Below are 144,179 nucleotides of genomic sequence, written 5' to 3' on the forward strand. Positions count from 1 at the left end.
AGGGAACTCTCATACACTGCTGGTGGGAGTGCAACTGGTGCAGCCACTATGGAAAACAGTATGGAGATTCCTCAAAAAATCAAGGATAGAACTACCATATGATCCAGCTATTCCACTGTTGGGTATTTATTCAAAGAACTTGAAAACACCAATGCATAAAGATACATGCACCCCTGTGTTCATTGCAGCGTTATTCACAATAGCCAAGACTTGGAAGCAACCTAAGTGCCCATCAAGGGACGAATGGATAAAGAAGATGTGGTATATATACACAATGGAATACTACTCAGCCATAAGAAACGATGAAATCCAGGCATTTGTGACAACATGGATGGACATTGAGGGTATTATGCAAAGTGAAATAAGTCAGAGGGAGAAGGTCAAATACCGTATGATTTCCTTCATTAAGTAGTAGATAATAACAACAATAAATAAACACATAGAGACAGAGATTGGATTGGTGGTTACCAGAGGGGAAGGGGGGAGGGAGGAGGGTGAAAGGGATAATTCGGCATATGTGCGTGCTGATGGGTTGTAATTAGTATTTGGGTGGTGAACATGATGTAATCTATGCAGAAATAGAAGTATAATGATGTACACCTGAAATTTATACAATGTTATAAACCAATGTTACTGCAATAAACAAAAAATTTAAAAAAAAAGAGACAACAGGAAAACAGATGGTAGTCTTGCTTTCTGGATGTCTAATATACATCATTTACGTGATAATTTTATTATTTCCTGAAATTCAGTTAAAAAGAATATCAGGTATTATTTATTTATTTGTTTTTTGTGAGGGAGATCAGCCCTGAGCTATCATCCGTGCTAATCCTCCTCTTTTTGCTGAGGAAGACCGGCTCTGAGCTAACATCTATTGCCAATCCTCCTTTTTTTTTCCCCCAAAGCCACAGTAGATAGTTGTATGTCATAGTTGCACATCCTTCTAGTTGCTGTATGTGGGACGTGGCCTCAGCTTGGCCAGAGAAGCAGTGCGTCCAGTGTGCACCCGGGATCCGAACCCAGGCTGCCAGTAGCGGAGCGCGTGCACTTAACCGCTAAGCCAGGGGGCCGGCCCTCAGGTATTATTTAAAATGAAATACCATATAATAATTACAATTATGTCCGTGGAGAAATGTAGGATACTAAATATATTTAATATTATATTGGTTATATTTTTGAATGCACAGAAAATAATCTGGAAGGATATGCCAAATTTTAACAATGGTTATATTTAGGTATTTGGATTTTGTTTTTGTTTTGTTTTTTTATTCTGTTTTTACTTTGTCTCTTTATACATTCCTGGACGCTCCAAATCATCTATAAAGCATATACATTACATTTTTAATCAGAAAAATAACAACGAATGCTTAGTTTAGGGTATCAAAGTCACAATTACCTGAGTGCAATGTAAAATAAATGATAATTTATTAATATCTTGAATATGTGTTATCCCCAGAAACTTATTTTCTAAATAATAATTTTTTTTGATTAATCATTTGGGAAGCTGAACTTTCTAAACTGGACTACTTCCTTATTGAAAATGAAATAGCAAGAATAACAAGTAAGCACTAGTTAACTTGCTCTCAAGTTAACATCGTGGACATCCACTATCACTAAGAAGGGGCCCATCATTGTTTACTGCAACACTTAATGTCTCTAGACTGCTCTATTTCTGAGCTCTTTATCTACATATTGTCCGCTGGTCTGCATTTCTGTAAGGCTGTGTGGCTGCGGTCAGTGCTCCCCAACACCAGCATTGCTTTCTCTTGCCCTCACTCTCTCCTCAGCAGTAGAAGAGTGAGTGGAAAGAGCATGCATTTTGGCATCATGAAGCCTGCATTTGACTTCAGATTCAAGCATTTACTAGTGTTCATGATCTAACCATTTACTATATCAGAACCTCGGTTTCCTCATCTGTAAAGTGGGCACAGGGATAATAATAGTACCCAACCACCCAAATAGTATCCAGTAGTATCCAGCAATCATAGTACCCAATGAGCATTTAATTTGTTGGAAAATTAAATTAGTTGGGACATGTGAAAGCAATTTTCAAATTATAAAGCAACATGCAAATAATTTTAGTCTTTTCAATTCTAAAGTTGTTCCTTTTAATAAACTATGGCTTTAAAAACCAGATAAACATGTTAAGCACAATTAAGGGTAAAAATAAAATCTAGTAAATGGACATTAAGTGTTGCCAGGGGTCTGAATTGAAATAGATATAAAGTTTCTTCTATTCAAAGACACGCATATTTTTCCACAGTTTCAACGTTTCTAAAATTGGGATGTCTTAAACAGATGGTGTCTTATAACTGCTGCGGCTAGGTGGCAGTGGTGATGTGGTTATTGCCTGCCCAAGTGCAATCATCACACGCACTTGCAAAGGGTGTGTCTGCAGCTTGACAGAAAGTCCCAGAGCAAAGGGTGAAGCACTCTGAAGACATGCAGCAAAATTAATTCTTCTAATGGTACTGAGGATGATATTGCAAGAAATGACATGGATGTGGATGGCTGTGAGTCAAACATGATCCAGAAGAGTCAGACTCTGAACGTGTGGGAACTTCAGGAAAATTTAACAAATTTTATTTGTGTTTCCATTTTTTTTTTTTATTGTGGTTGGAGGTGTTTTTTTTTTTTTGTACTTGAAATTAATTTTATTGATGTTTTAATAGTTTTTAACATTGTGAAATTTTGTGTTGTACATTTTTGTTTGTCCATCACCATATATATGTCTCCCTTCACCCCTTGTGCTCACCCCTACCCCCATTGCCCCTGGTAACCACAATACAGTTTTCTCTGTTCGTGTGTTGGTTTATATTTCACATATGAGTGAGATCATACAGTGTTTGTCTTTCTCCTTCTGGCTTACTTCACTTAACATAATACCCTCCAGGCCCATCCATGTTGTTGCAAATGGGACGATTTTGTCTTTTTTTATGGCTAAGTAGTATTCCATTGTATATATATACCACATCAGTCGAGGGACACTTAGGTTGCTTCCACTTCTTGGCTATGGTGAATAATGCTGCAATGAACATAGGGGTGCATAAGCCTCTTTGGATTGTTGATTTCAGGTTCGCTGGATAGATTCCCAGTAGTGGGATGGCTGGATCATAGGGCATCTCTATTTTTAATTCTTTGAGGAATCTCCGTACCGTTTTCCATAGAGGCTGCACCAGTTTGCATTCTCACCAGCTGTGTATGAGGGTTCCTGTTTCTCCACATTCTCTCCAACATTTGTTGTTTTTGTGTTGGTGATTATAGCCATTCTAACGGTGTGAGGTGATATCTTAGTGTTGTTTTGATTTGCATTTCCCTGATGATTAATGATGTTGAACATCTTTTCATGTGCCTATTGGCCATCTGTATATCTTCTTTGGAGAAGTGTCTGTTCATTTCCTCTGCCCATTTTTTGATCGGGTTGTTTGTTTTTTTGTTGTTCAGTTGTGTGAGTTCTTTATATATTATGAGGATCAATCCCTTGTCAGATGTATGTTTTGCAAATATTCTCTCCCAGCTGGTGGGTTGTCTGTTCATCTTGGTTCTGGTTTCGTTTGTCTTGTAGAAGCTCTTTAATCTGATAAAGTCCCACTTGTTTATTTTTTCTTTAGTTTCCCTAGTCTGGGTAGGCATGGCATCTGAAAAGATTCCTTTATGACCAATGTCAAATAGTGTATGCCCTATATTTTCTTCTATGAGTTTTATAGTTTCAGGTCTCACCTTCAGGTCTTTGATCCATTTTGAGTTAATTTTTGTGAATGGCGATAGCAAATGGTCCACTTTCATTCTTTTGCATGTGGCTGTCCAGTGTGTTTCCATTTTTTAGGTATGTACAAAGGGATATATAATTTTACCAACAAACAACTTAAAAAGGTGTGTCACTAAATATAAAATAAAATGCACAGTGGTATAAAAGCATGTATTATTTTTATTGGCAGCATTTTTCTCTCTTAGTTATTAAACAATAATGGTGCATCTTACAATCAATGGTGTCTCGGATACAATGAGATAGAGTAAATGTCCAGTTGCTCAGTTTTGTTTATTCTCCTGTTACCCCGAGTACTTCCACATGCTCTCTTAGGAATAAGGACATTCTCCTAGAAAATTGTTGTTCTATTATTACATCTCAGAAAATGAACAATACTTCCATAATTCCATCTAAAATCCAGTCCATATTCAAACTTCTATAATTCTCCAAAACTCTTTTATAGTTTGTTTTAAACCAGCATCCAATCAAGTTTCATGCATTGTAATTGACTAAAATTATTATTATTATTAGCACTGTGTACCAACTACTGAGTAGGAACAAGTCTATTTTGTTTTGATCCTCTCCCCATCTTTTAAGGCATTGGTGTTCATTTTGTTTCATCCTGTTTTTATCTTATGGAACTCTTTTAAGATATGAAATATTTAGCAGGCTTATCAAAAAACTTGCCCACCCGGAATCTATAGTATTTCCTCCTGCTGAGTTTCTTAATCTTTCAAAGGTAAAAATAAATAGAAGGTCATCTCTGAAGTTAACTTTTGAATTACAGCAGGACTAGGTTGCTCTTAATGAACAAACTCAATTGCTCTCTGGAGCAATACACATGTACCAGTGGTCCCAGATATCTGGAGAAGCATTGCCTTTTCAAAGTTCAGTGTAATGTTCCCTGAGTGTTTTGGGGGTTAACTAATTGTGAGTAACCTCCTTAACTTAATGAAATATTTAGATCTTCCTGTTCCCACATTGAAAATAGTTCCCTTCATATTTCCTTTAGATAGGAGTTGGTGGTGCTTTGAACATGATGTTCACATCTTAGAAAGAATAGCATCTCTTAATGAATGAAAATATTCTTTTTCATCAAAGAACTTGCTGTTCCATTATTGTATAAAATGGCTTAGTGCTGGTGTGAAAAAAAAGGTATAGATTTGAGGGAAGTGTATGGACTAAAGAACAAAACAAATTGAATGTTCAAGATAGTAGGAAGTGAATATTGCATACTTCATATGATGTTTTTCATTTATGTTGAAGTCAAAAAAATGAGATTTTTGGAAAAAAAATTGGACACTAAAAGCCACATAATCTAATATGCAGTATAAAGTACAATGGAGATTATCATATTTACCATGTTATTTATTTTTGGTTGAATAGTTTTCTATCAAGTGTGCCAGAATATTTAATCAAAATTGACAACTCTAGTGCTCAAAGTGTTGTGTATTTCTAAGTTGTTCAGAGTGAAGGTTTTGTCTGCTTCTAGCTCTCAGTCAGGTTTTCCATAAGTAAGACATTTAGACAGTAGAATTCTGTATGAGTAGAGTTTTTCTGCTTATAAAAATTATCCCTCATTCAGTTGATAGTAAACAATAAGCTAACCCAGAAATGTGCAATATATAGTGATGTCTAATTGATTTAGCATAGTATCTCTATTAGATTATTATATAGATTTACTATGTTAACTAGTTTCACAATGGATTAGCCTTAATTTCCATGGAATAGGTATGTTATTAAATAAATGGACAAACTCTTTCAACAAACATTCCTTTTTATTCTGTTTCTACTATACTCCCAAAATAATACTCTTAAAAATTCAAGTATATGATCTTGGGATGAAAACTTCCTCCATTATGCTTCTAAGAGCCATCATCACTACCTAAGCACCAGGGCATCTCAGCGGGCAAGTAAAATGAAGCCCATTTCTATTTTCTGAAGTTCCCATTTGCAGAATAAAGAAATGCCAAAATATAGGTACAAGCTGATGTTATGTTAAAGGTTTACATTTAACAAATTAATTATGTTTATGATCTGAAAAATTCAATCACTATATACATGACATTTTGGAGATAACATCAAAAATATGTTTTTGAGGCCCAACGTTATGAGAGACGCTGAACTCTCCAGTCACTGTGCAACTTCCTTCTCATCAGTCCTGCCAATCACACAATCACCTCATCAAATACATAGACTTTTGATTCCCCAAGCATCTTCAACTTCTATAAACTATTTTCAACTATTTACTGTAGCTCTTTTGTCATATTTGTAGGTAATCACATGCCATGGTAAAATACCAAATATTGACATCCACAGCAATAAAAAAATAATTGAAAATTTTCTATCAGTATCTTATTCCACACAACTTTTGATAAGACAAATCATTCTATATTTTTAGTATACCATTTCAATTTCATGGAGACCATAAGAATTCATGTGAAAATAAAGTAGAGTTTGAAAACTCACAGAATTATTGACATTTTATCATTTTTTAAAAAATTCACAGAGCTTTCTCTTACTTCACAAGGTATAGTTCATCATTCAATTTTCTGCTTTGACCCCATCCCTGTCCATCTATGAATAGCTGTATCTCTGCTCACTCTTATCATCTCTCTCCAGTTTCACAAGAAAGTTTATCTTACATCAAGTCTAAACATAATCCTTCAAACTGTGCCCTAAAACATACTCTCCTTCCTTAGAAACCTCACAACTTGTTTCCTTTTTGTATCCTCAACAACTCTCTCTACTGCTTCCTTTCTCTTCATACAAAAAAAATTTAAGTATCTCTCCCGTTATTAAAAAAGAAATGCTCTCTCTAATTTTCAGGGTCTTCTAGCCAATATCTAATCTCCCTGATATCCTCTGTAACCAAGTTTATAAGTAGCCTGTATTTTCTCCTTCCCATTCTGTACTCACCCCACTGCTATATGATTTCTATCCCTGTCTCTCCAGGGAAATTTTTCTCACAAGGGTGATCGGTTACCCCATTATTCCTAATTAAAGAAACACATTTCAGCCTTGATCTTACTTTATTTCTCTGAAATATGTAGAAGTCTGAATTCTTGAAACCGTCTCCTGCAAGTCTTCCATGATACAATTCTCATCTATTTTTCTATCCATGTCTGCAGCCACTTCTCAACCTCCTGCACAGATTCAATTTCTTCCAGCTACTCCTTAAAAGATGGTGTTTCTCAGAACTTTATCTTTGTTCTTCTTTTCTTCTCACTGTATTTGATCTTCCTGGGTGGCCCCATCCACTCTTTTGATTTTAATTAACACTGTGTTGATAAAGCACAGATCTATTCTTCCAACTTAGATGTCTCCCCAAGGTACCTGGCCCATCAAATGCCCTTTGCACTTCTGTATTTGCTTATTCAAGGGCCGCCTTAGGCCCCATAGGGTCACTCAATACTTTCCATCATCTTTCTAAACCTCCTCCCTTTTTAATCAATGGAACCACCACCTTGCCTAATCCAGAACACCAGAATTATGCTCAATTCTTCCCTCTCTCCTACACTTCACATGTAATTGGTCACCAAGTCCTGTTGAGTCTACCCCTGAAAGGTCTCTCGGTTCTGTCAGATGCTATTCCTCTGCACAGCTCCTGATGTTTCCAGTGCATCCTGGAACATTTCCATTTACATTACCTGCTTAGCTCTTCTCCCTGCCCCCAGTTTATTCACCTTCAATATTTTTACCACAACATTACCAGGATGATCTTTCTAAAATGCAGAGCTGATCAAGCCATTCCTCAGTTCTTCCATTGCTTAAAATGGCTCATTGGATTCCTACAGCTTTCAAAATAAAATATCAACTCCTAAGCACGGCCCCCCACTGTCTGGCACTGCGAGTCTCTGCAGCCTCGTCTCTTACTACATTTGCCTTGCAGCCTACATTTTAGTCATACTGAAATGTATATACCAAATACTGACATTTCAATCGTATTGAAATGAATGCTCTGAATGAATCCTTGAAAGAACATGCTCTTTCAAGCATTAGTACCTCTGCACATCCTCCTCCCTTGACTCAGCTTAAGCCTCACCCAGGAACCTTTACTTGTTCTCTCCTAGGGGACTGGGGAAATTCTCCTGCTGTGTATTCTCATAGCTGATTGAGTTAATCTCAGCTACAAGACTGTCTTACTGTTTTATGCTACTCAATGTATTTACCCGTGTATTCTCCAGGCAAGTAGATTAGTGTTCCTTGAGGGAATGGATCCTATCTTCTTCTTCATTTCCCCTTTGTCTTTCTTAATGACTGGCATATATGATACACTCCATCAATGACGAATGAATGAATACAAGCACTACTTACCAATACTCCTTTGTGGTTAGTCATATGATAAAAACATACTGTCTAATTTAAACTTCCAAATGTTTTACTTTGTATAGATGTATAGGTAGATGTTTAAACCAAAAAGAAATCACGAGTTTGTAAATTGGTCTTTCCTATTGTAGACATTAACATCCCTGTTCATAATTTTACATGTGTACCCACACACAAATATCTATGCACAAAAGCTTCTCATTCTGTAGAAGTACAAATTATTGTTTTAGGGAGAATTCATTAATGAAATTATTGAAAATGTTTCTGTGAATGAGAAAGACTGTTATTGTAACTAGGCACATATAACCGGAACATGCAGATGAAAAAATCTTATGCAAGTAAAAGGTATTCCATTGACACTTTTGGAGATTATAATTCTCTTTTAAATAATATTCTTTTAAAGAGAAACATTACATATGGGTCTCTTTAAAACATTATTTTAAGTAATTGAATGCAGCTTTGAGGCTTCAAAGAATATTAAAAATAACCTTGAGACTTGGGGAAAAAATATCTTGCATAAAATCATATATTCTATAAATGGAAAAGTTATGAGATGTCGGAAATTTAAAAATTAAGTATATCTCATTCCTTTATTAGAAATGATAGGTTTAATTTAAAGTACTGTAGTCTCTAGGGTCTTTTCTTTAATTTTAAAGCCTCATTTACACTTTTAAGACAAAAATGAAGAGAGCAGTGATTCTATGTGGTACCCGCTCACAATGAGATGATTTTATGTGAGTGTAATGGGTACCATGGGGGCAGTATCCATGTCATCTGCTTCCAGCATTAAACTCCTGTCAAGCAGAATCCCAAGGAACACAATTTATGTACCATTAAACGTCAGAGTCCCTTAATAAGGGAGACACCTAAAGCTAGATAATGCCAGCCATGGCTTAACCATTCTGAGGAGAATTAAACCACCAGGTCATAAGAAACAGTACCCAGAAAAGCAAAGGCTTCCCTTTCATGTCCAACTCCACCACTACCAAGGCTTTTTACCCCCAGGAACCTGGTGACACCACAGCTGACATACAGAAGTGAAACCAAGAGACAGTAAGAGGGTGACACAGATATATCTATAGTAAGACTATTGCCACTCCCACTGCATTATAGTTCCTTTCACTGGTATCAGTTTAATGCATATCTTTCACTTTTGATTTTCTTAAAAATGAGATACTATACAATGAGCAATAAATGAGACATTTCTGATAAAGTTCCTTGACTCAGGTCACTAAGTATTCTTCTTTATTTCCCTTAAATGTTTCATATTCCAAGAGAAATTTGATGCTCATGTTTAAATATGATTTTACATTCTAAGGAATATTATTCATTCATGACAATAAAAACAACTTCTACAACTTAACTAATGCAATATGCAGTTCACAAAATGCTTTCACATATATTTCATTTGATCTCTACCGTCATATAAGTATTTTTATTTTTTACTTTACAGAGATGTTGTAGACTAAGGAATATTACATTAATTTGGAATTTCACATACATACTAACTGGTGGATCCTAAAATTGATCCCATGTCTTTGGACACCAAATCCAGTGTTCTTTCCACTACTTAATTCTGCAATATTGTTGAAGACATAATATTAGGAAGAGTGTAATGTATTTTTTCTTCAACAAAGTTATTCAGAGTAAGTGTGTATCTATTTAGGGTTTCAATTGTATTTGCATTATCAAGATATGCTTCCCTTCCAAGAAAAGAGTACTCAAACCTTTGATTCTCTAAATAAAAAGTAGAAACCACTATTAAAGCTGAAAAGATAGAAGAAAGGAAGGAAGGGAGAAAAAGGGAGGGAGGAAAAAAAAGGGATGTGAAGGGGAGATCAGGTATTTCATTTTCAAGAAAAAAATGGTGAATTAGATATTTAAAACAGTCTACCTTTGAGAATCTTTAGCTCTTCTTAGCAAACTCTATGTAAAATTCTTTGTATGTAAATATGCATAGTTTTCTGGGGAAAAGAGTGCAAGGCTTTCATCCATAGGAGTTCACTGTAGTATCATCAGAGGAGTACATCTCCTTAAATAAGGAACTATTTGTGTAGGAGACAGAAAATAATAGAGCAAAAATGTCCTAAGAGTAAAGAAGCAGCAACTGCATAAAGCAAAGGGAATCTTGGAGGGATTTATGCAACTCATGGAATTTGCACTGGGTCTTGAAACATAGGTTGAATTTCAACTGGAAGGGAAAAAAGAAAAGGGCATTTCGTGCTAAGAGAAAAAACAGAAGCAAAGACACAGAAGAAAAATGTATGTTTGGGAAAATGCAGACGCTACAACATAACTAGAACTTAGGTAGTGTTTAAGGGTTTGGGTGGGTGGAAGTGCTAAATGCAGGGACCATGATCAGAAAGCAAACCCATTTTCCTGTTGTTGTTTTTTTTTGTGAGGAAGATCAGCCCTGAGCTAACATCCATGCTAATCCTCCTCTTTTTGCTAATCCTCCAGCTCTGAGCTAACATCTTTTGCCAATCCTCCTCCTTTTTTTCCCCCAAAGCCCCAGTAGATAGTTGTATGTCATAGTTGCACATCCTTCTAGTTGCTGTATGTGGGACACGGCCTCAGCATGGCCAGAGAAGCGGTGCGTTGGTGCGCACCCGGGATCCAAACCTGGGCCGCCAGTAGCGGAGTGCGCGCACTTAAGCGCTAAGCCACGGGCCGGCCCCCTCATTTTCTTGTTTTGAAAGCAGGTTTTCTTAGCTTCATGATGAAGAGCAACACCAGAGTCTCTGAGCTATAAAGATAGTCTGTTTTCCCTTCTTTATTTTACAGAGAAGAAATTTGAGCCCTAAACCTGGTTTCAAGCTCTGCTTTCTCTGAGTTCTTCTACATAAACAGTTATACTCCATTATAGAAAGCCTCAGTAACTGCTTGTTATACTATGTATGCTTCCTGCCTCACTGTCACAAACAATTTGATAATTTCTTTCACCGAAGAAATCAAATATTTTCCCCTAATTATATAGACAGAGCATACTTTAGTGCACATTTGCCTTTTGTTTAGTGTGAATTCTAATTAAAACTCTTTTGAACAAGCTAAGTTAACATCCTAATCTAGTCCATTCTCATTTCTTTTAGTGCCTTTGACTCATTCATTCACCTGAAATATTTCCAATTTATACAATTCAAGAAAACTGAGTTAATGAAGTCACATGTGTCTAGAGTAAATTTATTTTATCTTTTTCATTAGTGTCTCAGTCCAGCACTAAAATCTTTAAGGAAAGAATTGAGTATTGTGTGGAAATAACTTTAGAAAATTAAGGTTCATTGATTAGATGAGCTCTAAACTTTTTCTTTAAAAATTCTATTTTATATTCTCAAACTCTTTTTCTTTAGAGAAAAATAATTTTTTATATATTTTGATTCTTTTTAAATTGCTCTAATATGTTTGAAATTGTATCCTAGATGACTAGATACTGTGCAGTTGCACCTTCTATAGGGATTAATTAAGTTTTAAAATCAGCACAGAAGGTGAAAGTCCCATATTCCAAATTACCCTATATGTGCGCATATGCATGTATAAATATTCATATGCAAAATATACTATGGTAATTTAAAATAGTGCCTACCAAGGATACAGACAGACAGAAACTCATGAATTACAGAGTGAAAAACATAGAGTTGAAAATTAGTAATTTAAAGCACCATTTAATAAAATTGTATTATATATTTAATTACAGGACCCTGCAGTTACGGTAGTATATTAATACGGAGAAATTACTCTCTTTGTATTAAAAAGTATTGTGATTATTCTGATTCGTTATGCATTTGCTTACACCTCCAAATTCATTTTATACTCTGAGATGCTGGGGCTCAAAACATGCAAACTCTCTTTCCCAGACTCCCAGGCCAGCTGGCTGGCTCTGAAGCTCAGCCAATAGGCAGTCCTCTTAGAGTGATACTGAGAGGCAGGAGGAAGGGAGAAAAGACTTCTTTCCTACCTAGCCTCCTCTCCCTTTAGCTGCTATAGCGATGACACTTGGACAAGGCTGCAGCTTCTTTCTGCATTCCCCAAACCAGCCATACTGTGTCCCTTGTCTTGACTGTGTCCCCTTTCTCCCAGGTTCTTCTTGTAGCTATTAGTCTAGGTGACCTATATTCCCTCTTTGTTCTTTCTGCATAATAACATCCTGAATCGAATCTATTCTATGTTAAATGACTAAATGGTTTCCATTTTCCCATCAGGATTCTGACTGATGCTATAAAGGATTTTCAATTGAACGCCAGTCTGCGTATGCTTTGCCATCTCCTACAATGACCACAGCATGGGCATGATGAGAAGATTCAAAGCAAGATAAGAAAGTTGATGACAGCATCTTGCCCTTTGGAACCAGAAAATTGTACAGACACAAACATGTGCCGAATCCAGTTAGCAAAAGATGTATTCTCTGAAGTTACCCAAGGCAAAACAAAATTCCCCACACGTCAATACCCAGAAAAGAGGAAGTATAAGGAGAGCAATTTTATAAGAGAGCTTTCAACCAGAAACTGGGCCAAAAGGGAGCAGGGAGGTTTGAGGAACAATTTTATCTTCACTTCGAGAGCTTCAACATTACTTTATGCTTTTCTGCTTCAAAAATTGCCTTGTTCATAAAAATTTTATGAGTAATTTAGGTATTTTCTGCAAAAAAAAAACACAGAATATAAAATGAGTTTCTGAGTTCAGGGGTTTTCTCCACTAGCAACCAATTTCTGATTCTTCCCAAAAAGGCACCCCAGAAATTTTGGTCTCTTTCAGCTACTCATACTCTCATTTAGTGAAGAATTAAATGAAAATTAAACATCATCATTTTAACGTACCCTTGGGGATAAAGGTAATGCTATTTTAAATGTTAAATATATTAGTTCCAGAAAACAGCATAGCCCTTAAATGTCTTTCAGAATGAAGGAAATAAATAGCACTAATAGGCCACCCATTAAGGTATACTTGAGACATAGCTTTATGGCTACACTCAAGTCTTTGATATATGAATCATAACAGAACTGCTCTAGGAATTCCAATGAGCACAGTTATATTGAAACCCCACGCAGTGTTGCCAGCAGAAATAGCATGTAACCTATTAAAAGTGACGGAGGACCTTCGAGACCTCTGAAATAGGAAGCCATGTAGCAGACAGGTGTTAAGGACAAGCTGAGCTTTCCCAGTCACCTGTGAGTGTCTGGGCAAAAGTATTAGTTCATTACACTGATGTTGCTAGAGGCAGATTATTCTTGCAAAATAGTTTTGCCCCTGCTCATCTCAGTCTTTTAAAATTCAATAATGCCATTCCCTACTTTTAGAAGAATGTACAAATCCTTTTCACATCTCTTATCTAATCTGATCCACACACAAGCATCACTCTGAAGTGACAAATGAAAAACATGAATGCTCATGGAGGTGGGGCCTTAGGCCTGATCACACAGATACTGAGCAGGGAGCCAGGACTAAGCAGTCAGAATCATCAGAAGGCTGAGCAATGTGGTCCTCGTTATTCCCAAACAGAGATGGTATACTCAGGGTTTAAATTCCATTTTTTCAAAGGAAAAAAATATATTGTTTCATTTCAGACCTGTTCCAGGGATGCCAAGAATAAATTATTTCACCCAGACCACAGCAAGCTTTTGTCCTGTAGTCACAGGGAAATACAATCAAACTCTTGAGTGACATACATTCCTTTGGAGCTAAAGTCTTTCTTTCAATTGAGAAAGTCCAAAGAATGAAAACTTCGATCTAACATGACCTAGAACTATCCTTGGATTACTCACATGTGTATAACAATATAAAAGATGTTGATGACACTCTGCAAGCTAAAAAGCAGTATAAACTTCTAACAAACATCTGTAGTAGATGAGAGTTTCCAAAACCTCAGCATAGTTTAGAGCAATGGTTCTCTATGGTCCCTAGACCAGCTGCATCAATGTCACTGGGGAATTCATTAGAAAAGAAAATTCTTGGGCCCCCTTGAATCATAAACTCTGGGGTGGCATCCAAAAATCTGCCTTTTACAAATGCCTCCAGGTAATTCTGAGGCATGCTACAGTTTCAGAATCTTTGTGCTAATGGAAGAAATAAATTGAAGGTCAAATTTGAATTTGCAAACAGATTCAACTGTCTACTGTAAAATCTAGGGTAAATGGTTTAATTTTTATAGCCTAAATTTCTTCTCCAGCAAAATGGAAATAACACCTCCTTACTGTATTATTTTAGAATTTGAATTAATCATAATGGCCAGTGCTCTCATGCTGAAAATTCAACCCAGAGATCCCCTAATAAGAGAAGAGAATCAAACAACCATTCCACAAGGAAGTTACCATTAAAATAAAATTCCATGGACGCCTGCTTCATCTTGAGCAATGCTTGGACTATAAAAGTTTAAACACCACAGAGGTTGCTGAAAGACTCCACATGGAGAAGATCATCTGTAAGAATGCTGAGCGTGGTTTATGCATGGAGGCAGAACTCAAGCCTCATCCATATTGCATTACTCCTTTGATGAGTGAATGTACAAGATTTCAGGCCATAAATAACTTACCTAAATACCCACGGATCTTCTAAGTATTAGGGCTGTCCTTTCAAATAGGCCAAAACCTGTGAAAATTTGCCAAAGAAATACAGCCATGCCCAAAAGCAAAAGCTGTGCTTAGTGAGAACCAGGGCCAGTAATGGAATGGCAGGCATTCCAGAACTAATCTCATCCCTGGAAATGGAGGTTTTCTCATTCTCTTCCCATTGAGTCTGAAGGGCCTCAGAACCTTGCCACGGGTCTTCTTTATTGCTTCCAGAAACATAACTTTCCAGAACATCATGCATGCAATTCCAACTGGTCTCCCTGATCCCACAGGGTTGAGTTTAACTATTTCTTTTTACCATAGTGGGAGAGAGGAACACAGATACTCTTCCTGGGCTGGGGACCTCCTGGCTCGGTGGCGCCTAGGAGATCCAGTGGCTGAGAGGGCGAGCTTCCTCCTCTTCTAAGGAGGTTTCAGTGGATTTCTCCATTGTAAACACTCTCCCTTCACTTGAAGCCCCCAAACCCTAAGACCATACTTCCTGGCCTTAAAAGGACATAGGGCTCCAGAATCTAACCATTGTGTCCCCAAAGTCCCCAGAATCTGGACCTCTGCTTGGAAGTCTCTCAGACCATCTCTGAAAAGCTCCAAAGTTATGGAATTCCAGATGATTTGTGAACCTTGAGGGAGCCGAACTGCTTCTGTAGCTCACAGTAGGTGTGAGAACACCAGATGATTACCCTAGACCTGCTGTGGAAGCCAGGTTAGTCATGAACTCTATTAATTCCCTTCCTGATCCCACAGTGGTATATGCTCCTCTGGAGGCAGAATCTTAGCAGCTAAACTACTTCCACGTCCAGTGAAGATGCCCAAGCTGCTCCTTGAGTGAGCTGACAGTGCACTGGTAACCCCCAGGAATCTTTTTCCTGACCCTCTCATGAGGCAAACCTCCTAGGGAGAACATGTCCATAAAGGCTACTGGGAGCAATGGAATCCAAGATAAAGACCCCAAAGACTCTCCTATATTTTCTGGAGCAAGCAGGGACTGTTACCTGGCCTCTCAGCTTACTGCAAAAGTCAGTAGTCATTAGCCAGTATGCCCATCAAGCTTCTAGATGAAGCCTGTTGAAAAGCCATCACAGCTGACTATGAAGTACTCAATGTTAGCACAAGGAGCCACAAATCAACTCTGGTGAGGTTGATGCGTCAAAAACTGGGCTTAAACCTGTGACTAGAGATCACGTTCTGGCCACATCCAGAGGACTTCAATTCTGAGACCCTTCAAAATTTATTCTAGGCTTGGACAGTTTATATTACTGGACCAGAGAAGTCTGTCAACTTTATGTGAAGAGATATAATATGACAGAATATCTATCTCAGCCTCAGGAGCCTGGTGTTAGAGCTTTCTCCTACCAAACAAACAAACAAAGAAAACACAAGCTAATCCAAGTGTTTAGGAGCCCAGCTGCTGGGGAATCCTGACAGTTACTGGAAGATCCCATTCTCCCTGCAGTGGGATACCCATAGAAGCAATAACTCTGCAAAGCACAGAAACTCCCTAATAGTACTAATGGCCTTCATTAGTAAGACCTAAATGTCCTCTAAGAATCTGGGACTCTGCTGAGCCATCCTGTAGTCAGTTTCACAGGTTATTACCCTTGAGTCAGATTTAGCATTAGCTGATACTGTTATTTCCTTAGCTAAGGCCCCTGAAACCAGCTATTTCTTTAATAAAACTCAAAAGTAACAAATGCTTGCTATAACAATTTAAATATATATATACATAATTGGAAAGAGTATGAATATATCCCAGATTGCTCCAGAGGAAAAAACTATTTTACTTTATAAACTATTGTATTTATACAATATATTGTGTATCTCACTCACACATATATATTTGACTGCTGGTTAAATTCTTCTTGTGAAACTAACAACTAGAATTATACCTAAAGCAGATCCAAGAGAAATGATAAGCAGCCTGACGATGATGTACTGGGCCAAGCACCTGCACATTATCATCAAGATGATTTTTCAAGTTACAAGTAAACGATATTGATGAGATACTACTGTACCAGACAGTGGTACAATTAGCAAGGTATTCAAAACCACGGAGAATCCAGGGCAGACGGCTTCCAAAAGCTCAGCTTTATCTTTGTGACCACACATGTCCTGAGTGTGTTGGGATTCAGGGATACTGCAAGCTGTGCTAAGAGTCAAAAGACCCCATTCTGTTGGTGTCATGCATGACAAGTGGTTGCCTTTCATTTATCCTGTCATAAAGTGCCATGAACTTGGTGCTGAGTATAGCCCACTCTTTCTTTCATGAGTTCATCACTCTAAACTTAAGGCCATGCCCTGGTCACGCAGAGTGGGCACTGCAGTCTTAATTTGAATTTCCCTATTATTAGAGTCCCCATTTGCATTTATTCTCTAAATCATTCGTTTATATTTTTAAACTTTTTCTATGGGTTGTTTGTGGTTTTCTTATTAATTTGTTGGGAGATTTTTCATATTTAGTGTAGTAACCTTTTTATCAATAAGTGTTTTACTCTTTCTCCCAGATTATTGTTGGTTTTGTGACTTTGTTTTGAGTGTCTTTGGCTGTTCAGAAGTTTTCATTTGTATACGGTTAAATTTATCCTCTTGTTGTCATTTGGGAGTTCTGGATTCCTAAGATTAATACAAAGAGTTTCCTTTATTTTCTTCTCACAGTTATATTTTTAATTTATCACATAATTTTTTTTTCATTTAGACTACAACGTACCATGGTATATTGTATATCTATCTTGATTTCTTTCAAAGGAAAGTTAGTTGTCCCATTACCATTTATGAAATGATCCATCCTTTTCCTTTTCCTCCTGAACTGAAATGCAGCGTATTCAGAGACTAAGAAAATATATACTTTTGTACTTAAGTCTGTTTCCACTCTCTATGCTGATCTACTGATATATTTATCTACTCCTGTTGTGTGTTTTTTTTTAATTATAGTAAGTTTTACTATCTGGTATGCAGGTCTTCCTCCATTATTATTAGTCAAAATCTTCAGATTCTATTGGATAGTGATATAAGTGCTTATACTGGGCTTACAAAAATATAAATTTGAGCAAGTCACTTGCCCTCTTTGGAATTCATTTAGAAAATTAAATGAGTAGTTCTCCATGTGTTCCATGGCAGTTCATGGACTTCTAGTTTTCAGTTCTTTCCTTACTTTTCCCAGAGATTTCTTACTTTGTAATCGATATCCTATTGAAAGCTGCTTTCAATAGGATATCAATTACATTTCATCCAGTATCCCTGGTAGCTGTGTGAGCGTGTGTATGTGTGTGTGTGTGTGTGTGTGTGTGTGTGTGTTGTGAGGGGAGGCTTCTGGTCATATAGTCCACCATACAGGTAGCTATAATAGAAGCCCTCACATCTCTAAGTGTCAAGTAATTTGTCTCTAAAAGAAAGGAGTTGAACCAGATTTTGCTGCTCAGTGTGATCCCTAGAGCAGCAGCAGGGGCGTCCCTTGGGAGAGTATTAAAAACGCAGAACATAGCCCCCCCCCCCCCCCAGACCTGCATCTCAACCAGACCCTCAGGTGATTTATTTGCATATTCAAGTATGAGAAGCACTGAACTAGGGGTTCTCTTCTATCCCTGCAACTCCAGCATTACAGAAGTCAGTCATTAAGTTATCACAATCCTGGTTTCCTGAGTTTTCCTACATGTCAAACTGAAGTAAACCTGGGAACACGTTCCAAGGTGTAAGACTTCTCTAAAGAGTTAGTAAGAGGGAGGAAGAAAAGCAGTAATCAAGTTTTCTTGTAATTTCCCTGGTCCATGATAAATACAGACATCGACGTCTCTGCTCACTTGCGTGATTATATGTCTCTACCAGGTCTTCCTGCCTCCAGTCGTCTGTCCCTTCCACGCAAATTTCCACTTTGCTGCTCAAAAATCTTGAGCTGACTCTGTTCTCCTGCTCTCACAGCCCTGCTTCAATCTGTACAGCTGCACTTTATCTATTTTACATTATCTATTTTATCTTAGAGTTTCCTGCTAAGACTTCATCTGAAAACTAGTTCCCTGGTTAAAAAAGAAAAAAGAGCTCATTCAATTCTGGCATTTTCATATTTTAGCATTAGTTAAAAAATGAAAGATAATTTGCATAAAAATAAATAACCTATAAGCATAAAAAAATGGTTACTCTCGTAATCTAGGAAATGTGACTTAGAACAGAGAGTATTTTTCAACTACTAAGTTGACAAGGATTAAAAATAATGTCCAGAGTTATACAGGATAAATGTGTTTCTCAAAGTGAGAGGATACAACGTTGCTTTCATCCTGAAGGAAGAAATATGCATCAAAATTCTTTAAAAAATGCATAGTAATCACATTTCCAGGAGTTTGTCCTAAGAAAATATTTAAGAATGTACACAGATTTTAGCTGCAGAGATAAGTCATCAAAATGTTGTCTCTATTAGGAGAGAGAGAAAAAAACTTGAAATGACATAAATAAATAAACATGAGCTAGTTTCAATTGCTTATGGTAAAATCATACAGTGGAACATTTACATGGAAAGATATCTACAATATATTAATTCTAAAGGATCTGTTACAAAATAATATGATCCCATTTTAGTAAAACAAATGTGTGTTTGGCTTGAGAAGAATGTAAATGAGTTGTCATCTTTTGCTCAGGAATTACAAGGCATTTTCCCCTTCTTCTGTTTTCTTTTCTGTATTTTCTAATTTATCTGCAATATTTGTGGCATTTAACTAGAAAAAAATGTATTGTTAACTTTCACAAAGTACGGAGTCTTTCTCCCAAGGCTGATGATGGAAGCGATGGAGGTAAAACGTAAGGAAAAATTCACCTTTTCAATTCTCTATTTTTGGTTGTTTTTAGATGAAAACTCCAAATTAGCAAATCGGCTTTTCACACACAATGACTGTCCTGCTGTAGCCAAACTGTTATTTGGAGATTGATTATTCATTAAATAAATAACTACTCTTGTCCCTTAAATAGAGACAGTATATAGGGCATTTGTTTCTTTAGATATTCTCTGTGCCTGACTTTTGTTCTTTTTGGCACATTTTAGCACCTTCATCAATGGATTCAAGGCAACTGCAGATACACTTATCCAAACCACTCAGTTTGTCCATTTTTAGCAGCTACAGTTAAAATTCAAGTGTTAAAGTACATGAGGTCTATTGATAAAAGTTTGAGGAAAAAAAGTGTTTTTTTTTAATTTTTTTTCCATGTCAACAACCAAGAAAAACCAAATAGAAGGGAAAACACTGAAAAGCTGATTTCAGCAAGGTTAAAACTGGCACTAAGGTTTTGTAAACTAAAATGCAAAATAAATTGGTTACTTCTAATCTTAATTTCCAAATAAGATGGAATAAAACCTAACAAAAGAATTTCCAAGTATAATTTTTATTGTTTTCTCATTTTAACAAATAATACAGTCATTTGAATAAATTAAGAAAAAATAGACAAGCAAAAGGAAAAATATATTAAAACTACCCATAATCCCACTGCTAAGGAATAACTATCCTTAACATTTATATACTTATTGTTCTGGCCTGTGTTCTGTTCTAAAATATTTCTGTACACATAGCTTATACAATTTGAATCATGGTATGCCTATTGCTTTATAAGCCCTCATTTCATTCAAAAATAAGTCATGGAGATATTTCACGGATTACTGTCTTAGAACTAACTTAAGAGTATTGCAGCAGGATGATCTACACGTCAAGCTGATCAAAATTTATTTTCTTTTTCATTTTTTATTTTGAAATTTTAGACTCACAAAATAGTTACAGTAACAGTACAAAAAAATCCTAAAATCCTTTCACCTAAATTCCCTAAATGTTAACATTTTACTTCATGTGTCTAGCTGTGTATCTGTGTGTGTGTGTGTGTGTGTATGTGTCCTGTGTGTGTGTGTGTGTGTGTGTGTTGTGTGTCACACTTTGTTTTCTGAACCATGTAAGAGTGAGCTGAAGACAGGACAATGCCCCTTTACTTATAAACATTTGCGTGCAACTTTCTAAAACAAAGGACATTATCTTACATACACACAGTACAATTATTAAAATCAAGAAGTTACCATTAGTGCGCTACTTCTTCTGATATACAGACTTTATTCAAATTTCTCCAATTGTCCCATTAATGTCCTTTATAGAATAGGAATTTTCTTTTCCTTATCCAGGATCCAATCAAGGATCCCACATTGCATTAGTGAATTAGGTAAGAGCCAAATCATAGTGGACGTTAAGATGTAGGTCAATTCAGAAAGTTTTACTGGGGCCGGCCCAGTGGCCCAGCAGTTAAGTCTGCGTGCTCCGCTGCAGTGGCCAGGGATTCGCGGGCCCGGATCCCAGGCGCGCACCAACGCACCGCTTTTTAACCCATGCTGTGGTGGCATCCCATATAAAGTAGAGGAGGACGGGCATGGATGTTAGCCTGGGGCCAATCTTCCTCAAGAAAAAAAGGGGAGGATTGGCATTAAGTGTTAGCTCAGGGCTAGTCCTCCTCACAAAAAAAAAAAATTTTTTTTACTTAATCTCATAGAAATATAAGACATTGGGGGTTTTACAGAGGAGGCAAGATTCTCAGATTTTGTTTTTATTTGTTTTGTTTTTTAAAAAGGCATTTCTGTTGGCATTACAGAAAATGGTTTTGAAGAAGAAGGCACTTGAATAAATTCCTGGAATAGTGGGAGGCGAGAGGACAAGGCAGAGACTGTATGGCTGGAGAGGAGGGGAAAATAAGAAACGGATCAAAATCCAGAGTGCAAACTTGCCACAATCAGGACAAAACACTTTAAGTTTGTGACGCCAGACCTTCTCTTACCACTGGAATGAAAATTCTCATGGAAGAAAGAGGACAAGAAATGTTCCCTGCCTTCAACTTATGTTTGCAAAGGATTTTTTAAGATTTAGTCTGTAAGGGATTGTTTATTTCTCGGTGGAAGAGGATAGTCCAGTTTCATACCTTCCCATTTCATTTCCAAGTCTTTTTAGACTTATTATACACCAAATTAAGACAGGCCTTGAATGTCAGCCCAAAAAGGCTTTACTTTATTCAATAATCACTGTCATGCTAAAGATCATTCCTAGATCTGTGCTTGATTTCAAGTAATCATCTCTTTAGTTATTGATAGTGCTAAACTTTGGTCATGCAGCAAGCTAAATTAAAGTTATGAATTGAAATGAAATGAACCTTATGAGTTGAAATAAAAACGTATGCACAGTACATTGTTTTACACACCTGTGAAGCCTAAAGAGCCTATCGTAACAAAACATACCCATCAATTAAATTTCAAAGTCTAGCCTGAGAACTTAGTGTGTCACACATTTCAATTTGCACATGAATCTTCTGGGAACTGAATTAAAATCTAGATTCTGATTCCATGGGTTTGAGGTGGGGTCTAAGACTGCATTTTCACATTCTGCCAGGGGATATCCATGGTGCTGGTTCCCAGACCACTTTTTGAATAAGAAGAATGTAGAAATCATCGATTGCTTATCACTGGATAACAGATTTTTACTTGAAAATGGAGGTGGGACAGCAGGTTAGAGGGAGCTCAAGAGTGGAGTTAGAGTAAGGAATCTCAGACCTGTCTGCCATCAACAAGCTGACATGGAGCAAATCCTGTGATCGTTTTGGGCGTCAGTTTCTACAATGTGGACATCTGCAATACAAGAGTGAATTGTTTTTCTAGGACATAAGGTATGTTTTTAAAAAAAATTGGACAAAATTCAAACCTTCAGAATAAACAAGCTATAGCTGATTTAACTGCAGTAAACATATTTATTTAAAAATGTTAAATGTTTTCCTGCTCAGAGAGCAATCCCAAATAGTTACCACGTGATTATAAAGAAAATGAAAAACTACCTCCGTGAGAAAGTGATCCTTTCTCGTTATGAAGTTGCAGGCTGAATAAAACAGAAAACAAAGAATGTAGCCAAAGAACCATGAACAGGAAATTAAAATACCCCTCCTCATGTAGAAATGGATACACTACTTTTCTGCCTCTGGTGTGGCTTTTAGCAAAATACACTCTTTTTGAATTTAGAATGAAGCAGTTTTTCATTTTATTTCAATATCTGGCAAAGAAAGACCAAGTGTCATCTCTTACTTGACGAAATGTTCAGATTAGTAGTGGCAGAGTTTCCCAAGAAATAAATGGGCCCCAATTAGAACATCCCAAATACGAAATTATAGACATTGTATAAAATAGTATTTCTTAATAATCTGCAAGTGATAAATGGATAGATTTCTGAAAAGAAGAGAGAGAAAAAGAGAGAGAGACAGACAGAGAGATCATGTAACTTGGCAGAGCCTTATCAGGAGCACATTCATTCACTTGCTCACGATCTTCAGGATCAGCTGTGTTTTTGAAGCAGCCGAGTATCCCTGGGTCACGTTTTGCCAGCTGCCTGAGTCTTGTTGCTTTTGATCACTTCCTCTGGCAGATGTGATGTGATTCTTTTTGCCAGTTCAGTCCCCCGAGTCTGCTAACTCGGTGCACACCGCTCTCATCTCACTAGCAGGGCTGCCTCTGGGTGAAAGCCCCTACTCCTGCCAGAGGCAATCTCCCCTCTGAAGGGCCGGCCCCTGTCATCTCCTGACAGTCCAGACTCCCATGGCAGATGTGGCTCTCCCTCTCGTACTGGTGTCTGGTCCAGAGGCCTGACCAGCTCCCATCAGCAGAAGCTGCCTCTTAATTAGTATAGATCAAAAAGTGCTGAACATGCCAATTAAAATAGAGTGGAAGAGGGCAGAACAAGAGAGGAAAGAGTTGGCATTTACCATGATAACCCATTTCCTACTAGGCTGGTGGCTTTCTTTATGCTTGATGGTCCTACCTGATTAATGGGCTGGTCATTTCCCACCAACACCATGAACACAACAGCCAATTTCAGTGTCTGTCTTATTTACTCGACTCTCACTGACTATTCTCCTTCCTATAATTTCTTCTCTTCTTCAGTAAAAGGGTTTGTCCCTAGAACTACCTCGTATTTCCATTACAGGAGAACCCTCAAACCACACACACACACTTCACGAGAGAAGTAGCCTCATATCTTCTCATTCACCTGTTTGTCCTTTGTTCTTTCCTATTTCATTCCAATGACATGGCTAAAAAATTATTAGAGCCGGAAGGGGGCTTCACTACATAGGATCTAACAGATGAGTAAACTGAGGCCCAGAGAGTTGAACTGACCTGTGCAGGGCTACACAGAGGCTCTACTTACTGTTGATGCACACTTCCACTTCACAGCTACGTTCCTATGCTAGCCAAACTCCCAGAACCCAACCTAAGACCCAGACAGACCCCATGTACTGGTTAAAAGCCAAGCCTGCTACACCACATTGGGCCTGCCACTTACTCGCTTCTCATCTGTCAAGGGGGAATCATAGCCGCCCCTATCTCATGGAGCTGCTGTGCGCATTGATTGTTAGTGTTGGTAAAGCTCTCTAGTCCTAACACACAGGGAGTTCTAGTTTATGAACTATTTCTTAAGTGGAAGTTCATATTCAGAGGAAGTTGATGGGTTCAGGATACACTACCCCAAAATATGGCACCTTGGCATAATGAATATCACAAGCGAAAGGAGTTTAAGAAAAAGGCAGAATTAAGAAGGTCACTCTGATCTCCCCCCTCAACCTTATTCCCTGAAACAGGTCATAAAATTTCCATGTGAAGGGTACCCTTCCTGTACCAAGAGGAAAGGAGACATTCTTATCACCAGAGATGGGAAATTTGAGGCCAAGAAATCTGCACAAACAAACCTTGTTAATCTAACCCTTATCTTCCTAGTTTCTTCTTCACCATTTACTACCCTCTCCAAACTCCTCTGTCTTGTCAATTCTTTACAAATTTATTGGTTTTTTGTCTAAAAGGTATAAAAGCTTCCTGCTCTGGTCACTTTTTCGGGTCTTCATTCTCTTGTGAAGGCTCCCATGTACATGAAAAAACGCAATAAAATTTGTATGCTTTTCTCCTGTTAAATCTGTCTTTGTCAGGTTAATTTTCAGACTCAGACAGGGGCCCTAAAAGGGTCGAGGAAAACTTCTTCCTTCCCTACAAAGTAAAACATTTATTGTCCACTCAACTTATTTTACGTATCTAAATAAGTTAGAGGCCAACGGTCTCTAAAACTTGGGAGATTTCATTTTTGTTTTCAATTTGGTAGACCAACAGATTGCCAAATTTTATTTTTCCAAGTAAGCGAATAAAAAATTCCATTTACTAGCGCATCTATCTTGTAAACTAAAGAACACTTAAACTCAAAGGAGTAGAAAGGGTATCATTTGAAAATTAAAAAGAACGCTTTTCAAAAAACGAACAATATTTTTGCTTCTGATGAGAAAAATATTGTCACAGGCCAGTGTCAGTACAAGCACTGGAGTTTGCAAGCCATTTGTCCCTAACTCCTCTTCTCTAAGGAAGAGCACGGTGCCAGAGGCTGTGTGTGGCCCTCTTCCCTCCCATCTTCCATGTGGGCCAGGGAGCGGCAAGGCTCAGAGGCTTTGACTGTGAAGACATTTTCCAGGGTTCTATATGAAGCAGCTGCCAGTCACCTGAGGCTTAGCCAGTCTTCTTCAAATCTGCACATAAATCCAGTTGGCCAGAATCAAGATCCCCAAAAAAATCATCAAAGGTAGACAATAGACAAATCTACAAAATGAAATGTAACCTGGCAAAAAGAGCAAGCCTGGCCCTTCGTTGCAAAATTCCCTTGCACTTCTAGGGGGTCCATGATAGTGGCGCAGGAGAAAACAGACAGAAAGCTTAATGCAAGATCAACGTGGGCTTTAACTGCATGAACTGTGTCCAAACTTAGGATGGCAATGGCCCTACATGAATTCAGACCATGCCTGGAGGTGAGGTGCCAACAGGGACTAAGAGAGACTAAAATAGGCAAAGAGGCGATCAAAAGTGCAAAGGCCCTGGGCTGCATCATAAAGGGACACTGACGACACAGGGATATCTAAGTTAGAGGGATGGAACATCAGAGGAGACACAGTCACTGTCTTCAAATGTCACTGTCTTCAAATGTCTGAAATGCTATCATGGAGAAGAGAAAATAGAACAGCCAGAGGGCATAAGAAGGTCAAATGATTGGAAATAAAGAAAAACAGATTTATGCTACATAAAGGAAAAACTCTTAACTCTTACAGCTGCCAAGAGAAAAGAAAAGAAAAAACATAGAGCAGATTTCGTGAGCAGTGGTGATTTCCCTACACTGGGAAATATTCAAGGGAAGCCAGGTAGAGGTTCTTTAGTATGCAATGCCCACACTAAGAAGGAGTTAGGTCAGCTAGTTCAACAAGAAGATGATACTATAGGTTCTAGTTAGGAGTTAGAGATCCTGAAAATCCTCTTCTATGATCTTGAACATCTCCTGGCTTCTTTCTCTGTTTCGCTTTGCCCAGAATGAAGGCTACTACATATAATCAACTCAAAGCATCCTTCTAGTTTGAATGTTTTCTGGCTTCTATCAATAAACATATCCAAGTTTATTTTCTCTTAGTTTTGATTATGGCAACTATCATTTAGTGAATATTTTCTATGAAAAAGGTACTGTAACATTTTGAAGTAGATTATGTTATTATTCCCATTTTATAGATACAAAAACTAAGTTTCAGAGTTGATGTGTAATTTGCCCAAGCTACACAGCTAGTAAGAGAGTCAAAAACATATTTTTAACCCAAATCTCTCTGATGCTCTTGAACCCCCCGGTGCGTGACCTGAAAACAATTCAAATTTATCCTGAAAGCATTCTCATTTTGCTCTAGCAGCCCTCATTTCATTGCCAAGTCCTATGCCTAGAAACTGACACAAATTTCTGGTTACCCAAGGTTTAACTTGGAGATCAGCATCATGGAATTGTTGTCTTTCCCAGATCGGTGTTCTTTGCTATTAACGCAAGCCTCCAAGACAATGCCTTCTTGCATGTTCAGGGACTCAACGTCTATGTAAATAACACTTCAGACAACATTTAGACACTTTCCATGTCCTTGACCCCAAACTACACGTCATCTTTCTTTGCACTCCAGGTCAATCATTTACTCCTTGGGCTTAAGTCCTCTTCCGTATATAAAATATCCTCTTCTGACCAAAACATTTCATCCTTTACACTCACTCCCTCATTTCCTGACCCCATCACTCTGATCACTGTGACCTCTTGGAGAACGTCCCCTCTTCTCCAAGAATGCTACTTCCCTGCTCCTTGGCCTCATCCCAAGATCTCACAGTGCCTCACCCCAACCTCTGTCTTGCCCTTTGACTCTGCTACACATGCCATCCAAACCCCAACAATGGATCACTTTCAACCATTCATATCTTCTGCTTCTACATATGGGTTGCTGATGCAGCTGCTGAAAACCAAGCAGCCATGAAGATTGATGTCACCATAAATGTGTAGAATCCAATCACAGCTGCTCCCTCAATCTACAATGTTCAGCGATTCCTAGCCAGTCCCCTCCATCATTTCCCTCAGCCATTTTTCCAAACTGTCACCATTCTCTACAAGCTTCTAAATCCCACTTTTCTGTTGTAGAATAGAACTTTGCTTCTTACCTCATACTACTCAAACTTCCAGCCTTACCCTTCATTCTTAGCACAGGAAATTCCCTTCTACTACACAGAAGAATAGAAAGAAAGAAATTAAAGATAGAAACTCCATTCACTTCCTACCACCAAATCTATGTCATGTGCATTCCGTTTTCTCCTGCCGTCATATTATACATAACCTATTCTATAATATGATCTATAAGGCCAATCCCTTACATATATGTCTATTGTTATACATATACAATGCATATGTCTATGTGTCTCTGGCTTCTCTCTTTATCAGGGATTTTATTCTATCAGTAGTGCAATTTCTCTCCATGTTCTTCAAACTCTTCTTTCTAGTTGATAATTCCCATCAACTTTTAAACATGCCCAAATCTCCCTGAACCCCACATTATCCTTAATATGACAATTACATGGAGTTAAATCTTATGTACAGAAAAGAGCCTGGAACAGAATGTAGTAAAAAGTATGATTGTTTTTCAGTGGGGTTATGGATGATGCATTAATTGATTTAGATTCTACTTATCACTATCCTAAAAATTTCTATAACTAACTAACAGCTAAAACTTTTATAAAGTATTGTTTTTGTAAAAGTAGGATTGTTCTCAGCTGAACCAGTGTGTTGGTTTTTATATCGAGCCAATCACGTTGGAAGAGTGCCAAGTCTGAGTACAGCAAGGTTTATGCTGTCTTGCCAGCTCTGAGTGCCCTCTACTGGACAAATGCAGGTACAACAGTCAAAGAAATGGAAGTTTACAGTTTGGTGAGAAAACACTGCTTTGTATTTGTCAATCACTTTGCAGTTTATAAAATGTTTTCGCTTCCATTATTGTATAATAGCTAGTTAACATGTTAAAATGGGACTCTCCCTGTCTCCAATTCAGCTGATGTATGTAATACGTCTGGTCTAACACAGCAGCCACTAGCCACAGGTGACTCCTGAGCACTTTAAATATACCTCGTTTGAAGTGACAGGGCCTGTAAATGTAAAATGCACACCATACTTCAAGAGTTATGGGAAAAAAGAATTTAAAATATATAATTAATAATCATTATATTGATTACTTGTTTGAAATGACAATATTTTGGAGGTACTGGGGTACATAAAATGTCTTATGAAAATTAATTTCATCTCTTCATTTTTTACCCTTTTATATATGGTTACTAGAAAATTTAAAATTATATATCTGGCCTGCATTGTATTTCTACTTTACACCATGTCATAGCTGCTAAATTCTAAAGTTGTAGTACTATGTATAAATGTCAAAATAGGTGGCTAAAAAAATGGTTAGATGACTCCTGAAATCCTCACGTACACTGAAGGCATAAAAAGACGAGGAAAGTAAAGATGAGAGGAGAATTTTCTGAATTTTTGATCAATTTTGGAGAGAGTTATTGATGTGTTAAATACCAAGAACAGCCAGCTCCCATCTCAGACGGTGCGAGGGTGGGAAGTCCCTGTGCCCCACGTCAAGCCTATTGAGGGGTGTCACTGGCACCACTGAGAGAGCTTGCCTCAAGGCTGGCCACTGGGCCTGTGAAGCAGAATGAGAGGGATGTGATTAGGGAAGTAACTGCACTTCCAGACTTTGTCAGAGTAAAGAAGGCCTCTTTCCCCAGGCTAGGTGTGGACTACATGTGTCCTAACCAGAGGGTGTGGTTGAAGAGCTTCTCTAAGAGGGCCACCTAGAGGGATAAGGGGATGATGGTAGATGGAAATTGGAGTGGACTATTGAATGCTCAGAAGTGCCAAGACTCTGGGAATTTAAGATGAGTGATCCACAGTGATGGGGGTGAAGGAACGAGAGGAGCAGACATGCCCTCCCTGTCACATGTCCCCATGTGACACTCCCTGCCCTTGTGAGTCAGCCAGTTCTCCCCCAATTGCTGCCTTAGCAAAAACTGCAAAGAAACATGAAACCTCTTTCACAAATCTTCTCTGAACCTAAGATGTGTGGCCCTCATTTGAAACGTTCATTTCTGCAAACAATATATAAACAACTGATAGGTTAAAAACACACTAGCTGCAGTGACATCAGCATCATGGCAGAGTGAGCTCCTCCCTTAGACTCTCCCCACTAAGATACAATGAAAAGGACTTTCATATACCAACAGAGGACATTCACACAACACAAAAGACGTCTAAGAGACCCACACAGCCATACTTCTGAAGGTGGAGGTGATGGACCCCTCGGAGGAAGTGGAAGGAGGTAAGGGGACCTCCTCTCCCTCCCCCAATGGCAGTGATCCAGGGTGTGGGACCATACATGGCTCTGAGAGAAGAGGAGGGTGAGGTGGCACTCTGCAGGAACACCTTTGCTCTCCAAGTTCCCTCACAGCCCATGGGAAGGCCCCACACAGGAGTGACTAAGCTATTGCAGGGGTGTCTTCATTAAGCCGGCACCCCAAGAGAGCAGATAATGAGGGAAGAGCAAGAATGCCCCTGGGATCATGCAGGTGAAAGAAAGTGGCCCTCCCCCTGGCCGGCCCTCTGGTTCAGCCAGTTGGCCAGAGTGCCCCTGCATATGAAATAAAAGCAGCAGCTGTGAGCAAGCAAGACAGAAATTGCAGGCAGGACCTGTCAGCAAATATTCTAAGGACAGGCAGATGCCAGGGATTGCCATGGGCTCAGAACACACAGCTCTTGACCCCCACCCAGTGGTGGTAGGTGGAATCTGCAACCAGATACTATCACTATGCGGAGGCACAAATCCACACAATCAAACAGCATGAAAAAATATATTAGTACTCCAGACCAGAAGGAAAATGACAAACACCCAAAAATCAATCCTCAAGGCATAGAAATTTATAACCTAAATAACAGAGAACTCAAAATAGCTATCATAAGAAAACTCAACGTGTTACAAGAAAATACAGATAGACAGTTCAATGAAATCAGGAACTTCTTCACAAAAGAGATTGAAACTCTAAAGAAAAGCCAATCAGAAATGTTGGAGATGAAAAAGACAATGGATGAGATAAAGACTTTTGCACAGATGCAAAAGTCCTCAACAAAATATTGGCATATCAAATACAGCAATACATTAAAAAGATCATACACCATCATCAAGTGGGATTTATACCAGGGATGCAGGGATAGTTCAATCTCTGCAAATCAATCAATGTGATACACCACATTGACAAAATGAAGGATAAAAACCACATGATCATCTCAATAGGTACAGAGAAAGCATTTGACAAGATCCAACATCCAATTATGATAAAAACTGAATAAAATGGGTATAGAAGGAAAGTACCTCAATATAATAAAGGCCATCTATGACAAACCCACAGCAACATCATACTCAATGAAGAAAAACTGAAAAGGAAATAGAACAAAGAATCCTAAAATTCATATGGGGCAACAAAAGACCCCAAATAGCTACAGCAATCCTGAGAAAAAAGAAAAAAGCTGGAGGCATCACAATCCCTGACTTCGAAATATACTAAAAAGCTATAGTAATCAAAACAGCATGGTACTGGTACAAAAACAGGCACGCAGATCAAAGGAACAGAATTGAAAGCCCAGAAATAAAACCACACATCTACAGACAGCTAATCTTCAACAAAGAAGCTAAGAAAATACAATGGAGAAAGGAAAGTCTCTTCAATAAATGGTGTTGGGAAAACTGGACAGCCACATGCAAAAGACTGAAAGTAGACCATTATCTTACACCATACACAAAAATTAATTCAAAATGGATCAAAGACTTGAAAGTAAAACCTGAAACTATAAAACTTCTAGAAGAAAATATAGGGAATACACTCTGACACTGGTCTTAGAAGGATCTTTTAGAATACCATTTCTACTCGGACAAGGGAAACAAAAGAAAAAATAAACAAGTGGGACTTTATTAGACTAAAGAGCTTCTGTAAGGCAAAGGAAACCAGGAACAAAACAAAAAGACAACCCAACAACCGGGAGAAAATATTTGCAAATCATATATCTGACAAGTGGTTAATCTCCAAAATATGTAAAGAACTCACACAACTCAACAACGAAAAAACAAACAACCCAATCAAAAAAATGGGCAGAGGATATGAACAGACATTTTTCCAAAGAAGATATACAGATGGCCAAACAATAGCCACATGAAAAGATGCTCAACATCACTAATCATCAGGGAAATGCAAATCAAAACTACCCTAAGATATCACCTTACACCCGTTAGAATGGCTATAATCACCAAGACAAAAAATAACAAATGCTGGAGATGATGTGGAGAAAAGGGAACCCTCCTACACTGCTGGTGCGAATGCAAACTGGTGCAGCCACTATGGAAAATAGTATGGAGATTTCTCAAAAAATAAATAGAAATACCATAATGACCCAGCTATCTCACTACTGGGTATTTATCCAAAGAACTTGAAATCAACAATTCAAAGAGACTTATGCACCCCTCTGTTCATTGCAGCATAATTCACCATAGCCAAGAAGTGGAAACAACCCAACTGCCCATCCACTGATGATTGGATAAAAAAGATGTGGTGTGTGTATATATATACACAATGCAATACCACTCAGCCATAAAAAAAGACAATATCGTCCCATTTGCAACAACATGGATGGACCTTGAGGGTATGATGTTAAGTGAAATAAGCCAGACAGAGAAAGACAAACACCGTATGATTTCACTCATATGTGGAAGATAAACTAACACACAGACAGAGAGAACAGTTTAGTGGTTACCAGAGGGGAAGGGGGTTGAGGGTGGGCACAAGGAGTGAAGGGGCGCATTTATACAGTGACTGACAAATAATAATGTACAACTGAAATTCCACAATGTTATAAACCATTATGACCACAATAAAATAAAACCACACACACACACACACACACACACACACACACTAGCTGTTTCCAGGTGGCTTTCTCTGATCCTTTTGTTAGACTCTCCCTAATATGCATTAATTCATTCATCAGATACTGGATTAAGACTCTTGTTAAAATAAATTTCTTGGCCCAAGATGGAGCTGCCCCTGCCCAAGGGTGCCATGTCAACAAACGGAAACTTATATCACTTTCATGTCCCTGTAAATGCTCCACTTGACCAGAAATGCAGTAAATCCAGTCAGCCAATCCCCAAACGGCAAGCCAACTCTGGGCTCTATACTTATTTCATTGTTTCTTCTCACCCCAAACTAGGTTGACTATTTGGCTCCAGGCAATTAGATATTTTCTATTTTTCTCTTCCATGTTCTTTATCCTATTAAAGTTCCTGCCTACTATGCCATTTTGCAGTTCTCTGAAAGGAGACTGTCTGCTTCAGGATGTGTTCAAGTTTGTTTGTATCACCTAAATTGTCTTCTTTAATCATTTTTTAACAGTCTGCATAGTAAATGGGGATCCCAAGAATGTCAAGGTTGGAGACGGCTTTCGGACTCCTCTTTTCTTTCCATCCATCAATTCACTCAACGTAGAAACTTCTACATCAAGCTCCTACCATTAGTCAGGCACTATGCTAGGCAACAAGGATAAGATGTAGCCCTAGCCAAGGTTACTTTTGGTTAGAAGTCATCGTCTCCCAGTGTAGCCCACTCCACTTTGAGACAATTCTCATATTGGAAAGATTTTGTTTCTATCTACCTATAGAATTATAAACGAGCCTCCTGCACGGTTGGAGAAAGTGAGATTCGAGTAAGAGGAGCACGGTACGGTGAGTACCGTGAGTAGCAGGTTATCTACTCTGAGGTGGCCCAACCTACACAGCTTTGACTGTTAGAAAAGTTCATTTCTCCCCTTTGTCAAAGTCATCCTGGTAAGGTGAAGTTTTCACAGTTACAAAATGTTCCTCTTTTTCTCAAGTAATATTTTTTACTAAAATTTGCCTTTTCTGATATTTATCACAGTTTTCTTTTGGTGAGTGTTTCCAAGGAACATCTTTTTTTGTCCTTTTACTTTCAATCTTTCTGTATATATATTCTAAGTATTTCTTTTATAAACAGCATATAATTGGGTTTTACCCATCTGACAATCTTGCATCTTTCAACTGGAGCATTTAGCCCAGAAACAGTTAGTATAACTACTGAAATATACAGGTTTGTTTTTATCCTCTAACTACCGGCTTTCTATTTGTTCCACCTTTTCCATGTTCCTTTCAGATCGATTATATTTTATTACTCTATTTCCCTCACTATGATCTTGGTAGTTTTATATTCTTTCACTACTCTTTTTGTTGTTATAATGAAGATTACAGCAAGCATACTTGACACTTTAAAGACCAATAAAAGCTTGTATTTTTACCTCTTCCAAGATATTGCAAGAACTTTACCTTGTTCCTCAGTGTATTCTTAGACTAGCAGCATAAAAATCACCTGGGAGCTTATTAAAAATGGAAAACCTCCAGCTCTGTCCTAGATCTTTTGATCAAAACCTATAATTCAGCAAGATGATGTATATATTAAAAGTTTGAGAAATACTTCCTTAGGGCACTTAACTCTATTTACTTAAATTTTCATAATTTATATACCATTTTGTGTATTTTTTATTTTAAACCCACAAGATATTTTATCATTGTTTTAGAGAGTCAATATTCACTTATTCCCTTATATTTACCAATAAATATATACCTTTCATTTATATTTATTCCTTTCTGTATTTCTGACCTTTCATCCAATATCATTTTCCTTTTGCCTGATACATACTTACTTTAGTGTGGCTTTCCATAGTTTCTGTTTGAAAATTTATTTCCCTGTCATTTTTAAAGCTTTCTTATGGACATTTTCAAACATACACAAGAATAGAGAGAATAGTATAATAAACTTGATTTACCCACACCCAATTATTGATATATGGCCAATCTTTTCTTTTCTATACCTCATTCACTTCCTACCCCTGATGTCATATTATTTCAGTGTATATCTCCAAAATATAGGGACTCTTTCTGTTTACAATCCAACGCCAATACCATTATTACACCTAAAAAATTAACACTAAATGGTTAATATCATCAAATGTCCATTCAGTGTTCACATTTCCCCAATCACCTTATGGATTTTGCTTTCAGTCTATCTGCAATTAGTTAAAGTATTGTTTACATCTTATACCTCTTCCTCTCTCCATTTTCCTTATATTTTATTTTGAAGAATTTTTGTTATTTGTTTTATGCGGTTTCTCATAGTTTGCATTTTGCAGATTGCAACCTTATGTTGCTGTTTAAAATGCTCTTCGATACCCTATGCTTCCTATACATTAGTAGATAAACCTAGAAACTTGGTAATTTTGTTGCTAGTAGGGTTACTTCCATTTGGAGGCATATAATTTCTAACTCTCTCTCCTTTTATGATACCATGATGTTGATGATCATTGCCTAGATCAATTCTTTGAGGGTTTCAAAATGATCATAATCTTATTCTATCATTTTTTATTTGACTACTAGTTGAAATGTTCTATAAAGGGAAATTTATCCTCCTCAATCATTCATTTATTCATCAGTAAGGTACAGATCTTATTAAAAAAAAATAGGCAGGATAAATGCTCAACTAGTCCCCTTATTCACCAGTTTTCAAAATAATGAGTTGGTCCATAGCCATCTGCCACAGGTGAGCAGTAAGGGTTATTTTAAAGGAATAAAGATCATTATAAAGACATGGATTTAAACATATTTTATGTGTTTCTACCCATTTAAGTTATGATCCTTATGGGTGCACAAATTATCCAATCTTTGGCTGACTGGGGACATTCTGACATGACCCCAGTAGTCTTTGATAGCTTCTTTTCTATGTGGTAGTAAAAGATATTCTAGGTTTATCTTGTAAATTTAAACTCATACTTAAAATTATTCTTTATGAAAGTCTGGTTTCTTTTGGTAGGAAATATTATTTCAAGACCACAATCTGAGCATGAAGGATGTTCATTTCTAGTGAGGTGCTCATTGTTTCTAGGTCTCTAGGCCTTTTCAGTGAACACAGATGGTGAAAAATTTTATTAAAAATGTGTGTGTGTGTATGGAGAGAGAGAGGCATAGATATATATATAGATAAAATCATTTGAAATAGTTCCCTGATTGTATACCACCAGCATACAGTTAAATTCTTTTATTTTACTTTGATTTTTAAAGTTTCCTCTTTATTTATAAAATTTTGTTTCATAATTATTTAAAATAAGTATCTGGTTCTAACATCAAATCTACAAAATACCGTTTGTATATAACATTATATCTAGCTTTTATGTCTCCCCTACACATGTATTTCCTCTCTCTATATATAGCTAGCTTTAAAACATTTTATAAGCATTCCATTTTTCTTATTATAAGAAAACATGCTTACATAGTAGCATCATTCCCCCACCTCCCTTTTCCGGATACATGGTGGAAAACTTCATGCTTTTGCCACCTTGCCTTTCTCACTTCAGAATCTATCCTGAAGATCACTCTATGGCTGAGAGTTCCCTCATTCCTTTTGATAGCTAAATAGTACTCCAGAATTTCATTACTCATGAAAAGTATGAGATAAATTTCTCAACATTAATCTATAAAATGACTCAATTTAATTTTTTAAGAAATTGCCAAGAGTGACATCAGCAAAGTGACCAAGTAGGCAGCTCCAAGCTCCCGCTCCCCCACAGAAATATCAAAAAACAGGCAGAAACTGTCAGAATCAACATTGTCAGAACTCTGGAAAATAGTCAAAGGCTTATAGTAATCAAGTGAACATACAATTAAGAAAAATTTAACTTAAAAACAGTAGGAAAGCTTTCAGGCATTTTACTTGCCCATGCCCCCACCCCGGCTCAGCAGCAGTCTTGAACCAGCAGCCTGTGTTCCCAGTGTGGAACCCTAGTCCCCGGTTCCAGAGGAAGCAAAGCAGAACTTCTTTGCAAATTATTGTGTAAGTCTGTTCTAATCTGACTGGGGGCTACCTTAAAGAGTGATGTAGGCTGCTCATCTCTGTTTTGCCCAGCTTGGAACTCACTGAGGCCAGAAAAGCAGTGGACATTATTCGAAAATATTGCAAAGAGGATGAACAATTTGCAGACACCTGAGGCAAGAGATTACAGTTGAGACATATAACAGGTAGCCTAAGTCTTAGGAAGAAAAGCTGGGGAGAGAGTTTCTTTGTGAAATTAGAGCAATCAAAAACACCAATATTTATGGGGAAGTTTAGAAAGCCATGCACGTGCCCAGGGCAAGATGCATGCTCAGAAGAACTTAAACTTTGACTTCAGGCGGACCATAGGCTCAGTGAAAGTCTAGCTAAGTGTTAAAGGAGGGCTTCAGAACAGAGCCAATCTACGAAGACTAGGATAATTTTTTTTTTCTCTTTCACCTCTGATATTTAAGAAAGTCTCCATCAAACACAAGACAAACAAAAGCTAAGGAACAGAGACTACAGAGACCACATGTGAAAGGAATACAGTCTCTGGAAAAATAATTCAGAAAAGTCACTAGACAAATGGACTACTACAACCTTTAACAATCAAAAATAAAAACAAAAACAAAAACCTTGGGGAAAGGGGAGAATCTGATTTCCAGGGTTACCATATTACAATATTCAAACATTGGGTTTTCAACAATTCAAAAAAATTGCAAGATTTACAAACTCATAGGAAACTATATGCTACATAAAAGAGATCTCTTTAGATTTAGAGGCATGAACAGGTTGAAAGTGAAAGGATGGGAAAGAAGAATCCATGCAAATGGTAATCCAAGAGAGCTAAGGGGCTATACTAATGCCATAAAAAAATAGACTTTAAGTCAAAAACTGTTACAAGAGACAAAGAAGGACATTTAATATTGATTAAAGGGTCAATTCATCAAGAAAACATAATTATAAACATATATGCATCAAACAGAGCCTCAAAATAAATAGAGCAAACATTAACAGAACTGAAGAGAAAGCAGTTGTACAATAGTAGTGGAAACTTCAATACACTACTTTGTGTGTGTGTGTGTGTGTGAGGAAGATCAGCCCTGAGCTAACATCCAATGCCAATCCTCCCTTTTTTTTTTTTTGCTGAGGAAGATTGGCCCTGAGCTAACATCTGTGCCCATCTTCCTCTACTTTATATGGGATGCCACCACAGCATGGGTTGACAAGAGGCGCATCAGTGTGCGCCCAAGACCCAAGTCTGCAGACCCCGGGCCACTGAAGTGGAGCACAGCGTGTGCACTTAACCACTTGCGCCACCGGGCTGGCCCCCTTCAATACACTACTTTTAATAATGAATAGAACACCTAACAGAAAATTAATAAGGAAATAGTGCACTTGGACAACGCTATAAACCAACTAGGCCTAACAAACATATGTAGAACACTCTACTCAACAACAGAATACACATTCTTCTCAAGTGCACGTGGAACATTGTCCAGGAGAGACTATATGCTAAACCATAAAACAATCTTAATAAATTTAAAAAGTTTGAAATCATACAAAATATTTTCTCTGATTACAATGTAATGAAGCTGGAAATCAACAGAAGGAAATGAGAAAATTTAAAAAATATGTGAAAATTTAGCAATACATTTTTAGACAACCAATGGATCAAAGAAAAATCAAAAAGTAAACTAGAAAATACTTAAAGAGGAATGAAAACAAAAACATAACATACCAAAACTTATGGGATACAACCAAGGCAGTACTCAGAGGGAAATTTATAGCTGTAAATATCCACATTAAAAAGAAAGATCTCAAATTAATTGCCTAACTTGACATGTTGTGGAGCTGGGGGAAAAAAGGAAACACTACACTAAAAACTATTAGAAAGAAAGAAACAATAAAGATTAGAGTGAAGATAAGTAAAATAGAGAATACAAAGACAATAGAGAGAATCAACAAAACCAAAATTGGTTCTTTGAAAAAATCAACAAAATTGACAAAACTTTAGCTAGACTGACAGAGAAAAGAAAGAAGAAGGAAATAACTAAAACCAGAAATAACAGTGTGGACATTACTACCAACCTAACAGAAATAAAAAAGAGGATATTAGAGAATACAAGAACTACACAAAAAAATTAGATAACATAGATGAGAAGAACAAATTCCTAAAAACACATAAATTACCTAAACTAATTCAAAAGATAGATAATCTCAACAGACCTATAACAAGTAAAGAGATTGAATCAGTAATTAATAGACTCCCAACAAAGAAAAGCCCAGGACCAGATGGTTTCACTGTTAAACTTTACCAAATATTTAAAAAATTAACATTAATCTTTCTGAACTCTTCCCCAAAATAGAAGTGGTAACAATTTCTAACTCATTTTATGAAGCCAGCATTAATTTGATATCAAAGCTAGATAAAGACATCACAAGAAAATAAAATTACAGACCAATATTCTGTATGAGTATAGACGTAAAAATCCTTAGCAAAATACCAGCAAATGGAATCCAACAAAATGTTAAAAGGATTATATACCACAACCAAGTGAAACTTATCCCAGGAATGCAAGGGTGGTTCAACTTAAGAAAATCAATCAATGTAATACACCACATTAATAGAATGAAGCAAACACACACACATGATCATCTCAATTGACACAGAAAAGGTATTTGACAAAATCCAACACCCTTTCATGATAAAAACACTTAGAAATCTAAGAATAAAAGGAAATTTCCATGACGTGATAAAAGGCATTTGTGAAAAACCTGCAGCTAACATTATACTCAATGAGGAAAGACTAAAGCTTTCCCCGTAAGATAGGAACAAAACAAGGGTGCCCACTTTCACTGCTATTATTTAACATTGTACCGAAGTTCTAGCCAGAGGAATTAGACATCAAAAAGACATACAGTCATGTGTCACTTTAACAATGGGGATATATTCTGAGAAATATGTTGTTAGGCAATTTCATCTTTGTGTGAACACAATAGAGTGTACACACGCACTCTATTACACAAACCTAGATGGTATAGCCTACTACATACCTAGGCTATATGGTACTAATCTTATGGGACCACCATTATACATGTGTTCCATTGTTGAGCAAAACTTTGTTAGGCAACATATGACTGCAAAAGTTATCGAAATTGGAAAGGAAGATGTAAAACTATCTCTATTTTCCTATGACGTAATCCAATATATTGAAAATCCCGAAGAATCCACAAGACAGCTACTAGAGTTAATAAACGAAGTCAGCAAAATTTCAGTTTATAAGATCAACACATAAAAATCAATTGTGGTTCTATACACCAGCAACAAACAATCTGAAAAGGAAATTAAGAAAGTAATTTCATTTTTAATTACCTCTAAAATATCAAGGAATAAAACATTGAAGAATAAATTTAACCAATGTACAAATGTGAAAGATTTGTACATTGAAAACTAAAAAACATCACTGAAAAAAATTAAAGACAACAAATAAATGGAGAGACATTCCATGTTCATGGATTGAAAAAATATTTTTAAGATTGTAATACTACCCAAAAAGACCTACAGATTCAGTGCAATTTCTCTAAAACTTACATCTTTTTTGTAGAAATGAAAAAGTCAATCTTCAAATTCATTTGGAATTGTAAGAGACTTGAAATAATTAAAACAATTCTGAAAAGAGAACAACATTGGAGGAACTCTCACTTCCTGATTTCAAAAGTTACTATAAAGCTACAGTAATCAAAACAGTGTGGTATTGGCATAAGAACAGACATACAGACCAATGGAATAGAATTAAAGTCCAGAAATAAACCCATATATCTAAGGCCAACTGATTCTCAACAAGGGTGCCAGGTCAATTCAATGAGGAAATAATAATATATTCAAAAAATGGTGCTGGGACAACTGGATTTTCACATGCAAAAGAATGAAGTTGGATCCCTACCTCACACATATTAGGATGGTTATTAAAAAAGAACAACAATAACAACAACAAAATAAGTGTTGGTGAGGATGTGCAGAAATCAGAACCCTTGTACGCTGATGATGGGAATGTAAAATGTTGCAGCCATTGTGAAAGATAGTTTAATGGTTCCTCCAAAAGTTAAACATAGAATTTCCATATGACCCAGCAATTCTATCCTTAGGTGTATTACCACAAGAATTGAAAAGAGGGACTTAACTACTTTTACAACAACATTCATTGAAGCATTATTTAGAACAGCCAAAGGGTGGAAAAAACCAAAGTATCCAATAAAGGACTGGATAAACAAAATGTGGTATATACATATAATGGAATATTACTCAGCTACAAAGAGGAATGAACTTATGAAACATGCTACAACACGAACTTTGAAAACAATATGCTAAGTGAAATAAGCCAGACACAAAAAGAGAAATATTGTATAATTCCACTTATATATCAAGGACAGGCAAATTCACAGAAACATAAAGCAGATTAGAGGTTACCAGATGCTGTGGGGAGAGAAGGTATGAGGGGTTATTGCTTAATGGGTACAGAGTATCTATCTGGGGTGATGGAAAAGTTTTGGGAATAAGTAGCAGTGACGGTGGTGCAACATTGTGAATATAATTAATGCTACTAAATTGTACACTTAAAAATGGGTAAAATGACATGTTTTATGCTATGTATATTTCACAATAATAATAAAAAACATCAGTAAAATAAACAAACAAATCAGGGAAGTGATGAAAAAATAGAAAAAGCAAATTGTCAAATGATCTTAAGTTACCCTTGGAGGAATAAATATGAAAGAATAGCCATAGACATTTTTTGAAAGAGTAATAAAAGGGGACATGTCTCGACGTCATTTTTGTGATTTAAAATGTCATATTAGACTATGAATGAAGAGATCATTTTTTTTAATGAGGAAATATAGAATTAGAACTATTACAATAGTGGTATTTCAACTCCGCAGGAAATGAGTGGGTTGTTTAATAAATGACATAGAGAGAAATGACCAACAAACTGAGAAAATGAAATAAAACTAGACTACATCAAAATGAACTCCAGGTGAACTAAACATCAAAACCTAAATAAAGTATTAAAATGCTAGATTAAAATATAAGGGAGTATTGGAGACTTCGGCTTGTGGGAAGATGAAATAGACATAATTTTTCCTATTCCTCCCACTAAATGCAATAAAAAATACTGAACATTGTATGTAAAACAAATATCACAAGACTTTGAATGGTGGAAAAAGAAGGCGAAGGACTTTGGGATTTGGTTTTGAGTTCTTTGGGTTTTCTTTTTGCCTCATTTTATCAGACTTGGATCTGAAGAAGATAGCAACCCATAAACACCATTAGGCACAAAAAACAAAAAGCCCCAACCAAAGACCTGCTCTCTCTAGCCAAAGAACTGGTCAAGGGGCAATCTAGCAAGACAGACAGTATTAGATAACAACTCCAGCCAAACACCACAGAAAAAAACTGTGGCTCCACACCTACCCATGCCAGCAAGGGCATGGTAGGAAGCCTAGACTTTCAGCCTCCCAAGGTTGTAAGGAAGATCTTCAACCCCACGACCACACCAGAATGGTGTCAAAGAAGGCAGAGTATGGAGCTGGGACTTACATCTCCATGGTAATGAGGCATGCATCATGCCCTCTCCCCCACCACACACATGCACACATACCATCAGCGGAGACTATGTGAGGAGTCTGGACCTCCATCCCATCCCAGCAGTAGGTTCCCTGTTAGAATGATATAAAAGGAGGCCTAATGGAGAGTCAAGACTTTCACCACCATCCAGTATTAAGGAGGCCAGTGCACTCCCTCCCCTTGGTGTCAGTGGAGGCCATGTGGAAAGTAATAATAAGGCACTTGTACCCCTGTCAGGCAAGGAGGTATCAGTGGAGGCCTAGTAGAGAAACAACACTCCCATGCCCTCCACTAGTATCAGGGACATCCTCTATTTTGAATGCCAACAGAGGCTGGGTAGGGAACCTAGATTTACACTAATTAATACCATATTAATATGAGGTGGTGCCCCCCCACCCTATCAGCTGCTGGAGCAGTGTCAGAGGAAGTCAGGTAAAATAAGAGCCAGTATCTCATAACACCGTACCCAAAATGTCCAGGACTCAATAGAAATCACTAATCATACCAAGAATCAGGATGATCTCCAAACCAGAAGACAAGAGACAATTGATGCCACCCTGTATTGAGAGAGGTGGTAGAATCGTCTGACAGAGTTTAAAGTAGTCATCATAAAAATGTTTCCACAAAGAAGTGTGAACATATTTGAAATGAACGAAAAAATAGAAAGTCTAGGAAAAGAAATTGAAGATATAAAAAAGAACCAAATGGAAATTTTAGAACTGAAAAATATAACTGAAATAAAAACTCAATTGGATGAGCTTAACAGCAGAATGGAGCAAACAGATAAAAGAATCAGTGAATTTGAGTATGGACAATTGAAATTACGTAATCTGAACAACAAGAATAGACTTAAAAAAAACAGCCCCAACACCCACGGGAATATAACAAAAGGTCTAACATTCATGTCACTGCACTCCCAGGAGAGGAGGAGAAAAAGAGGGGAGCTTAAAAAATACTGAAAATACTGGCTGAAAACTTCCCAAATTTGGCAAAGGACACACACCTACACAGTCAAGAACCTGAGCAAACCCCAAACATTAAAAACCCAAAGAAATACACATCAATACACATTATAGTCAAACATCTGAAAACCAAAGACAATGAACAAGTTCTAAAAGTAGCAAGAAACAAATGACACCTTACCTAGATGGGAAAACCAATTCAAATAGCCGAGTTCTCATCAGAAACTACTGAGGCCAGAAGATGGCACACTTTTTAAGTGCTAAAGGAAAAGAACTGTCAACTCAGAATCTTACAGAGTTAAAATATTCTTTACAAATAAAGAAGAAATCAAGATAGACTCACATGAAGAAAAACTAAGAAAACTTGTCCCCAGAAGAATGGCTAAACAAAGTTCTCTAAATGGAAGAGAAGTGATAAAAGAAGGAATCCTGGAATAACAGGAAGGAAGAAAGAACAATAGAAAGAGTAATAATACGGATAAATGCAATGCATTTCCCTTCCATTGAGTTTCCTAAAGTTTGACGGCTGAAGCAAAAAACATAATACTGTTGATGTGATTCAAAATGTAGACTTAAGGAAATATTTAAGACAAATTATAAATGGGGAGAGGGACATAAAGGGAAGTAGTTTCTACACTTGAACTTGTAAAATGACATTTGTAGGCTGTGATGTTATGTATATATAATATAATACCTAGAGAAACCACAAAAAAAGGTATAAAGAAGGATGCACTCAAAAACTGCTATAAACAAATCAAAATGGAATTCTAAAAATTGTTCAAGTAATCCTCAGGAAAGTAAGAAAACTGAGAAATGAAAAAACAGAAAAAACAAAGAGAAAACAAAATAAAATGGCAGACAAGTACTTACAGACCAATAATTACATTAACTGTAAATGGTCTAAATATACCCATTAAAAGACAGATATGGCAGAATGAATTTTAAAATACATAACTATATACTTTCTACAAGAGATCTGCTTTGAATACAATGATATAAGTAGGTTGAAATTAAAAGGATAGAAAAAGATATATCATGCAAACATTAATCAAAAGGAGGCAGAAGTGGATATATCAACATCAGATAAAGTATATTTCAAAGCAAAGAAAATTACCAGAAACAGAGAGGGGCATTATATAATGATAAAATTGTCACTCCACCAAGAAGAGACAAAAATCCTAAATATGTATGCATTAAACAGAGCTGAAACACATGTAAAGCAAAAATTAATAGAATGAAAAGGAGAAATAGAAAAATCTACAATTATAGTCAGAGATTTCAACACCCCTCTCTTGACATTGACAGAACTAGACAGAAAATCAGTCAGGATATAGAAGAATTCAACACCACCATCAACTAATATCTAATCCACTTTTATAGACAACTCACCCAACAACAACAGAATACATAATCTTTTCAGTGCTCATGGAACATTTACTAAGATAGACAATATCCAGGGACATAAAACAAACTTCAACAAATTTAACAGAATTGAAATCATGCAGAGTATCTTCTCTAACCACAATAGAATCAACCTAGAAATTAATAACACAAAGATATCAGAAAATCTCCAAAAACTCGGAAACAGAACCCTTCTAAATAATCCATGGATCAAAGAGCAAGTCTCAGGCAGAGTTAAAAAAAATACATTGAACTGAATGAAAATGCAAAGACAACATATCAAAATTTGTGGGACAAGTAAAGCAGTGCAATGTAATTTATTAAAGCAGGGAATTTATATCACTAAATGTTTATAACAGAAAAGAGGAGAAGTCTTAATAATCTAAGCTCTCAACTCAAGAATCTAGAAAAGAGCAAAACGAACTCAAAGCAAGTGGAAGGAAATAATAAAGAAAAATCAATGAAATTGAAAACAGAAAAATAGAGAAAAATTAACGAAACAAAAATCCAATTCCTTGAAAAGGTCAATAAAATAGATAAAACCTCTGAAAATAGCAACAACAAAAAAAATAAAGTCACAAATTACCAATGTCAGGAATGAAACAGGAGATATCACTACAAACCCAGCAGACCCAAAGAGATAAGGGAACACAACAAATAATTCTACACACACATATTTGACACCTTGGATGAAACCATCCAATTCCTTAAAAAATACTAAATAGGAAATACATAATTTGAAATAGCCCTATAACTTTTTTAAAAAATTGAATTTTTAACTTAAAAACTCCCCAAAAGAAAATTTCCAGGCACAGATGGGTTCACTGGAGAATTCTTTATAAAATCTTTATTAAAAAAAAAAAAAAAAGGATCAATTCTACACAATCTCATTCAGAAAATAGAAAAGAAAAAATTCTCTATTTTTAGCATTGCCCTAATACAAAATCCAAAGATAGTACAAAAAAATAAAATTACAGATCAATATCCCTCACAAATATAAATGCAAAAATCCATAACAAAATATTAGCAAATAGAATTCAACAATATATAAAAAGAACTACACATCTTGATCAAGCGATGTTTATTCCAGGGATGCAAGGCTGGTTCCATATTGAAAAACCAATGTAATCCACCAAATGAATAGGCTAAAGAAGAAAAATCACATGATCATATCAATCACAGGGAAAAAAAATATTTTTTTGACAAAATTCAACACAAACTCATGATAAAAACTCTCAAAAAACAAGAAGGAAAGTTCCTTAACTTTATACAGGTATCTAAAAAGACAAACAGCTAATATTATACTTAATAGCAAAAGCAAATGCTTGTCCCTTAAGATTGGGATCAAGGCAAAGATGCCCACTCTCACCTCTTTCATTCAACATAGTGCTAGAAATTCTAGCCGGTACAATAAGAAAAAGAAAGAAAAGGCAAACAGAAAAGGAAGCAATAAAATTGTCCCTAATTAAAGATGACATGATTGTCTATGTAGAAAACCAATCTACAAAAAATACTGGAATGATGATTCAGAAAAGTCACAGGATACAAGATAAACATACAAAGATCAATTTATTTCCATATACCAGCAAGGAACATGTAGACACAAAATAAAAACATTATTTACAATTGCACAAAAATAAATGAAATATACTTAGGAGTAAAGCTAACAAAGTATGTGCAGAGTGTATATGCTGAAAACTACAAAACACTGACGAAAAAATTCAAAGATTTAAATAAATGGAGAGACATATTGTAGTCTTTTTTGAGATTCAACACAGTGAAGATGTTAGTTCTCCCCAAACTGATGTAGAGGTTTCATGCAATTCCTTTCAAAATCCCAGCAATACTTCTTTTAGATGTACACAAGATTATTCTAAAAGTTATATGTTAAGGAAAAAGAACTAGAATAGCTAAACCAATTTTGAAAAAGAATACAGTGCAAGGAATCAGTCTACTCAATTTTAAGACTTTACTATATAGCTACAGTAATCAAGACTGTGTGGTACTGGCAGAGGCAGAGACATATAGATCAACAGAAAACTCGGAAAAAGACCCACACAAAATATGCTCAACTCATTTTTTATTTTTATTTATTTTTTGGTGAGGAAGATTGTCCCTGAGCTAACATCTGTGCCAATCTTCCTCTACTTTGTATGTGGGAGGCCACCATAGTATGGCTTGATGAGCGGTGTGTAGGTCCGTGCCTGGGATCGGAACTCACGAACCCTGGGCCACAGAAGCAGAGTGCACGAACTTAACCACTACTCACTGGGCTGGCCCCTCAACCGATCTTCGACAAAGGTGTAGAAGCAATTCAATGGAGGAAAGATGTCCTTTTCAAAAAATGGTAATGGAGCAAATGGACAGCTTAGAGGAACACATTTAAGTTTATGGCAATCTGCTGGATATGGAGCTAGAAGCACAATAGTGCAGTCAAGAACACAAGATCAGCAAAGGGTCCAAACTTTGAGTTAGAAGATGAATACGTGCTGGAGACCTAATGTACAGCATGGTAAGTATAGTTAATAACACATACTTAAAATTTGCTGAGAGAGTAGATCTCAAGTGTTCTCACTACACACACAAAAAGGTAACTATGGGAGGTGATGGCTATGTTAAGTTTGATTGTGGTAACCATTACACAATCTACACATACATCAAAAATCATATTGTGCAACTTAAGTACAATTTTATGTCAAAATAACATTTTTCTAAAAAAACAACATAATGATTAGGAATGAAGCCTTTCAGACAAATGCCTAGAAAGTCTTTGTGACTTTCCAGGGCCCCAGTAGTATACAGGGCTGCCCTCTTTCTGAGGCATCTTAAAGGAACCCAGCAGCTTTTGACAGCAGGAATCCTAGAACGTTAGACCTGAAGGAGAGCTTAGAGATCACCAACTCTCACTGCAATGTGCCTATTATAGGTACAGCAAGACAAGTGAGGTGCTGAGGATATAAGTGGTGTCCCAAGGTCCTGAAACAAGTTCACAGCAAAGCCAGGACTAGCACCCAGGTCTCCTTATTCCTGTCGATTTCTTCAGTACACTATGTTGCAGCCTTTAATTTGTTTGTTTTTTTAAGCATGTAACCCAGACATAATGGAGAGGAGGAAACAAGTGGTATTTCTGACCCTGAAATGGGGGTGAAATTGTCTTCAAACTCCTATCCTATGACTTGTAGTAGTCCAAAGCCTTCTTAAAGATTTCACCAAATCTCCAAGGTGTAGGACGTGGATAATGCTCTCTGGGCTGCCTTTGTTTTGAGGAGAGGCTTTCTAGTGTGCTGCCTCACTACACCACATGGCCACAGCCTGACACTCAGCCTCAGCCATATTCCACAAAATCCACCCAATCATACTGGGCACCTCCTACCACAGATTAAAGGGAGCTACATAATTACATATTTAACAAATTGGCTTCTGGATGTGTCAACTTTTTTCACCGGCAACTTTCATCCAGTAATCCTTTAGAAAATGAAGGCTGAAATCAACACACCAAATTTCTTCAACTAAATAAAATTATAACAGCTGCACATCACTGGTGCTCCGTAGGCATCCTTTGGTGATATACAGTACAGATATACAATAGAGATCATTTAGATGCCCTATTATATTGCCAGAGAAGAAACTGAGGCCTAGAGAATCTGCTCGAGGGAAACTAAATAGATGCCTCTTTAAAAATCAGTTGTCAGTGAAAACAGTACCTTATTTTTAAGATTCCTGCTAAATTTTTGCAGAATCAGTTTCCATATCATGGCTATTCTATCAAACCAAATAAGATAAATGAACAAGCCTTATAAAGATAAATTTTTAAGATTCCTGCTAAATTTTTGAAGAATCAGTTTCCATATCATGGCTATTCTATCACACCAAATTAGATAAATGAACAAGTCTTATAAAGATAAATGTTAAATAAATGGTAGTTATTATTAATATCTATTTTCCCAAAATTCATGGAGTCTCAGGTGTGATGCAGACCAAGGTGTTACACTCGCGGAGTCTTTACTAGTTCAGATTATTGTGTGAACATCCACTTACGTGTTTTTCTCCCGAAAACATCAACCAAGCCACCAACTACCATGCACAAAACAAAGCCATTTCTCTAACTAATTTTGGACTTGGGAGTATTTGTTGAGTATCGCAACGTACTAGACACCAATATCAACAGAAAGTGGATGGAACTGGAATAAGAAAATGCTACTGTTATTAAACAAAGACATATTCAGGTTACTTTGTACAGAAGAAAAAACAAATAATAGTCCCAGAACTTCCCAAGTCCTTGAACGCAGTGAAGAAAACATGAGACAGAGACCATTGGCTTAACAAATGGATGACTTTATTAAGAGAGAAGGACAAGATTGGTGTTTGCCTTAGTCAAACCATCCAGGAGAACGAGCAGACTTACACAATACTTTGGTTTAAAAATTATTCATAATATCAATGTTAAACCTGATGTTTAAAGAATCAAATGGGACATAAGGTGTAAAAAACAAATCATAACAACACAAGCTTGCATAGATGAATTAATGTAGATGTACAACTGGCATCTGAGGGAGGTGTGAGCACTGGAGAGTCCGAATGACATTACCACCTCACCCTCCCAAGACACATGAAAGTCACCAGCACCACGTTGCTCATTTTCCTCAATGAGGGCATCAGCAGGAACAACTTGTGCTGTATGAAGGTGAAGTGAAATAGACTGTTTCCACCAGTCTAGTCCAGATCATACATACCCACCAGTAGCCAACACCAGTCACCTTTAAGGCATCCACAAAGTGTCCCTCACAGTTTCACTTAATCTCTAGATAGGCATGTGGTCTGAGGTGGCCTCTGTTTTCTATCCTCAGATAGGCAACTGTATTCCATTAAGGTTCTGTTCAGGTCCATGAAGCAGCTATTTCAAAGCTGCCTCTCCCTCTGGGGCTTGGTTACAAACTGACGAAGACTTGAGATAATATCTCATTTGTTTTTTAAACATATCCACATTCCAAATGTCAAAGGGGTTCTTACCAAAGACTCCGAAACTACCCAGGCACTGTGTAGTACCTCTCTCAAGAGAGCACTACTCCAAATTATAACACAAATGACAGCACCACCTCTAATTTCCTGAGCAACTTGATTTATATGAACAAACTCTTGTACTTTATAATTCAGCACCTTTTCAAAATACAATATTGTGCTGGAATGGATTCTTCTTAAGGAAACCCCATCAGAGAGAATTCTCATTTTGGAACATCATCTTTATATGCTATCTTCCCACTGTACCTCCTCATTATTTACAATACTTCATGAAATAAATATTGGGTTGCCTTTAAGAGGCAGGTGAAAAATACAGCTATTTCTGAGAAAGGGCATTTGGCTTTCAGCATATATAGCAAAAGCTGAAGTTACAGCCTACAGGGATTCCACAGGCTAACTTAATCAGAAAAAATTCTGCCATCAAAAACCTTCTCACTAAACTTAACAGCTAGAAACTATTTTAGCAATTAGGCCTGAAATTCAGTGCAACAAAAACATATCCTAAGTACATGATGTGTAATAGTATATTTTCTCAACTGTCTTCTCTTTGCTGTTCTTAATCCTTGCTCTTTTGTGAAGGAAATGTCACTCAAACCCTGTCTTTCAATTCTTCTATTCTTTCTATATGAACTTCAGCAATGAATAATGGGGCACTAAGTTACACAATTAACTCTGTCCTTATCCAAAATGCTGAAACTAGCATAGAGCTGACTGCCTATGCTATGAATAGTTACTCAAAAAGAGAAAAACATTTTCTAGTTTGCTGAGAATACAGAAAAGCATATTAAATTGATTAGGAACATGTTTCTAGGCAGCGTTCACAAATAACATAAGGGAAAGAGAATGATTTTTAGGACTAGATATTTCCACAAATCAACATGATTACTTAAATGATTGTGTTAGCTTGGGGCATCAAACACAACCTTAAAAAACACTCTGGTGTCTTTCCTACCACAGCAAAAGTTTTCCTGGTTAATTTTCTCTTAAACGTAATAAAATAGAAACACTCTTCCCATCAAGAAATCTCCCATTTCAAGTAAATATCTCTGTTTTGTTTGGTTTTCTCCCTTTTTTTGTTAATGGTATGCATGTCAATACACAAGAGTGTTGGTGAAATTCTTACAAAACAGTAACGAGTGACTTCACTGCATAACAGAACCTGTGGAAATATCTTCTACACAGTCACTATAGAAAGAGAAGGACGGTCAACTCTCCATTATTCAAGAAATGATCACCTGAAGAATCTGGCCAGGAAATCCTCACTCTCCTACCAGCCTTTTCAGTCATGCCACTGCTCACTCATAGACTGAGAGGCAACTTGAAATATCTACCGGTGTATTTACAGGTCACCATAGCTCAGTGGGAGGATGTTTCTGTTGGCAAAGCTTCTGATGGCAAGGATGTTTGGGGATCACCTGTGAATTTTATATCTCAGTGGCGAGCTGACAGTCGTTCACATGCAGGAAGTACAGTACACTGACCTCGGTCAGAATCAAACTAATTTAAGGCAATACTGCTCCTGACAGACATTGGTGGCAGAAAGGCAGGTCTCATCAGAAAAGTGATTCTGTAGAAGTGAGATTTTCCCAATTTACCCTTTCCTTCTTGACTTCTCTAAATTAAATTTCAGCATTTCTAACAGCAGTTAAATAGTAGGAGCAACAACAGCCTCAACTCTTCCCTTTAATAACCTTACATATCAACAGGGATAAAAGAGACTCTTCTGCCAGGATTTGGATGACACAGTGCCCCATGCAGCATTATCAGGCAGTCGCTTCTCCCTGCCCATGTTACCTATTTATGGGCTAAGGAGGAAAAAAAGATTCTATCAACAGTAAGATAAGCAGTTATGGCTTTAAGACTCACAGGCACCACCAGATATGAGGAGAAAATGGGACCATTTTATCTAGTCACTTCTCTATGTGCAGTAAGTAACGGACGAAGTACTTTAAAAATCTATTTTTTCCTTTTTGCTGAAAAAGTAGGTTTTGATTTTTTTATGACTATTTCTAAAAAGCCGATGTTATCAGAATATGGCACGCTACATACAGTGAAATCTACCTAAACAGTGTTTCCTTTCCGTATTAATGTTCCCCACACAACTACTGTTTTCCGAAAAGGGAAAAAAGCCTTTGAGTCCAAGTTCTATTCTGTTCTCAGTCTTTCAGAAAGGTGATTACACTGAGGTCGTGATCCTTTATTAGGCCAAAGATCTTTCAGCCAATCACCCCAGCTACCTTGCAAGAAAATCATCACTGAATAAATGAATAATCTTGGTATTCCCCAAAGTGATTTTTATACAAAGGCAACACTCATTAAAAATCAAGGCCCAAAAATGTTAACCACTTATGTGGTAAACTGAATACACCATATTATAGCAGGTGTTTCCAAAGAACAATTTGGCACAAGACAAAATTTAGAGAATATTTGACAGTATTAAGGAAAAATAATTATCAATTAAAAGTTAATTATTTTTATACTTAAAAGTCCTGCCATTGAGGGAAAGGTATGGACAAAGTCAGCAACAAATCTATTCACCATCCAGCTGTAGGCCACAGTAGAGAAGAAAAGGAGAAAATGGGTCTGGTTCATAATTTTCTAGAGTTCAGTAGAACACAAGGCCCAAGGTCACACATTTTAGAATATGCTGATCTAGATCCAAGTGATCACTGCCATTCTGAAAAGGTTTTACTCCTGGAACCATTTATCCATATCTTTCTTTTCTAATTTAGATGTTTCTCTATGATCAAAAACCAGATAGCCTTTTTTACAGTTCATTAGTCTGTTGCTGGTTGTCGTAAAGTCACTTGAGAAACAGTAATTCAATGGTATGCCAAGCCACCTTCTAAAAATCTCAATGTTCTTTTAAAGCATGTGTAACAACTCTCCAATCTCCCAATAAAATATTTACATCTAACAAAGGTTTGACACTGGAGTCAAATTTTTTTCAACTCAAAACATTTAATCTGTCCCTTATCTAATCTTGCTTCCAGGTAATGACTTACAAAAAGTTAGGCTGTGGGAAGGAGGTGTACATGTCCAGTAGCCTTATGATAAGGCTCCAAAACATACTGTGCTCATTCAGTAATACTGGTGTTGATGGGGCCTGGCCTCCAGAGAGCAGAGGTATAGAAACAGAAAGATTTTCCTAGGCCAGAAGTCTTAGTTCACATCACATTAAAGCAAAATACATTGCGGGCCTAAAAATTACGTGGCATTTGTTCCAGCAGTAGTAACAGGAAGAAAATAAATGCTTCCATATTTATATAAAAATGACAAAGTGAAAAGCAGAGAACACAGTGAACAATGTTTGGCAGTTCCTTAAAATACAGTTGTTAGTTGCTTCTGTAGTCTCAAAGATAATTATTACATTATTTGAAAGAGAATAAGAGGATTTAAGTGGTTGCCTCTGATTTCTATCTCCTTATTCACAGAAAAAAAATTACTCTGATACTCTTTAAAAAGTGTTTGCTTTACAAAAAAATAAAATAAAAATATTTTAAAATTCTAATCTTTTAAAAACCTAAAAAAAAAAACAAAACAAATTTTCAACACAGATGTTGAATTGGGTGTCACAAGGAAAATATCACCTTTGGTCACTCACTAAGACAGCTGAAACACTAACATCCTGGTTACGTGTTAAATGGCCTGACATTTTCTGAATGAATTATCTCTAGTTAGCATTTTACAAAATAAATATGATTGGATAAAGTACATGAGAGGCAAGAGAAATGCAGAATTTTTAAAGTAAAACCGATCATTGTATGAGATAGAAAAATAAACATTTATAAAACAAAAATATGGCAAATGATGTTGCCCATTTGCCTAATTAGCAAATAAAAATACATTATGTTTTTTTCTTTAAAGCTACCATAAAAAACTTTTTAAAATATGAAGCAAAATCACAGGGCAGACAAAGGAAAATATAGCATTACTATAAGTCAACAATGCCTTACTTAGCTTTGGATATTGAAACCACCCTCTGGAATTTGATTTAAGGCTAGGACCTCCATTTTGCCTGCCCTTGCCTATTTAAATGAAGATTTTTCTTCATTCGTTTCCTCACAGCCATTCAAAGTCCTATTATTTTCCCTTTCCCCCATTTTTCTGAAATGACTACATCTCTTAGGGTTTTGTTTCTTTCTAGATTATCAATTTCCCCAAAACTTAACTCTTAGATGGCTTTTACTCAAGTTCCTAAAATCCAAAAACTTTATGAAACTAAAGATCTTTCTCACAACGAAAGACTCAAATCCACTCTGAGAAACTAATCTAAATAGCTTTCTGAACATTGCCCAATTTTAAAGTTGATCTGGAAAGATAAGGCAAACAAAAGGCAGTTTCCAGTGGGAAAAGAATGTATTAACAACTTTTTCTCTAGTCACCTATATATTTCTTTCCTAAATAAACACCATACTAAAACACCAAAATATTAGATTCATACAATGAAAACAGCAAGTCAAGCTGCAGGAATATGGAAATATATATGGATCTTGATTGCCATTTATGTTAACTAACTATTATGAGAAAATAAGTATTTCCATAAGGTTAGAAGCTAGAGAGACTCAAGATATCTTGAGGAGGGGTTTAAAGGCTTTGTACAAAGGAAGCCGATGTCCATGTATCATTAATGAATGTGTAAAACCAAATACATGGATAAAGAACCACTTTATCAACATTAACTTCATGTTGAATTAATCTAATTATTGACAGACGCACAAAACGTTTTTGAGAGGTTGCCAACAAATACTGCTATGTTTTTAAGCAAGAAGAAAATTTCAGTATTCGGCCAGAAAGAACGATGGTTTCATCACCTATGTGAACATCTTCCAGTTCCATTTCCCTCGGCTCTACAAGTAAATGTAAAACAAGAGAAGGGATACAAAGTTTTTCATTTTCAGTTGACTTTGCAGAGACCTGGGTTAAAATTTCATAGAATTAAATTTTTGCCAATAAATACTAACAAACAGCCCGATGCCCAGAGGCTTCAGAAAGCCTTGCTACTGAGGAAGCAATAGCAGAGAAAGCGTTAGAGAATGACATCTGGGCCAATTCTCCCAGGAGGACTTATAAGGACATGCAAAACCTCTACAGTCCGGGTAGTCAGGATAATGTATTTCAACTTATCCAGGTGTGTCTGTGGTTTTTAAATATTTTATAGTTGTGATATTTTTTCCCTGAAGAGTACAAAAAGCAAAAGCCTCCGTCTTTCAATACGTCATACACTAATGCACCAAAAAAAGCTATTTCTTATATTATTTTATTCTGCATTGCATCCAAATATTATGTTTCATTTTAATCATTATCTTCACAAAATTCTAATTGCTAAATAAAGCCTAGTCCCTAGACACCAATACTCCATACCTAACGAAAATGGCACTTTATGGAGCTCTTACATACTACATCCCAGGAAGTATATGCAGCATAGAGGTGGCCAATATTCAGAAGCTAGATTTTCTTGTACTGCCCAAGTGATCAGGAATAACCAAAACATTTTAAATGAATTAAAACTATTTATGGTCAGAAAAACAGTCAAGGATAAAACCCAGGAATACAAACGTAAAAGGAAAAAAAATAAGCGTGGAATGCATTCTGTATCATCTAGCAGTATTTGCTACAGTGAGTCCATTTTCAAGGCAGATTCCTAGGTTTTTACTGCTTATAATGGAAACCTGGGGAGAGGAGGAAAAAAGAAGAAACATCATTAATGAAAAATCTTCGAACTCTGTTTTTCCCCTTGCTCAGGCGATATAATCTATCTTTATTTCCATGCATTTCAAGTGGTTCATGTTGTCTTTGTTCCTGACTGTACAATATTTGCATACAGAATCAGTGTGTTATTTTAATATTGTGTTTCAAATGTATGTCAAGGACAGGAAGGGACTCCTAAAAAGTAATACATGCATAGAATTTGAGAAAAAAGCATCATGAGCTACTTTCAGTTAAAACCAGGGATGGTGAAAAGACCACCAACTGATGGGAATTGTAGTATATAAGCAGTTTTGATAAGGTACAACTAATTCCATCTTTTAAATAATGTCTTGTGTCTTATTCTCAACATTGGATGAACGTCAGAATGGGGGGGGCATCAGCTGGATAAGGAGAATTTTTTCAAAAATACAAATGCCTGGAAACCCCCCTCCCCTAGAAATTCTGATTTAATTAGTTTGGAGTGGCAGTTGTGCACTGGTATTCTGTAACGACAGCAGAAAAGAAAATTTAAAGAAGTTTGGGAAGGCTACCATTGGATTTGGAGAAAAGAATAATAAAAACATCACCCTAAGAAATCTTCAAAAACCATAACAAATAAACATCATTAATAAGGCTGCATCTATGTGAAGTCTACTGCAATCTGCTTTCATACATTTTACTTATAAGATCCTGACAACATGACTATTAAAATCATCTCCACTTTTAGACAAGGAAATTAACACAAGAAACTATATTTTCATTATCTCATTTTATGACTATCATAAAAATACACATAAGTGAATGCTTGGAAGAGCATCTACACTCAACTATTCCTCTCATTTTACAGATTTGGTCCAACTGAGACCACATAGTCTTTCCTCATTTTCTTTGCCCCATTTTTCTTCTGTGAAAAAGTTTTGCGTGGTGTGTATATTTTAAATCTAATTAATAGAGTCATGGGCAGATGGGAAACAAGAGCCAGTATAGAAAAAGCCCAGTAGATCTAAATGGGGACACAGTCACCCTTTAGGAATCAGATGAAAGCCGTGAACTCTCTCTGGAGAAAAATACAAATACATAGAAAATCTTACATTCGACTTAAGATGTTTTATTTTCTGTTTTTTTTTTTTTAATCTTTTTTGTTTGTTTTTTAATAAATGAAGAATACTACAATGATCTACTGAAAGATAATTTATTTTTCCATTCTAGTGATCTGTAAGACAACATTTGATTTTTCCACCATAGCATGAGGATTATAAAAAACAGATCTTAAACTTGACAATATATATATTTTTCTTACCTTTATGAGAGGACTCTGCTTTTGAGAAATGACGTGTGGAATTATGCTGGTTTGTAAAATGAGTGCAATCCAAATCCTCAGGATCTGTCATGGTAGGTGGTGGCGGCCTGAAGGAAAGTCAGAATTTAAAGGGATATGCTAAGTAGTGGTGACTACAATTCCACCTCTCACTGGGTCACATGGTAAAAACATTTTTGGTAGAAATGCAAAGCCATGATATTTTAGAATTCTCTTTTTAGTTGCATGACCTTGGGTAAATTATTTTATCTTACTGTTCCTTTGTTTTGATGTACATAATTCAATAAAAACAGATATTTTCTGAACACCTAATATGTATGAGGCATTGTCTTAAAGGCTAGAGAAACAAAGATTAACGAGACCGGACCACTGCCATTAATGTAAAATTTACTTTGTTTTAGTAGGTTTTATGAAGAAAAAGAGGAAGAAAGGAAAGGACAGAAGGGAAAAAAGCAATAAAGAAAGTTAAGGAAGGAAGGAAAAAAAGGAAGGAGGGTGGCAGCTAAGGAGGAAGGAAGAGAGTCTGAGAGGGAAAGGACATTGGTCAACATGTAATATTCAAAGCGAAGTTCCTTAATCCACTAGGTGGCAAAGCAGAGCTTACAGAAAAAAAGGGCAGTTATACCTTGGCAACTTTTCATGTCAAAAGAAGACAAAATGCAAAAAACACTGGGAAATTTTTACTACTCCAAACTTTTTATTAATTTAATTGTGTTACACAGATTTTTGCAAACATTTGGCATTGATGAAGAAAAAAATCTATCCTTTTGTTGTTGTTTCTCAAAGTTGTACTCAAATTTTGCACTAAAGCACGGAACCAGAGAAGGTTAAGAAAATTTGTCAAATATACAACCATTTTGTAGGATGTTTTGTGTAATTATATATACAATCCAGAAGGCCTAAGTATTCTGAAATTTGGAAAATTATGGTTAGTTTGGTACAATGGGCTCTGTCATTTAAGAATAAAGGCAAGAGTTCTCAAATTTCTCACCCTCTCCCCAAGCAGTAGGTCTCTCCCTGGGTCTTCAGCTTCTCGAAGAGGTCAGCGCTGGACGTAAACTCATATACATATTGAGGACTACACTATGGGTTCTATATGGATGATCTCAATTAACTTTCAGGACAAGTATGCATAGTAAGCTATCACACACATATTTTAGAGTTAGATTAGGTTAATTGAGGTAAGTGATCTGTCCAGGTTCACACAGTTGTTAAGCGGCAGAGTCAGGGTTCAAACTCAACTGGACTTCAAAACCAGTGCTCTTAACTGCTACACTATGCTATGCTACAGAAGTGTGTGTTCGTATCTGCAGCAGTATCTGCTTTCAAGACTATATGAAATATATCTTTACTTTCAAACAGTATTTGACATATATTTTTATATTTTCATGCATTTGTTATACACATGTAATTAATGTGATTATAACAAATGACGTCGCATTTTTCTTGTTTTTCTCTTTGAACCATTTGTTTACAATTAGAAATATAGTGTTTTTCTTTCATTATCAACTGACATTTATAAGACGTACCTTAAATAAGTAGTGTAAAACTTGGTAGATAGAGTTGAGACAAAAAAATCTGACTCCAAGATTAAGAAACTCAACTTGAAAAAACAGGTGGCTAGGGAAGGAACTTAGACCCAAGAAAACAGGATTGGTAATCAGGGTGGCAGAGTCTATTCTTTACTCTTTTATTAACCTCATTAGGCAATCAAAAACCAGAAAAACAAAAGCCGAGTGGTACTCAAAAAAACTCCATAATTACTGCCTCACCATCAACTCATCATCAAGCAAAAGGAAGCTAATATGTGAAACAAAGCACAGGACACCAACAAATTCTCTAAGATTTCAACATAAGGATAAACAAATCAATCTAGAATGACCTCAGTTCTCTTGGTTTTGGGTTACATAGAGAACAAATTATCTCTTCCTGCTTCCAGAGGTCCTATCAAATTATTTTGTGGCACTGGAGACGGCTATTTCAAAGTTAAGGGTATTCCTATCCAAAGCTGGAAAAATCTTGTTACCAATAGTTTGTTTTATAGTTTCTGATGTATTAGGATTACTTGCTTCCTACCGTTCTCACGAAATGATTTACATCTTTAAGTTAGTGATATAGCCAAATACCCTTCAGAATTCATTCAAAAGTCATTTCTTCAAGAAGCCCTCCTAGACACCCAGACCAGGTTAATTGTCTCCTTATGCTCTTATAACACCCTGTACTTTTCATCCATAGCACTGAACACAATCATAATAATTATTTGTTTAGATTACATATTTCATGAGAGCAGAAAAGAGTTTTTTCTTGTTGACTGCTGCTTACTCTAGTTCTGGGCAATTATTAGGGTACTCAATAAATAAGTAAGTGGAGTAAGTGCAGATAAATATATTTCACATTCATAAGAATGCTGTAGGAACTAAATGAGACATAAAATCCTTAAGTTTTCCTAAGGGAAAAATGCAAATAAAATACCAAGTAGGATTACCAGTATAAAGTCTTATAGTTAGAAGAATTTGGAACTTCGGTTGAAACTTTTTCCAATTACAAAATATTGGAAAATATTCAGATTGCCAGCTCGTTCTCTATTTCCTTAGAGAGAGTAGAAAATCTTGTAATGAACAAAGAGACTCATTTTTGACAATGAATAAGCTCTACATGAGAATGTGCTTCTTCTCTATTATTACTACACTAAAGTAAATATCTTACCTAGGAAGCTCCATGTTTTTCAATCCTTGAAACCATTTCTTTCTGTACAAATGGCTAACTAAACTTTTCCATCATGATTAAATGTGAAAGAGGAAACCACAGACTAGCCAGAAAGCATACATTCTGATATTAGTTGTATAACATAGCTATAATAAGATAATCGACTTTAATTTTTAACTATGAAGCTATACGTTTCATAAAATTCTTATTCATTTTTGGTTTGTCATATATATAATCTTTCTGTAAATGATATTTAAATACAAATGTTCCTCTCAAGTCAAAAAAGACTTCAGTTCTACTAGTCATAGGTCATTTTTCACTCATTTACAATAGCCACTTTTAATACAGGATCATTTGTTTACTCATTCTTTCAATATGTCAAATATTTTTAAGAGTACCTATCATATTCCAGAAACTTGTTTTCAACTTGAACAAATCTTTTTAAATAGCCATCCCAGACTGTTCTATCCTATCTGCTGTCAAAGTTATTAGTGTTCTAAAGAGCCAATGACTTTAAAGATGGCAAAATAACCCTAAAGATGATATTAATTCACTTAACTAAAAAAAAGTATAATAAGCCACAACTATCAGAGAACATATTAGTTACTTCTTATTTTACTTAGATATTGCAGAGATGTAAATAAAACTAAACACTGTAGTTATAAAAATCTGCTTTAAAAAATGTTTGGCATGTGCTTAACTAAAAGCTACAAGAAGAACCAATTTTATATAATTAGCTAGACTATACTACTGTTGTCCTAAGAGCTTTACAAACCTGACATAATTTTCTGAAAGGTATTTATTTTCTGAAAGCCCATGAGTTTAAAAATAGAGTATGGCTTTTTAAGGACACTAAACATATTCACTTTAAGGAAACAAGTCTAGCAGTTTAGTGTGGGTCATGAATGGAAAAAACAGTGTACATTTTTCAGTGTGATAAAACTTACATTTTAAGAATTAATAAATGTATTATTAATAACCAGGGCTGAAATACAAGGTTTTAACAATTTAGAATTTTCAAAATGTTAGCTTTAGTGTTACTTTTGTCTTTTTCTATTTAATGTTCTCTCTTCCCATTCCAATTATATTTCCTCTTGAAAAGCAACAGAAAGCAATAAAGAAAAAAAAAGGCTGCTTCCCCAGAAACTTAAATGTTGACAACTTGAGGTGGAAAGATAGCAGTTGCTCCATAACTATGACCCAAGACTGCTTGAGAGAAGTCAGAAAGAGCATCTACCACAGCCACAGCCATCTGATCTAGTGGGATTTAGAACAGTCTACAATGACTCAAATAAGTACTTGCCTAAGACATTCAGACACACACAGAAATGAATTGAAGCATATGTAAATGTCACACACACACGTGACCATGAAACTCAGTAAAAATTTAAAACCTGAGATTTTACTTAGGAATATGGTTAGTTTCACCCCTTAGCTGAGGGCATTGATTCAGTGAATCTAGAGACAAGAACTGGTTCTAACAAAAAGCACATCTTTCCTGGGGCCAGCCCAGTGGTGCAGCGGTTAAATGCACGCACTCTGCTTCAGCGGCCCAGGGTTCGCAGGTTCTGATCCTGGGCGCACACCAACGCACCGCCTGTCAAGCCATGCTGTGGCGGCGTCCCACGTAAAGTAGAGGAAGATGGGCACAGATGTTAGCCCAGGGCCCATCTTCCTCAGCCAAAAGAGGAGGATTGGCATCAGATGTTAGCTCAGGGCTAATCTTCCTCACAAAGGGGAAAAAAAAAAAAAAAAGCACCTCCTTCCTTCTACACCTCAGCTTCTGTAAAATTCCTCATCTTGCTGATTTGACTTGTTTAACCCAATTTAAGAATGGAAACCGAGTTTGAAAATAATCCTGCAAGACTTGATACCACCTCATAATTGCAGATTTCTGGATCTCCTCTCTCTGAAGAACATACACTCTTCTAAGCAAAGAACACCTACTTACTCACCCCAAAGTTAATCCTCACTATCCTTTTCAGGTGTCACCTTACCGTGCTGGCCTGTCATTCTTAGAACGATGAGGTTCATCACTTTCTTTTGACTTTGAGTTTGACGATTTAGCTGGTTTTGGCTACAAGCAAGAAAAAAAAAAAAAGAAAAAGAAAAATACACACACAGAAAATAGCAAAGAAAGAAAGATCAGGTTTAGAAAATATCTAAATCATGCAAACTCTCCTTTAGTGATTTCAGGTTACTTACATTCAGCTGAGCAACATAAAATATTTTTAAATACAACCACTGAGAAATAAAAAAAATTAACTCATGACGGCTATGGTGGAAGCTGTCAGTGCAGCCAACGAGTGGGCTAAGCACACACGAACATGTTCCCCCACAAGGGTGTGCCTGGCTGCCCATTATTAACATCACAGCTGCATAGCACTGATAAGAACTGGTGGACTCCCAGAGTTTGTGGAATCTAGGTTTGTGCTCTTAAACTTATTTCTGAGCATCTGACTTAGGCAGGATGATTTTCAAGCCAGGAAACTAAGGCACATTCAAGCCAACTTTTCTAGGAGAGGAACTGTACCAGCACCAGTTATAGAATCTAGAAATTCTAGAAGTCCTGATATTGCTGGCAATGTGGCATTCCCCCTCTTACCTTCCTGATTTGTAATCCTTAAAAATACCTACGCCTTCATAGTTGCGTTCAAGAATCTGAATAACTCCTAGACAATTATTTGTGGCTTAATTTATGTAGCAGAAGCATTTGGCAACCCTTCTACTAAACTGAAATATGTCTGTTAGGAAAGATCCTGCGTTGCTTAGAGGGTAAAAGAGGGAGATAAATATAAATAATTAACATGGAAATAACACTTTCATTTGTTTTTAGACTGACAACTGAGTAATTGAGTAAGAGGCAACAGTAGAGCAATATTATTACCACGGTTTCCATGTCTTCTTTCTCCACTTAACCAATGCTGACATGGAGACAGGATCCGAGACCCAAGGGAGGAATTTGTTTGAGGAAAAGAAGGGTGCTAACCATCAGCCGTATCATGGACACACACCGCGGCTGCATCCTTCCAGGATGAGTACAATCTCCCTCTCTAAAAAGCCTTACCGTAGGAATTCTTGCCTTCTCCTTTGTTGCTCTTCCTTCAGCCAGCTCGACCTTGTATTTGCTAGCTGTCTACAGCTTGTCTTCCTCTCTACCTTATATATTATCGTGAGGAAAATATCTCTGTCTTTCCCTGTAAGTCCAGAGTGGCGCTTTGCACACAGTAACTAACAAGTAAAGTCTTTTAAATTGAACTTGCATCTACCACATACAACAGATTATACAGCAGAACGAACTGCAGTCACTGACGTTTTGTCTACTATGTCTGATCAATGAGGGGAAGATGACAGCTCAAGCTCACGCTAGACACTTCTTGCACTCCGGCATAAGCAATGATTGCTGGTGACAAGATATCTCTCATTCTGCCATGGATCAAGTGATGTCAGAGGAAAGAGAAAACAGCTGGTACATAATCAGGACTGAAGGACAATACAAGCAGATGGGGAAAGTAGAGAGAGGATGAGAAGGCCACTGTGGAAACCTGAGAGCATGTGAAAAGGCTGCATTCTCCTATAAACTAAGTATAGAAACTAAGACTGCTCATGACTAGACGCACTTGCATCTCAGTTGGTCTTAAAATGATTGGAATAAACTTCAATCTTAGCAGTAACTTTTTACATAGTTCCTTTCAGGAATTCAATATGATTTTTCATGGTGAAACAACTTTTATAAGTCAGATTCACATACAAGATACAGATAATTTGTATACTCTAAATATATTTGCAAAGCATTCCCTAAAAGCAGAGACCCTTTTTCATTTCTAATTTTGTTTCTAATTAAAAACAAAGAAAAAAGAACAGACCCTACCTTCCAATCAGGGTCATGCTTTCTTTTGTCCAAAGATGATTTCTCCCGCTCCTTGGCTTTCTTGTAAGCTTTCTTTTCTTCGGCCATTAGAAGTCTAGCAATTTCCTAAACAAATCCAGTCAATACCACTGATTGGCAGAGTTGTGGGTAGAAAATTACTGAGATATTTCCAAAGAATATTGGCTAAACAAATTCATTAACTAACATGAACTCACCTCATCCTGGGCTACTTGAGCTGCTCTCATGTCTACCTGGGTAGCCTATGGTAGAGAATATACAAAAAGAATAATTTAACTGAAATCTATGCTGTCCATTTTTTAAAATCTTACATAAAATAAACTGGTATTTGAAACTAGCTGTGATTAACATCCCTAAGTTGATAATCAGTTAGTATACTTTCACCAGCCGAATATATAGGGTCTATTTTTATCAAATTCTACCATAGATTCTCAGAGAATTATCCGAACTCAATAATGGACAGACAGAGATATGGAATTTGGTTGTTAATGCTTACTCAGTAAGTAAAACTAGACACTATGCTTATTGTCTTGATTTTTCCACCCATAAAAAAGCTATCAGTTTGTCAACTGATAGAGGACTATAATGCCTACTATATAACCTCAAGAATGATTCAATTCACAAAAAACCTACTGATTCACCTGAACTTCTGCGTTACAATTTGCTTACCAAAATTTCTTCTTCTTGCAGTTTTCTGGCAATTTCTGCATCATACCATTCCTGATTCCTGTGGGTCACTCGTGAGGGAGTAGAGACAGCTTCTTTCATCCCTCTCGGCTTCATTCCTAGAAAAAACTCAAAGTAATAAGGCAACTGACTTTGTTTTCTGAAAAGTTGCAAAATTTACGGTAAAGAAGGTTTTTCTTTTCTTTTCTTTATTTAATCTATTTATTTATTTTGGGATGAGGAAGATTGGCCCTGAACTAACATCTGTTGCCAATCTGCCTCTTTTTGCTTGAGGAAGATGGTCCCTGACCTAACAACCGTGCCCATCTTCCTCTATTTTGTATGTGGGATGCCGCCACAGCATGGCTTGATAAGCGGTGCACAGGTCCGCGCCCAGGATCCAAACCTGCGGACCCCAGGCCGCCGAAGCGGAGCACACAAACTTAACCACTATGCCACAGAGCCAGCCCCAAGAAGTTTTTTCTTTAATATCTAACACTGACAATACTGCCACCACTCCAAAATTCAGTGTAGGGTGCACTTATGAAATAATTTTTTCCCCTAGGCATGGAAGTGGTGATGCAGATAATCCATACATTTAAATAAAATTACCCACCCAAACCTGCCTGGTAGAAACTCCCCTCTCACATGGTTTCTTCAACAGCAGAAAATCACACAAGGAACTGTAAGTGAGGCTTTTGCAAAATAGGAAGTGAAAAAAAAAAAAAAACTTAAGTCACTAAAATAAAAAGAATGTAGAGAAAAGAAAGTTACAGAACTGGAGTTTTAAAGAGGCCAAGCTGTTGGGACTGGAGGAAATGAGAGGCTTCCCGCTATTTGCCTCGGCCTTGCGTATCTTAGCTCAAAGGGGAGACAGACAGCATCCCCTGCGGGTCAGGCGACAGCACCTGTCAGCCAACCAGCGGCCCTGCCACAGCTTCTGCTCTGATGGGCAACTAACCCACGTGCTTTAGATCTTTCCCAGAGCTTTGATCCGTTTACCTGTGGCTAAATTTTAGGGAAGATATAACATAAGGGAAATATCAGAGCACAATGACCCTACAGTTCTATTCCTCTGAGGAGAAAGGAACATGGGAGAACAGTGGGGAATTTTGGCTTTTTACTCTTAAATTTTATAAGTTGCATATATTTCTTTTATAACTTTTAATTAAGTGGTAAATGCTAATGGCTATTTCAAAACTGTGGACATTTCCCTGTTTGTACACTCCATAAATTACAATTATGTAACAATGTGAATATATTATATTCAGAAATAATACAAATTTTTAATGCAGTGAACAAGATTAACTATTTGGAATAGTGACTTTCAGTAAATGGATTACTGAAGGGAGAAAGAAAATTTACTCCTAATTGCCTATTTCTTTTTATCAGTGGTTCTCAGCCATGGCTATATATTAGAATCACCTGGGGTGCTTTAAATAAACACAAATATCTTTGACTCAAACCCCAGGGATTCTAATTTAAGCAGCCTGAGTGAGATTTGGCCTCTGGTAGTTTGTTTTTTTAAAATCTTAACAGTTGATTCTTATTTGCAATTAGTATTGGAGCACTAGTTTAGTGTACTGTGGCCATCAAAATAACTACACTGAAACAATTTTTATCAAAATGTCTCCCCACACTCCATTCACTTGCTTTAAACAAGAAAGAAAAAAGGAAAGAAAAAAAAATACAACTAAATGCTGGGCAAATGAAGACAGTTTATCTGATGAAGCCTTTCCCTGTAGAGCTTTAAACCTAGCTTTGTGGTAAATCCAAAAACCACAGACTCATCTGCCTTTCCCACAAATACAGACTATTAAACCTGGCTTTCTCAACTTCAGGCCTATCAGTACCTGATTCCCCAGAACAGAGAATGCACTTCAACTTCACATCATCTCTAGAGCTACTGAATCTTATGCCAGGCTGGGCGGGTTTTAACCCATATTTCTGAGTGGTCTGGGACAGTCAGGAAACAGTGGCATAATCCCAAGAGTGGACCATATTTAACGGAATATAAACTTCCCTGAGTAATGTTTACTTTGGTCATAACTAGAAAGGCATATTTCAGGGAAAATACACGAAATTAGATACGGAGGTTGGCATTGGGCCAAGCCAGTGGACAAGATAGATTGCTATACCATATTCCATCTATACAAAAATGACACTTCAGTGAGCAGCCTGAAGCCTAGTCGAGGACGACAGGAGGGATCACACTTATGCCTTGCTCCTTCAAGTTTGCCATCCAGTGAAAGAAACAACAGAGTGGGATGTGCTCAGATCTTGAGACATTAAACTTTCTCCACTACTATGCCTCCTACTCTACACCACAGAGTTAACTGAGAAAATATTTTGTTTTACTATCTATCAAAGACACTTGGAAGGCATTCAAACAAAATAGTCAAATGAACAGTCTTAACTGGTTTGACAAGGTGATAAGATTGTGACCTCTTGGCAATTAAAAAGAGAAAGACAGACCAATAGAACAGAACAGAGAGCTCAGAAATAAATCCACGCCTATACAGTCAATTAATTTACCACAAAGGAGCAAAGAATATACAATGGGGAAAGGACAATCTCTTCAAAAAATGGTGCTGGGATAACTGGCCAGCCACATGTAAAGAATAAAACTGGACCACTATCTTATACTATACACAAAAATTAACTCAAAATTGATTAAAGACTTGAACATAAGACCTGAAACCATAAAACTCCTGGAAGAAAACATGGGCGGTCAGCTCCTTGACACTGACCTTGGAGATGACTTTTTGAATTTGATACCAAAAGCAAAGGCAACAAAAGCAAACACAAACAAGCTGGACTACATCAAGCTAAAAAGCTTCTGCACAGCAAAGGAAACCCTCAACAAAATGAAAAGCTACAGAATTGGAGAATATATGTGCAAATCACATATCTGATAAGTGGTTAATATCCAAAATACAGAAAGAACTCATAAAACTCAATAGCAAAAAAAACAATCTGACTTAAAAATAGGCAGAGCATCTGAATAGCATTTTTCCAATACAGATGGCCAACAGGTATATGAAAAGATGCTCAACATCACTAATCATCAGGGAAATGCAAATCAAAACCACAATGAGATATCACCTCACACCTGCCTAGGCTATTATTAAAAAGACAAGAAATAACAAGTGTTGGCAGGATGTGGAGTAAAGAGAATCCTTGCACACTATTGGTGGGAATGGAAACTGGTGCAGCCACTATGGAAAACAGTATGCAGGTTCCTCAAAAAATTAAAAATAGAACTACCATATGATCCAGCAATTTCACTTCTGGGTATTTACCTGAAGGAAATGAAAACACTAACTCAAAAAGGTATATACACCCCTATGTTCACTGCAGTATTATTTACAATAGCCAAGACATGAAAACAACCCTAAGTGTTCATTTTTGAATGAATGAATAAAGAAAACGCAGTTTGTGTGTACACACATACACATACATACACACACACACACACACACACACACACACACACACACACAGGAATAGTATTCAGCCATAAAAAAGAAGGAAATCTTGCCACATGCAACAACATGAATGGACCTGGAGGGCATTATGCTAAGTAAAACAAGTCAGACAGAGAAAGGCAAATATATATAATCTCACTTATATGAGGAATCTAAAAAAACAAAAAAAACCAAGCTCATAGATAGAGCACAGATTGGTGGTTGTCAGAGGCAGGGTGGGGAGTGGGTAAAATGAGTGAAAGGGGCCAAAACGCACAAACTTCCAGTTATAAAATAAACCATGAGGATGTAAGGTACAGTATGGTGACCATAGTTAATAATATTGTATTGCCTATTTGAAAGTTGCAAAAAGAGTAGATTTTAAAAGTTCTCACCATAAGAAAAAAAATTTGTACTTATGTATAGTGACAGATGTTGATTAGACTTATTGTGGTGATCATTTCATAATATATACAAAATATCAAATTATGTTGTACACCTGAAATTAATATGTCAACTATACCTCAATATATATAAATAAATAAATAAATAAATAAATAAATAAATAAATAAATAAATAAATAAGAATCTGAGGTAATCTCTAAGTCACAAATGTTTAGAAGGAAAAGAGTTTGTTTGAATTTTTGATATACCACTGGAACTTGCATGTCTCTAAGCAGAAAATCTCCACAGACTGGAATACTAGATTTCTGGATTGACAGGACTGCCCACTCAATGTAGTGCCCTCGGTACCAGAGGTGAAAAGAGCTTTTGTAAGTATGTAAGAAGGAACTTCCGATAATGAAGTGTAAGGCTGTCATTACAAAAAACAGAGATGCTTTAAAAATTTTTAAAAATACAGTTAATAGAAGGAAATTAATGGAATGGCTGTCCTCATCTTGGTAGCCTAAACATAATGTGGAAACTAGCTTTCAAAAAGTCAGGTGAGCCATATTTTCAGCAGTTTCACATTCATTTCTTAATCTAATTCCTGCTTGTCTTTTTCTATTTATCTTTCTCCAACGTGAGGACACAAGAAATCTCCCTCAATAAACACAGACTACACCTGAAATTTATACAATGTTATAAACCATTGTTACCGCAATAAAAAATAAATCAATAAACATACACATAGAAAGCTTACCTTTAAATAAATTCTGATAGAATAACATAAAAATGTTACAAGTACTGGTATTCAAGACAAACATCCCAAGCTTGGAATAAGGTAAAATGATGACTGATACATTCTTTGATATCAAAAGCATTTTGTAATAAGCCAGTCTGACACTTGGGGAATGCCACAGCAAAAAGGTGCAGATATTTTATGGCCCTGAGAGGCTGGAAGTTAACCTGCAGAAAATTAATGAGCTGTTATGATTTAACAGCTCAATAGAGAAGTTACCCTTAAAGGTGATACGGTTTTACCACTCCTTAGAAAGTTAACCACTCTCATATTTAGCAATTATATTTTGCATTCTTTTTTCAACTAACTATAAAATCCTGTCCTGTAAATGTTCTTAGAACTAGCTCTTTGTCATCCTGCTAGTTTCTTCATTAAGTTAAATAAAACTCTGGCCTGTGATAACAACTTTAAGAATTGTGCTTTTACAAAAGCAAGAACAGACACTGGTACCTAGTAGTTATATTTTAATGTAATCCTCTGACCTATTCCAGGAGGTTGCAAAATCAAATGCCTACAGGGGCTAGGGAGGTAAAATTTGTTAAGTAAGTTGAATATAAAATGATAGACAGTAGCAGCTATGCTGTACCATTTTTAGTACCTGTGTAGCCAAATTGTTTTTTCAACCTTGGCAAAATAAAAGAAACAAAACATTTGCCTATAACTCCAGTATCAGGGTCTGTGAGTTAGTGTTTAGTTTCATATTAGCTTCACCCTTCCTAAGCCTGCTTAAGATACCCTCAAGTATAACTAAAAGCCATAAAGGTTAACTAGCCCTCAAAGGTTAACCACTGCATACTTACAAAGTCAGTTTCACAGAATCAGAAATACAGAGGTTGGTGTAATCACCACTCCTCCCCTACACCTTAGGACTCCAACATGTCTTTCTAAATCTGGATACAGCATAATTTACTCATAAAGCCTGCTCCCCACAGATTATATCACTTCCTCCTCCATTCCCCCAGAGCTCTTTGTTCAAAGTATATCTAATTTGCATTGGTCTGTTTACATATCCATCTTTTTGGCTTGACTTATTAACCCTCTGAGGCTCCGATCCAAGCATAAGTCCCCAAACATAAAGCCTGAGGCAAGAATATTTGTGGCAGATACTCAGTATGGCTTGCTGCACTGAATTTTCATTTTCTTAAAGACCAAGTCCTGTAATAACGTAAGGGATTAACACGACAGGAAGAACCAACTGAATCTACCTGAATCTGCAACCTAGAAACCGGTTTCCAGACCAGAGGTAGAGGATGGCTGGGCAACAATAAGGAAGAAATTAAGAACAGATGCCTCCTTGGTACTCCTTTCCCAATAACCCCTCCATCTCTGAAAAACTTCAATAAGAGTAAAATAGCACCAGGGAGATGAGTACGGTCTGATTAAAATACCGGACAAGGTAGGGCTCTGACTTGTAGTGGTACAGACACAAGCAAAACATCACCGCAGCAGTTTGCAGACAAGAATAGAGAGAACCATGACTGTGTCAATGATGGACTTCAGAGTTAAGCCTCTGAGATGCCAGAAATTTGAGGCTTAAGTCTAAAATTCACCTCATTCCTATACAAGTACCAAGAACTTACCTGATTTTGGCACTTCAGAACACCAACTGTATAGTTACTAGAGTTGAAGAAGGTTAGATCATAGAAAGTAATTAAGGCAATGGTTTTCAAACTTTGAGTACATAAGAATCAACTCCAGGTCTAAAACAAACTCAAACTGCCAGGTTGCACTCCACAGATGATAATATATGTGAGACCAGAAATCTGCATTTTTAGGAAACAGCTCAGCTGATCTGACGAAAATGGACTAAGGCCTACAATTTGAAAAATGCTGTCTTAAGAGATTGACTATCCAATCTCTCACTTTACAGATAGGAAAGATGAGGTCAATAAAATCTAGTACGTCCAGCCCTGTTGGTCTTCTAGTTAGGCAAATACTATGAAAGCAGTGTCACCAGATCTGCTGGGTTCACTGAATTAAAGCCAGAAATTCAAGAGCTCTGATTTGGTGTCAGAATCTCTGATGTGTGGTCTTGGCAAATGAAGAACTATATCTGGGAGGGCACTTCCACTGCAGTCTGGGGCTGGAAGAATCTTGCAAGAAATCAGTGTATTCTTTGATTAGAAGGCAGAAGGGGAAAGGTACAAATATTTTCCTTCTTCCTACAGACTTGAGATTAAGTAAATATCTGTTGCAATATTTGGCTCCAGGATTTATTTCAAAGCCATGAGCACAAACTAGAGAGAAAGAAATAAAACGTTTATTAAATACATTTGTTTGTATATACGTACATGATGCCAGGACTTCCAACGAGACTGTCCTTTATTACCTGTGTCACGGAGCTGGAGCCGTTCCTCACTCTCTGAGAAGGGAGGAGTCCCAGGCCTGTGTTTCCTTTCTCTGTGCTCACCTTTCCCGTGATCCCTCCCAGACACAGCTTCCTTGCAGTGAAGCCCTGCTTTCTGTGGGGACTTGGGTGAAAGTCGGTCTTGGCATCTGGACTGTTTTTCCCAATTCCGAGTTCGATGGCTATGGTGAGCCTCCCAGTCATCAAATTCAGTGCTCAGAAACACCTCACCACTGATCTTGGGAAGAGGAGATCTCTGGAGCCTCTCATGACCAGACCTTTTCCTTTCACACTGCTCACTGTTAATCTGGGGATTGTCCTTCATTTTACCCAAGTTAGAGGAAGATGGAGATTTCTCTGATGAACAATGCTCTTCTAGTTCTTCCAAGTTCTCCAGTGGATGTTTTGGTTTCTCCTTCCTCTGCTTCACAGCCTTTTCTTCACTTTGGAGTCTACAAGATCTTGAGGATCCAGAACCCAATTCCCTTGCCCTCCTTGACCGTGGCTGGTCTGAGTGGAGGTGGAGGGATGTGAAAAATAGAAATGCAGGTTAACTTACTGAGAGCATGAACTTACTACACAGGGGAGAGACAGGGCCCAAGCTGAACATATTTCAAAATGGAGAAAACTACTTTTTCAATTTAACAAATTGAAAAGAGGGAAGGGGCATTTACTAGAATGGTCCATACATACATGAAGGATTCTGAGTACCTAGCAAAAAGGGTAAATGCTAAAATAAAATTAAGTGAAATAATTTAAATCTGAAAGAAGACCTTGATCACGATTCGGGAAGAGTTAATAATACTTTAATATTTGCCAATAACAAAAATTACAGCCATTAAATGTTAAATTCTACTTATAAAGCCAATTTGGAACTAGTATATAGGGGAAAAGTGGAGATTAAGGGAGTCTTTTTTAATTTTTATTTAGTTATTTATTTTCCCCCCCAAAGCCCCAGTAGATAGTTGTACGTCATAGTTGCACATCCTTCTAGTTGCTGTAATATAGGACACGGCCTCAGCATGGCTGGAGAAGCGGTGTGTCGGTGCACGCCCCGGATCCGAACCCAGGGCTGCCAGCAGCGGAGCGCGCGCACTCAACTGCTAAGCCACGGGGCCGGCCCTAAGGGAGTCTTATAAAGCAGAAAAACACCAAGCTTTGTGACTTCAGTCAGAGGCTTTCAAACATTCTTATTGGAAATAATAGTAAAGCTATATTAGAATGTTGCTAGTTTCCACTTAGTTGAGAGAAATGATCCACAGATTTAATATTCCTCTAGCCTCTCCCCTTAGGTGGCCAAAGCAAATATTCTCAGCCATATTACAGTTCAATGTGGAAGAGGATGGAGTAGAGGAGAATTTTAAGTGAGTAAATGGCCCTGTTATCATTGGATAACTCTGCTCTCCCAATCTTACTTGAAAATTGGCAGAGAAAAAAAATAAAAAGGGATGCCATAATGGAATTCTTAAAAAGGAGTCACTTCCTAAATACATTTAAAAAAACTTGATGATATTGTATTCTCTGTATAAAAATATAGTATGTGCTAAATATACAAGTCCCTAAATTTAACACCAACTTCAAAAACAGCGCACAGAAGGGTGCTTTTGTCAGGCCTCATTTAGGCATAAGCATAGGGTGAGAACAAATGAAGTAAATTAAAACACACTTTGCAAGAGCATATTTATTTTGACATTTTCTAAGACTTTTACCACATTTTGGAAATAATAAAAAGAAATCCTAATTCCATGGAAAATTGCTAAGACAGCTAAGATACCTTCCCTGCTGGAATTAGCCACTTGCTGAATTGCATTTGAAACAGCTACCCTAATTTGATGGGATGTAAAGGAACTAAATAAAGAACTATGCATTTTCTTAGTTTTTAGGTTTTTTGATTGTTGTTTTTTTGGTTTTGCTTTGGTTTGGGTTTTTTTTTTAAGTATTTTATTGTCAATCTAATAAAGGAATAGAGGAAGGGGCGACAGGTGCTTAAATGCATCAACAGTGCCATAAGCTTCTCAAAAACTTTAAATTGTTTCATCTTGAGCTTTCCAGAAGAAAGAAAATTTGCCTCAAAGATAACATTTAAATTAAAATCTGTCTTCTTAAAAGTCTGTAAAAGTATTTATCTTTGTAATTTGTGGTTAAATTTACTTTTTACCTAAAAGCAAAAGCGAAACTGAATAATTACTGCCTGTGATAAAGTATCTACTCTTTTAACCAAACTATTATTTTAAGTGAATCTTGACAACTGAGGAAGAATCAGTTGACTACCACTGCGAGTTAATATAATATTGACGGGCTACTTCAATGACGACCACGTCCAGGGAACAACGGCTTACAGTGTTAATACCAATGTTCCCACAGACAGCTGCATGAGTGAAGTCGGCCTTTAAGCCCAAAAGAAACAAGAAGGGTTTTGTTTTCACCATGGATTTGTGAGGCTATGATTGTTTTGTTGTTGTTGTTTTAATTCTTTCTAAGAAAGTTAATTGATATTAGCAGTTTTGCTTTAGGGAAGTGTGTTGCAAGAATTAGAACAGAGCTGTCACTATATTTTCAGAGTTGACAGGAAAAAATATTTATTGTCTAGTTCACTTGTGATATCTTTAAACCTGGGAAAGAAAAAAAAAAAAGACAGGGGTGGGGGAATCTGTTTGAATCCTTTAAAACCTCATCCAGTTAAGGACTGGGACTTGTATGTTTCTTGAAACCAAGTTATTTGGCAAATATAATTAACTTCCTTATGCCAATATATACACATACAATATATATATGCATATGTATATATACACATTTTATTTGTGTGCCTCCATGTTTGTCTTTCAAAACAAGATGATTTTTGTTTAGATATACAAAATTCTATGTTATACACACATAACACTGATATATGTATAAACAATAGTACTTTAGAGTTTACACATCTTCACCAAAATTATATTATTTGATCCTCTCAACATCCATGTAAAGGATGTATTTTTAGAATCTCCATTTTACAGATGAGAAAAAGGCTTAGAGTGATTACAGTAGATAACTTCCTTAACATTACAATAGTTCTTAAGGAAGGGATGGAACTTGAACCAAGGTCTTATAACTCCAAAGACGGTGACTTAAAAAAAATCACCAACATGCCTGCAATACACGTAAGTGGCTATGAAAGAAAAACATGGATTCACAAATGAATAAGATATACCATTCCAGTTGATGTAAATTTGACAGATGTTTTAGATAATTTCAAATTTGTAGAAAATCTATAAATGATTTTAAAAAGATTAATTTATTACCATCTAAGTAAAATAAAAGCTGAAAAGAAGACCATTTCTGTAATGATATACTGTGATTATTATGTAAGGCAAAAATCATATTACACATAAAGATAGAGAAGTACAATTAAAGAATATCCCTTATGTGTTGGGAAAGGACCACTGCAAAGAATGTAAGGATTGCTTTGTAAATACGAGCTGAATTATAATGTGGTTTCTGGGGAACTCAACTTGCTTTAACTCAAAGGCATATAAATGAGGATCATATGTTCAGGAGTATAGAACCTCTCAACAACAACACAACTGAAGAGAATTTCCAATATTTACACGCATATGCTCAGGAGGTCACTACTTCCTATGCCCAATGCCCCCAACTCCAAAAAAGTGACATATATAGCCATATAGAGCCACTCTCTATAAGTTTACAAAAGCAGTTAAAATATATATAGAATTGATGTTTTAAACTTTTAAGTGACCCTGAAAAACCACTGAATTCTTAATATAGTCTCCTGCCCTAGAGATACGAATCAGGATGATAGCACTTGGGTCAAAACAACCAGGTTTGAGTCCTAATTCAAGTCAGTGTAAGGTTTTAATAGAGGAAGACTAAAATTAATATTTTAGTGTACTTAATTACTTGCCATCCTAACGTTTTTATAGACTTAAAAGTTTAAAATAGTTACTTTTATTTGCAGTGAGCACGTCTCTAGAGTAGGATTAAAAATAAAAACAAACAAAAACCACCAGACCACATTTCTAAGATTGTAATTAAGGCTGAAGAGTAACTCTCTACCTTCTGCTCTGTAGTATAGCAAAATATGGCAATAATTTTTTTTTTTTTGTGAGGAAGATCAGCCCTGAGCTAACATCTGCCAATCCTCCTCTTTTTGCTGAGGAAGACTGGCCCTGGGCTAACATCCATGCCCATCTTCCTCTACTTTATATGGGATGTCGCCACAGCATGACTTGACAAGTGGTGCGTCGATGCGCGCCTGGGATCCAAACCGGTGAACCCCGGGGCCACGGCAGCGGAGCGCATGCACTTAACCGCTTGCGCCACTGGGCCAGCCCCAATTTTTCTTTTTAAATACATGTAATACATGATTTCATTAGAAAAGCCAGCATAAGGAAAATGGCTATCAAAAAAGAGCTGAGCATTTTACAAGTGGAAGAAAAACACATTAAGCAATAAATAGAGACTCAACCTGCTTACTAATTATGCCAAAGAGCTGAGCTCTACTGATTATGACAAATTTAGAACAACAATGTGACTGGGCAAGACTACTCCAACTATAATAATCCTATTATCTATATATACATTCCTTTCATTCTACTCATCAAAGACAAACACATACTTACCTTTTATAATGAAATTATAGAAAAGCAATTGATAATTAGTTTGCAAGGGCCTTTGGGATCACTGACCTTAAAATCTCTTCTCTCTAGAAGCTGCCTTTAGATTTTATTTACTTGGTATCCACGTATGGTCTCCCAGCTGAACAACAATAAATACTGACACTAGAAACTATAAGAAATGTCTTTCCTTTGACAGATCTTTAAAAAGGACTGAACAATACTTGCAAATACTCGTTTCCCAACACACTTTATTCAGAAGCACCACCACCGCAACTGCCACCACCATCACACTGCAAAAGCAGGCACTGGAGAAGAGAGACTCTGAAGGAACCTCTCCCTCAGAAATGTTTCCATATGGTTATCAAACAGCAAAGAAAGCACCAAGAGCGAAAAATGAACAGAGAATCTTAAAATCTAATTTTGTCATCAGCAGGCTAAACCATTGGCCTAGGTTTAAAAGACAAGAAGCGTTGAAAAAAAGCTTTCTTATCCAGTAATTGACATACAGTCTACCTTCTTTATTCTTCATGCCACCTTGCTGCTTCAAACAGTACTACCCAGATTTTCTTAAGGAAGATCAAGCCCAGAGACTCAGCTGCCATTTTCCACAGCCCAGTTTATATGCTTAGAATGTAATACAACATTCCAAGTGGCAACGGCACCAAAGAATGCACGCCAAATCTTACAAAACCACATTCAAGTTTTAACAGCCATAAAACTGGCTCTGGTCATGATAAATTCACCAGATTCAGATAGAATTCTGCCACAAATCTAAATGGGCCTTAAGGTCACTTAACGGACAAATTTAAAGGGGCATCTTGCAGTTGAGTCTGAGGACAGCATAGGTCATGATGTAGACACTGTTACCTGCATCTTCATAATAGTAACTATCTCCATAAGCATTGGCTCCAGAGGACTCTGGAAAGTGTTTCTTTCGTTTTTTCTCTTCCTGTAACTCCTTTTCTTGCAAAAAGCGAGCTATGTCCTGCAAATACAGAGAGAATGGAAATAAATATTACCAAAGAATAAATAAACTCCACACAGTGACCTTGCAGGTCAATGGTTCGACATTCCACTGCCAAGCTTTTGTGGGCTCTGTCTACAGCTCTCCAGACTTTCTGGCATTAAGCTCATGCTATCCAAATGCCATGGACGGCTGCTCAACAGGAGTGGCTCATGATCCCAGATGGGCAAGAAAGGCTTTTTTTCTCACTGAAATTTAAATCTAACCCAATATGAAGACATTCAAACCTAGTAATCCTAAAGCTGGTTATACAACAGAATTTTTAAAATACTATTTGTGGGCCCTTTTTCCAAGATCTATTCAGTAAGTCTGGATGGGAAAGAGTGCGGTAATCTATGAAACTTTGTAAATTATATTTATAATTTTATAACTTTTTAAAAGAATTCTTCAGCTGATTCTGATTTAGCTTTGCATGAGAGTACCACTGTCAACTGAAAAAAGTCTTCCCGCTGTGTACCCCCTGCTTCATCTCCAGGCAAGTTTTTAGCAGTTCCTGAGTGATGAATAACATTCTGACCCTGTTCCCCAAAATGCTCCCCATACTATCCCCCTATGAAAACAAAGGTGTACACAAATAACTATACTACAAATAAATTATAAATGCCTTAAAAATAGGGGAAAAATGTCTATGGGAGTACAAAAGAGGGAATACTATTTCTGCTTAAATGAATTAGTGCAAGGTTTTGCATTTGTTTTGGGTTTTGAACAAAGAACCGGATTCCAATAGGCAAAGTAAGGAGACTGAACAACATCAGCCAAGTTATGAACGTTTTAATGGGCATCAATCTAAGAAACAACCAATATACTAATTCGAACGGAGGATGTGGGGTGTTGCAGAGAAAGGTGAGGCTAGAAAAACAGTCATAGGCTGGATCACAGGCATTCCTTATAGACAATCTTAAGAGGTCTAGAGTCCACAACATAAGGGATGAAGGGTTACTAACGTGAGCTGGAGAGTGACAGTGTTCTGAAACTGAAGATTATTTTTATGAAAGCCCCATAAAACAGCACACAAACTTTGTTCACACACACTTTTTTGGAGAGAACGCCCCTACCTATCACCAGATTCTTAGAGATCATACAAATATGGCAACAATACTCACCGGTACAAATGGTAACAACAATCATAGGTGGTCTGAGGCGCCTTCTTCATATTTATAATAAGGAATACAGTAAGTGCTTAGAAGCGAGAACTAATTACTATTCTTCCTTTTGCAATTTTCTGAATAAATCAAAATGAAGAATATACTAAGACTGCAAGGCAAACTTAAAAAAAATTCATCTGAATGAATCAATTTCTTGCATGCCAGTGTAGAAACAAGCCTGATGCTGAGGCTAGGTAAATTAGCCATAATTATCCATATACTCGGCTTTTAATGTTCATCAAGATAGCCTTACAAATCTAACTTTATGTTAAATAAATGCCTAAATTCATTATACTATTAACATATTGCCTTTAACTGAATTCTATGCTGGAAGCTTCTCATCAAACTGTGTGAAAGAAATATATGTATACATTTGATAAATAATCTATGTAAAAGCCCATGCTATAGTGTCACATAATTCAGTGGGCACTCACAAAATGTTGCATCTCAGAATGAGAGGTAAAGAACACAATCCTACTTAACACAAGTATAATTTTCATGCAAAGAAATTTGAATTTCTAATACTTTGATGGAAAATATTCCCTAAATCTCCAAGTTAAGATGATTTTTTTTCCCTTCCAGTTCAAACCAGAGATGTTTTAGAGACAGTGGGAGAAATATTAACTACCGAAATGAATTTCTTGGGGCTTCAATTCTTTATCTGTACAATGAAGAGTTTGAACTACTTACTCTTGAAGTCAGACGTCTTGACTCCCTAATGCATCATATTTTGATAAGTCTGTTTGTGTTACCAGGTGCCAGCCCCTGTGTCAGGTTCATGACATCTGATGTCTTACAAAGTAATATATCAATCAGTTAGTTAGACAGAAAGAGGTGGGACAGATAACTTGTTCTCCCAAAACTAGTATCTGTTATAGTAGAGTTTACCAAATCCCTATACTTTTTAGAGCTGAAGTAGGAAGAAAATCAAAACTTCCCTGAGTTGTCATGTTTACTAGGCACCCAACACTACCAAACCTAAGTGGTTTGTTTTACAGAATACAAAAAAATTTCTCTTGCTATCACACTGAGTAAAAATACAAGGGAAAATTACCAGGTCCAACTGCCAGCAGAAATTATTAAACTATACTTCAGGGACCTTATAATTGATTTCCTGCTATTGAATCTAGTCCTAATGAATACATAGTAATAAGCTGTTTTCTCAGTGTGAAGAACCAAGAGAGAAACAAGGATGATGCCCCTTCTTTACCATGTATTAGCTAGTCAAAGGAGGTGCTTTTAATCAAGCAGAAAAATAATAATCATAATGTGTCATGCAATTTAGCACCCAAACCTTTTGCTCTTTTAAGCTCGCAGCACTTTTATGAGTAAGCTTCAACTGGGTGAGAAGAAAAGCTGGCTAGATTTGGGGAGGGCAAGGATAAAGGATTCAACGAACAACTGCTGCTCTACTATAACTGTGGTTTAGCCCAAGTCAGTTCTTCCCCCTGCTTCCCAACATTACTGTGCAATGACTTCAGTGAGGTGATTTCAGTATAAGGAATCTCCCCTGAAACAAGCTCAAGACAGCCATTGTTAGCCACATGCTTGGATGCAGCTCAGTCACCCCTGACATAAACAATCTCCTTGCTCCTTAGCTTTTCCCGTTAAAGGTTAGTCTCGCACAGCAGTGTCCAAGCTTTGTTCCTGAGAACAGTGATCTCAAGAGTCTCCAAAAAACACAAAGTATTCAACGGAAAGCATGTATTATATCTAACTCTTTAAAATACACATTAGCAGATTTTATAACTTTGATAAAAGAAAAGAAACCTGTTGTCTTCCCATAACCCAGGATTGCCAAATTTGAGACAGAAGCCTTTTTTTATATTAAAAATTCAAACCTTATGGAATTAGTGTTCCACAAAACATACCTTGGGAAAACACATCTAAAAGAATTTATGAGCCCTTCTGAAGTCATTTTCAATTATTTTTTAATGAATCATATTAATCAGGTAGGCTTATTTTGGGCTAATATGTAGAAATAACTGTTACATAGAAGATTCTCTAGTAAATATGTTTATCGGAATGAGAATTTATGATTATATTTTATCTCTCCCTTTTCTATTATCCAAGCTCACTCAACTCTGGGAAATTTGAAACTGTGAGCATAAGAAAGGACACAGTTAAAGATCTCTAGAATGCTACAGGAAAGTCATTTTAATGAAAACACAGATTTACTGATTCCCTTCAACGGGCCAAACATTCTGCTAGAGACTTGTACAGAAACAAGATACATGGTCTGTGTCCTCAAAATTCTTATCTATTAAGTGTTAGAAGCAAAATGACTAGCACAACGTATGACATGCAGAGGTGAGGGCTCTAAGAGAGGCATTCACGCAAACCAGCTGCAGTGGAGCTAGGCCCATCTTTCTCAAGTCAATGACAAATCACTGAACCATGGACTTCTGCCTGAAAGTTTTCACCTCTAACCTACAATGATAGTGGGTTTCAAAATGAGGAAATCTTTAGTACAGAAAAACAAAAGGAGATCTGAAAATGTGATTGTCAAAGAACTATCAGAAAGAAGAAAAAAAGGAAAACTATTCCATTAGATTGCTAAACTTTTAACTAGCAATTAATACATTAACATCCAACTCAGTAGGGAACTCAAAGCAGGTATAATCCCAAAAGGGTTATAAGACCAGAAAACAAGATACTATCAATTCTATTAACGTAAAAACATCAATATAACTAGGAAAAGAAGAGAGAAGAATTTTCACAACCAAAAGCCTCCCTCCCACTCACTCCCCCTTTCTGGCCAAATATATATGTATAAAGTTATTTTTAAAGTGCCAAAATACAGGAAAATTTTTTTCGTAGCTAAAATGCATTGCTATTTGAGCTATTCTTGAAATATTACCAACTTATATATATAAATATTCTTTTAGAATATGAAATTCTAATCACCTTAAGAATGCTATGAAAAAGTACCACAGTTCACACTAGATTAATTTTTAATGTAAACTGATTGCTAAGTTTATCCCTGAACAGTTCATATTATAAATGGCCTCAAATTGTTGGACTAGTGCCACAGACTTTTCATAACATGGTTGGCCATGCTAATGTTTACTTAAGCAAAAAAACATGTTTTTCCCTAAAATAACTGCACATACACATATATTTGGACCTAGGTTCAAAGACACATATTCACACACACATACACACACACACACACAACACACTTAAGAGTTCTGTTTAAAAATAACTAAGTTAAATCAATTAAACACCCATTCCTTGCTTTATTAAACAACAGTGACAAATGCTTATGCTGTGACCAAAGAGAAAGATCCCAGTGGAATTAGCCCACTTTTCTTAATTACAAACTCCTTCAGTCCAGTATTCCCAAAGGCTACAAGCACCTTCAACAGGCCTCCTAGAGAGAAATGCAACTACTATATTTAAGACACTGTGTAAAAGAGTTTTTGGGGGCCAGCCCGGTGGCATAGTGGTTAAGTTCTCAAGCTCTGCTTCGGGGGCCTGGGGTTCGCAGGTTTGGATCCCGGGCACGGACCTACGCACGACTCATCAAGCCATGCTGTGGCGGCGTCCCATATAAAGTAGAGGAAGATGGGCACCGATGTTAGCCCAGGGCCAATCTTCCTCAGCAAAAAAGAGGAGGACTGGCATCAGATGTTAGCTCAGGGCTAAACTTCCTCACAAAAAAAAAAAAAAAAAGAGTTTTTAAAAAAAGGAAGAGAGGGAGGGAGAAAGAAAAAGAGGGAGGGCAGTGGGGGGGAAGCGGGAAGGAGGGGGAAGCCACAATGCTGGTAAGAATACAAAAGATCTTTTTTCTTTCTTTCTTTCTTTTTTAACTTTTCTACATCTCTCTCCTTGCATGAAAATGTTACTTTCCTTACATCTGTGCTCTGAACAAAACACAATAAAATTATACCATAACAAAGCTAGAAATGTTACTTCACCCTCACAAAGTTGTATAACTCTACTTCTCACATACAATGTTTTTCAGAAAAAAATCTCTGTGCCAACAGGAAAGAGGCCTTGAATTCTACATCTGGTTGTTTTGGGGGGTTATAAACTACCCAAGAGAGGTGACCCCAAAAATCTCTAAGAGATCTGGGGGAATAATCCAAAGAGGAATTTTCCACAGTCCTGCTGCTGAATAAGAACTTATTAGACTCCACAGGGAAGTAAAAGAGCATAGAGAAAAAAACATAAAAAAGAATTAGGACAGCTCATGAGTAACAAGCAATGCTTTTTCACGAGTTGGCCAGAAAAATCAGCATTCTTGTCTCAGTTTCAGTCTCCTCTATGAGGCACCCTGGACTAAAATAAACAAATAAGCATTATCATACATCCTTCAAAGACAAATACCAATGCAAATTTTGTTCATTTAATATTAACAACATACCAGTCAGCTGAGAGTCACATTTTTCTACGATAAAAGAACATCTTGGCACAGCAGCCATCTTCTCAACTAAGCCATCAGTTGAGAAGTCAAAAAGTCTGAATAGAGTTTTTAAAGGCTAGTCTCACTAAATCTCTACAACTGGATTTCTCATCTAATCTCTCCACTGTACTGCGGAAGGGGGAATATTTCAGTAGGTCAAACAGTAGTGGAGGGCAAGGTAGTGGAGGCCTGGAAAGGCAAGTAAACTCCTGAAGATCCCTCAGATCACACCGTGCTGGAATACACTTAAGTCTGTTTATTTTTCCCCCTTTCTAATTTAGCACCTCTCTCTCTATAGGAGAAATCAGAGTTGTTATCAAGGCAGAAGGGTGGGGAAAACACTTGGCAAGAAAGCAAAAAGGAAAGAGCAATTATTAACTTATGTACCAGAGGCATTATACACATGATCACATTTAAACTTCACAACAGCCCTTTAGGATATATACAATTATCATGACTTCTCCAATTTGGAACCTGAGTTCTATGTGGTAAAGTGAGATGCTGAAAGTAACAGCTAAAAGTTAAAGAGCTAAGATTCAAACCCAGGGCAGTCTAACTCCAAAGTCTACGTGTTTTATATTGTCACAGTATATCTAAAGCAGAAGCAGTCAGTCAGGGGACCTGAACTGTACAGACATTTCTCTGGCATCTCATTATAGCTTGCAATCAGTCACTTACTTTTTCACGACTTAATTTCTTCATCTGAAAAATGGAATTAATCACTACACTGCTTACTTCATACAGTGTTACCATGAGATTATTCATTGTGATTGCTATCTGGATTCTACATGCCTAAAATAAAGTGTTTTGATTTCTCTTTCTATCCTGTTTTTCTCTGAATGGGGGAAAAAAATCAGAGAACACCAGTTGCATTTATAAGAAGCCAACTTCGTTACTCTGTTATTTTTAAAATAGAAGCTTTCCTGTCTACAAAATATAATCACTTCTTTCAGTCCTCAGTTTCATCCCCAAAGCCAAATCATGACTATAAAGAGGCAACACATCCTGTCATAAGAAAGAGCTCCTGTGTTGATAACAGCAAGGATAGAAAATAATCCCTAATTCTTACTCGCAGTTCTGATTATGACATAATCATGATTTGTTGCTTAAAGAAAGAGCTAAATACACTCATACCAGGTGTCTCACACCCAGCTGGCAACGAACAAGGAGTCCTATAGGAACAAGCACGGCTCAGCCTACATAGCAGTATATGTAGGCTAGTTTACTGATGACCCTGATCATATCTATTTAATAGGGTGATCATATATGCCACTTTGCCCAGGACAGTATCAGTCTGTGTAATTATTAAAAGTGCCCCCTTTAACCCTTAAAAATGTCTCTGAGTATACAATAAATCATATGCTCAACCTACTATTACAAACGATAAATCATTTTTGTCTTCATTATAAATCAAGACAGTGGCCAAGAACAGCACAACAGGTGTGAAAAAAAGCAGACACAAAATCAACGCAAACTGAAAAGAAACTGTTGATAAGAAATGCTGAAAACATAACACAAAAGCAAGTAATAGTTGACTGCAAATTCAAGTCTTCTTACAAACCAGATACTACTGCTAATTTTAGTCATTTTCAGCTTTAAAAATAACACAACTTAAAAATATATACAGACTCAAACAGATTAGTTCCTTGAGGCAATATATCATAGGAGAGTAAAACCATTAACAAAAAAAGAGTGAGAGCAATGATGGCTCCTGGCCTCACAATGACTACTCCCTCACTCCTGCTCTGGCTACACTCAAGGTCTGCTCTCTCTGAAGTTGCAGGAATAACCCATAGACAGAACACCCTGTATTGGGGTGAATAGCGTCCCCTAAAAATTCATTTCCACCAAGAACCTCGGAAGACGACCTTACTTGGAAATAGGGTCTTTGCAGATGTAATTAGTTAAGAAGAGATCATACTGGATTAGAGTGGGTCCTCAATCCAATGACTGGTGTCCTTATAAGAAAACAAGAGGACACAAAGATACAGGGAAGAAGTCCATGTGACAATGGAGGTAGAGACTAAAGTGATACAGCTACAAGCCAAGGAATACCAATGACTGTCAGCAGCCACCAGAAGCTAGGAAGAAGCAAAGAAGGATCTTTCCCAATAGGCAGCATGGCCCTGCCAACACCCTGATTTCAGATTTCTAGCCTCCAGAACCGTGAGAGAATAAATTTCTGTTGTTTTAAGCCACTAAGTTTGTGGTAAGGTGTTATAGTGGCCCTAGGAAACTAACTCACACCTTATGTCAAATTACCCATCATCATCTTTAAGACTTCACCACTTATGCAACTGCTCAAGGGGCAATAAACAGTGGTCCATGGAAGGCAATCCTTGGTCTATGCACCCCAAAAGAGAGTTCTGCTGCCCATTCAGCAACCCTACACTGAGCCCAAGAATACAGAAAGTAACTACTCCAGAGCCGAGCAGCCCTTCCTCCATGGGGTGGAGGGGCATTAACTAAGTCGTACCTCATCTTTCTTCTCCTGAATGCGTCGTCTCTCTGCCTCAATAGCCAGTTTCTCCTGGATTTCCTGAGCAATTTCACAGTCCTGTTGTTCACTAAAAAACAAAGGTGAAAACAACATGAATAAAGAAAATAAATGATTCTTCCTAAAAATAACGCAATTTACTGAATCCTCACTGTGAGCCAGTGTGTATTTTTATCTCACTTAATCCCCACAATGACGATGCAACAAGGTTGATACTGTCACACCTTATGATGAAAAAACTGAGGCCCAGCGTAGTGACACCATTTCCCTCAGATCACAGAGAAAACGAGCGGTAGAACCAGAATCTGATCCCCACACACCATAATGGAAAGCTCTATGCTTTCTCTATACCACCATATCACCTCACCCTATTGGCGCCACTCTACAGAGACAGGCACGTTTCCCCAAGATTCTGCAAAGGAGATGTAGACTGTGAGATTAATGTCCACAAATATCCAATTATGTATAAAGTGCACAGGAAAAATTTAGGAGTGAGTTCACTAAAACGTCAGTAATACTGCAGTCACCTAGAGGTGGTGGTACGACTTTAAAATGATTTTCATAAATATTTTATTAGACGTATTTTTTTTTTTCAGTTTCAAGAATGAATACTTAAAAAAATTATACTTAAAAAAAGGAAAAAAAAAAACTGTATTCCCCAGCATTGGTTTCCAACAGAACCTCTGTGGCTGATGCCAGTTTCCTTAATACTCTGGCCACTAAGAAAATCAAATGTTGTAATACTGCTGTTACCATAGTTGTGTTTTGTTTTAGCATTAACGCATTCAACAAAGACTTACACCACACCTGCTATGGTCCAGGCACTATGCTCACTATGGAGGATACAAAAATGAAGAAATCTGCATCCTGCACTCAGAAGCTCGCAACACATTTTGGTGGGAGAAACAAGAGAAATCACCTTGGCGGAAGAAACAGATCCTTTAAAAACAGCACCTTTAAAACAGCAGTTCCAACAGAAAAGGGGGTTCGGATCTCTCAGAGATGCTACAAAATATACCCCTAGGTGCACAAGTCTTCTGTTTTCAGTTTTTAAGTAGAGTCAATGGGCACTTTAAAATTCCAGAATGCAAGAGCTCTGGGGAGCCAACCTTTACACAAAACTGTTAGCTAGGAAAGACAGACATAAACATGCTTGGAGTTTACTATCTAAAAAGATGCTGGGATAAAATTATAACTGTGATTTATATACACAGTTCATTTGCTAAACAGATATATCCTCTCATTCTCCCCCTGCCAACTGAACTTAAAGTACTCAATGAGTCTCAGTCTTGGTTGTATATTTCAGATTTAATGGCAGTCTTCTGTAATTGAAAAGTATTGTGGGGGGCGGGGTGGGGCAGGACATCCAAACTTCTCTGGAGGAATTGAACCCCCCTTATTCTACACTAACAAAACTGAGGGGATGAAAACTATTCTCATTTATGTAAGGAAATGGTCACTTTCCAATGGTTTGGAAATAGGTATATGTAGGTGAGAGCAGATGTGTGTGCAGACACGCAGGTGTTTATGTATGTGTGTGCGCACACACAAGACAGAAAGGGAGGAAGAGAATGTAAGACAGAGAACACAGGCCAGAAATGGCAAGACTTTCTTAGAATCAGTAGGAAAATCACTGGACAAGAAGATGTCTGCAGACCTGATTTCTGGTCCTGCCACTGATAACCAGTGAATCATGCCCTCTCATGTCATCTTATCGGCCATAAAAGTTTTTGGACTTAATGATTTCGTATTACAGGTCTAATATTTTAGGACTCTTAATCAACTAATCCAAAGAACTGAAAATAAAAATCTACTCAGAACAAATGTATCCTCTTTTCATTCACTCACTTCTTATAATTAAGAATCATACACAAAATGATGGTCTTAGTTTTCAGACTTCTCCACCAGGACCTCCCAAATTAATGTAAAATCCATTCAGGAGTAAGCAACAACTAACTACATGCAGGGTGATAACAGATGGGAAGAAAGCAGAAGCAGAGCAGAGAAGGCAAATCCAAACGAAACGTTAAAGGCCAGAAGTGACACAGAAGATGTATCTCCTAGCACAGAAAATAAAGAGGTGAAGTTTAAGTTGAGCTTAATTATTTCAAACCATATTTCCAAGAAGAATCAGTTCTAGCTCATTCAGCTAATTATATAGAATTCTCAGGAAGCAAAATCTAGTGAGAAAGGAGCAGTTAACGATCAGTAAGGCTGACTGGACAGGGGTCCCAGGCTCCAGACTGAGTGAAAGGTTCCATTTCATTAAAACCTACAGCATTTCATCCTTCCCATGAGGTTCAGCTATCAAGATGGTCAGGGTATGAAAACTGAAAAACTTCCTTTCTAGCTTACTTATTTCAGCCAGGAACACCTCCAAAACCCTGAAGTCCTAGGCAGAAATATAATACCTGGTTCTGCTCTCATTTAGGATCTATAATCCATCACTTTCCAAATCTGGGTTTATATTTTACAGTGCTTTGTCTTGATAATCTGTGAATAACCGCATGATACTATCATCACCCTAATTCAGGATCTTAAACTTCTGCACCAGTCTCAGAATTGGCCTTCATAACACAGCACTGTGAATAATTAAAAGGCAGTAATTTAGAACTCTAGAATATTCTAGCTCTGACTCTCATCTCAACTGTGTGACACTGAGCCTCCATATACCTCAAATCTCTCTGTTCCTCTCTATAACTCCATTAACATTACCCTCAATTCAGGCCTCATCGTCTCCCCCCTCCCTCTCTCTCTCTCATCCATTGTCCTCAATTCAAATCTCATCATTTCTTAATCTGACGACTGCTCAATACCTGCCTTCAATCTTGCCCCCTCCAATCCTTTACTTTCCCAGCACCCAGAGTAGGTCCCAAAATGAAAATCTAAAATCCTTCAATGGTTCTCCATTGTTTATAATATAAAATCTATAAAACCTAAATTTCTCAACATAACTTATATGACCTTTTGGTACAGCTTTTGACTACTTTGCTGACCTCATCTCTGACCTATGCCCCTAACCGTACTCTCCACTCCATCAATACTGAACACCTTGCAGCTACCATGAGATTCCAGGTATTTTTACTTCTGACCTTTATGCACGCTACTCCCTGGGGCTAGAATGGTTTTCCCCAATTGTCACTATAAATCCTATTTAACCATCAATGTTCAGATTAAATATATCACCTGTGTTGGTTTCCCAGTCTCTTCTCTTTCATAGGCGTGAAATTTATCATTAAATTCTCCGTGCCTTGTGCATGGATCTCTAGAATGCTCAGAGTTTTTTTCTTGAGGCCCTTAAAGGCAATGGCTATATCTAATTCATATCTGTGGTTTCCACTGCCTTTCATGGTGTCAGGTTTAGCAAGAAACAATAAGAGTGTTTACATACAAAATAAGGAAGCTAAACAAAATGATGAATAAAGTCCTTCCTACCAATAATAAAGCAGAAAGACAAACCCTTCCTCAAAGGCAACAAAAACAACAGGCTTTCCTGTACATTTGAACATGACAACTAAAGTAAAATGAGGAGTCCCTTCATTTCTTCCTTTAACCTTTCCTCCTCAAAACAATATCTTGTGGTTAAATCCACCATTAGAGATTTAGGTATAAGAGCCACTCTCCTGTGAGCTCTAAAACATGGAAAAAGAATAAAAAGTCATTGTGCTGGAAGAGACCTTAGATATGGTCTTTCCATTTATCTAACTATGAAAGGAGGTAACCAAGACAGAATTTCTGTCAGACACTAAAGTTATGAAAAGAACTGAGTGTACTATTCAGAGCTTTTGAGAAGATTCTGCCTCTACCTGAAATGCAAGGGGTTCAAGGAAAACAAGAGCAGCAAACACAGCTAGGAAACAGTAGAGGAACCCAATGTAACTCATAAAGTTCTTTGATATCCCATATTTCACTGGATCCCCCAAACAACCTATGAGCAAAGGGGACAGAGATTATTTTCCCCATGTTACAGGTAAGGAAAACAGACTCAGAGAAGTGGACCAAATGACTCAAAGTCATACAGATAAGTGTTGAAGCTCACACGAGAATCCACATATCCCAAAACCTAGTCAAGTGTTCCAACATCAAAGAAAATTTTTCAAATCAAAGAAAACTATGGGATAGCCACTACAGGATTTGTAATCTAATAGTGAAAGGAATCAGAAGGACAGACGGAGAGTCTCTTTCTTCCCTGCCCCAGCTGCTGGCTCCAGAGAAAACCAGTCCTGGCACGACTCCCTCCCACTCCCCAAATCCTCACAGGTCTTTGTAGCGCTTCTGGAGCTGAGCCTGGGCTTTCAGATCCTCCTCTTGGAGCTGCTTAGCCACCTGGAGATCATGCTGGACCAAACGGTTCCGCTGAACGTTCGATGCCAAATGATGCTCGACTGGACAGAAAGATTGAGGAGAGGAATTACAATGTTTTGCCTTGTTAATAATAAACCTCAAAAGAAACTTAATAAAAGCTTTTCCATTAAAAAGAGTTTCATACCCATCACTTCATTTTATGCTCTCAATAAACGCTGCATAATAGGCAGCACGGGAATTATTATTCTCATCTTTCCACTAAGTAACAAGAGGACCAGAAAGGTTAAATAAATTGCATTTGCATATAGCAAAACAGTGGCAGTGCCAGGACTTCTATACAAATGTTCTAAAGCCAGGGCCAGTGTTCTTTTGGCCCTACAAGTTGCCACTCAATTTATAAACTACATTTTTCAATACTTAATTTTTACATTGACATATGAATCAATGATTCACAAATTACATATTCACAAATATGCACTTTTGTCTAATACATATAACTTAGATTTACTTTGCATAATTACATATATAAACATTCAGAAAAATCCACAATCTAGATACCACCATTGCCTGGAAAAAGTTGTTCAGGCCCTATTCTAGGGGAAGGAACAGTTCCCTATGCCAGCTTTCTACATACCCCAGATATATGTGTAACCAGTGTCTTCCTCCTATACCGCTAAAGCAGGGAAAAAGGTTCAAGTTCCTCTTTTCCTCCCACACACCCAACAGTATTCTAATCCCTGGCCGCTGCCTTACTTCAAAATACCCAGAACTTCATTCTTCACCCAGCTGTCATTTGCCTAGACAAATCCCTCAGGATGGATGGATGGTGCAGCCCAGTGACTGTGTTCTCTTCCTGCCTCACCCTAAGAAACTTGCCTCAAGCTACCAATAAAAAAGAAAACCGAAGGAGCATGAGCGAGGGCCATTACTCACTCTCTTGTTCCTGCAGGCTGTGGGCCAGGGTGTGGTCCTCTAGCACGGCAAAATCTCGGCACACTGCAGAGGAGAGGGGAAGAGCAGACATGAAGGCTCATTAGTAGTATTTTATCATGAAAAGAAAAGGATTTTGTTTACTTTAAAAAATCAATTGTAGTATTTTAGGAAGATCAACTTTATAATTCGCAAGACACGAAATAGTGACTAGCTAGTATAAAGTTTTCATTCACAAAAATCCACATAGTACCTGCTCAGTGCCAAGCACAGTGTCACAAACAAATAGTTAGCTTTAGCTCTGGTCCTTGGCCTAAGGATGTTAACCACGGAATTAGAACCCAGAGGTCCAGAAATCTCAATCCACTTCCATAAAGGGAGGGCAAGTACTGTCGCAATAATAAAAGAGAGAAGAATGTTTTGCATACTGCAGCTGAGAGAAAGCTGAGTCCTCCATGGTCAGAGGGGTTGAAATCTAGCCTATGCCTCAGTCATCAAGGTTCAGAGGATGCTTTCCCAGAGACTTACGTCTATCCTGGTGTCCTTAAGGAAAAACACACCTTCATTAGTCCCTCAGGTATGAGCAGATCTCTACTTTAAGGATAATCACATTCCTTAACGGGTCCACACCCTCAGACATGTCTCTAAATGTAGACCTGCCTAAAAAGAATCTGCAAAGCAAAACACAATGGGAACCTTGGAAGACACCAGAAATCTGCCCCTAACTTTGCCTCCATCTGGAGATCCAAGCAAGAGCATTTGCTGGCCTATTTTCTCAGAAAGCAAATGGGAAGAGATGGTCTCCAAGATCCATTCTACCCTAAACTGCAATTTAAACTCCTGCTTCTTAAGACAAACATATACGCAAACAACTCTTATGATGAAAAGTGCTGTTTTGTTTGTTTGTTTTAAGGATGGGTAGTTTAGGTGGTATGTCCTCACTCTATTTCAAACATGTAACTCACACTAAAGGGGAAAATTCCCCAAAGCCTCAGACTACTGCAATGTGTAGGACTAATATAATCGTCCCTGGGCTCACCAGAGGTGACATACTTCTTTCTGCAGCATTGGATTTGCCTGTGAGGACATTTAACTGAAACAGAATGAAGAAACACTCCCTGGCCATTTTTAGCACTTATGTATGTTCTCATATCCATTCACATAGCCTGTCCCTCACTGAGAGAGAATACAACAAAAAAGCAGGCAGATCTCAGAGACGTCAAGATTACTCTGAAACGGTTTTATGATAGAGGGAATCGTTCCTGCCCAAGACCATAATAAACTGAACAAGACCTGCTCATGCCTTGCTCAAATGCAACTGCAAAACCAGTAATTCCAATAGAAAGTCCTGTTCTTTTGAATCAGATATATTCTCAGAAATAACTTGAGGCTCAGGTTCAAGGAACCCTACATTTCACAGAATGAAAGTGATGAGCTAGTTAACCCCCTTTCTTAAAAGGTGAGGAAAATGAGGGCTAGAAGGAAGAAAGGACTTATTAAGGCTATATATAGTTTCTTGGCGACAGAGCTGGGAGTCAGTTTCTGAGCCAGCAAGAGTGCTTTCCTTTCCTGACACCATGACACCAAGACAGCCCTCCTGGACTCCAGGTAAATCACAGTCAGAATAAACTAAAAGGAGATATTCTATATTGGCTTGTTAATAATAAACCTCAAAAGAAACTTAATAAAAGCTTTTCCATTAAAAAGAGCTTCATATCCATCACATGCATCCTCTAAAACACTTAGCTAACCAATATTAATTACTTAAATGGCTAAGACATGTATGGATTTAAATCCGTTCACAGAAAACAAATATTCAGAATGAATTAGCCAACATGAATGTAATCAAATCTTGTGCAAAAGAATGCTATTTTAATACAGTGCCTTATTATCTGAAGCACTTTTTTTTTTTTTTTGGTGAGGAGATCAGCCCTGTGCTAACATCTGCCAATCCTCCTCTTTTTTTGCTGAGGAAGACTGGCCCTGGGCTAACATCCGTGCCCATCTTCCTCCACTTTATATGGGACGCTGCCATAGCATGGCTTGCCAAGCAGTGCGTTGGTGCATGCGCGGGATCCGAACCGGGGAACCCCAGGCCGTCGCAGCGGAGGGCGCGCACTTAACTGCTTGTACCACCGGACCAGCCCCTGAAGCACTTTTATTATACTACAAAGCCTTATATTTGTATATTAAAATCAGTATTAATTTTAGATTAATTAAGATTAGATTAGATTTTTTAGATTAATTTAAGATTAATGTTTTTCAAATCATGAGTGGTAGTCTATCATTAGGTCATAAAATCAATTTATTAAATCTGGGACAAGCATTTAAGAATGAATCAGCTAGAAAATACAGTATATATCACACATAGTACAGAAAATCACAGTTTGGAGAAATTTTTTCAGTTTTTACATACACACACAAACGTGTATATGGTATGTATTAGGTCATGTAAAACATGTATCATTCTGTAGATTACGGTCAAAAAAGTCTAAAAGCCACTTCAATTTATGTTATTAGGGCAGAAAGTTATGCCAAAACAATATTTTTAATGTTTTTAATGTGCTAACTAAAATAAAAATTATAAAATTATTGCAGTTTTCCATGTGGATAACCATGTGAAGAACTGTAATAATTTTATATTTTTTTATTTTAGTACATTAAAAACATAATGTTTATGGATACATACACCTGTAGTAAATAAACATATTTTTAATAAATGGCACTAACACAAGTGAATTTATAGTAGTGGTTACCTCTAGAGAGAGAAGCAAACAGGCAAGAGCGCCTTTGCTAAATATGCTGTTCTTTCTATGGCCTTACAAACAAACTAAAGAAGACTGAAGCAAATAAGGCAAAATATTAACACCTATTAAATTTGGGTGGTAAGTTCCTGGGCTTCTATGTTTTCTGTGCTTTTTGTAACGGTTTATATATAGAATATTTAAACTCCATAACTAAATATAAAAATTTTTTAAATCCATATCTTTTATTCCATCAACAGCATACACTGCTAAACCATAAACATGAAGATGTGTTTCACACATCATAACAGGCACAAGGAATTTATGAATTACTGATTACCTTAACAATGACTCTTCTCAGCGATTTCTTAATATTTAAACAGCAAGACTGAAGTGCATTCAGTCATTGTGATTTGACCCTGCATCTTCCTACAGTAGAGGCTGAATTGGTATCCACAAAATATGAGTAGAGACTGAGCTAGAAAAGAACCTAGAACACCTTCACTAACTACAAGGAAGTATACACACTCATACACACACAGAATTGTATTGTCAATACACTGATTTAGCACTCCAGAGTTTACTAAGAACTTTCAAATATAGAATCTCATTTATACCAAAATATTATTTGCTCAATCCACAATTTCTTCTGCATCCACTCTAGTTCCTTTCAAGATCTGCCTCTGCAGTCTCCGTATCACCACTCTAATGCAAGCTGGAAAACAGTCACACATCCAGCTACGTTTGTAAATCAGTAACCAGACTGGGAATTACAGAAAACATTTCACAGCCAAGCCAAGTTCAGAGCCTGGATCTTTCCTCCTTCTCTAATCTATTCTAAAGTAAACAGTATAAACAGTACTGAGGATAAACAGCATGAACTCATTTCACTACCTTTCCCTGTTGGCACATTTAAGACAAACCACTGGACTCTGGACTTTTATCCTCCCACTTCTCAAACTTTTTCCCTATGTCCACTTTCACTCACCTCAACCTCAGGCTGATCTTCTTGCCATTAAGCCAACCTCATCATTCTCCTGCATTCCCATCCAGAGCTCAGTGGTCCTGTAGTCTTTTCCCTCTGCCCAAACATTTTACCCAAAGTTAGGGTGTGGTGGCTAAGTCTCTTTGAACTCTAGTAACCATGTAACTGTCTCCTTGCTTAGAAAAGCATCAAACGAAAGAAACACACTTTATCCTTCAACTGGAGCACATAGCTGCCTCCCCATCCAGCTGCACACTCTTCAGGGCAGGGACCTGTGGGTCTAATCTCTGCACCTTCCACAAAATTAGCAGAGGATGTAGCATATAGTAAAACTTCAGGAGATGCCCATTAATAGAAAAAAATGAAGAAAAACTGGTCAACAAAGTCAAAAAACACTAAGGTGCCATAGACAAAGGAAGAAAACAATGTTATGAACAGAATTAAGCTCTGCCATTACAATAGCATCACAGAAACTTGTAAAATTTTTCAAACGTCATTTAAATAAAAACTAGAAACCTTCCTCATTCCCATTAAAAGAAACAGAGCTTTAGTGATTTTTTTAATCCAGATAGGTACATATAAGTATACAGTAAATTAGTTTACATTAAGCCAAGCAAGTCTTAGAAACTGGAAGTAGGATTTATACATATATAAATCTCTCCCATCCATTTTCCTTGAAGAGAAAGATGATTCTCATTCATCTGTGGATCCCCCTAAATAAACAAATGGCATAGTACGTACCTAGTAAACACATTTATTCAACAAACATTTGCTGAGCTCTATTTTAGGATGAATAAGTCATCTCCAAGCCATCAAGGTGGAGATGACAGAAAGGTAAATAGCATAATATAATTTGATAAATGTTATAAAGACCTATAGAAAAATCTCTGAAGGCACAACAATGGAGCAGTTATGCTTGTTATGATTTGGGAGTAGGTATAAGGAGTGGGGGGTGACTTGGGCAGAGCGTATCAGGAAACCTTGAAGTAGCTAACGTACAAAACAAATCTCAAGGGAAGGTTCAAATTCCTATGGGTCGAAGTGGTAAGCATTCTTGGCAGAAGGACCAATTAACTCTACACAAACTAGAAGAGGAGTGAAGAAGTCATTCCCCTTCTGTCATTCTTTTACCCACATTCCAAAACTTTCTGAAAATACAATTCTTATGACTCAATCTTTACAAGCTTCCACCCACATAAAAAAGCCTGGATTAATAATACACTTACTAGAAACTATTTCTGTCAACTGTGTCTGTACTGCATTTTATGCCTAGAATAATTTTCTGAATTATTCTGTTTTTGTGTAAATGCTATTAGTAGCAGATGAAATACACACTCATTTCTTTGAGAGCAGGGATTATGCTTGCTTTCCTTTGTTCTGCACACATGAAAACACCCTCTATGAATGAGAAGATGTTCCAGACACACATTTTGTCTTGAAAAGTTTGGTAATGACAGGCAGCCACAATTGACATTGATATAGTACTTTGTAGATTACAATGCACTTTCACACTACTCCTCCTAATCACCTGAAAATAAACATTTTATCAATATTCTCATTTTATTTATGAGGAAACTAAGGCTCAGAGAAATAAAATAGCTTGACCAAGATAACCGAACAAATAAACAAATGAACTAGAAACCGACCTGAGCTCTTCTGGGCCCAAATGTTTCTGCTCAAAGAACTCCTAGAAGAAATGGGCCTATGTTTCAGTATGTCAGAAGAGTGATATTATTAAACACTAATTAAAATAAGACAAATATGCACTAGGTTCTTTGAAATTGAAGATGAAATAAAATTTAGGTAAGGGTGGTACATGTGTTCAGAAGTTGGGTTCCAAGACCCAAAACAGACCAATAAAAATGGGACATAGTTTACTTCGTCTCACTGTCTCCCAAGAATAAGCCTCTAGCAATCACGGTAGGCCTGTGTTCACTTCTGAAAATCACTGTGTCCCAAGAGGAAGTCTCTAGTAATCATAGTAGGCCTGTGTTCACTTCTGAAAAACAAGGGCAATAAAAAGTTCCTTTCATTTGCACAGTGTTTCCCAGGTGACCTACAAGAAAAATCCTAGGTAACGACTGCGGAGGGAAAATCCAAGGAAAATATCCCTTTGGGATCTAACCCCTTCCCCTATCTCCCCCGCTCTCCATCCAACACCAATGAGTTTCCCTCTCTTTGGAAAGATGGTATTAATGAATTTTAGATTAATCGTCTAAGGGACGTTAAAAGACAATTTGAACTAAGAAACGATATGTAAACCCCTATGCCTTTGTTCACTGCCATACAAGAAATGTCTCCCTAATCTATAAAAGAAGAGTCTTTTCTCTTTATTTAAAGCTCTAATAAAATTGCCCAAAAAACGGGATGCAGGGAAACTGATTAGATCTTATTCTAATGCCAAATCTTCCACATTCTCAGCCCCAGCAAAGTTTAGATATATATATATAAAGGGACTAAGATGACATCAACATCACTACCACTAATACCAACACCAAAACCACTGCCCCCCCCCCCACATCAGCACCCCCACCAATGGCTAGAGCAGCAGCTAGGGAGCTTCTTAGAGATGCTCAGCTATGGACTGCAGACACTCTCCTAACCATCTGCCCCAATTACGAGCCCCAAAACAGCAAACATTGCTGGTCCCTGACAACTGAGATTTCCCACTTTCAGGCAGAAAGTTGAAAACAAAGAGAATAATATCTAAGTAATGTTTGAGCAATTAATTAATTAAGAAATAAAGGGTAACTGAAACCTTTGATCCTTCTCTTTTAGTGTCCTAAAATTTCCATCTCGTTGAAATTAACAAAATCCAAATATAGTATGACAGAGGGAGGAGAGTGGCACCTAATTCTGGCTGATGCTAAAGAGGTAAACAATACAGGCATTCCATCCTCATTTACTTTGTTCCTAGTCAAAGTAGCCAACGGCAGGGCTACTTTTCTGATTAAGTCTCCAAATCTACTGCTCTTTCCAATATACTATGTTTACCCCATCTGTCTGGGAGACAGGAGATACTTCTGAGCAGAGATCCATAATATAATTAAATCTGATCCACCTTCCCATAGTTATTACCCTTGGTATAATTACTCCTCCTTACTACACTACCCACAAAGTGCACACAGATTTCTGCAATTCCTTTATGAAAGACAAAGACTTTCATTCCACATCTTGCACAAATGATTGAGGCATTAAGTATCATTAACCAATGTTTCAACTGTTTGGAGATTTTTATGGTTATTGGTTTTAGCTGGTTGGCTGGTGAGGGTGTGCAACACAGAGAATTGAAGAACCTCACAAGTCTGAAGCAAGCTTAGTCACCATTACACAATGGCAGGGGTAAGAACCCTGTTCTCTCTGCCTGAGGTACCCCTCCACTGTCTGGAAAATTCATAATTAACCTTCAAAACCCTCATTCAAATGTCACCTCTCTATTAATCCAATCCTATAGGACATACAACTAAAACCATCACAACTGATTCTCTCACACCCAGCAGATTTACCTATGCTTTTGTCCCCCCATGATCTCATAGGATGTAGCAAATAAAGTACGGGAGCACTAATTATATTATAATTACTTTTACTCATCTGTTTCCCCAGCATACATTCAAGATTCTGAAACGCAGGAAAAGTTTTATGGATCATTTTCACTCCAGTATTTATCCTAGTGCTTGAGATAATGATTTTCAAATAAATGCTTGTGGGAAAAAGGGCTCCTGAGAAAAATGACTAGTATAAATGATGTACCATGAAATACTGCATTTTTTGCAGGTGTGATCCATCCACATCCTCCAGCTCACCTAAAATAAGTCTAAGGAATTGCATGTCTACCTATACTACCTTAAATGACAGTCAAAGGTTTCTGCTTCCATCACCCCAAATTTCAGATGTATTATAATGGAAAGGTTAATTCCCTGAAAGAATCCTAGATTCTTTCAGGTACACTAAGGCAGGTGGTCAACTGTTGGTCCCTTTAGACCACAATTAAACACATCACTCAATTTAGGAAGAAACAATGGCTCTAAGATTGAAATGACATGCCAAGGATCACACAGTCAAATAAGGGGCATTTCCAAGATTAGATGTAAACGTGTGTATACATGAGGACGTTTGTCAACCTTAACAATCTGACAGGGTGCATAGCAGGTATGTGGTGTTTTGAAGCAGAAAATCCAATTTGTGCTGAGGTGCTGGAAGGAATTTTCAGAATCTGGAGCTAGTCTCCTGAGTCACTTGTTTGAGAAAACTGTCTCATGTCCTCAGAAGTCCTCTATAGTTGCCAGCTGCCAAACAGTCCTGAAAATTAAAAAATGTTAACAAATTAATAAGGTGAATGAAAAACAAGTCAAGGTTAACAGAACCAAAAAGAAAGGGAGAGGGGGAGAGAAAAATCTTGAGAAATCCTAGAAACTGATGGCAGGGTAATTATCTTGCCATAAACATCATAGAAAGCTATGCTTTTCATAAAAAGTTCTACAAGGACCAGAATAGTATAACTCAGGATCTTCTGCAAAGTTCTACCAAATATCTGATTTGCTAAGGTCACCACCTTGGTTAGAGCACCAAACTGTCTTAGAGAATCAAGACTCTTCAATCCCAAGGAATTATCTCTGAGGATAATAAAGGCCCCGGATGACAGGCTGGGTTCCCCAGTCTCCTCAACTATTTCTAAATTTCAGTCACTGTTCACAAGGTACTGACTGATTCATCACTTTCTTAAAATTATAGAAACTGATTATCAGAAAGGGTTTTAGTAGTGGTCACGTCCAGCCTTATCCTGTCCAAATAATCATCTGGACTCCTCTTAAATACTTCAGCCACAGGAAGCCTACCTCCTTTCAACAAAGGCCCCTTTCAGGTAACTAGAGGTAAAACAGTCTTCAGCAAGACAAAACCTGCCAATGGATTATCCACTGGTCCTAGCTCCAGCCTCGGAGCACTCACATTCCCTACACTCACACTTCCTAGAGTGTCTATGGGTGCTGTGTATAAACCACTGGCACTCTGAAGTCTGTTGTTGTTTTATACACCCTATTGATGACCAGCCATGTAGCATATCATATGGGCTATGCACAGGTAAAGTTCTAAAGGTACTCTGCACCATATGGGCAGAGCCCAGGGCTGATCTTGTGAGCCTCTCTACGGGGTACTCTGACTATAGTTGAAATACCTGACTTTTCAACCTAAATCTTATTTAGAAAACACTAGAAAGGATAGACATCAAAATCCTAACATTGATTATGTACTGCAGGATTACAACATAGCTTATTTTCCTTTTTAAACATTTATTTTCGGATTTATCTACCATGAAGGAGAATCTTATTGTTTATAATTCTTTTCATAAAATTTTATAATAAAAGATGGATATATGTTTTTAACCTAATTTAAGCATCTAAACAGTGAAGCAACAGATATTTACTAGGAAAAAAAAAAATGAGTTGCACGGGGCCGGCCAGGTGGCGTAGTGCTTAAGTTCGCACGTTCCACTTTGGCAGCCCAGGGTTCGCAGGTTTGGATCCCGGGCACAGACCTATGCACCGCTTACCAAGCCATGCTGTGGTAGGCGTCCCACTTAAAAAATAGAGGAAGATGGGCACAGACGTTAGCTCAGGTCTAATCTTCCTCAGCAAAAAGAGGAGGAGTGGCAACAGATGTTAGCTCAGCGTTAACATTCCTCACCAAAAAAAAAAAAAAATGAGTTGCAGTAACAATGTTTTATTGATGCAATTTAATTACACTATTTCCTTAAAGTTACAGAATGAAGGGTTTTTTTTAAGGAAAAAAGTGTGCTAACAAAAATAAAGTCTACATAAGGCCCCAAATTTATATCTGATCTTCCTGAGAATCAAAGCAAGCAGAGAAACATGAAAAGTTACTCAGTTCACATTATCATAAAGGAGAAATAACACCAGTTCTTCACTGCAGAGAAACGTTTTACTAGCACCAAACATAAAAGTAAATCCAATTATTATGTTGGAACTCAAATAGGAAGCACTACATTATTTAATGAGCATCATCAATAATTTAAGCATGAGTTTTAAACATGTGCCTAGACACACACAAACATACACACACACCTTCAACAAAAGCACTAGACTAAGCACAGTTAAGAGACATTTTAAAAAGCAAAACAATTGATTTAATCGCAACATTTTACTCTGATGCAATTTATCAAAATAGGTTCTTGAGTTATGTTTTTCCTAATCCCCCAAATTCAAAGTTAAATGAAAATCCCAGTAACCCAAACCACTTGTTTGGCAAGCAGATATATTATAGCTAACCACAGACACACTAGATTGCAGGCAAGTGGGTTTTGGAAATGCTGAGATAATGTAAGTCCTCAAATCAGAAGTACTACTTTAATATCACAGACCATCCACATCATTATCAGAGACCACAGAGTAACTGGGTAACTTATTGGAAAAGTGAAAATGGCTGAGTCAGAAATTTCCTTCTGGCAGCGTAAAAGATGGGGGTGACAGGAACAGTGAAAAAAGCAAGGAGAGAAGGTAGCAGGGTGGAAACAGCAATTTTTACTCATCCTGGTAGAATGTTGGATAGAGATAAGACTTTTCATAAGGAAATATGTGACTCACGTTATCATAAATGAGAAAAAATGCCCACAAACACAAACAACCTCACACTTCCTGTGCTACAGGCATCAACTTTGCGGACCGGTGCTTTGAAGCCAAATGTTTTCGTGTTAGCAGTAACAAAACAAAGAAAAGTTACACCCAGACCTTGTCTATTCTTAGAAAATGCACAAGCAGATATTAATGCAAATTGCTCTAATTGACCTTCCTTTCTTCTCAAGAAACATCCCATAATCTCAAAATGAGCTCAAACTGGAGGTGATTTAGTCTGAGTCCCCAACAAATTGCTGCATGGATTCTGTCTCCACATTCACACCAAATGATCACCAAGGTTTTCTTCAAACCCCAAGCGCTGGGCAACCACATGGTCCAATGTTGGATGGAACAGATATTAGAAAAGATTTCCTTAAAACATACCAAAGCTGTATATTCTACGACCCATCATTATTCTGTCCACTCGGGTCACAATTTTTTTTTTCCACGCTGAATATGGTAGCCGCTGGTCACATGTACTATTCCTTTAAAAACTATAATTAAATTTTAAAAATTCAGTTCCCCCATCTCACTAGTCACATTTCCAGGGCTAACCAGCCATATGGGGCTAGTGCCTACCATTTTGGACAGTGTGGAATATAGAACATTTCCATCATCACAGAAGCTCTACTGGACAGCAGTGCTCTAAACAATACTCACATGTGATAGATAGGACAGTGCTAATTGAGACAAGAGGACCGGTCACTCAGTAGCATTTAAAACCATTTTAACCACTCGTGTGTGTGTGTGTGTGTGTGTGTGTGTGTGTGTGTATGAGAGTGCATACGCGTGCTTATGTTTTAACCAACAAATATAACTCACTTCGCCAGTATGGACAATCAAGGGTCTTGAATATATTATTGTTCTTGTATTAGCCACGGATTTATCTTCAAAGTGCTTGTATATTATTTCTCCGATGCTTCTTTTCCTCAGCCCTAACATGATGATAGTTTTGCTAACCTCAGCGAGGTGAAAAGATCACGAGTTGTTCTACATTTATCAAGCAACCATTGTGCAGATATAGTCACAGAAACAAACTGAACAAAGCCCCACTTGGAAAGGAAAGTGAACTGGTACTCAACACAGTAAAATGAATTCAATTCTGGGAAATACAACTGCCACTGAATACTTTACCAATCAAACACTTACTGAGGAACTCAAGATTCTGATTAGCAAATGTGTGCATTTGTGAATTTCAATTGGCTCTGAAAATTAAACTGATCACAATTGAAGAAGCATTCTCCTAAATTTACTGTCTTCTGTGTCTTCTTTAAAGAACAAATTACATTTTACATGGATGTTCCACTTTAGAACAATTCAGGAATATGTGAATTGACACAGCAGCTAAATAATTACTCTTAATATCATAAAACTGATTAAAAAGGAAGCACTCTTGCTTTACAATGACTCAGTTTATTTTTTAAATGAATTTATACAATTTCACAATTAAACATAAAAAGATGACTATCAAAATGACACTTCGAAAAAGATGACACTCTTATACAGTGTTTCTATAGTACATTGCACAAGCACTGGTAACATGACATATTCAGTGAATACTATTGCACAAGGATGCAGTATGGCGTAACCAAGACTACTCTTACTTTGATTCCAATCCTGATTCTAACACTCATTAGATGAATAATCTTGAACAAATTAGTATCACTTACATTTGCTCACCTATAATATGAGAGTAATAGTAACCATTGTAAGTACGTGAGCACTGGAGGAAATCTGTATTTTTTTTTAAAGTACCCACAAATTATTCTGATGGAGATAGACCCTCCATGTAGAAAACAACAGACCACTGATAACCACCAAGGGTCCTGAAAAGGGTAAATATCATCAGATAAGCAGTACCAGACATAATTTTTTTCAAAGTAATTTTCCCCTAAGAATATTCAGAAAGTAAAAATTTATTTCTTTTATTTTTATTCCACGTATCCCTAAAGAAAGTCCGACTTTCTGTTGTTCCACCACGTGAGTGGCACTTTTCCTGGCACTTAAACAAGCCCTCAAATGGTTTGGCAGCCCTCCAACGGTTTGGTTTTCTCTGTTTGCCTTAGCCTAGAAAGAAAAGCCACCCATCTCCTTAAACCTCTGTAGGATAAACCCAGCCATGCCCATTAAAACCCAAAAGATCACATCCAACCCAACTTAAGTACAAGTTTACACCAGGGGAAGAAAAACCATTTTGGTTTATTGGTTTCATATGACAAGAGAGTTTCCTTAAGTACCAGCTACTGTAAGTTCTATTTATCCTTGAGTCAGATATTTCCACTTTCCACTTCTCTTCTGCAAGTAGATACTTTAGCTAGCACTTTCTTTCCTATTCAGATTAGTAAATTCATTTCAATTTCAAAAAATTGAGAGTAATACTCAAAATTCCCAAAAAATTTTAAACAGTGGTCACGGGATAAGTAAGCATGGTACAAGTTCTCTCTTAGCGTCTTGCTCCCATGAAGCAAATTGCAACACTTACAGTTCCACTCTGGTAACCATTGATTAGAACTCTACACACATGTCTAGTAATCTTGGATTATGTAAATCCATACTTATGTAAAAAAGTATGAACAGAAAACAAATGGTTAAATCTTGAGATTTCTGGAATTCTACTCATATGTTGCCATATGCTCAGTAACTGGTCATGTTTACTGACTAGAAATATGTTTTTCTAAAAGACATCTTGAGATCATGGGTACATTCCTAGAGTCAACTCAGTTTTTACACTAATCTAGAGGAATGCCTCCCCAGAAGATCAGGAGATTTATCTTCCTAATTATAATACAAGTAGGTTTACATTAAAATCAAATTTTCTCTCCTAGAAATATAGTCTATACAGAAGGCAGTGACCCAACAGTAAATTGGAAGAAGCCAGCCTGTGTTTCAAAGTACACCCAAAATTCCTACGCAGGTAACAGAGAGTTGTGCACAGATTTTAAGAAGTGATTCTGTCAACCAGACTCTCTATGTAGTTCAGCAGAGGGGATATTTTTTTTTTTCCTTTTTGAGAAAGAAATTTTTATTCACCTTACTGGTATTTAAGTTAGATGTGCACTTTTGATGGTTCACTATTCCCAAAGAAAGCTGGAAACTAAGCTAGTGCTATGGGAAGAGGGAAGCAAAAACTGAAGTTTAGTGGTAAACTCCAATAAGGAGGAAGCTGAGATTTCTTCAATGACACACAAGTAAAGAGTACATAAAGTGGCAACATGGTTCTGTTTTAGATTGTGCCTAGTGTTTAAAGAGTGTTTCACAAAAAAAAACAACTTTGAAGCTACAGAGATCAGGATTCAAATATTGCTTACTTATAGGCTAAAAAACCGTGGGTAAGATATGTAATGTCTTTGAGCCTCAGGTTCCTCATCTGTAAAATGAGAACAAATCTTGGGAGGACTAAATTAGACAAGTGATGGGCCAAAGAAAACATCTGTCACTCAATAAGAGCAAGTTCAATAAATGGAACCTGTTATTGTTAGCATCATCAGAATTAATGAATTCTTATAATTAGCTATTTTCTAATAAGTATTTTTCTTCTAGTGAGGTCCCACTAAGTCACTGATTAACACAGATCTAGTCACTTTTCTAGTACAGAATCTACAATGGAATATACTACTTCCTCTTATGAATGTGTGGAAATGTTTCCTGGCAAGGAATTACAATATAATCAATAGTTTACTATATTTTATAGCTCTTTCTAACCTCCTATGTCCAATTGAGGGAGAACACGTTTCCTATACATACTATGGGCCGGAGTTAAAGGGAAATCAGTACGTCTAGAATGTTTAAGCTCCACCACTCCTAACTTTTTTCAGTTGAATGTCCAGGATTAGAAAGCAAAGTAGAATTTTATGTGAAAGTCAAGTAATCATAGTTTACTAAAACAAAAGATTCATCAAAGTATCACCATCAAGAATGATAGGAGGATAGACTGTTGAGTAGAAGCATAGCCAGTCAAAATCTAAACAACATATTAACATTTAGATTAAAAATACTGCATGCTTAAAACCAGATGGATTTTCCTAATTTCTGTTCTTTGAGATGCTCCAGTAAAAGCTTTCTGCCAAATCCACATGACATTTTGGTACCTTTATTGTAAGAAATGTGGGTATTTCTTGCCCAATTTATAGAAATATAATGGCTTTATTGTAGCATATAAGGAACAAACAAGTTGAAGTATAAAGACCCCTGTTCTTAATTCCAGATACCTGAGAGAAATTTTAGTACTGGCTCTGTCAGCAGCTCACCAAGTGACCCAATTTGACAAGTCACTTTCCAAATTAGAACCTCAATGTCCTGACCTGTAAGGAAACAGTCCAAATTATCTTTAAGAACTCATCCAAGGGCCGGCCAAGTGGCACAAGAGGTTAAGTGCACGCGCTCCGCTGTGGCGGCCCAGGGTTCACCAGTTCGGATCCCGGGCACGCAGAGACGCACCGCTTGGCAAGCCACGCTGTGGCGGCATCCCATATAAGGCGGGGGAAGATGGGAATGGATGTTAGCTCAGGGCCAGTCTTCCTCAACGGAAAGAGGAGGATTGGCAGATGTTAGCTCAGGGCTGATCTCCTCACAAAAAAAAGAAAAAAAAAAAAAGAACTCATCCAAGTTAGACATAGGGTTGTATGAAATGCAGCTGATTCAGTATAAGTGATACACATTAGTCTCTTAGATACAGCACATCATCTAAAACGTGATAATCACAGCCTAAACAAAAGACTATCCATATAGCATGACTGTTCTGCTCACTTTCTCTTGCACCAAATATTGCTTTCCTCATTGTTGCTGTTGGTTTTACTACTTCTACCATACAAAATGGCAAACATCTGCTTTTATCCATCTGTACAGTAGCTTTAACCACCAATAAATCTTAGAATAACCTTTCATTCAATCTGGTGCCTTATAAAAAGGTAGACTTATGTTTCAACTAGCAGTTCTCACAGAGCCTTCAGTACCAGGGTAAAATGAGACCATTTTATCAGCCATTTACTGTTGAATGAATACAAATGTGGACTGTGCCATTTACTCAAAGGTTTACCTGGGGCCAGATGATCAGAGTACAGCCTGGGAAAGTGAACACCTTCCATATTCAGAAGGCTTCTCGAAGATCACCAAATTTTTTAAGTTCAACTGGAATGTGTCCTAAATGCTTTGAATTTCTCTATGTATTGCTACAGAAACTGGCTTCAGTACATCCTACAGTATATTTAGTTATCATGTAATTCCCCTGCAGAGGAAGTGAAAGAAATCAAGGGCAGCCTGCATCTGTGAACAGGAAGACAAGCTGTCCCTAAATGCTTTTCTGCTCTAGAGGATTCACTTGCCTCACTTGCTTTTTAAGGAGTCAAAACTATTTTGATGATTTAAAAAAACTGATAGAATATCTACCCAGAAATATAAATTTGTTTTTTGTAGCACTGCATGTTCTTCAGACAATGTTAACTTCTAATACAGCATATGAAGCTAAAAGGGACTAATGTGCCCTAATTTAGAAAACCATCCTAAAATAAGTATGAATTAAACATATCCATTCTCAAAGCAAACACTTTTGAGCTGACTCTTTTGTTCATGCTTTCCCATCCTCTTTTGATCATAAACCCTTCCAAGTTTGCAATCTGTACACTCATCTTTTTAGTTTCCATCCCAAAACTTTTTGGATTCTTCATAACTATCTCACCTTATAATCAAGAACTTAAAAAATACATTTTATGTTCAATCTGTTTAGTTAAAACTTTAATAAGAACTTTGCCCCCTTCATCTAAAAACAAATCTGAAGGACAAAATAGCAAACATAAAAATTCTGAATGGAACCCAACACCATCTAAGAAACTAACTGGATCTTCTAGTAACAGTGACAAAATGACACTGATCACATTCCCGGAAAATGTGCACACATATGGATTGAAATCAATCCATAAACAGGTAAGATCATTGCCTCCAAAAGAGACTACTATGTGTTTAGGCCTTGAGTTAACTTCAACATCAATCAATCTCCTACAGACATTTGAGAAATGGGAAAAACTCATACAACAAAAAGTAAAAGTGAGTTGCTCCTACTCCTCTATTCCCACCCCAGTGAATTCACACAAATAATCACAGCTCCTATTCTAGTGTCATTAATTCAGTTAGCTCAGGTCAGTCTGCCCACTGAGCACAAGCTGTCAGATATTCTGACAAGTTTTCTGGAGTATCTTCTATGTGTAAGAATCCCCAAGAAATACTGAGATCAGTCAGCTACCAGTCCATCTTGAGAGAAAATTAGTAGACCAAAACAGAGAATGAGACATGTTGCTTAAGGAAGGAAGTACTTCAAAGTGGGTTGAAGAGATTCAGAAGAAAGAAGCAGAGTAGACTTAACAGAGAGTCAGCATTTGAGCTAGGCATGGGGGCGAGGAGGTAGAAATGGCAGAGGGTTAGGGCTCAGAGGAATAATGGTCTGGAAGAAGGAAAAGTAGATGTATTACAGGGCAACTTGAACAGTAATATCATCAAGAGATTGAATATATACCACTGCGTTTTACAAAATGTTTTCATATCCATTTCTTCATTTAACTCTCATCACAAGCCTATGTATTAGGCATAGTAAATACCATCTCCAATAAACAGATAAGTAAACTGAAGCTTAGAGATACGAGTGTTTTCTCTGAGTCTTTACAGCTAATAAGTAATAAAGAGGAGATGTGAAACCAGGTCTTACAAGTCTAGATTCAAGGTACTTCCCTTTACAAAGAAATCAGTCTGCTGAAGTTAAATTTTATACTACAAGCTTGATTTCAATTTGGTTGAATTATTTAACATATCAGTAAACTAGATAAAATACTGCAAAATAATTCTAAGAGGAGCTCAATTACTGAAAAGATGCATAGCACAAATGTATAGAGTAAAAAGGGAACCTCCTAATTTAAAATGAAAAAGAAAATGGTAGTTATATTATATACTGCCAAGTAAGCAGGAATCAGAAATGTGTCGATGTCTTACCCTCCCTCGACTGCACGAATCTTTTCAACATCTGTTCCCCACATTTGGGGGGAATATATGGAGAGAAATCATAAAGAGGGAACAGAAAGAAAACTAATGAAATAAAAATAGAATTTTGATAAACCCAAATATGAATAGCTAAATGAAACCCTAATGATTTCTCCTACATTCTACAGAGGGGATTTCATGTTTCACTTAGTAATCAATTATGAAACAGAAAACAAAATAAGAACCTCAAGACAGCCTATGGGGGACAGGTGCCCTTCAGGTTTTAAGAGCCAATGAAAACTTTATATTACATATCCAGAAAGGGTTCTGTAACAAGAACCTCACTCAGTCATCATATCCAACTGCCTGTGATATTTCAGCAACGTCTCCTTCAGTTGTGTGGTCACCAGTATATGCCTAATCTGACAAAATTATTAGAATCACCTTTTTACTCACAAAGTGTCCAGGTTTAGCCTCTAAATTATTTGGTGACCCTGCCTTTAAGCCTCAGTAGTTACCCTAGTTTGGGGAGCTTGAGTGCCATTGAAACCAAGTTCCTAGAATTCAGAGATATTAAAAGCATGGTCAACTGGAGTCTATCAATAGCTTCCTAACCATCTTCTAAACCTCCAGCCTACCCCCTCAACATACACAGAGCCACAATGATCTTTCAAAGACCAGTTCTGTGGAGCTTTAATGGCCTAACTATAAAAAGAAAAGAAGAAATGTTTTGTGGGTACACTAAAGCCCAATTTGAAATAAGGAGGTCTGACCATGCAAACCTGGGGAAACAACAGAAGCAGACATGTCAAGTTAGAATCCGGCAATCACTGACAGGATAAAGAAACGTTTGCTGGTAAAGCCAGAAAGTGATTTGTAAATGCAGACATTGAGAGGGAACAGTCTTTTCTGAAATCGTTGTTGGCCCAGATGTTACGCCAAACTCAAGATGTGCAGATGGCAAGACAAGGATCTTAATGGAGTCCCTTCTTTCTCTTTTTCTACTTCAAGTTTCCTATCTAGAAAAAAAGGTCTTTTTTCTTTTTTTTGTGAGGAAGATCAGCCCTAAGCTAACATCCATGCTAATCCTCCTCTTTTTGCTGAGGAAGACCAGCTCTGAGCTAACATCTATTGCCAATCCTCCTTCTTTTTTTTTTTCTTCCCCAAAGCCCCAGTCAATAGTTGTATGTCATAGTTGCACATCCTTCTAGTTGCTGTATGTGGGACGCGGCCTCAGCATGGCCGGAGAAGCAGTGCGTCGGTGCGTGCCCGGGATCCGAACCCGGGCCACCAGCAGCGGCACGCGAGCATCTAACCGCTAAGCCACGGGGCCGGCCCCAAAAAGGTCTTTTTGACAATATTTGCCAATCCTAACATTCTATATTTTATAAAACTTCACAATATGAAAGAAAAAGTTAATATTTTACAGTATCTGGTGGGAAGGTGCTGCTCAAAAATTAGTGAATGTAATACTTAAAGTAAATCATGGACTCTATATAGTTAATAAACAAAACAAATTTTGTTGTTGATAGGGAGGCAGTGAAGAGGGAAGATATCATTGTAAGTCATTCACGCTTTTACTATATGCAGTTAAAAGTCCTGGAGTAAAGCTATTGGAAAATGACTCAGGCTTTATGACTCATTAGAAAAATAAAAGCCAAAAAAGTCCAGTGGAGACTCCCCTGGTATTTGGTCATTGAGGAGCTTTATCAGGACTGGAAACACTCATCACTTACCAAGCCTTAAAAGTTTAGTGGTAAATCAGCCTAGGTACTTCTGATACAATTTCCAAGAAGACAAAGTGATACTTCATTCATGCAAATGTCTGTAACATGTTTTGAAGAGAGCCAGTAATAAGTAATAACCTAAACATCATAAGCAAACTTTTTCAAAAAGCTGAATCTGTTTACTCAAGCACTTTACTCATAAAGGCCCCACAGAGCTGGCATATGGCATACTCTTATGTTACGTACGTAAGATTTCTACCTAGAAAATTGATTTTGAAGTCCCTAGAAATTTATATGGAGTGTAAATTTTTTCTTCTTAAACATAATCAAGATATAAGTCTATATTTTTACAAGTCATTACAAAATACAATATGCTATCATAAGAGTTCAATCAATAATAGTCCCCAACACCACCACTATATTAAAGAAAAGTTTTGATAACTGATATTCATAGTGATAACTGAAATATCAAAAAAAGGTTAAACATGAAAGTTTTTTAAATTTCATCGAAAATGGTCCCAAAGAAATCATTTTTTTTTTCTATAAAGTACCAGACAGTAAAAATTTTAAGCTTGCTGGTTACCCGGTCTCTGCCACAATTACACATCTCAGCCTTTGGAGCATGAAAGCAGCAACAGACAATATGTAAACAAATGAGCAAGGTTATGCTCCAATAAAACTTTACTTATAAACATTGAAATTTGAATTTCACATCATTTTCACATCACAAGACACTCTTCTTCCTCTTTTTTTTTTTCAATCATTAAAAAACTATCTTTAGCTCCCCTATTGTATAAAAACAAGTGGTGGGTGGGCTTGATTGGCCCACAGGCCATAGTTTGCAGACCCCTAGCTTAGAGGAACAAATTTCAATTACTGCAGGGAAAAAAATGCTGCGCATTGTTTAACACTGATAGAGAAATGAGGTGTCATTGCAAAAACTTAAGAAATTAGAGTAGGGTAGGATCCCTGCATTAGGGTGGCCACAGCATTCTCAGTCAGTATATTCCAAATGTCCACTGTGTACACCCAAGTGTATAATCTGGGTATAAATTCCTGGGACCATCTCTAAGAGATTCAGCTGCTATCAAGTAGGGCTAGGAATGAGTTTATAGTAAAGCTCCCCACATCATTCTAATATTGCACCAAGGTTTAAAACCAATAGCCATTTGCAAAATATATAGCTGATAAGACACCTGAATCCAGAATATGCAAAGAACATTCAAAACTCAATAAAAACTCTGATTTCTTTTTAAAAAAAGGCAAAAGCTTAGAGCACACTTCAACAAATGATATAAGAACAGCAAATAAGCACAAGGAAAAAAGCTCAACATTATTAGTCATTAGAGAAATGCAAATTAAAGCCACATGAGAGAGCATTACACACCTATTAAAATAGCTAAAATTAAAAAAAAAAAAAAAAGACCCTGACAATACAAAATGCAGACAAGGATGCAGAGCAATTGGAGCTCACATACTTGACTGGTGGGAATGCAAAACAGTACAGCCACTGTGAAAAACAGTTTGGCAGTTTCTTACAAAGCCAAACATGCACTTACCATACGACCCATTAATCCCACCCTAGGTGCTTACCCAGGGGAAATGAAAATTTACATCCACCAAAAGAAACCCTTGTATGCAAACGTTTATAGCGACTTTATTTATAAGCACCAAAAGAGAAATTAACCCAAATGTTCTTCAACCAGTGAACGGATAAGCAAACCGTGGTAAAGCCATAGGCTGAAACTGGCAATAAAAAGGAACAAAATTACTGATACACACAACATAATATCAGACAAATTATGCTAAGTGAAAGAAGTCAAACTCAAAAAGCTACTTACTGTATGATCCCATTTATGTGACATTTTTGCAAAGGCAAAACTATAGGGGCAGAAAACCAATCAGTGGCTGGCAGGGGCGAGGAAAAAGGGTGAAGTTTAGGGGTTATGTAACTGCTCTATATCTTGATTGTTGTGGTGGTTACAAGACTCTACACATTTGTCAAAACTCAGAACTGTATACTGAGAAGGATGAATTTTTACTGTATGTAAATTATATCTCAAGGGTTTTAAGTAAAAAGAAAAAAGAAAAAACCACTGACATATAAACAAGACTGGTTATACACTGGTTCTGGCTTATTAGAAAGTTTTCAGTTTTTACATCAGTGTACGGTATACCTACATATCTTAATGTGCATGTTGTTGTTTTTCATGAAATGATGGCAGCAATAAATAGTTCTTATATGTGTGCGTGTTCATTATGTCTTTTTAAAACTGGGAACTCTTTTGCACTGGTTTCTAAATTCAAACATCTGGGAATAAATGCTCTAAATAATCTCCAAGGTCCTTCTGAATATAAAAACCAATTATCCTTTGTCGGTCTTATCCAAAATCTAGGGTATCCTAATTTTACAGTTTTGAAGCACAGGACACCTTTAAATGGGTCATTAGTTAAAAACATTAATCCAACAGCCCTTTCAGTGGCTACTTCTGAAATTGCAAATACAGCTGTGATAAGGTTTTTTTCCCCCTCCTGTACTTAGAGAAAAGGGATTTCAAGTAGAGTTTACTTAACTTTTGTGGTATCTATCAGTGCTTTTTTCATGAACAGTAGAATATCATACTGCTTTTTGTTACAGAGGCAAAATTCATTTATCTCAAAAACTCCTATGTCCCTGACAAGAACTGAGGAAAGACCACAGCCTATGGCTTTCTTTCAGTTTATTTCCCTAACATGTTTCATCTTAAAGTGTCTAAACCTTTAAACATGAGCTCCTTCAGGCTTTGTGTACCAGAGAAGAAATGCATTTTTTAGGTAGAGAAAACACTGAGGCAGGAGTGCGACCTCCTGTAGTTTACCCAGTAACTGATTTGTTGAATCAAAATAAACTCCAAAAAAAGTTTTTACTTAAAAAACAAAATAAAACCTATGTTAACTCATTAACATTCATATCAAATATTATCCCTTAAATAACTTCAGAAAATCTCTGACATTGTTTTGTCATTCATTATTTTCATTCTACTGTTTTAAATAAATGATGGTGTTAATGAAACACATCAGGAATGACTCGTGTGTATCTACAGAATAATTTAAAAGAAAAAGAAGAAGAGGGGGAGGGAAAAAATGAAAGAGAGGAAGGGAAAGGAGAGAGAGTGGGAAAGGAGACAGAAGGAAAGACTGAACTGTGTGAATATTCACAGTTTTAAACTTTTCTACTTCTAGGCCCCAATGTGCCAACTCCTAGCTATTTAGCCTCAGTGCTTTGGTACAACTCACTTCCTCATCCTGACCCTCGAATTTTCATCTGGAAAATGAGAAGGCTGGCCTAGATCAGTAGTTTTTAATGCTTTCTATTCTGAGAACCTTTTTTTAAATATCAATTAACTTTACAGTTTCCCACAAGGGAAAAGGGGAAAAGCTGTACTTTAAGTACCTGTTAGTTAAAAAAAAAATTAACAATTTCCAAAATGCTTATTAAGACAATTTTTATTTTACAAATAACAGCTATATCCATTTTTTAAAAATTGATTCATTTAAGAAAGTATTTCATACATGCATATAGTAATAATTGAAAGGTTTTCTTCCCTTATGTGAGAGGCATTTTGGGCGCACATACGACTTTAGAGGGTTCTCTACAACTCCTTGAACTCCACAGGACCGCCTCTCCACTGCAGTGAAGATCACGCCCCTGCAACACAGGGCATTTTTTACTGTGAAACTATCCTCAAGCAATAAGTGGCATACAGTATATAACCTGTTTTTTTAAATATGTATCTAAGATTCTTTCCAGCTTCCAAATTGTGTGATGTTCCTTTGTACTTAAGGAAAAAAATTAAACCTATTACTCAATAAAAATCAAAAGCATAAAATAGCATTTTAAAAATATTTTTACTAAAATTTTATTCTTAACAATGATTACCTTCAAGCCCAGACAGAAGAGCATGGAATTACTTTTTTTTTTTTACTTTCTTGTTATACATATCTATGTTGGATGAATTCTATTTATAAGACACACCTACAAGAAAATAAACATTAGAAAAAAAAGATGAAAAGTTTTTATAAATTTAATACTGGCATTATGATATGTGATACTCGTGGTTAAAAGGCATTATCTCAGCCCTTTAAGAGCTCATACTCTGAGAAGGAATATGAAATAATTACACCAGAGATAGGATTCCTGAACCCACAGGGAGCATCTAACAATGTATTCATTCACTCATTCATTCATTCACACATTCAAATATTTGCTGAGTATTTGCTGGCTATGTACAAGACCTAAAGCCAGATGAGGGTAAAAAAAGATAAATAAATTTGACACAAACGTCCCAACTCAAGGAGATCCAGCCATGGTCTCATTAACAAACAACAACCAAAAAAAAAACTGCTATGGAATTTTGAAGAAAAGAGAAAGTGAGTTTGCCCCGGAGCCAGATAATGTACATCTCACAGACTGCCCTCACATTAGATGTCTAGCCTGCATATGATGTGTTTTAGATCTCTGGGACTACTTGGCTAACTTATTGCACCAGACATAATTTTGTATCTTTCCCTTAAAGTTCTGGATTTATGCCATTAATTTAATTTACCCCAATATGCCACTGGGTTGTCCTGGACCTAAAATGAATCAGTGCTTTCTAGGTATATTTCTGAAAATGTATTAACTTTTATCTTTCACTAAAGCAAAAGGATTTGCTCTCAGAATAGGTAGCTACCTTTACTTCAAGAAGTAAGTCACTACTAGATGCACCGATTTCCGATGCTAAACGTGCACACCCACACATACACACACACAGTTAACCAACTTTGGAGATGGTGGAAACTTCCATCTGAAGAATACATAATACAAAATAAATTCCCTACTGTTGTAAGTAAAGAAAAAAGAAGGCTGGCACAGGGAGAAGATGAAAGGGTTGAAATATAAGTGGTAAATAGCTAAAAGCAGGAAAACTCCAATGCCAAAAAAATTGCAAAGGGGTTAATAAAGTTTAAAAGGGTCTAGAAATGGCTTTGATGGACAGGCTAATACCCTTAGACCAAAACTTCAAGATAATGTGAAACCTTTGTTAGATAGGGGAAAGGGCAAGCTCACAGCGTAAGTGAGCAATTCAAATTCATAATACGGGAATTTCACTGAACAGAGTAAAAAGGAAAGTGGGGAATCCCTATTGTTGTTTCAGAAAGAAAATTCAGCAAATTCGAAGCTAAAATTGACTCAAAATCTAAGTTTAACTGATGAAAAGTGTTCATTTTTAGAAAAATATATTCCCAGCTTCGATCTAAACTAAGAAACTTTCAGAGTATTATTGGAACCTGACTATATCTTTCTCTAATATTCACAAATTGCATGATGCATTTGAGTTATACACCTATTGACAAAAAAAATGGCTGGGAATTGTTTCAAGTCTTGTTGCATAGAACCTCATGTTTCAGAAAAAATAAAGCATTATTCCTAAACACTGGCAATAGCATTTCCATTACAAAAAGTAGTATGAAGATGTTCCAAATATGCTTTTAAGCCAGAAAAAATGTGTGTTGACATTTAGCTAGACTTAATTCTTTTCACCTACATATGAACTCAAACGTGTCCCTCTGTCTCCTATTTTAAGAGCGATTTCCCAAGGGAAAAATACCGACAGTTTTTTTTAAAGGTCTGTCCAAATGATGAATATTTTTGACCACTTTAAAACTAAGTAAGCAAGCATTGGATTTTAACCTAGAAAATTTTCAAACAGTCCCTTTCCCTCATGTCAGCTGTTACCCAAGACCTGTATTGAGATGTGAAACAAAGGTTACAGAGCTCCCCACCCCTTCCTAAAGAAAACACAGTGGGGAAGGGGTGACATCCACTGCATTATTCTTCTCAGTCTCTACTGGAATCTACCCCATGATCCCAAATTGTAATTGTATATAAACCCACCAAAGGTTTAGATTGAAAAGGGAAGTGGAGGACACAGATTTTTAAAAATAGAGTTTAAAAATCAGTGCCAGAATATTAAGCAAATTACTACTAAACTTTCTTTTCAAACTGAGTGGGAGTTTCAGTATTAAGAATAGTCTCAATGTTTATGTTTTACCCAATCATAGGAACCAGCTTTATTCTCTTTAATTAGAGTCCAAAGACATTGTTAGGGAGTAAATGGGCCATAATTAAGAGTTATATTAGAGAAAGATATACTTTATTAGACTTGAATACTTCCCAGATCAAAAAGTACACCACCATTAGGACATTCCTAATACATCATTCCCTTGGAAGGTCTTTGAACCAGAAAAGTCAGATGCTTAAAAAAACAATGATCTTCTCAACAATTTCTGACCACCTTCAAAATCAATCAATATTTAATTCTAACTTAATGAAAGAGCCACACTAAATTTCCTTAACACTTTTCCACATTATGTAAACTGGATTGCCAAACACCATATGATGAAAAATGAAAGCCAATTCAAATGCGTTAAATTCCAGAGTTTAGCAATGGAAAAATCTTGCATTTTCAGATGGCAAGTGTTTGTTGAATCCCTTGAGAAAGAATGTACTAGAAAAAAATCATTCATGTCTTGGTTAGAAACCAGTAGACCTAAGAGTAAAATAAATGCACACACAGAAAGTGAGTTTCAAGTTTGTTCCAGGTCGCTGACATGTATAGCAGGCCAGATAAATCACAGTACTATATGATTTTTTTTTGACTTTCAATATGCTTTACATATTAAGGTTGTGTTTGACTCCAATTCTCATTTTACTCATCACTCACCCCCAAGGAAGCACTACACACTACACAATGATCACTTTTTCTCTAAAGACATCCAACACAGACACACACACCTCTTACCCAAAAGGCTAAGGACAATCAGACAATTTCAAAGACTGGAACTTTCAAAGTGTAGATTTGCCTTTCCTATCAATCAGGCTCCAGTTTTGATAGTGCTGTGAAAATTACATTGACATGTGAATGCCAGAATCTCCACCAATGCCAAGCTGGGAATTGAAAGGATGAAAAATACTACTGCTAAGATCTCAGGCCTAAGCTCTAACACCCTTCAGGAACAACAGGACAGGCCCAGCCCCATTAAAAATTCTACATAATACCAGTGACTCTGTCTCCTAGTGTTTGGAATTCTGGGACAGAAAGGATTCTAGCTTTCTTGGGATTTTGGGGTCGGCCTGAGCACCCACAAGACCGTTTGAGTCAAATTAAACTGGCAATGAAACATGTAGTTCCAAGAAAGCAAAGATTCTTATTTTCAATTCTACATTCCCAAGATACCTCAGGCCACAACGCTCAGCTGAATCAAATGACATCCATAACAAAGACAACCTTTGCAAGCCCGGATAGCACACTGAGACTTCTATGCTTCCTAAGGCCAAAGAATAACCAAAGATAACTAAAGGTTAAGGTGAGCCAGTACCCAAGATCCCGATAAAAAATGCTAGGGCTTGGGGCAGCCGATGAAGTCCAGGGAAGGGAAGTCAAAGGGCTACTTGCTAGTAGTCAAGCCAGACCAGTACTAATCAATATTTATTTTCCTGGACATCAGTATAGGGAGCCATTAAAAATCAAGGTCACCAGTCAGTCCCCTACTCTCCCTCCCTCACTGCTTTTTATAAGAAAATCCTTATAGCAGCTTCCCGTCCGTCCGCCTGCCCGCGCTGGGCAGTGCCAAAACTAAACTTTTAAACCTTGAACAAGGTGGGAAAGTCAGCCAGCCAGACGCTGGGCTAGAAAAAGTAAAGAGGAGGGAAAGAGTCAAGTTTCAAAACAAAGGCTCCACAAGGAACTGAATGTCAACCCCTCCGGGCTTCCTAGCCTTCCAGCCAGCTAGGCTGGGCCTTGATTTTGAAGAACACGAGTAAGTCAGATTCAGCCCTTGAGCGTTCCTTAAAGGCTTTGCCAATCCCTGGAACATTCTCACAACCACTTGATGAGGGTGGTGCTATCCGCTTTTCCCCCATCTCCTTGCACAGGAAGAAACTGAGGCTTAGAATGTAAGCGACTTGCCCAAGGTCCCACAGTAGAGCCTCAATGCAACTCCCTTGCCGGCCAGGGCAGGCCAGCCCACGGTGGGCGCCGTGCCCGGGCCGCGGGGCCGACACGACGACGCCCCTGCCCGGGGAGCGCCCGCGCCGGCAGAGAGGAGGGGCCCCGCGCGCCGCGCGCCCCGGCCCCTACCTTCCTTGACTCCCGGCAGCTTGGACTGGTCGATGCTGACTTCAGCCATGTTGGGCCGGGGTCCTGGCCTCCCCTGGCCGCCCGCTTCCCGGCCGCCGCCGGCCCCGAGCGCGGCCCCGCGCGCAGCAGCAGCAGCAGCGGCGGCGCCCGGCGCGGCGCAAAGTCCACCCGGCAGCGCGCGCGGCCCCGGAGGAGGGAGCGGCCCGCCGAGCGAGGACTAGCGACAAAGGCGGCGGGAGACGGGCCCCGGCGCACCAGGCGGGCGGCCCAGCTGCCCCGCCGCAGCCACCTGCTCCCGCGCCCCCGGCCCTGATCGATACCAAATAGCCGGAGCCCGGAAATGGACCCGGGCCGTCCAGTACGGAGGGAGAGAGGAGACAGAAAGGCGGGCGGGCGGGCCTGGGTGGGGAGGGGGAGGGGAGCGGCAGGTCTGTAACCGCAAGTGCGAGTGGTTGGCGAGCTAAGATCGGCTCCCGCGGCCGCCTCCCTGCTGTCTCCTTTGTGCCGTGTGACGCGCCTGAGCCTGGGGCCCCGCTGTGCCCCCGCCCCCGGCCCTGCCTCCCTCCCAAGGGAGGGTCGCGTCTTTCGGTGGAGACTTTGTGTCCTGAATGCCTCAACAGAAAGGCCACAGGGGTCGCCCAGAACACAATGGTTCTGTCAGCGGTGTAGTCAGCATTCTGTGCTCTGGCTCTGGGGCTGAGATTTCCACAGGATGCTTCTGTCTGCTTGGATCTCTCGGGCCCTCTTTGCCTCCCGGGATTAAAGGAAAACTAATATATGGGCACAAAAACACCTCTAAGACAACGTACAGAACTAGAGAGCAGCTGATAAAAATCTGGGCCAGTATAGAGAAGTGAGTGTTCACAACCAGCTAGGGGAACTGAGTCATTCATTCATCAAAAACGCATGAATGTCTACCAAGTGGGATGATAGGTACTGGGGGTGATAAAAACGTGTGTCAGACAGATCTCTCTTATGGCATCTCACACATTGGACTATAATTGTGACATTTTTATCTCCCCGAAATAGACATCTCCTGTCTGCATCTCCTAGCAACAGAATTCTCCCGCCCTTTGGGAAACCCTCCTTAGGAGTGAGTGGGCTCCTCTCTCAGGCTTGTGCAATCGTAGAACCTCTGCTCTCTGCCACCACCACTCTTCCTTCCTCCTCCAACCACACATGTTCATTTAAGGATGTGTGTGTGACCCAAACAGAATACTTCCCTAGGATTATTACATTAAAAAGGATAGATGAGCGTTCGATTTCCTGTGGGGAAGCTTTGGCGGCACTAGCAGACTATGAAGCCAAACTGAAGACAGAAGCAAAGATAAAGAGAAGTGAAGAGGGCATATTCTGATGTTAACACAATAGCAAACAAGGAGGTCCCGGAGCAGCTGGGGTTCCTGCAGCTCCTGGATTCTGGGATCTACTCCCATCCTCTCAGTTTAAACTAGTAATTTTACTATCTTAAGCTAGTAAAAATTGATTTTTTTTTGTCACTCACAGCTCAGAGTCCCAGTATAAGAGGCCACATGGAGGAGGTTTTGTTTGGACTTGACATTGAAAAAACAGGCAAACTTTAGGCTAGCAAAAATTTAGAAGACTTTCTAGGCCAGAGGGTAGCAAACTATGACCCATAGGCCAAGACCAGGCCACTGGATTTGAATGACTGCTTTTTATGTGTTTAAATGATTACATTTTAAGTGGTTACATAAAGACAACATAATATTTTCAGTTTTGCCTCTTAGGACTCAAAGTGTAAAATATTTACCATTGGACTCTTTTTAGAAAACCTTTGCTGATCTCTGTACTAAGAAAGAACACCCAGTAAGCTCAATGTATGAATAGGAAGGAGGTAATATTAGGTAATTTTATGGGGATTTTTAAGTTCCTTGCCTTCTAGTGACTTTTTTTTAACTTCCCTAGTCATAGAGAATATTTATAATAACAGTATTCTCTGTTTCCCTCCCCAAGTCCATTGTCTCCATTTCTCTGTCATGCTCTGCCCTGGGAGGCTGACATAGATACATCACCAGGCTTCCTTGCCTTGTGGCTTCCTGTTGAGTTCTACCAGCTCAAAGCACTGACAGAAAATCAAAAGAAGGGAGAAGAGACATATCAGGTATGTATTACACTCTCCTCCCCCTAATGCTATGCCAAAATTTTGGCCATACTGTGTCCCTCTGACTACAATGCCTGTCTAGAGACCTCTTTTCCATGCCTCCAGCTCCAGTGGGTCTCGTACTATTTCCTTCCAGTTCCCCTTCCGGCCTAGGATGATAATGGCTTCCCACTGTTGCTAGTTCCCTAACTGTACCCACACCTCTGTAAATAGACCCTTCATTATATTCTTTTCAGTTAAGCCATTTTGAGTGTAGCTTCTGTTTCCTGCCTAGACTCTAACTGATATGGAAAGATATGCCAAAGGGTCACTGCTTTGTTTTCCTTAAAAATATCCTCATTTCTTATCATCTCCATAAGATCATGAGACATAGTCATCTATTCATATGATCTCCACTTCCTACTCTCCCATCCTTTCTTGAACCCAGTCCAGTCATGCTCTTTAGCCTCACTACTCCAAAAAAGCCATTTTTATTAACATTAACAATTACATCCATGTTGCCAAATCCGGAGGTCAATTCTCAGCCTTCCTCTTATTGACTAATTTTTACCATGTAATGGATATGATCCTACCTGCCCTCTTGGAAAACATTTTTGGTTTTGTTTTATTTTTGTATTTGGGCTTATCTCATTTGTTTCCCAAGACAATTCTACACCACTGGCCACATTGTTGAAAAATGACTTAAGTCAATGAAAGCTCAATTTTTGGGTTCTTTTGGAGAGTAGTAATTTTGGGGTTCTTTTAAAGAGTGATGTCGGCCAATTATTGGAGGTAGTTATAGGCTAGCAACTCCACCGAAAATCTCCCTACCAGGTTACAAAGAAAGTCTGAAACCAAATTCGTATGTGTGTGTGTGTGTGTGTATATATATACATATATATATATACACACACATTTATTAGCAAGTACGTACTAAGAAGTCATAATCTTGCTCTGAAAACATGATAAATCCCCAATTCCTTATCCTTTTATGGGCTCTGATTACACGGTCCCTAAAAGACTTGTGCAAACACAGATGTTATTTTGGAATCATGCCTTGGACACCATTGCAAAAAGTAAAGGCTGAAAGGCTCCCTTGGTTCTTATACCCTATTCAAACAACAGTGAGGAGTTTCTTTAAAATGTTTCAGTCAATCCACATATCTCCGCATATTTCAAACACCCCCGATTTTAAACACATTTCTAATATTCATTAAATTATGCCGTAAAATTTCTGTTATTAATCTAAGATTTTGCAAAGTAGCTTTAGTTCTTATTATAATTTCCTTTAGAGTGTAGCCTTCTGGTAAAATTCTAGGTTACAACACCTGCAACTTGTAATCCTAGTTAGGCAACTAACCACCACTAGAATGTATACCAAAACTAAACACACACACACACACACACACACACACACACATTCCTATATCACATTCTTTAGGGGTTCCTCCTAATTTCCTAGACCTTTAAATGTTGGAGTGTTTCAGACAGCACTTCAGTTCTCAAACTTCCCCTTCCTAACTGTTCTTATTCTATTGGGTAATTCATTCAGTCTCTTTGCTTTAATTGCTAACTCTTAGGGTAAGTGAAATTGCAAATATGGCACCATTTTGACTGAAAAAATTGACAGTTCATGTGGTTCAACCTAATATTCTGGCAACTCTAAAATTTATGTTTTCAACCCAAACTCTCTCCTGAGTTCCGTATTCATATATCCAACTGCCTACTTTTCATATTCGTTTGAAAGTTTAATTGGCTGTTAAGGACTGAATGTTTGTGTCCCCCGAGATTCATATGTTGAAGTCCTAACCCCCAATGTGATGGTATTTGGAGATGGGGGCTTTGGGAGGTGATTAGGTTTTAATGAGGCCATGAGTGTGAGGTCCTCATGATGGGATTAGTGTCTTTATGAGAAGAGGAATAAAGACCAGAGCGCTCTCTCTCTGCTATGTGAGGGCACAGACAGAAGAGGGCCATCTGCAAGCCAGGAAAAGACTTCTCACCAGGAATCAAATCTGCTGGCACCTTGATCTTGGAATTCCCAGTCTCCAGAACTGTGAGAAATAAATATCTGTTGCTTAAGCTGCCTGATTCATGTTACTTTGTTCTAGCAGCCCAAGCCAACTAATACATTGGCATTTAAGCATGAATGACTAAAAGTGATCTCTTTGGTACCTCCTACTCCTTCTGTATACTTCATCTCTTTAGAGAACACCTCCACTCACACAATTGCTCAGGTCTAAAATGTTAGTCATCTATTGGCTCCTCTCTTTCCTTCACACCCCACATCTATCCATTAGTGAATTTAGTTAACTCAAGCCTCAAAATATAATTACAATTGGACTACATCTCATTACCAGACTACTACCACCGTAGTCTGAACTCTCATTATTTCTCACTTGGATTTTTATCATGGTCTCCTTTCAGAGTTTCTTGGTTCTGCCCTTGTTCCCCCATAGCAACCAGAGAGACTTACATTTTAAAATGTCGTTCCTTTGTACATAAACTTTCAATGACATTTCATCTTAAAAATATAATCCAAAGTGCTTACCGTAATCTACTAGTGTCTTGACCTCACATCATTCTTCTCATCCTCTCACTCACTGCCCTCCACTCACACGCACCTCCTTGATGTTCCTTGAGTAAGCCATGCATATTCTTGCTTCAGAACCTTTTCACTTAACTGGTCCCTTTTCCTGGAAAGCCTCCCACCTCACCCCACCCTGTACCAAATGACTGCATGACATGCTCCCCCAATTTCATTCAGGTATCTACTTAAATGCAGCCTTCTCAGAGAGATCTTCCCTGACCTTATCTAAAATAGTAATCCAATCCCTGTCATTCCATATCTTGCACACTCTTTTTTTTCTCTCCAAGTCGGTTATCCCTGCAGATATTGTATGTTTATTTATTATGTCTGTCCAATCTACCAAGAGGATTGCAACACTGTCTCTGGATTACTACTGTATCCTCAGTACATATAACAGCTGCTCACAAATATGTATTGAGTAAATTGTTGGATAAAGCATTTGGTAAAAAATTATTAAAGCAGATCATGACTATGCCGATTAAACAATATTTTTTAAATAGCAAGTTTTTAAGAAAAATGTGTTTTTCGGAAATGAGTTTTAAGAAAAGAATCTAGACTTTAATAGACAGTAGATATAATTAAAATGTTTTAGAGAAACAACTAAACAACTGATTTAAAAATACAGAGAAATCTTGCTTTGCCAAGAGGAAACTTTAGCTTCCACCACCATGTCCTGAAGCCTATTTGTTGTTTAAGAGCCATTTATGTAGTATAGATAAATACATTTCTAGTGCAAAAAAGAAGGAAAAGAAAATAAACTATGGACACCATTGTCATTTGAGAGATTTTTCCATGGCTGCCACGAGAGTGCAGGCAAGAGACAATGATGAAGAAGGTGAGTCTGTATGGAGCCAAGACAAGGGAATCTCATCCAAGAGACTTAGGGACTAGGGTAGGATGTCAACAGTTTTCACATTCAAGGGTATTAAGCACACTGGCACAGGTAGGGATTAGTGCAAGGAGCATAACGTAAGGAGGACCATGAACTAACACAGAGCCAAAGCAAGATTCCGCAATGTGAGCTATGGGAAAATTTCCTAATCTCCGGGCTACAAACATCTTGTATACTGGCATTGTTAAGTCCCACAAATTCATATACATCAAGAATTATCTGCAGACTGCATAAATTATAAATCTCTCATAAGACATATTTCTATTTTTTAAATGAACACAAGTATAGCTGTGATTAATAAACATAAATTTATTTACAACTATTATTAAGGTTAGTGTAACTTGTTGTGATTATATATTTTTCCACCAAAGCCTACAAAAAAAAATTATGTATAGAAGGAGGTCTTAATTAAAAGGAGATCTTCAACATGGAAAAGACTGGAATCCACTCTTTTAGGATGAACCACACAGTGAGGTTTTCTGCACGAGACCCATAATTAAGGAAACATCTTTTCTACATGTTATTTTTCCCATGAAACCTGTAACTAGAAGTGTAGGGCTATAAATTCAAATTGGGAGAAGGAAAAAGAATGAATCTTTGCAACCCAAGCTGTCAGTAATGTGATGGTCTTAGCAGATTCTTGGGTAAACACATCTAGGGAATCCCTCTCCCATAACACATTTGTGAGATTTCCTCGATATTTTGCTTGGCTCTATGTGGAGAATGCTTGAAGTATGAAAGGCATTCAGTGCTAGAGAGAGCTGTACTAAAAGTATAAAAATATGAATGAGAAGTATACACTTCGATTACAATGGCTACCTCTGAGTGGAAAGGGAAGGAATACAGAATGTGGGAAAATGTGTCATAGATTCTATTTGCAGCAATGATCGCAACATCGGTTCCTGTCACACATGCCCTCCTGCAATATGAGATTCTAACCTTCCATCAAAATGTGGAGTTTAATTCTTTTCCCATTGAATCTGGGCTGGACCTGTGACTACATTGATCAATAAAATGCCGCAGAAGTAACATTCTGAGGCTTACCAGCCCTGGCATTAAGAATGCTAGGCAACTTCTGTTTTTTATGCTCTGAAAGAAGTCAGTTGCCTTATAAGTAATCTGACTATACTAATATTTCTATGTTGTGAGAAGCTCAACTTCCATGTGGAGCAGCTATATGGAAGGGAACAAAGACCCCCAGGCAACATCCCCAGTGGAGTTCCCAGTTGACAACTAACAGGAAGATGATTGCCAAGCATTTTGGAACTGGATCTTCAAAACCCAGTTGAGACATTCCAGGTGAATCCGTGTGGGACAGAAATAAGCTGACCTTCCCCAATTTGTAGAATATTAAACAAATAAATGAATGTTACTGTTTAAAGCTAATAAGCTGTAGAGTGGTTTATTATGCAGTAATAGATAACTGAAAGAGTACGTTTCAACTATATCTATAAAATTTCAATTCTTTGAGAAAAGGCCACATAGTTCAGACAAATATGGAAAAATACTACCTTGATTCTGGGTGTGGTACATTGGTGACTGTTATATTTTCCAGCCTTTTTCCTTACATATGAAATATTACATATTTCATAATTCAAAATTTAAGAACATATTTAGACTTGCACTTCTGGCTAGGATAGAGTAAATAGTTCCAAACGTGTTCTCCCTCCATAAACAACTATAAAGCTGGAGAAAACATATGTGGCAACTGTTTTCAAGTACTGGGCATTAGGTAGTATGATCGCTGAGAGAAGATGAGTACAGGAAGTGAGCCTCTCACGCTCTTGCCGACTCTGTAGCCCGGTACAATTTTCCAACTGTTATAAAGAGAGTGGGGTCCAAGCAGAGTCTCTCTGGGGAGGCACGGAATAGAGTGCAGGGCTGCTGACACAATTGGAACTTGTAGGGTAGGGTACTGAAGAAGAGGGAGCTGCACCTGGGAGTTCCCAAGTCCTTGGTCAAAGCCTGGACTGCATATATGCAAGGTGAAACTCTATGAGGCCTAACAGAATGCAGCATCCACAGAGTAGAGAATGGAATCATGAATCTAGAGGTCACTAGATGCTGGGAAAAGTTAAAGACCCAGTTGGAGTGGAGAGACCGCATGAACACATCTGGCATTCAGATAAGATACTGAAGAGGCCATAAATTATATAGATAGCCTACTTGCAAAGGCTACTCTGTAGCTAACCTAACAAAGCCTAAAACAAGCCTTGATAGAAGGAAGGAGAGCTTCTAGTAAATAACTATCTGCCAAGACAAAACTCAACAATCGTTACAAAAAAGGCAATCTAATCCAGACTCTTTACAATGTGTCTTTCACAATCTCTGCTAAAAATTACCAGACATGCAAAGGAGTAGGAAAATGTGGTGAATAACCAAGAAAAAAGCCATCAGTGGACACAGATGCCAAGATGACTCAGCTGATGGAATTAGCAGGCAAGGACTTAAAGAGGCTATTATTATCAGTATTTATAAATATTTTCAAGGACTTAAAGCAAAATATATGGTCATAAAGAATGAACAGGGTGGGGAATCTCAGGAGAGAATAGAAACTATACAAAAACCAGTGGACAGATATAGAATTTTAGCAGATAAAAACTGAAAAAGTAGAAATGCTAGAAGACAAAATATAGTATCTGAAGTGAGATAAATCACTGGATGGGCTTTATAGTAGTATGGAGATGATAGAATAAAGACTCAGTGAACTTGAGAACAGATCAATAGAAATTATTTAATCCGATAAAAAGAAAACAGATTTTTTAAAATGAGCCTCAGGTACCAGTGGTGTAAATCGTACTGTTTATAAAATGTTTGCTTAAAGACCCAGGAGAGGAGAGAGAGAGAACGAGGCAGAAAAAAATACTTGAGAGAATAGTGGTTGAAAGTTTCCCAGATTTTAATTCAAAATATCAATTTGTGGGTCCAAGAAGCTCAGGAAACCCCCAATAGGAGAAATACAAAGGAAAAGCATCTAGGACATTCTAGTCAGAAAACTGACAACCATAGATGAAAAGAAAATCTTCAAAGCAGCCAAAGAAAAATGGCACATTATATACAAGGGAACAATTACGTAGATGATGACTGCCTTCTATTCAGAAACAGTACAAGCCAGAAAATAATAAAATTACAACTTTAAAGTGATAAAAACAACAAATACCTGTCAAATCAGTGTTCATATGTAACAAAATTGTCCTTCAAAAATAAAAATAAAGATACTTTCTGACAAATGAAAACTCAGAAAATTTGTAACTACCATATCTACACTACAAGAAATACAAAAAGAAGCTCACGAGGCTAAAGGAAAGGAGAACAAATAGAATTTCATATTGAAGGGAAAGAAAGAAAATCTAAATTTGAGGTTAAGTTTTCAAAAGACTAGCTTCTTTTATTTTCTCTCTTTATTTCCCTAAAAGACAATTTGTTGTTTAAAGCAAAAACAAAAAAATTCATTGTATGGTTCTGTTTCTAAAGTATGTAGAAGTAAAATTCGGGACAAGAAAAGCACAAGTGGGTTTGTGGATAAATGAAATTAAATTGCTGTGAGGTTGAAGTGTAAAAGATTCAGATAAGTTAGGAGGAGCAACATGACCCAATTCATTTTATGTGTCCAACCTACACTGAGTACAGAACCTGATGGAGATATTATGTGACAAGAACAATATAGACCAATATCCCTTATAAAGATAGACACAAAAATCCTAAACAAAATATTAATAAATCAAATCTAGAAATAGGGAAAAGAAATAATACATAAACACCAATTGAGATTACTCCCAGGAATCCAAAATTGGTTTAACATTCAAGAATCAGTCAACGTAATTCAACATCTTGATCATCTCTATAGGTATGATCAAAAATTATTTTCACAAAATGCCACAGCAATTCATAATTTAAAAAAAAAGCAAGTCTCCACAGACTAGGAATAGAAGGAAGCCTCCTCCATATCATAAAAGGTATCTGTGAAAAACATACAGTTTGGTGAACTATTGCACTGTTTCCTCCTATAATTGGAAGCAATGAAAGTATATCAACACTCCCTACCTTTATTCAACATTTTATTGTGCAACATTCCACAGTGCAATAAGAAGGAAAGATGATAAAATACGCTCAGATTGGAAAAGAAGTAAACTTTATTTATATATGATATTGCTTAAATAGAAAACCTAAGAAATCTGCAAAGCAACTATTAGAAATAATAAATTTAGCAAGGATACAGAGTACAAGGTCAATATACAAAAAAATCAATTGTATTTCTATATACTAGCAACAATTAGAGAATAAAATTTTTAAAAATTCATTTACTATAGCTCCAAAATACATAAAATTCTTAGGAATAAGTTTAACAAATAAATGCAAGACTTCTAGTCTGAACACACAAAAAATTGCTCATAGAAATTGAAGATGAACTAAAGTGGAGGATCATTCTGTGTTCATGGATTGGAAGAATTAATATTTTTAAGAGGCCTGTTCTCTCAAAATTGATCTATCGATGCAATGCAATTCTATTTAAACTTCCAATAGGCTTTTTTGTGTGTGTGGTAGAAATTAACAATCTGATTCTAAATTTTTTTTTTTTGCTGAGGAAAATTTGCCCTGAGCTAATATCTGTGCCAACCTTCCTCCACTTTGTACGTGGGACGCCGCCACAGTGTGGCTGGTGGGTGGTGCAGGTCCATGCCGCGGATCTGAACCCTTGAACCTAGGCTGCCGAAGCAGAGTACACAGAACCTTAACCACTTTGCCATGGGGCCAGTCCCTAGCTGATTCTAAATTTAATGTAGAAATACAAATGATTAGAATGGTCAAAGCAATTTTGAAAAAGAACAAAGTTGGTGATATGGGGGATCAGAATGGGCCACCCCAAAATGTGTCTTTTTGGCTTGATTACTTTGAAGGACAAAAGACTCTGAAAGAAACTTTGACCTTTCCCCTAACTGCTTAAAAGAATTTAAGACTGAAAGCCTGTCCCAGAACAGGCCATCACCATAGATAAATCTGGTATGGTAGACCGGAGGATGTTTGCTAAGCCCATTTTTATCAAAGTTCTCTCTTTCAAGTCACATTGACTATAGATGGCCCAGCAAACGTTTGTTTACCAAACATTTGCTTTTCCGTCTCCATGTGAATTGCCTCCCTCTCCTTTGAAGTCCCAAACCACTACCCCCAACATCTTCCTTTGTCCTTAGCTAAAAATGTTATGTAATGTAGTGGGTTTCCACCATTTTGGCGAGTCACTCAGATTTCCTGAGTTTCTTCCATGTATACATGTTATTAAATTTTGTTTGATTTTCTCCTATTATTCTATCTTATGTCAATTTAATTCTTAGACCAGCCAAAAGGACCTAGAGGGTAGATGAATAGTTCTTCCTCCCTTACAGTGGGCTTATGCTGTTCTCAAGGTTTACTATAAAACTACAGTAATGAAGACAGTGTAGTATTGACATAAGGAAATAATTCAGTGGAATGGAATAGAGAATCCAGAAAGAAACTTACATATGTACATTTAATTGATTTTTCCATAAATAAGCAAGGGTAATTAAATGGGAAAAGGATAGTCTTTTCAACAACCAAAGGAACTGGAAGTTGTACATTACTACTGTGAGTGTGAAATGTTACAACCACTTTACAGAACTGTTTGATTATTCATGTTAAATATACACTTATCCTATGACCTTTCCCTTCCTGTAAAAATGTGGCCTGCAAAGAAAACATCACCTTGTATTTGTTTTCCCTTCTTTCTGCCTCATTTTCTTTTCCGCTTTACTCCTGTTGCCCTCACATCTCCCATAAAAGTGTTAGCACATAATAAGTTTTGCCACCAGTTCCGTTTCCTAATGGCTCCAGGCAAAGGTAACTGATACAAAGAGTGGCCCTCAACAGCCAATCCTCAGGATAAGATTTTGTGGTTAGATCACTCATGTTCTGGAAGCCAAAGCAACTCACTCCATTGCTATTGTTAAATGATGTGGCAAAACTTCCTGGCCTGTAATGGAGTCACAATTATTAAAGCTTTCACCTTTGGTTGAGTGGAATGAAGTACAGGTGGAAGGAAGGGCATTAGGAAGTCAAGTGGCTGTTACACTTGGTTGGTATAGAGGCATTTGTAATTACAAAGTTGCAAGACCTGCAAAAAAGAAGTAACTGCAGACTGGATGGATCTCTGAAGAGAGTGGAAAGGAATAGGTCCCTGATGCCTGGGATGAGGATATTTGGGGTTTGAACCTCTTAAATTCCCTGATCTCTCATAGCCAGCAGAATCAGTCCTTTCCACTTGCCAGAGGAAAACAGCCTAACCTAAAGACCATGTAATGACCTCACTCAAAGCAAATGACCTGTAATATGACCACTGGTGTCATCAGGATCCATGCCTTCTGTTCCTCATTGCCACGAGGGCTGATACCCAGAATCAGGTTTTAGTACAATCTGAATAGGGAAGTACAAGCCTAAGAATTTGCTGGCATGTTTTCTTGAAGCCTGGCAATGGTGATGGCCCACAGTAAATGAAGTGGAAATGCCAGAACATCCACACTGTAGTACTGAGGAATTTGTCAGAAGTCTCAGGGAAGTGGAAATGTTAGAATGGATTTATTATGTAACACCTGAGAACTATCACCTAAAACCCAAAGGATACTACCTTTACTAAAGCAATAGTGAATGCACAGGTCAGGAAGGCATTGACATCATTGAGAAGCTCAGTAGTAGCTGCCTCCATCGGTGAGAGATGCTACTATGGAACCCGGCTATCTAATAAATATGAAGAAAATGGTATTCTGGAATGGCACTGGCCAAATAGAAAGTTAATATGCAGAAATTCTGGAGTAATGATCAGAGGAGCTTGACCATCAGTGAACTGTGGTGATAGCTAATAAGTCATGGTTTTCCTAGGTGTAACAAAGATGGACAGTTGTATATATGTATGGGGGGGTGAATACGACATCTGAATGTCACATTGGAAAATCACAGTCCTTCTTTCAGTTTCCATATCTGAGTCTATTCTCAGAGCTAGGTCCTATTGATTGAAGGGAAGCTGGATCCTTGCGAGTATATACAATAAGTTTCCTCCAACCTTCTCCACAGGGACTTGTAGATATTTGCCATTTGACAAGGTATCTTGCCCTGGGTAATTTTTAAATGACTGTTAGATATGATATCTGAACTGACTGATATCAGGGAACCTGAAATGCCATCTTAGACCCCTGATGAGAGAGGGACTTAAACAGATGTTAAGTGGAGTTGTGATCCAAGTCTATTTCTCAGTGGGCCCAGCTGTGTCTATAGACTAAATCTGTGGTTATTTCCATAATCAACAAATGTTTAATCAGGGTGCATATACTCAGCAGTTGACAGAACCCTTACGTTGATTCTCTGACTTTGGAAAAAGAGCCAACTGGAGGTGCCCACTGGAAGCTTCCGCAGCTGCACTCCCCCACCCCAAAGATAGTAAATAAGAAACAATAGCACATTCCAAAGAAGTTGAAGAGATTTGAGCCACAGTCAAAGACTTAATAGATGTAGCAAAGCTAGTCACCAGCATTTTCCTGATTAATTCATCTGACTTCTGTAAAAACAAGGTGGATCATGGTGGATAAGAGGAGACTACAATAACCTTAACCAGACTATAATTCCAATCATTGCTGTTCTGCTAGATGTCAAGAAGTGTGAAGGGTCTGAGATTTCACTCCACTTGCAAGCTAATAAGTTAGCCTGTCACAGTTTCATGGATGATGGCAGAAAACACAAGATTCCTGGGTTAGAGACAAAAGAAGTTTATTACTCACAGAAATAGCAGTAGACAGAGCATCAACATTTGCATCAGTTCCCCAAGCCTCAATTCATTCAGGATGATGGAAAGAGAGCCAAGTGATTCTTTCACACTCAATTGGGTGTGTTACAGGAGATGAACCTCAATTTAGGGATTCTAAATCTTTTATAATGGGCAGTAAGCCTGCTTGACCTTTGCCTTGATGGGAGATATTATCTATCTTATACTCAGCTGTAAATAAGCCTGCCATTTGCTCTGAAGGGAGATGCTTTCTCTATCTTCCAAGGCTGTTATACAAACATCCTTTGATAGGCAGTCTAGGACAAAGGAAGTCAGTGCCTCTGTTCACAAGATGTGCAGAAATGTGGGCTACCCATTGAGAGTTGACTCCCAATAGCAGAGGTATTATCTTTATTGAAGCATATTAACTCTGCCTCTGACATTTGGTATTCCATTATCAAATTAGTGATCCCTTAGAATGGAAAATCAAATACAGTTTGCCTTTACATGACTGTGTTAACTGTCCTACTCTCTTTTGTGATATAGTTATCAGGTACCCTGACCATGATGATCATTCTCACATTCTGCAGAATATCCCAGTGGTCCCCGCTATAAATGACATCACTCTCATTGACCTGGTAAGCAAGTGATGATAAGTATTCTCAATACTCTGTAAGACACATATATGTTAGAAAGTGGAAATAAACCCCACAAAGATTCAGGGGTAATGTTTTTAGGGTCTGGTGAGCTGGGGCATACTGAATCATTCCCTCTAAAGCAATGGTTATCAACTAGGGATGATTTTGCCCCCAAGAGACATTTGGCAATGTCTGGAGATATTTTTGGCTTTCAAAAACTAGAGACGGGGTGGCATCAAGTGGACAGTAAACCAGGGGTAGAGGCCAGGGTAATAACGAAAGTGAGTAGAGGCCAGGGAAGCCACTAAGCCTCCAACAATGCACAGGAAAGCCCCCTCACAATAAAGAATTATACAACCCCAAATCTCAATAATACCAAGATTGAGAAACTCTGCTTTAAAGTAAATAAATACGATGTTGCCCCTTGCAACTCCTACATGACAAAAAGAGATATAATGCATGTGGGCCCCTTTGAATTCTGGAAGTAACATTTACAGCGACTGGTAATACTACTGTAACCTTTTAATTGTGTGACTTAGAGCTTGCATATTTTGAATGTGGCCCTGTGCAAGAGAGGGTTCCCTAGGTCCATGTTGCAGTGCAAGCTACCCTGCCTCTTGGAACATATTCATGTGGCTCAGCTCTACCTTTATCCCCTGGGCATAGCACTTTTTGGTTCCAAGTCACACAGGTTTTACCAATAGCACTTGCCATTCCCGTGGTGATAAAGGCCCAACTATTTCTGCTTGTCCTACCAACACAAAGGAAAGAGCCCCGACATAAGGTACTGACTGACAAGGAGAGAGCACTGCAATGGCTTATTGGTGGAAGGAAGTTGAGGAGGTTCTAGTGTTCCTACTGGATTCCTTGGGGGCAGGGAGAGGAATAATACAAGCTGAAAGTGCAGTGAGTTAGTACTCCATGCGGTAGACCAAAGATACAGGAGATGAGATGGAGGGAACAGAGAATCCCTTGCCCTTCCAATCCACCATGGACCCTTCTGAGGTGCAGTGATTCCTTGAAGTCAGTCCAGATTTATCCTGCCAGACTCAACAATTGAATGTGTTTTCATGTGAGACTGTAGCCAGCACAGAAACACATCACCCTGTATTTGGTTTCCCTCTTTCCATGTCTTACTTTTCTCTTTGTCTTGTGCTTTTTCGTACTATAGGAGAGGAAAAGTAGCTTAATCCTCTTAGGGTTTTTGGCTGGGCCTGAGAATTATATTGACATAAGACAGATTAATAGGAGAAAAGCAAAAAGTGTATGTGATGTAAGTTTACACGACAGAGAGCCCTCATAAGGAAATGAAGACCCAAAGAAGCAATTAGATTTGAATGCTTATCTATGTACTGAATCGGACAAAGAGTAGTAAATTGTGAAAATGTGACAAGGGAGAGGGGCTTGAGCTAGGGTAGTTAATTGGATAGAGAAGTGCCTAGAAAGATAAGGGTTAGTTTAATAAGGTTTATTTTTATAGATTTCTCTCAGTGATAAGAACGTTACTTTCCTCCTGGTATAGGAGATGTCTTCCATATGGGGGTTTTATCTCCTGCTTTCAGGAAGAAAAAGGGGAGATCAGAGCACCCTTATTGCACCTGCTGTTTTTCAAGTGCATTTAGCTCAAAATAATCTTTATGTCCAAGTGATGTATTTTGAAGTGGTATATTCTGCCCTCTTTCAGTACCCTCCAATGAAGCTTCAGCATGTAAATTTGCCTCAAGTTTTCTTTTCTAAAGGACTCAGGCTAAAACACAGTACTAGAATGTTGGAGGGCATGTGGTAACATCGTCAGTGAGGAGCCTGTAGAAATAGGTTGAGGCTAGATCATGGAGAACCTTCAATGTCAAGCTAAGGATTCAGAGTATGCTCAGGTTCCAAGAATCTACGATTATGTATTCATATAGAGTGGTAGGAACAGGACTCTGCATCAATAAAGTGACTCAGTGCCTGTCCAGGCATTCATTAGCTAATTAAACTGGGAAGTGAAGATTGCTGATTCTTTCTCTTCACGTAATTCCTATGAATCTCTCTCATTTAATTACGTGGGTTGCACTCTCGTTCCTGTCAGTAGCCCATCTCTCATGTGCTGGGGAGGAAGGTCTGCTAGAGGTCAACCAAAGCTTCTTCAGGGAATTAGTTAATGAGAAATCTGCAGCAACGTGAATCATGAAAATTTCCCCTCCTGACCAGAGGGGACTATTTAGTGCTCTAGAAGCTTACGAACCCCAAAGCAGGTCTTCTGTACTATTATCAACATCTCTACTGTGCTTTAGGCAATTTCTGAAACTAACATGGAATCTGGTTGCTATTTTATGTTTCTGACAAATTTTTTGCAGCAAAACAAAAATAGATATAAACTAACTAAATACATGGCAAATCAATTATTTGCAAATTGTAAAATATGCTAGGGTTGAATCATCATTATGCCTAATTTATAGATGATTAAATCAGTGAGAAGGTTGAATATATCTCTGAAGTTAACTTGTGCTCTTTATGTTTTTAAAGCAATGCACTCTTTCTTTGTCTTATAGGGTAAGTGAGGGAAAAGATAAATGATATAAACGTATCTTGTGTTTAGTGAGTTTCTGTACAATGGAGTTTTGAGGTTAAAAATGAGATGTGAGTATTATATTCACATTGTATTAGAAGTGTCTTAATTTGCTTTCTTCAGAAGCACACCTTGAGATGAGGATTCAAGTGCAACTAGTCTATTTGGGAAGAAACACCAGAACAGATCGATGGGGCAAGGAGAAGCGAGCCTGGGACAGGAAGCAAGCCAATAGAGTATGTTATCAAGCAAGTTGTCACTGTAGGAAACTGGACCAAAATGCGCTGGGGAACTTGGGGTGAAGGTGAAGAACACACTTCAGAGTTGTCCCGATCAAGGTCAAGAAGCCAGTATATTTATTTGCCAAATTCCTCTCTTTCATTGGATGAAGTCTGTTTCAGGGAGCTCTGCTAGATTTCCTTTTAAAGACATCAGCCAATTCTCTCTTCTGCAATACATCCTTCCCCAGCGAAGGATCTGGTACCGAGTTGGACCTAAACGACTATGGCACATTCTATTCTATATCTGGCTACACAGAAAACTAACTACACATAACCCCAAATGGCTTGAGTGTGGGTCAAGATCATGTATATAATACGCCATACACAACTGCTCATTTGTATGGTCAGCCTGAGATACTAAGAACACTGGATGAAGAAGAAGAAGATAAAGAAATCAGGACTCACCAGTTGTCATGACCTTCATAAGTAGTGCATTGTAGATTGAATTTAGGCATTCTGAATCTTAGTAATGGGCTCTTTCCATCATGGAACACAGCTTCTTGAATGATTTTATCCCTCATGTCACTTAGCTAACTGAGTCACATGGTTGGGGATAAACAGGTACTTGTAAATTAACAGTGAGTTTTGTTTTGTTTTTTTTTTTAGAGGGACTGTGTTCCTAGATACTAACTGTCCAGATTCTTGTCTGAAATTCTCTCTTCCCAGAGGGAATATCTGTTCAAGGGATGGAAGGGGTACCTGATGGAGATGTCTCATACCAAAGCTATGTGTGGAGCAGAATCTCAGCAGCCAACAAAATTGATTGTTTCTACATCCTCCACCTTCCGGTGACTCTTTTCCTTTCAACCCACACCTCTTAGCAAAGCTCCCAGTAGCAGCAATAAATCTGAGTTCATCCTCTTAGAGTAGGTAATGGACTTATGAACAGCTGAGCTGAAAAGTCATATCCAGGCGGGAGTTACAAATTACACGTCAGGATAAAAGCTTCATAAATATTGACTCCGCCTAATGGTTTCTGTCAGAGGAAGAAATCTCATTATGATAATGGCACCTTCTCCCCAAAGCACTGCTCTTTGGACTGAGATTCTATAGCTATATTAATATCACCAAGAGTTTAGTTAATAAAACTGAATCGTTCAATATCTATCTTCATCCATTACTTAATGTATTGATAATATAGAAGGTTCCTCACAGTAAAATCTTGAAAAATATTTTGGCGAGAATTGAAGAGAAATTTGTGGAAGGCAAGGTAGCATTGTGAATCAACTAGGACTGATCAAAATGGATTCTATGAAGCCAAAGATGTTTCGACTACTTTATTGTTTTCCATTCAAATCTTCAGGCCATCAGCTAGAATAGGACAAATTCTTCTGCTGGTTTGACCAAGGCTTATGTAAATTCTTAAATCTGCTTGGCCACCCAAAAAGACTTGCAGGAATCTACCTAAAGAAGAGGAGACAGCTCAATCAAGAGGAGGAAAGTGACATAATGTGAGTAAACAGTAAGTCATTCCTATACAGATTTCCCTCGCTATCAGAAAGTAGAGCATTACTATGAAACTTTGCATAAGCCAAAATGGCGTAAACGAAGAAGCAATTACCTCAGGACACGTTTTGCTAAAGGATGCACAAAATAAGTGGAGATAAAGCACAGATGCCCACAGAAACAATTTAAAGCTCTGGCGGCTTGATGCTGAGTGTAGTTTCTGGGGAAGAAGCTTGGCAGTGGCACTCTCATTGCTAGGGGTGCACACTACCTCTATAACAGCTTGCTGCAAAGCAAATGCAGAACGCTATTTTTGCTTTTCGCCTTTTTTCATTAACAGTGAAAATCCTCTTCAGATTTCTTTCGGTTAGCGAAAACAGGTACTAATGTAGGTCTTTCATAAAAGCAAAGTGGTGTAAAGTGAACTTTTAAAAAGGAGGAGATACCTACAAATGATATAAAAGGAAATAATAAACTAGAATGCACACAAACAATAGATTTACTGGGGAAAAAGAGTAAGATTCTAAGTTAAAGCAGTGACTTTTTCATAATTCAAATCAATGAATTTTTCGTGAGGCTACTGTGGGTCTGTTATTGTGCTAGGTACTATGTTGGGTGTGAAAATGTATGACAAGAATCTTGAATTATCTTTTTTTTTAAAAAAACATAATTATATCTGATGCAATGAGAGAAAAATAGGTTATAAGAAAATGTTCAGCAGATTATTGCCACAGAATGTTCAAGGTGAAAGGATCTCAGATGTAATTAACCTCAACATCTGACACATCAGAGACTGAAGCCTGGAACTTGGAAGTCCCAATGTTATATGGCAGAGGCAGAAGGTGTTAATTTTTTTCTAAAGTAGGTGACCAGAGAACATTTAACCTGGCTAAATAACAATGTAAATATTTCTTTACATGCATTATATGATGAATAATGTTTTCTTAAAATTAATTTTCTTAGTAAATAGGTATTGGTTAAATTAAGTAATCAATGATGGAATAATTATTCACTTTAATCAACATTTATAATCAAAAACTATGTGGCAGGTGCTATGCTAAATTTTTACGTCTGTTTTCTCATTTAATTCCTACGGCAGGCTGGAAGGTACATATGACAACGAAAAATGAGGAATTACTATCCTTGTTCTCAAGCAACTCAGTTTTAGAAGGAGACCCAGACACTTACTTATTAGTAACAATTATGATACAGCAAATGCAATAAAACAAGTTATCTTATGCTATAAGTATATGGAAGAAGAAGCAATTAAATCTGCCCTAAGGAGAAGATCAAGGAATTCTTAATTGGAAAATATAATCTTGGACCTATGATTTTTTTTTTAAATGAGTTTCTCAGGTAGACCAAATGAAGGATAAGGATCTTCTAGACAATAGGAACTGTGTGAACAAAGGCACGGTCTTGAAAGTATTCTCCTATCTCCACTGCACAGTAAGGCAAGGTCTAAACCAGCTCTCAGAGTAAGAGAAAGGAAAAGGCTGAAATCAAGGTCAAAGAAGAGCAAACAGAGACTAGTTACTAACAAAAGTAAAGTCAGGAAAATGGCCAAACATAGATGTATCACTCTATGAGTCAGACACTTCTAAGGGACAAAACCTTTAGATTAATCTGCAGTCCAAATCCAAAAGTTACACACAAGGAGAAAAGGCACAGAAGTTACAGGGAGGCTCTTCTTCTTTTTTTTTTTTTAATTTTTTGTTTCTTGCAGTAACATTGGTTTATAACATTGTATAAATTTCAGGTGTACATCATTATACTTCTATTTCTGCATGGACTACATCATGTTCTCATGTTCACCACCCAAATACTAATTATAATCCATCACCACACACATGTGCCTAATTATCCCTTTTGTCCTCCTCCTTCCTCCCTTCCCCTCTGGTAACCACCAATCCAATCTCTGTCTCTACGTGTTTGTTTGTTGTTGTTATTATCTACTACTTAATGAGGGAGATCATACGGTATTTGACCTTCTCCCTCTGACTTCTTTCACTTTGCATAATACCCTCAATGTCCATCCATGTTGTCACAAATACCTGGATTTCATGGTTTCTTATGGCTGAGTAGTATTCCATTGTGTATATATACCACATCTTCTTTACCCATTCGTCCCTTGATGGTCACTTAGGTTGCTTCCAAGTCTTGGCTATTGTGAATAACGCTGCAATGAACGCAGGAGTGCATGTATCTTTATGCATTGGTGTTTTCAAGTTTTTTGGATAAATACCCAGCAGTGAAATAGCTGGATCATATGGTAGTTCTATCCTTAATTTTTTGGGGAATCTCCATACTGTTTTCCATAGTGGCTGCACCAGTTTGCACTCCCACCAGCAGTGTATGAGAGTTCCCTTCTCTCCACATCCTCTCCAACACATGTTGTTTCCTGTCTTGTTAATTATAGCCATTCTGACGGGCGTGAGGTGATATCTCATTGTAGTTTTGATTTGCATTTCCCTGATAGTTAATGATTTTGAACATCTTTTCATGTGTCTGTTGGCCATTTGTATATCTTCTTTGGAGAAATGTCTGTTCAGGTCTTTTACCCATTTTTTAATTGGGTTGTTAGTTTTTTTGTTGTTGAGATGCATGAGTTCTTTATATATTTTGGAGATTAACCCGTTATCAGATGCATGGTTTGCAAATATCTTCTCCCTAAATATCTGTTAGTTTGTCTTTTCGTTTTGTTATTGGTTTCCTTTGCTGTGCAGAAGATTTTTAGTTTGATGTTGTCCCATTTGTTTATTTTTTCTATTGTTTCTCTTGCCCGGTCAGACGTAGTGCTTGAAAATATGTTGCTAAGACCAATGTCGAAGAGCCTACTGCCTATGTTTTCTTCTAGAAGTTTCATAGTTTCAGGTCTTACATTCAAGTCTTTAATCCATTTTGAGTTAATTTTTGTCCAGTTTTCCCAACACCATTTGTTGAAGAGATTTTCTTTTCTTATAGGGAGGCTCTTCATTTGAAAAGAGTCTCATAGAAAAGTTCTTTTTGCTTCTGAGCTCCCTGGAAGGATCCTTGGTCCAGATCCTAAGTGAATCTGCAGGATGCTTGCCAGTTTCCTTTTCTGACGTCTCTTGGCTACAACTCTGTTCTTCGTCACAGCTGTTGACATTCCTTCGCAAGCATAGCAAGCATCATTACAATTTATTGCCAGGTCTATATACACATTGAGGTGTTCACATATTATGAGCTAATTTGTGTATTAAATCAAAGTCATGTTTGGTTCTCCTTCATCTCACTTGCTCAATGCCAGCTATTTACTCCACTTAGGAGAAAAAGAACCAAAAAAAATGCACCAGCCTTTGCCTTCTCTTGCTCTCTTTTCCTCTGGACACTGAGGAAATTCCTCTGAATTTGGAATTCTCAGACCTACCTAGATTTGGAGACACTCGTCCTTCCACTTTACTTGAGGTAGTCCTAGTTTGTGTCTAGAATAGTCAGGAGCCTGCTTCCCTGTAGCAGGTGGAGTTTGAACTGGTCATACAAATGAGAGGCACCCAAGCACAAACAGAACTACAAATGGACTCGTATTCTATTTATTTATTTATTTGTTTAATCATTAGATATTTTGCAGGGAACCATTATAGGCCAGGACCCCTTCTGTTGCTGAGGATATGGTTATGAACAACGCAAACATACACCATGGTACATTGAAGCTTATGGTGCAACAGAGACAGACAATGCACAAGAACATACATAAGGAATTGACACAGTTGGGACAGGAGTTATTCAGGAAATGTACAGTGCAGTGAGAGGCTATGACAGGAAGACCCACCTAGTCTGGAAAATCAGAGGAGATTTTGCTAAGGAAGTGACAATTTTACCTGAGGCTTAAAATGGAATATGAGTATATGTGTGTGTGTGTGTGTGTGTAGAGAGAGGGGAGTGTGCCTCATTGTAGATGCAAAGTCCTTGTGGCAGAAAGTAACTTGGCATTTTTGAAGAACTGAAAGAAGGCCATTGTGGTTGAACTGTGGTAAGGGAAAGATGGGTCTGGACAAGATTGAAGATGTAGGTAGATGCAGATAATGCAGGACCTCATAGACCATATTATAACTTTCAATCTTTACCCTAAATGTAACAGAAAAGAGTTGAAGGGTTTTAAGTAGAAGTATTACAGACTGGTATTTATAGTTCCAAAAGATTATTCTGAAAGCTTTGGGGAAAATGGATTGAGGGGGAGCAACAGTGGATATGAGGAGACTTGGTAATAAGGGTATTTTAGTAGTGCCGGTGTGGGATGATAGCTTCTTAGTCTAGGGAGGTGACAAGAAAGACAGAAGTGAAAAGATTTAAAAAACACCTGAGAGGTTTAATTGACAGAACTTTGCAATAGGTAGAAAAGATGGGCAGAAAGGGAGAAGAAGGGGCTTCTTGAATGAATACCTGGGTAAATGGCCATGTTACCTACTCAGGTGGTAAACATTGAAAGAGAAGTGAAACATTGGAGTGAAAATGAATGGTTCACTTTTGGACATGATGGAGGAGCTTGTAAGAAATCCAGGTGTGGTAGTCAGAAGAGAGGTGAGGAGGTAGGTGTAAAATTTGGAGTCACTGCCATGTAGATAGTGATTAAAGTCATATATTTTCTAGAAGAGATTGAAGCATAAGAAAAAAGAATCTAGAATCAAACCTTGAAAAAGTTCATCTTTTAAAGGTAAGAAGAGAAGGAAATGGTAAAAGAAACTGAAAAAAAAAAAAAAAAGACTAGCAAAGGAGGAGAAAACCAGGGAGTTTTTCAAGGAGAATGATATGGTCAACCAAAGAGATTCTGCAAAGATATCCAGGAAAATGAGGACCCACATGTGTTCATTGGATTTAGTGGCAATGAGATTATTGGAAAGGACTGTTTCAGTGGAATTGGGAAGGGGAAGGTGAAAGCAAGATTGAAATGGGCTGAAGTAAATATGTGGGAAAGAACTGGAGGCTGGAAACTATTTCAGGCAGTTTAGCCTTGAGGGGATGGAGAAGCTAGAAACAGTAGGTGGAAGATTTTGTGAGTAGTCTAATAAAGTTTATTTGTTGTTTAAGATGGGAGAGAAAAAGGTTTGTTTGAATGATAGTGGCACATGGAGGCCCTGATCCTTGGTAGAAGGATAGATCATCTTTACAACTACCATCGCCGTGGTAGCTGAAGAAAGAAGGGAAGTTTAGAGACCATTTATCATAACCCAGGGCTTCTGTTGGCCAAGGAATCTACCGTTTAAACTGAGGCCCAATTCTTTTTCTTGACAGTTTCTTCCTCTAGTCTCAATTCTACGAGTCTGGTTTCCTGCTGCTTACAACATCTTTAGACGTAGAGAATATTTTTTTTTTTCGCGCAGACATTGCTAATGTAACTTTGCACCTTCTAACAGATCCTGGATTTTGAATCCAGTTTTTCCTCTCTTCCTGTTCTCATAGATTATATTTCATATGATTTCTTGCTCAATGACTTCACCTCGGTTCCAATTCTGAATGATGTTTCGTTTGGCATCATGAGCTACAAGTGAAGATCTGTATTTGATCCTTGGACTTAAAGTCCCCAGTCTGGACCAGAATCTAAGCCCCTACTCACTTCTACTCAGGCGCATTCCCTGCTGTCAACCATTACCAAAAATGCTACTTGAAAACAGGCTAAACTCCCACACTACAGTGTGTCTGTGCCTGGAAATTCCTGCTGCCATGCCCAAACACTGGAGTAAAGCCCCTTCTGGATGTTAATTCTGGTTAGCATTCAATATTTGGTGTATGTGTTATTATTTCTATTACTTTCCCCTGGGCTCTGCCAGAGAGGTCTCTATATCTCATGGCTCTTCTTGCTAAAGAAGTGACAAAATATCTCAGTGTCTTTTTCTATATTTAGAATATGTATAATCAAATTCCATGGTTTGAGGACATTACTATGAACCTTACAAAAATAAAAAGGCTTATAAGGGAATGCTATGAACAATTGTATGCCAAAAGTTAGATAACCTAGATGAAATGGACTAATTCTTAGAAAGACACAAACTACTAAACTCAAATCAAGAAGAAGTAGAATAGACCTATAAGAAGTGAGAAGATTCAATTAGTATTTCAAAAAACTTCCCACAAAGAAAAGTCCAGGACCAGATGACTTCACTGTTAAATTCTACCAAACATTTAAAAAATAATAAACACCAACTTTTCAGAAACTCTTCAAAAAATGAAAGAGGAGAGAATGCTTCCCAGTTCATTCTATGAGGCCAGAATTAGCTTGATACCAAAACCGGACAATGACATAACAAGAAGAGAAAACTGCAGAACAATATCCCTGACAAATATAGATGCGAAAATCCTCAATAAAATACTAGCAAACTGAATCTAGTTACATATACAAAGGATCATGCACCATGACCAAATGAGATGTATCCTAGGAATTCAAGGTTTGTTTAACATACAAAAACCAATCAATGTAATACACTGTATTAAGAGAATAAAGGACAAAACCACACAATCATCTCAATAGATGAGGAAAAGCATTTGACAAAATCCAACACTCGTTTTAGTAAAAACAACAAACCTGGAATTGAAGGGAATTTCCTCTACTTGGTAAAGGGCATCTACAAAAAATCCAGAACTAATATCTTACTTAAAGGTGAAAGGTTGAAAGCTTTCCCCCCTAAGATCAGGAATAAGACAAGAAGGTCTGTTCTCACCATTTCTGTTCAACCTTGTACTGGAGGTTATAACCAGAACAATTAGGCAGGAAAAAGAAATAGAAAGCCCTCAGATTGGAAAGGAAAGAGTAAAACTACATCTATAGATGACATGATCTTCTGTACAGAAAATCCTAAGGAATCTGCAAACAAAGAAACAAAAAAAACTTGTTAAAGCTAATAAATGAGGTCAGCAAGGTTGCAAGATGCAAGATCAATATGCAAAAATCAATCGTATTTTCATACCCTAACGATGTACAATGCGAAAATTAAATTATGAAAATAATTCCATTTATTATAGCATCAAAAAAATATTTGGGAGTAAACTGAACAAAATTAGTATAAGACTTGTTCACTGAAAACTACAAAACAGCTTTGAAAGAAATTAAAGATCTAAATAATTAGAAAGATATCCTGTGTTCTTGGATTGGAAGATTTAATATTTTTAAGATGGCAATATTTCCCAAATTGATCTACAAATTCAACACAATTCCTATCAAAATCCCAGTTGCCCTTTTTAACAGAAATTGATAAGCTGATTCTAAAATTTATGTGGATTTGCAAGAGATCCAGAAAAGCCAAAATAATCTTGAAATAGGAAGACAAAGTTGGAAGTCTCATACCTCTTGATGTCAAAGCTTACTACAAAGCTACATTAATTAAGACACGTTGGGGCTGGCATAAGGTAGACAAATTGACCAATGGAATAGAATTGAGAGTCCAGAAATAAAACCATACGTCTGTAGTCAATTGATTTAGACAAGATACTGAGACCGTTCAGTGGGGGAAATAATAGTCTTTTCAACAAACGGTGCTGGGACAACTAGATATCCACATGTGAAAGAATAAAGTTGGACCCTTACCTCACATCATATATGAAACTTAATGCAAAATGGATCTATGGCCTACATTTTAGAGCTAAAAGTATAAAACTCTAAAAGAAAACATAGGCATACATCTTTGTGACTTTGGATTAGGCAATGGTTTCTTAGATACAATACTAAAAACACAAAAAAAAAACAAAAGAAAAAATAGGACTTTATCCAAATAAAAACTTTGGTGCTTCAAAGGGTACTATCCAGAAAGTGGAAAGACAATGCACAGAATGTCAAAATATGTTTGCAAATTATATGTCTGATGAGGGACTAGTATCTACAATATAAAGAATTCTTGTAACTTAATAAAAATACAACCCAATTTTAAAAATTGTCAAGGTATTTGAATAAACATTTCTACTTTATTTTGACAAATAAAGCTGATTCTGGATCCTTTTAAATGAAGAAAAAATCCATCTCCTGGCTTGTCAGAATGCCAAAGCCTCTATTTTTGCCTACTTCCTGTGCCTGCTGTTTTCATTCGCTCATTTAACTATATGTTAGGAATTCTACCAAGAATTAACAGGGTCAGAGAGAGGTCAAAATGAAATTGTTCCATTTTCTACTTACTGGCAAAAAAAGCCCAAGTGTTTAATAAAGTCAGAAAGTAATTATTCAAATGTATTTGAGTCACCATATGGGCTCTGGTTGTCTGTGCTTTTCCTGTATTCATTATGAGAAATAATTAAGATATAAGCAAATCTTGTAGCTATCTATAAATTATAAGTTGAAGATTCTTCATTGACAAAATGGAAATGTTATTTATATGCTATAATTTAGATACAGACTAAGTGATCCAAAGAATTGCTCTTGAAAATGAGAAGTGAAATGTAAGTTTCCTTTAAAATTGGAGTCTCTGTTATTGGAATAGTCCATCATTTTCCATCTCTGTGTTTCCCCAATTGTGGGCAAGAGACAACTTGGGTTAAGAGAGTGGCTCTGCAGTTGGGTAGATCTAGGTTTTACTTTTGGCTTCATAACTTTCTTCCTTTGCTATAAAAAGTGAAAAGTTATAGCAGGTTTATAATTGTTGGGGTACTGCTGTGGGAATTAAATATTATATGTGAAGTGCTTAGAACAGGGCCTGGCATGGGATAATTGCTTAATAAATGGCAACAATAACATTGCTATGTGTTATTATTGTGTATACTAAGGGCTCCAGAAACAAATATTCTAACTTTATCTGTTCAGTACAATCTAACATTTTAATACAATTCTAACATTTATCTGTTCAATACAATCAATAGTGAAAATTTGTTTTTGCTTGAATAATTAATTTGGTTATGAACTCATGAGAAGAATTTAATAAAAGACTTTGATTATTAAGGAGAGAGAAAGATGAAAGACTTAATGAAAGCTCTTTGCAGGCTTTTTCCCATAGTAGATGGAAATGGTCATGGATAAGGAACTTATTATTATTTTTTTTATTATTATTATTTTTTTAAATTTTTTTTAAAGATTTTATTTATTTATTTCTCCCCCAAAGCCCCAGTAGATAGTTGTATGTCATAGCTGCACATCCTTTTAGTTGCTGCATGTGGGACACAGCCTCAGCATGGCCAGAGAAGCGGTGTGTCAGTGCGCGCCGGGATCCGAACCCGGGCCGCCAGCAGCGGGGCGCACACACTCAACCGCTAAGCCATGGGGCCGGCCCGGAACTTATTTTTTATTGCTTTTCCAACATCAGCTAAAATATAACAGAAGATTCAAGCAATTGCATCAGATTTCCTGAAGCAAATGTTTGTGAAACAAAAGTCATACAAATCATTTTGTTTAGAAATGAATCATCAGTACTCTATCTTATCAGAGAAGGCAGTTAAATTATTTTGCCTCTGTTAAGAACACACCCATGAGAATTGGAGTTCCTTGTACTATGTAACATCAAAATAAAAAAAAAAAAAATCAGAACAATCTCTTAAAAAAAGTTTTATTCTGGACCGGCCCCGTGGCTTAGCGGTTAAGTGCGCGTGCTCCGCTGCTGGCGGCCGGGG

The 144,179-nt window shown here is 37.4% G+C and overlaps 1 protein-coding gene across 3 annotated transcripts; it reads right to left on the reverse strand.

Annotated features, from left to right (window-relative positions):
• Nucleotides 1–48,270: 48,270 nt before the first annotated feature.
• On the reverse strand, nt 48,271–116,741 carry CCDC50 (coiled-coil domain containing 50). 3 transcript variants are annotated; one of them, XM_058556111.1, is made up of 12 exons: nt 116,373–116,741; nt 89,166–89,228; nt 88,186–88,312; nt 83,907–83,997; nt 75,721–75,838; nt 70,220–70,747; nt 63,244–63,359; nt 62,772–62,816; nt 62,557–62,661; nt 60,683–60,762; nt 55,962–56,068; nt 48,271–54,642 (listed from the first exon to the last, which is right to left on the reverse strand). In XM_058556111.1, the coding sequence occupies exons 1-12, from the start codon at nt 116,419–116,421 to the stop codon at nt 54,623–54,625; spliced, it is 1,449 nt and encodes a 482-aa protein (XP_058412094.1). In that variant the 5' UTR covers nt 116,422–116,741; the 3' UTR covers nt 48,271–54,622. The 3 variants fall into 3 exon arrangements, with proteins under 3 accessions (XP_058412094.1, XP_058412095.1, XP_058412097.1); XM_058556112.1 differs by having other exon boundaries at nt 70,301–70,747; nt 116,373–116,740; XM_058556114.1 differs by lacking the exon at nt 70,220–70,747 and having other exon boundaries at nt 116,373–116,730.
• Nucleotides 116,742–144,179: the final 27,438 nt, after the last annotated feature.

This window comes from Diceros bicornis, chromosome 15 (assembly GCF_020826845.1).
Source record: "Diceros bicornis minor isolate mBicDic1 chromosome 15, mDicBic1.mat.cur, whole genome shotgun sequence".
NCBI lineage: Eukaryota > Metazoa > Chordata > Mammalia > Perissodactyla > Rhinocerotidae > Diceros > Diceros bicornis.

Excerpts from the sequence above, each read along its gene's own strand:
- CCDC50 (XM_058556111.1), bottom strand. The coding sequence starts at position 116,421 with ATGGCTGAAGTCAGCATCGACCAGTCCAAGCTGCCGGGAGTCAAGGAA. Across the intron at positions 70,748-75,720 it reads TTACTATTATGAAGATGCAG|ACCAGCCACGGTCAAGGAGG; the intron begins GTAACAGTGTCT and ends ACCTCCACTCAG. Across the intron at positions 62,662-62,771 it reads CTCAAGTAGCCCAGGATGAG|GAAATTGCTAGACTTCTAAT; the intron begins GTGAGTTCATGT and ends GGATTTGTTTAG.